The 144,179-nt window shown below is 45.3% G+C and overlaps 1 long non-coding RNA gene across 2 annotated transcripts; it reads left to right on the plus strand.

Annotated features, from left to right (window-relative positions):
* Positions 1–15,074: 15,074 nt before the first annotated feature.
* Positions 15,075–97,398, plus strand: LOC138493342 (uncharacterized). 2 transcript variants are annotated; one of them, XR_011276388.1, is made up of 3 exons: positions 15,075–15,320; positions 66,585–66,672; positions 96,829–97,398. It is a non-coding gene; the product is annotated as an uncharacterized lncRNA (long non-coding RNA). The 2 variants fall into 2 exon arrangements; XR_011276389.1 differs by lacking the exons at positions 15,075–15,320; positions 66,585–66,672 and adding exons at positions 67,235–67,335; positions 67,454–67,569.
* The last annotated feature ends 46,781 nt before the right edge of the window (positions 97,399–144,179 follow it).

Genomic DNA, 144,179 nt, shown 5'->3' on the forward strand with positions numbered 1-144,179 from the left:
TTCATACCAGGTTCGGGCAGGGCTGTCTCAGTCTTTGTGTCACATACCAGAAACCAGACACCCATAAAATGAAGTGCATATTGGTCACACACTCCATTCACCCGGGTCCCACCCCAAGGGTGTACCCACAACATACAGTCAGTGGGAAGGCTCCAGCCAGTCTGGCCTGGACTTCCCCACAATACCATATATGGAACTTCCACCCAACAGCCAGTTGGGGGAAAGGACAGAGTCAGGACTTCCCAGGACTTTTGGAAAACAAGGTAACAGGCAATAGAATGCAAGAGGCCAAAGGGGCCATCTTGTCTCCTATCAAGAATCAACTGATTCCAGTGGCAGGGCCTGGGTATCCCCAACATGGAGGATTCTCAGAGAACCTGTCAAATTCATCATGGAGCTGCCACCAGCCCATACCCTGCTCTGTGGGCCATACACAGGTGCCCAAAAACATACACTAAGGGCACAGGGTTGTACTCCCACCCATGGGTGCCATAAGGGTATCCCAAGGGTCTGTACATAAAACCAAAGAGAGGAAGAGCTGCACTGCCAGGAGTCCCACGTGAACTCCTGGGCAGAAAACAATACAGAACACTCATGAAAAAGGACTACATAACAAGGACAGAGAGGCCCTGTCCCTCCAATGCATTTCCCGCATCATAATGGTGGGCAGGGGGATGATTGTATTATTATTATTGGGGGTGACCTTAATTGTAGATGTGCTGAAGGGGAAGGGACCCAGGTAAAAGATTTCCTGTTGCACAGGAGCATAATGAGGCGGAATCCCTGCGATAACGAGGAGTTATGCTGGTTAAGGTTTTTCGATAGCTGCGAAATGGAAATACTGAATGGGCATTGTAAGGAACTCATGGTGGCAACAGTAAAGACAGGTGCAAGTGATCCCAGTTCAAGGGTGTTTATTGAACAATGAATGCAGGGTGGAAAGACACCTAATCTAAACCTAATTCTAATATGTTAGCAAGTGTCGACCATGAAATGAAAATAAGGCAGTCCTAATGGTGTTTGTTGTGTCAAATAAAAGGGCCTATGCTAAGAAAAACCTATTGCCAATCCTTACAACTAATACAAAAGGGTGTGGGATAGTTTTCAAGAAAAGAAAGAAGTGTTCTCAAATAATATGTCAGGATGCGGTAGCTTGGGTCTCCCTTCCCCACATTTTGAGCACGGGTTAAGGTAGGATCTTGGAGCACAGTACACTGTCGAGCTTCCCCAGCACGAGATGGCAGTTCCGCTTGCAGCTGTCAGGGTCGTCGATGGCCAAGTCTCATTTCTCTTGAAAGTCGCTTGCTGTCGAGGGCCTGACGTATTCAACTAACAAAACAAAAAGTTCCTTCAAGAAACACACAAAGTTCAATTTCCAATGTTCTCTTGGTGATGGGTTCACCCCTGGGTCCCCCTCTTCCAGGCGCTGACCATTCTTTACTTTCAGCCTCCCTCCTCTGGGTTCACTATGGTTTTTCATTTGTTCATAAATCTTATTGTCTTTTTAAACAGTTCCAGTGGACATCCATCGGCCGGGTTCACCCTGTCAACATACTGTTTCTTGGGACTTTAGACTTTGCCCCTTCTTTATTGGCATCCCTCTTCCGGGTTCACTCTTGGCAACTTCACATTCACTTTGCTTTCAATGATTGCGGGATTCACTTCCCTTACTTTCTCTACAGTTCTTTAGGTCAAAGTCTTTCGACAGTACAGGGATTTTGCTTGACCTCCTGTATGACCACTTTGACCGAACTTGATGGCTCTCCTACGGCCTTCTGGTATCTGCAGTTTCACTCACACGGGGATCGAACAGAGTCTTTCAGGTTAGCACCCACGTGGTGCTGTTCCTTCTGCAGCTGGTCTCCCCTTAACATTTTAACAGTTCTTTGAACTTGGTTCAACTTGCCTCTTTGCGACTTTGATTCACCACAGCCCGGCTCTTATCGGCTCTCCCCTCGACTCACTGGCTTTGATGAATGGCTTGGCTTTCCTCTTAACTGGAGTCAAGGCCGGTACCACGGTAGCAGGAGTTTCTCTCGCTCCCGCTTATCAGCGTCGACACGCTCTGTGTACCGTTGACATCTGTTGCAGCACACTTGGGCTATTGTCCTCGATCATACGATTCCCTCTGCGGAGGTTTCGCAAGTCTGCATCGAAAAAGGTATGGTTGTATCTCTCATTGTCAGATTCTCGATATTCGCTGCCTTTCTCTTCATCCTGAACTGCCAGGCCTGGATAGCTGTCTCATCGTGTGGTCTGCCTTGCTCGTACTGTGCTCTCTTGCTCCACCTTTTATCCCTGTGGAGAAGGGAAAGGGCCGTCAGGTGTGTGTGATTCTGATCAATTGCCTGACTTTGCCTGACTCTTGTAATGGGACATTTCAGGGAAACGGCTCTGGTGTTAGTCTGATCTCTTGCGTGTTGTGCGAAAGTGTTTGTGTGGAAAGGGGGGGGCAGTGTTTTTGAATGTCCTACGTGGTAGGGTGGGGAAGAGGTGTTGAAGAAAGGGGGATACCGCGTCTCACCCATCGATGTCCCACTCACACTCCCAGAGGACCCCCATCCAGGTAATCCTCCCTCGCTGGTCCACGCCCAGGAACTGGATCCAGTAGCGATGGCTGTGTCCCTGCCACCTGGATGACAGATCCTCGGGGACTAGCCAGGGAGACACCTTCAGGTTTCTCACAGCGTGAAAAGGGTGATATCCCGGGTGAATATACCTGGAAAGGTAGAAGTACAGGTGCAACCTTGGACTATCTATTTGTCAACTGGCTCTTAGGAGTATGGAGCTTCATGTTAGTCCCAATACCAGGAGCGATCATGAGGCCCTAATCCTCAGGCTGAGAGCCTCCACCGCACGGCCTATGGTACATGCCTTGGGGGATGTGATAACAAACCATCAATCTAGCCGCATCAAATGGTCCGAAAAAAACATCCTAAGAGCCAGGTATACTACCTCGCAATAACTCTCCCTGACCTCATGGTCTTCCATAGAATCTATTTGGAGGACATTGAGAGGTGGATCTCCTCATTTGCCGGCCCCCATGCGAACTCAAAAATGCCCCTGATAGTCAGGGAACATAAACCACACTTTGTTTATGCCAAAACCATAGGAGATATGAAATGCACATTTCGTGGGGATCTCCGTAGGGCTAAGATTACAGCTTGCTCCCTTGGGGCCTACCTCGAAGTGATTAAACATCTTAAGAACGCGCACCGTAATTGGTCGCGGGGCTGGCATCACTCTAACAGAGATGCCGATTGGCAAACCATGGTGGTGGTCCTTTGCAGTGGAGACTCTTGCAGGATCTGGACCCTTCTGGGGGAGGCTAAAGGGTGTAAGAAACTGAGAATGGTAACCCCAATCAATGAGCATACATGGGTGGCCTTCTTGAACAAACAAAACATCTCGGGCACTTCTCATGGCCACCCTCAGATTGCTACTAAACCCGTAGGTAGAGCCCTAGACATAGACGAAGAAGATATCCATCTAAAAAATCAAAGCTCTTAAATCTTCTCGGACTCCAGGACCAGATGGGTTGTCTAACGTAGTCATGAAGCACAATCCTACATTCTGGTCTTCACTGTTAAAGATCTTATTTGACAAGGTCCTAGAAGAAGGAACGATTCCTGCCTCCTGGCAAACTGCCATCCTTATTCCAGTGCTAAAGAAGGACTACCCTAATGACACAGGTAACTATCGCCTACTGTCAATGTTAGACTGTACAGGGAAACTATTTGTGTCTTTCCTTTTGAAAGAACTACAGAGGTGGGTAGAACACAAGGGCTTAGACAGATATCAGAGTGGTTTTTGGCCTGATTATTCCACCTCACGCAACCTGCAGATCGTCGACTTCTTGGTTGAGCAATCCCAGGGTAAAAATGCACCCCCTCTATACGCCCTTTTTATAGACTTCAAATTAGCCTTCGACACAGCCAACAGGACCCTATTGTGGCAAAACTTGAACACCTGAGTTGCCCGCCGGGCATTCTGTATTACCTTAAACTATTCCATAAGAACAATTCAGTTACCCTTAGACTTGACTCTGGGGGTTCCATGACAGCCCCGATAGCCCAGTACTATGGGGTTAAACAGGGTAGTGTCACGGCTCCCCTTCTATAAAATCTATATGTCTCAGACCTTCCACAGTTTCTGTCTCGTACCAGCGGCTGCTCCCCCAAAATCGACCAGACACACTGCACAGTCCTTGCAGATGATCTCGCCTTATTAGACCACACTTTCAGTGGCATGCAGTGCATAGCTAACTCACTTTGGGCATATGCAGATACAAATGGTCTAACGATCAATAAAGACAAAATGCAGATCATGGTGTTTACCGCTAAGCGTGTAGCCAGACCCAAACTTGTAGTCTCTAATACTTCAATTGATTATACCGACCTCTACAAATATCTGGGGGTGGAATTCGATGTCAGACCTGGCTACAAGACATGCATTGAGATGTTTACCTTGAAGGCAACTCAGTTAACATCGCTAATTGCGCACTTTAATAAAAGAAGGGGTGGCTACATGCTCGCAGGGGTAAAATGGCTATATCTGCAATGCCTGATCCCATCGTTTACCTATGGCCTTGAGAGTCTGGTCAACCTCGAGCTGAAATGGCTACAGCTGATCGAAGGCAGATTCTGGAGGAGGATACTGGGCCTGCCTAATTGTGTCCCCATGGGGATATTGCACCTAGAGCTTGGGCTTTTGTCTCACAAGGCTATGGTACTGAAAAAAAGAGCCACCATGTGCATTATAATGATGAGTGGGCCTTCTAATCCTCTGTTGCAGTTTAGGCAAAGCAGAATGTAGGTTGGAAGCTAAGTCTAGCTTAAATAGGAATATGAAATCTCTACTCAGCGACACAGGGTGGACTCCCAGTTGGGGGGATAACCGCCTCGACCAAAGGAATACATTTGAAAAACGCCTGGGGCTTTAGGACTGGAACATAAATCGCACCCACCATAGCACATTTAAAAGCTATTCTTTAATTGATTTCTGACGTTTCATACACATACTTGAAGGCCCAACCTTACTTAGACATATGCCCCTCCTCTGAACTGCAGAGATGTTCTACTTTTGCGCATAAACCGTCTGCCAGTCTTTAGTGTGCTAGGCCCCTCCCTCCCATTGAGTGAGGAGGATCGATTCTGTCACCTCTGTTGTAACACATCAATGAGGGAGATAGTCAAACATGTTATGACTGAATTCCCTATAATGGGGGCTGTACATATGAACCATTTGAGCAAATTTGTCCATCACCTCGAGACTATTCAAGACTCACTCTTCTGGAAATGTTGTATTAACTGCTATAACGGGAGGCTGCATATGGGCCTGTTCATAATCTGGAAGATAGTCGCTAGCTTATTAAATCTGGCCCAGAAAAAATAGGCATAAACAGTCAATAACGATTGACTGGTTGAGCCTCAACGATATCGACCCTCTGTCCTCAACCCTCAGTAGAAACCAACTACCAATTAAGTAGAACAAATCAATGGAATGAAATGCAAGGAATTAAGGTAATGTAATGAAATGTAAAATGTAAATGCAAAAATACTGCAAATGAAATGGAATGAATTTGAATTGATTGCCTCTAAACGGTTCTGTTTCTGTCCCAGTTTTTTTTCTTCTTCTTCCACTTCCTCTTCCCCTTTCTCTTCCTTTTTCTCCTTCTTCCTCAAACTGCCTACCGATTTGTTCGAGTCCTCTGACCAGCTTGATTGGCTGTACTCCGTGATTTATTTTATCTGTTTGTCTGTCTACTGTTGCCACCGATCACATTTGAAGTGTGTTAGTAATAACAATATTTATTTTCTTCGTATTTTATATGTGTAAAGTTTATGTTTAAACTATAACACATTAAATAAAATTAAAATGAAGTAAGAATGCTGTCAGTTTAACTTTGCTCTTTAATGGCTCAAACAAATGCTTTCTTTCACGTCAGCAATTGTCATGTGACTTTCTTTGGTTGTTTCTTCAATAGGGCTACTCAGTCTAGGCACAGTTGTTGGACCACACGGTTCACACATTACAGGTCATGCAACCGATAAGCCTTAGCACTTGGTGATGCTTTTGGTTTTCCTTGTTTTTTTCAGAAGGAGTCATTCGATCTAGGAGAAGTTGCCGAACTAGACCGTTCATCCACTAGAGGTCATGCAACTGATGACTCGTGATAGTTGACTGTCACCTTGTATATCTGGCAACTTGAATCAAATGTCAATATTCAATGCCGCTTTTCTTTACCAGCCTCCTGGGGATGCCACCAAGTGTTTGCTGTTTCTTCGATCTCTGTGTTAGCTTTTTGGTTTAGACTTGCCTTGTTACGATTCACATTCATTCATTCTCTCCGGCCTCTTGCCAAGACAGACTTCTTCTCTGAACCTGTGTGAGTAATTCACAATCATTGTAGCTTTCACAATGGCAGTTGCTTGGCTTTGCCACACTTGTATTTAAGTCACTCTGTCACTCTGTGGTGTAAATCGTTTTTACACTTGACTTTCTCAATCTCCATTCAAGTTCATCAACTTGTCTTTCACACTTGCTTTTCTGCTTAATTCAATAGTGCTTATCATGACCTTTCACTTTGTTCATTGAATGCTTCTGAACGGGTTTTCAATGTATTCACAACTGTACATCATTTGTTCTTCACGCATGTGGTATTTCACCTGATTTCCTTATTTTCACTTCCACTTGGTATCCAACAAATCTGTGTACATTTCAAAAAGTACTTTGCAGTTTCTTTGGTACTCAATACATCTTGTGGCATTTCAAAAACCACTTTGCAGTTTGCTTGGTAGTCAAATTCTTCGTTTAGTCTTCCTAACCCCACTTTTAAGAGTTTTAGCTGAATCGCTACTTGCAAATGTCCAGTTCCCGCCCCTGGAGTGCCCCGATATGAGTGTTCCCTCTCTCACACTCACCGGTACTTGGCTGCTCTTCCGGGGGTCTCAGCAGTCTTCTCAGACTTCCACTTTCCACCTGGTTAAGCGTCGGGAGCTCCAGTGAACAGTGCTTGCTACCGGGAAACCTTGCTGCAGCGGCCCGCAGCGGTCGGGAGTGTTCCCCTGCTCCAGCTGGTGAACACGCAGCTCAGGTAATTGCTGGGGCTCTGGCCCTCTCATGGCCTGCTCGGGTCACTATGCCCCTCTCACCCTCTGGCAACACACAGCGTTGTCTCCGTCGGCCCTGCTCCAGCCTGCTTCTTGCCTCGCAGCTCCCACCTTCTTACCAGGCAGGTTCCCCCTCCTCCTCTCTCGGTCTATCCTTTTATGCACCTCTGGCATTTCAATTGGTTGTAGGTGCAAGTCCTTTACCTGATTACAATCAATTATAGTAATTATAGTAATTAACGGGGCATGCCTGACCTTCCATAGTCCTCTTCCTCGTCTCAGTACCATAGTGGTCAAACTAACTAGAAGTGTGCATTACTCCTAGATGCCTCTTCCTCGTCCCTTTTCTATTGGACAAAAAGTCCTAGTTCTCCTCCCTTTTTCTGAACACAAAATGCTCTATAGATGGCACAGTCCCTACCATATAATAGAGCAGACAAGACCTTATGATTACAAAGTCTCCCAATATGATAGAAAAAACAAAACTCACATTTATTACATGAATTTTCTCAAGGAATGGAAAGAAAATCCCGTTGAAGACACTACTGTGGTCGTAATCAGCCTATTATCTGATGAAACCAGTCCGAATTATCTGATGAAACCAGCCCGAATACTCCCTCCGATATAGCTCAGAATCAAAAAGAAGATCTAATGGACCTATTAGAATAGTTCCCTGATGTGTTTAGAGAAGAACCTGGGAGAGTAAATTGGATATATCATATCCGTACCCCTCTGGGAACAGTGCTACATCTGAATCCATATCGGATATTTGAGATTAGGAAAAGTATTATTGAAGAGGAATTCAAAAATATGCTCAGAGCATATATTATTCAGCCCTCTCAAAGCCCATGGTACCCCCAATCATATTGGCTGCTAAGTCAGGTCAATCGTGGAGGTTCTGCATTGTGTTCAGAAAGGTGAACGCGGTCTCCCAATTTGATAGCTACCCCATCCCCAGAATTAATGACCTTATCTTATAGCTGGTCCAATAGCACAGCGAGTAGAGCACTCGCTTTGACATCCGTGCAGAGCCTCCTGATGCAGTTTCGAATCCAGGCAGGGCCAAACTCAGCCTTTCATCCTTCCGAGGTCGCTAAATGAGCACCACACACCGTGGGTAATAATAAGCAGTACTCAGATACCTAAGGGTTCTTAGCGCTATATAAATGCTAAATTATTATTAAATTATTATCATTGATCGATTAGGGTCTGCAGTTTACCACTCCACAATTCATCTGACTAAGGGGCACTGGCAAGTCCCTGTTAATGCAGCTGACAGACATAAAACTGCGTCTTCTATTGCAATTGGACCTTTCCAATTTAAAGTGTTGCCTTTTGGCTTACATGGGGCGACTAGCTACCTTTCAAAGGTTAATGGATCAAATTAGCTGCCACATTCCTCTTTCTGTGGAGCATACATTGATATCATCATCCACAGTAAGACTTGGAAGGAACATGTTCACCATCTGTATTTGGTTACTAGGGCACTACAAAAGCTGAACTTACAACAAACCCAAAAAACTGCCATCTAGCTAGATCAGCCGTGAAATATCTTGGGTTTTTCGTAGGGAACGGACTGGTTCAGCCCCAAATAGAAAAGGTCAAAACGGTAAAAGAAACCCCAAACCCCAAGACAAAGAAGGATCTACAAGCATTTCTAGGGTCAGTAGGATATTAGCAGCGTTTTATTCCTAACTTTTCATCTATAATATCTTGTCTTACTGATAAACTCAGAAATGCTGAGCCCCAGAAGATTAAATGGCGTAGCGAAGATCAATTATGCTTTGAAAAACTAAAATACATTTTGTGTAGGGAACCTGTGTTGAAGGTGGCAGATTTCAACCGCAAGTTCATCCTACAAACATACGCCTCTCATGTTTGTCTGGGCGCAGTTCTTTCACAAGACCATGATGGTATAGAGCATCCCATCCTCTATATAAGTAGGACATTATTTCCAAGAGAGAAAAACTATGCATCTCTGGAACTAGAAGCCTTAGCGATTAAATTGGCCATCACCAAGCTCAAATACTATCTGACAGGCAGAACATTCAGACTTGTTACAGACCATGCCCCACTAACATGGATGAGCCTCCACAAAGACACTAATGCCAAAGTAATATGATAGTTCTTGGATGTACAGCCCTATTCTTTTACTGTGGAGCACAGGAAAGGAACCGGATAATGTGGACTTCCTAAAAGGTTGGGCAGATTCTCCTACAAACCTTTGCTCACCTTCTATAAACAGAAAGTGGTCCCAACCTTGATGTATGGAGTAGAAGGGAAATTCATTTTGAGGAATGTGGACTGGAATAAATTGGAGGGTACATTTTGGAATACGGTTTTAGGCCATAAATCATGAGTTGGGGCTACTTTCCCTGTAAGTAATGCTAGCATAGAAGTACCTGACTCTTTTTAGGAGGACGATACTGGCACAAACAGACTCTATCTTGCCTCTGTTAATACCTTTAATAAAGATTCATCATGCTGGGTTGATGTCAGGGAGAAAGGCCACATGTCTCACCCGGTTAAATTCAGCATGCATATCACTGGAAACATTAATGTGGAGACCGGACAATGCAAAACTTAAACTTTGGAGGCTCGACTGGTGAACGACAAAGATTGTCGCAAATATAAGATCTTTCAGAATTATACTTAGGAAAGCAGAGCGCTGAACTCTTTACTGAATTATCTGAGCCGCTTCCCATGCCCAGGAATCAGAGAGTTTTCTTTAAAACTTCGTCTGAACCTTTGGTTAACAGAAGAGATAAGCGGGATGAGGGGAAAGCGAACAGTAGAAGTAAAGTTATGTCATTTTTGTGCATCAGGGATAGAGACATTAAGACATTTAATTACATCCTGCCTGGATTTTGCAGGCCCAAGGCCAGGGGCGTTGCTAGGGGGAGGCTAAGGGGGCTATAGCCCCTGATCTTTTGGTTGTAGCCCCGGATAGAATCTCAGGAGCTACAGCCAAAAGACTAGCTAGCCCCCAGTCCCAACAGTTCCGACATCAGCTTAGCCCCGGGTCTTTTCCAGACCTAGCAACTCCCCTGCCCAAGGCAATTACATTTGAAAAAACATCTTGTCAACTTTAAGTATGTAACTGAAGAAAAGGTCTGAGCGAGGATTTTTAGTGGTGAACAGGTCCCTCTGGTTATAGCAGCGATTACATTTTTGGAAGCGATAGACAAAGGAAATATTTAAAGATAAATTAAATTTTAGTAGGAATTCTTTATTAGCTTAATTCTTGAGTTGGGGTTCAGGAGTTCATTTTATATGAATTTTATCTATGTATTTATGCAATGTGTGTCAAATTGTATTTTTGTATTATTGTGTACATTAAATTGTTGAAAGGTTGATAATTCAGCCAAAACAATAATAAGAAATAGGTGCTGAGAGAACCAGCGACATTAGGAGAAAGGTATGTGATGAATCCAGAGACATCACGGATTCCCTGGCAGTGACCCTCTCCCATGTGGGCAGAGGATCGCAGCTGCTACCTGATCCTGACGCTGGGGCAATTATATGAGGGAGGAACACATGGGAGAGGACAACTACCGGGGAGACATTTCGACTACAGTGAAGAAGACAAAGTATTCCTCCCTTTCCCTTGAGGAAGAACCCCTAATACCTGAGTTTCTGATGGCCTGTTGCCATTCTGCTCAGGCTTCCACCTTTGACTCTAACACCTCAAGCACATACACAACACCTTTTTCTGATATGTCATTATATAAGAACCTGATGGAAAACCAGATAGGAATTGAGAATTCAATGTCATCCATGGACTCCAACTCCCATAATCACTCAGGAACACAGACGAGGAAGAGGAGTGAAGAGTTTGTGCAAAGTAACTGGAAATCAAAGTGCCATCTGCAGACCAGTTGTTTTTCTATGATGGCAGTGTGCAGGACATTTAAAGAAGGAAAGCACACTATGTAAGTGAGCAGTGCAGGAGAGGCCGGTGAAATCCAGACAGAGGTTCTCAAGTACGAGACACACACAGAAGGTTACCGGAACAGAAGGAAGGACGCCGCAGACGAGCATGAAAAGCTGTGGAGACTGAGGTGCTGTGCAGAAGCTCCTGTGTGTCAGGCTGCTTCTTGAAGCAGTGTTCGTCCATTGGAGAGAAAGAGAGAGAGAGGAAGCCAGTGTGAAACCGCAGAGCCACACCGAAAACTGGAGAAAACTTTGCTGGCTCCATGGTGGAAAGTGAATAAAGCAGGTGTTCAACAAAGGCGCTGGCAGAGGCGGGAAAGCAGGAAGAGACCGGTGAGCCTACCAAAAGCAGCTGGAGATCCCCAGGCGTTCCAACAAGCGTGCCAGCCGGTATTTGATAAATATGAAATTGTTAACAAAGGAAAAAGTATAAGAGGAATGTTTGAATGTAGTCAAGACACAGAATTATTTCAGCACCCAACAAGAAGAATGTTTGTATGCAGACAAGACACAGTACAAAGAAAAATCCCAAACCAATGCAGGTGCATGAGATGCCAGTGTGGGAGAGACGTTTGAACAAGTGTACCATAAGCCAATATACCAAGTACTTGACGGTATGGGCCAATTTTGAATAACCAAAGAACAGTGAATAAGTTAAGAGAAGTTCTGGCAGGCTAGTACACCAGGCAATTGAAGATAGGTAAAGATCCCTGGCAGGAGAATATACCAGGTGATCTGGAAGAAACTATAAAGGAAAGCTGGCAGGCGAGTATACCAGGTAATTGAGATTGAATGAACATTCTTAGCAGGGGATTACACCGGGCAATCTGCAAAGAAAAAGAAAGCCCTACAGAAAGACTATTGCCAAACTTGTGTTTCAACAATACCTTTGTACTAAGTAATAGAAATTGAAAGAAGATTCCTGGCAGGGGAGTAACCCAGGCAATCTACAAAGTAAAGGGAATCCTATAGAAAGACTGTTTCACCACTTGTGATTTCAACAAGAACTTTGTGAGCCCAAAGTAGGTACAAAAGGAACCGTTATATAAAGGACCATTTTTGCAATTGTGTTTGAAGAATCTAGGGGAAGGGAAACATTCCCTGGGTCCAAGGATCTTTTTCCTTGGAAAACATTTTCATTGGAGTTATTCTTGGTTTTTGAAAACTTTGGCAATCATCAAGTCGAAGACATGTCCTGGTACCTTTTGTTGTTTTGTTTGTAGTGTGAGCGCCAGAATAGGACTTTTTGGACACAAGGACGGATTATTATTTACAGACTTCCTGACACAGACAGAGCCTTCGTTTTGCTTTCCAGGTAGAGAAATTCCTCTTTAGAGTAGGGCAAGAAAGGCATTTACCCAACCTCTTTTCATTTAATAAATGTATTTGAAACATGAACCCCTTGTGTCCACCCCTCATTGCTGACCCCTCACATGCAATGTCAATCAGTGAAGAATGACAGAGAGTAGTAGGCTGTGATGTGCCGTGCTGGCTGTCGGCATGGGCGTTCCCCGCCAGCCTTACCTGGGTGCTGGAGACAGTATTGCTGGTGGCACTGGATGGGCTACAGTGTGCCAGGTGTTCAGCAGCCACCAGCATCCCTTGCACGCTTCCCCGGCAGTCTGCAGCAGAAACCCAGACAAGTTTGGGCACTGCCATTTTGTGTAGCGCAACCGTCCTCTCAAGGTGCATGCGCACTGCATGGCGTCCCATCATTGCCATAGCAACAAGGCACAGCCTTCCCCTACATCAGCAGTGGAGCACAGCGTGTCTCAGAGCTTGTTGTCTATGCTCCCAGGCTATTCTCTGTCTCCTGTTCTTGGAGCTCCCAACTGCCTGTAGTTTTCTTCTTCGCTACTGTCCGGCCCTCCTCTTTTCTTTTCCTCTTCTTGCCTTGCTCCCTATCTTATTCTTCCTTGTCTGGCTTTGCCTGCTACTGTTTACCCTTCCAGTGCGCTCCCCTTCCACGCCTAGTTGGTTGCTGTTTCCTGATTCCTCCACTGCCTTCTAGTTCCTTCTTGACACCTGTCCAGTGCTTGCACTGTTCCTACCCAAGTAAAACCATGGGGTGTTGTCTCGTGGTGCTGAGAAACGGTGTCAGAGCATCACCACATACTCACTCCTTTTGCCTCTGTGCCCAATTTCAGCCCCACTTGTCATCAGCACGGAAGACCCTACTGACAACACTGTTGCAATGCCCGTGGATATCACAGTTGCCACCTTCGCACGCTGCTGCGCTGTTGTATCTTTCAATTATTGTGTGTAACTAATTCCATACTAAGGCAATGGATTAAAGGAACATGGAGTCTGAGCTCTCATCTCACTCACCTAAAAAGGTCTGAGGTAATCAGTGGAAAGTGGGAAAGCGCTGTATGCTCACACTCCTGTAGAGGAACGCAGACTCCAGTAGTCTCAATTTGGTACCATTCACAGGCCCCAAATCTACTGTACTCTTTCATCAGCCCAATGGATGGGCTTTGCCTTTGCTCTACCATCCCATCAACTTTCCCTTAGACATCCATGGATCCTATGGCAAGAGGAACCCCCAGCCTTGTCCTAAGAAGGGTACACTCTGCACTCCACCAGCAGGGCACAGGTCGAGGGTACACTAGGGGGACGTAGTCCACCCACTTTATTCAGAGGGTGGACTCAGTTAAAATGAGAAACATTGAATGTCCTGTTTGAATTTATGAATTAAAGTCGACCGCAGGATCAAACTGCAGTCGGCAGATTTGTAATCGGGACACTTCACCACTGCACTATATATCCTGGTGAAAAATAACAAACAACTAAAGGTCAACTGTCACATTTCAGGACTGCAAGTTCCAGGGTAAACATTTTTATTTTTTCTTGGAGTTTAAAACATGCACACCTTTTAAGGTTTTCAAAAACACTATTAGAAGAAAATATCCTGTTTTGGTTTTGTGTGTGTGTTGATTTTATGAAAGGCAAATGCCATTCGTCCTGTGCAATTTGGGTGGTTATGCAAAGCCAATTTAATTAAATGTGCATAGTTCACCTTGATATGCTTATTTCTGGTGATGTCACATCCCATTGCGTTTTTTTGATGAGTCCCCCACTTACATGTTTAGGACTTGACCCCTGTCCACCAGACTAAGGCAATACTCTGGGGCTGTTAGACACCCACCATCAGTTTGTTGCTCCCAGAGTGGTGGGCTTGGATCCACCCTTATTTGAGAGTGCCCTACACCCTCCTAAGGTAAGGTACCTGCAGATCATGGGTGTGCAGTGGTGGCCAGTGGAGGATAGTATGGGTGAATACCACTTACTGCGTGTTGACACTCACCCAGAACATCACCTTAGCACCAACGTGCACAGGCTTGGTGCACGTAGACAAAAATCTAAGACCGCCCGTGCTGGCATAGAGGATTATAGCCCCTAGAAGTGTATCTGCTCAAAGTAGACTAAGTGTTTTTGTCATGCATTTAAAGCCCTTCGCGAAACTCCACCCCAGTGACAGCAGCTCCATCGTTAAGAGAAGCCACCGTGAATGACTGCAACAGGACGGAGCAGCCTTCCTCAGGAGCCCTTCACTGGAGGACGTCTCTGCCATTGATGGTCATCCATATACAATCCTAACTGTAAACAATGCCCGTCTCCTCGCTCCCGCCAATTAGTTCTCCCCAGTGTTAGCAATTGCAACGTGCCCTAATTAAGCTGCTGCACTCCCTCATATATCCTCAATTCTGAAACTGATTAACACGTCTAACTGTGAAAAGGCTTATTTGCTCGCTGTTAAAGACTATTTTGTGTTTGAGGAATCGGACTTGCATACTCTCGGGTGAAGTTCAAACTACATAAATCTCATCCGTTAACAGGGGCGTCTCGTCCATAATGAGCAACAGGGCACCCATTACAGATGAGCCAAATCCAGCCCAGTATAAAGTCTAAGAGCTCCCAAGCGCTCCTCGGCTGGCTTTAACTGTCAAAAGGAAATGTGGTTTACAGTTTAAGTTCCCCAGTACGCATGTTCAATGGGCCATGCAAGGCTGGAGCGATTTGCTTTCCTAGCCTTGCACAGCCCGTTCGGGATGCGGGCCGGGGAACCGCATGGCCAGATGTGCTTAGTGGGCACTCCAATGCCTCCCCACACACTTAGGGCTCCCTGGGCAACACCAAGGATGTGCTTTGACTCCCCTGCACATGCCCCTTCAGGAAAAAGGAATTTCTCCCGGGTTCCTGGTTCCAGATTGTTGCAGGATGTGCGGGAGGTGGAGACTATCGTGGCAGGTGGAGTGTTGATATTGGCTGTAGGTAAGAAAAATAAATGTATTTATGTACGTATGTTTGTATGTATGTATGCATTTATGTGTGTATGCGCACATGCAAATGTAAGTGTGCACAAGTGAATAAGAGAGTACTGTTATATGTGTGCCTGAGTGAATGAGAGAAATGAATGGATGTATGAATGACTTTGTGGATGAGAGAAATGAATGAAAATTGAAATGCATGTGTGCTAGGGAATGAGCCTCTGATTGTATGGCAGGGGTGCTGGGTAATTTGTGCTGTGGCAGCCAGGGTATGTTCCTCTAACTGGCATGGCATTCATTACATGGAATTAAAGGTAAAGTAAAGATGATACGTTTATTATTTGGCTAGACTGGCCTACATTGGTAGCGCTAGTCTGGTCATATTTTCGTATTGTTGTCTAGATAAGTGCGTTTTATGTGGCAAGACTGGACTACATTGGTGGAGTGTGACAAGACCAATAACTGGGTCTTGGAACTGTGAGCTTAGGGCCCTTTAGGAACTTGCATGCCAAAGATGGGATCACACAGAATACCTATGAGTCCAATTAACCGAACAAATTCAGGAAGATGGCAAAGTTCTGTTTTATTAACAATTATCTAAAACAGAGTGTTTACAACAAACATCAAAGGATGTACGATCAGGTTCTCTCAGTTATCTTTTCACAAAACATAGTTTGTTTATATATCAAAAATATATCAGAGGTGACAGCATACTATGTGGCAAATAATGAAAAACCTACTAAGGGTCGGGATTGGATTAAGGAGAACATCTGAGTATATTTTCTAGAGGAACTAGGATCGTGATTGGCTGCACACTGTCAGGTAGACAACATATGCCTACCTCTAAAACATGTCATCTTCAGAAACATTAGATACACGGTTTCTCATTGGTTTTCAAACTATAAGGTCCTTCGTTATATGAACCACTACAATTGGTTGGCACGCTTGTGCCATGTCTGGAACATTCAGTTCACTTAGCAGCATGTAAACCCAGACCCAGGTGCAAGAAGATGGGACATGACACTACCTCGCCACCTAATTAGCCCAGCATCTCTCATCACCCATGGCTTCTACCATGAAGAATGTCTTTGAACTTGGCCTTGCAAAAGTATCCTTGTCTTCAGAATACATGTGAGTGTGAGCACTCACTATCGTGTTCTGGGACTCCAAGTGCGAACTCTATTTTCATCCTTGGCTCACGTGACAGGAGACCACTATTTGGTCCATTTTGCAGGTTTTAAATGTCTTAGATGAATTAAACATGGCACTCTTGGTGTTCTTTCTTTGCACCTTAGCAAGGGATGATTCATCCTTCGCATGTTCGCTCCTTTCCAGAATAGATAGCTGACCATGGCTGCTTCAGTTTAAACTCCAGGCCAGACAACCTCGTCTTGCAACTCCACGATTCAGCTTATTCTTGCTGCAACACAGTTTTCCCTTTCCTCTTCATGAGTCCTGGCTTACTAAATTCATGATTCCGATGTCCAGCTTGTAGACAATGGCGGCTTTGCCTGCATTCTATTCACTGTGTATAGCCAGCTTCTAAGATGACTTAGTCTACTTGCGTTTCAGCGTCTGTACAAATATTGAACGGTTGGTTCTCTGCAGCACTTTGTGCACTTGTTATCTTCTTTTTCATATTTAAATGTTCACTTGATTCTTTACTTCATCATTAGTTTCTGTAGGATCCATACATCCACTTCAGCCAATATCTCGGGACGCCACCAGCTTCTTTCTTTGCTCTTTTTCATATTCCTTCAGGGAGTTCCTCCCTTAGGTTGTCATTGCTTCAGGGATACATTCGGTACGGTTGTTTCAATGGGTATCTTCTTTTGAACACACGCTGTGGTATTGGCACAACTACTGGTGTCAAACACGGCACGATCTCAGGTCTCCAACATATGGGAGTTAGGGGGGCAGGGTTTCCTACAGAGGCATACAGCTGCTCCTCTACAAAAGAGGGAAGGAACTCCTCTTAGCCGGGGGTGCGAGGCCTACCAGTGTTAATGTCGGAGCTAGACCTACCACTGACGTGCCCAGCGACACATGATAATTTGACTCTTAAAGTCCAATAGGTGTCAAATCACTAGAGAAAATAATTTGATTCTCTGTTTTGTGTTTATGTCTTCCCTACAGATAACTGCGTTCGCATATCATGTGACAGAGAAACTGACACTTTAAAGTAACCTTGAGAGGCTCCGTACACTGGGGGTCACTAGTCCTGAAGAAGGCATTGGAATGACCTAATACCGCCGAAACTGGTTGACTGCTGTGTAAGACTGGGTATAGAGCCGAATTACTCTCTACTCTGATTAATTAATAGCAGCTGCAAGAGACAGCCCTGTTTTTTTTTTATTTTGAGCAACCACCAAGTGTTCGATATGTCCCACTTATGCCTTAGGATCTTGGGGCAATATATATTTTTTTATCACAGGAGACAGAGGATTCAATAATAAAGGAATGGGAATTACCTCTGACACTGAACTTGGTAAACGGATGAGTGAGTTATCTAGAAGAGTCATGGCCGAACCATCAGGTACTGATGCAGTGTTGGAGTTGAAAAGAGTGCAGAGAGAGATGAATAAGTTAATGGATGAACGTATGGACAGGAAGAGCTTCTATCTAAAATGTGGTTACTTCGAGAAAGGGGAGAAGTGTGAGAGGTGGTTGGCTTAAAGACTATGGAAAAGGGAGGCTGAACGTTCCATCACATCGATTCGTGATAGGAATGATAGAATCACCTATGATCCTAAGGAGATAAACAAAGTTTTTCGGGACTTTTATGTGAATCTATACAAAAATGTGTTGGATGTGACAGGCAACAGGGATGGCTTCCTGGCAAAAGTGGATCTAACAAGGATTGCAGAGTGTGACTCGGAAGTATTAGAGGGAAGCATTACAGTGGACGAGATTAAGAGAGCAATTGGTAAACTGAATACTGGGAAAGCCCCTGGGCCTGACGGATTTCCGGTTGAATTCTATAAGGTTTTGCCGGATTCCTCATTGCGTCTATTGCAGGATGTGTTTACGGAATCATTGAGGAGTGGTCCACTACCTGAGTCTACTAGACATGCAATGATTTCTGTTTTTCTGAAAAAGGGGAAAGATTATACACTACCAATGAGTTATAAACCTATTAGCCTCATAAATACCGACAATAAAATTCTGGCTAAGATTTTGGCTTTGAGGTTGGAGAATGTGCTTCCAGGATTAATTCACAAGGACCAATCTGGATTTGTGAAGGGAAGGAAAACATCGAGTAATATCCAGAGACTGTTAAACATAATATCCAGAGCAAGAGATCAACCAGCAGAGAGTGCAGTCCTGTCGCCTGATGCAGAGAAAGCTTTCAACAGGGTCAACTGGAACTTCCTCTTCTCGGTGATGGTCAAAATGGGATTTAGAGAAAATTTTGTGTCATGGATAAGGTTACTCTATACCACTCCTACAGCTGAAGTCAACACTAATGGTATAAGATCTGAGAAATTCAATTTAGAAAGAGGAACTAGACAGGGATGTCCACTGTCGCCACTCCTTTTTGTGATAACTTTGGAACCGCTTGCTGCTTTAATCAGAATTAAGGATAAAATGAAGGGATTGACATGCTGGGGGTTGCAGCAAAAAATGTGGTTGTTTGCTGATGATATGCTCCTTGTACTTAGAGACCTGATGCGATCTATACCGGTCCTCATGGAGATAATGATGGAATTTCGGTTGTGTTCAGGATATAAGATCAATTGGACAAAATCGGAGGTTATGCCCTTAACGCACATTAGTAAGAGGAAGTTCATTACTGATTTGGGATTTAGGTGGTGTCAAGACAAAATCCTCTATTTGGCAATCTGGCTGATGCCGGAGATTAAAGACATGGTTTCGGAGAACATGAAAACTGTAAGTGGTACGATGAGAGATGATTTGGAGAGATGGAGTTTATTGAATCTGTCACTTTGGGGCAAGGTGAATGCCTTGAAGATGGTGGCGGCCCCGACGATTAACTATGTTCTTAGTATGCTTCCTCTGACGGTGCCATCATCGGTGTGGAAGGCCTTGGACAAACTTCTTCAGGAGTTTTTGTGGGACAAAAAACCGCCTAGGTTGAAGCTGTGGAAATTGCAGTTGCCGTTAATGAAAGGCGGTTTAGGGGATCCTAATTTCAAAGCCTATTATCTGGCCTATTTATCTAATTTCTGGTTCCCTTCATGGAAGAAGCACATGATGAATGGGTAGTAGCTGAGACTAGCTTCAATGGACCGTTGACGCCAAGGGCCATGCTGACCTCTACTTCGAAACGTTCCTGTGGAAATGATCTTTTGATTGAATGCTTGAGGAACTCGTGGAGGGATTTGTGTGGTCTTTTGGGGGTTAACATTCTGAAGGATCCTGGAGCCTCGATTTGGATGAACCCTTCAGTTAAGATAAATGGTAGTGTTGTGTTCTGGGCGGATTGGTTTTTGTGAGGTGTACACTTTATCTCTGATATGTTTAAGGATGATAACTGGATGACAGCAAGTGAGTTGCAACATCGATTTAAAATAGAGAACTTCAGGATTTCAGATTACATAAAGCTTAAAAAAGCAATTGGGCAAGTCAACTTTTTGAAGAGGATCAATTTGCATCTGTTTACTAGGAAAGCGATGGGAGGGGAAGGGGGATTGGCCAGCAGAGTTTACATGGCGATTGTGCCAAATTACAGAGGTAATGATTTACTTTGAGGGAAGTGGAGTAGGAGGATAGGTTTGGATATCTCTGAGGACCTGTGGCAATGAATGTGTATGAATGTTAGACTATGCTCTTTGGGTCTCACAGAGTGGTCAAGGCAGATTAAGATTCTTAATCGGATTTATTGGTCACCGGAAAAAATGTGGAGAAGGTGGATGTTGTGAAGTTCGGAATGTTGGAGGTGTGTACATGAACCCGGTACATTGGCGCACATGCTGTGGGATTGTAGGTTGGTAGGTTGTTTTGGAGTGATGGAGTGATTGAGGGCTTGCCTGCCTTGGATTTCAATATGGTGATTTTGGGAAGTGATGAATTATTGGACAACCTTATACAATGTCAGAAGAAATGGTTGTTCAGGGGGACCATGATGGGCAAGAAGATAATTTTGCGCAACTGGAAAACCACTTTGACTTTGGACATTGGATCATGGATGAATGAAATGCACAATTTGGCAGACATGGAAAGGGTGTTGTACAGGAGGGAAGGGAAGATTGGTTTGTTTGATAAAATCTGGGGAAAGTTTCGCTGTACTAATTTGATGAAGTTTTTGGGGCCGGTGGGGGTTGAGGGGGTTGTACATAGTTGGGTTATTGATTGTATTTGTCCTGTGCACTTTCATAAGCTGGGAAAGACATCCTGGAGTGAAATATGTACATTTCTTTTAATGTACGTTCACTTCCTGTGATGTCACTTCCCAGTGCATGAGTCCCCCACTTGTGTTTAGGTCTGGAGTCCTGGATATACCATTCTGGTCCCATACGAGGAGAGGAAATCTAAAGGAAGCATTCCAAGTGAAGATGGGCCCTTGTAGGGCGGTTGCATGGAACTTTCCCCATGTACCTGGGCGGAGTGAAGGGGAACTTTGATGTCAGGATGCGCGGATGCATATCTAAGTGTTAAGCGTGTGCATGACACGAAGATCTGGCGGTGCAGCATTGCGCATGCGGCATGTCCCCCCTGCAACACACAGATAGTATTTCTGGGACAGGGGCCCTGTGCTTTCTTCCACATGGTTGCACTTATCGTGCTCTGCGTCGCGCTTGCGCGCTGCGCAATGATTGCACTGTATCATGCCGCCAGGCTAATTTCTTTACTATGCCTGAGGTTCTTTAAGGAATATCTGTAAATGACACCTAACCTAATTGTTAAAAATACAGAACAACCAATTTTACAGCGGTATCCACTTTAAAAATGGTTCCACAATTATTCTAGTCAAGAATTAATCCAAAATATTTTACAAAGAGTGGTCCTTTGCCTTCCCTTAACCTTAACAATAGAACAAAGTACAAAAGAAAATACCACAACCATTAATAGGAAAATTTCACTTTTAAACGTTTAAATAAATAGCAAAGGACAAAATTAATGTATACAATAATCCATTTACAAATAAGCTTTTGCAAAAAAAAAAGTTGTAAACAAATAACCAAAGATTGGGTTTAAATTTCCTGCCAATGAAACCATCAAAAACTAAACACAGACATTTTGGATGATAACTTTCCCAACTGGTTTCGACATAGCACCAATTCATAACAGCCTCGTCTTCATCAGGGTGTATAGTTACCTAACGCAAAAGTAAACAATATGTCATTTTTTCCCCTTCTCCCATGGGTCATGTGACCCCATTTATTCTTTGTCAAGTATTTAAAACCCTTATGTTTAATAATTGATTGCCAAGAACACGGGCTGATTGCTATTTCGTAATATTCCCCAGTGTCTGTATGCCTTTGTTCGTTTTGTCTAGCGCTACCATGCCCACGGGCTCCTCTTATGAGCTATATAAATATAAGTAAATACATTAATATTTGTTTCCAGACCTAATTGCACCACATTTCTATGAATAAGTCACTTTAAATTTATTGTGTTTTTCTATTGTGATGTATAGCTATGTGCTTGGAAAAATAATAGGTTACTTTGAAGTCGGGTATTCACGCAGGCTAAACACAGCGCAATTAATAAATGGACCCGGAACAGACACAACACAGTTACTCAGAACTGCATTCATCCGAGAAACTACACAGACAAAAGGGCTCGAGACAAGGTAGCAGGCCGTGCTGAGAAGAATGGGAGACATGTTTGCCAATGGCCGGGGCCTGGAGAGAATGTACACTATGCTAGAACAGGGGGTTCCGTTACCCGTGCCCGGGGCTACGTGAATGCCAACACCGTGCAACTACATGGCACCACCTGTCCTGGAAACACAATGCTGGGCCACAAAGGATCCCTCCTGCTCTAAGTGCTGGGGGGGGCGGGACTGTAGTCTGGGAGGTATGTACACGCTCTCTGTATGGCCCGACAGATGTCACGAATAGCATCCCACCAAAAAAACAGCCGTGTTTGGGGGGCAGCTTCAGGGGGCCTTGAGATCCACAGAAAACGAGGGCGATAAAGTCCATGGGGCGTGTAAAAGCTTGAGGGTCGTGGACACACACGCAATTCACTAAAATCGCTGGATTAACATCCTATAAAACATAAAACTCACCCCCAACCTGATGTCTTTCAAAGGAAAACTCAAGATCCGCCTGTTCTAACGAGACACTGGGCCTCATTCCAACCCTGCCGGTATCCCGGTGGTAGAGCTGCCAGGATACCGGCAAATGTGGATACCGTTTCCGGCACCCCGATTGGCGGCATTGCTGCCGGATTACATGGGCTGGCGGAGCGGTGTTAATCCCATCCATGAGAGGATTTTCCATCATTAAAAGGGTTTTTTTGGCCGGTAGGGCCCTTGGCTTACCTCCAGGGTACCCCACCGGCACTCCCATATACTCCTCGGATACCAACACTTTATTACCGGACCGCCCGACTCGGAATGAGCTCCCCTGCCTGGGAACCATAGCTGGAACCTGCCAAAGTGTCAAGAACAATGAATGTGTGCAGTGAGCGCTCTACAAATAAATACACAAACATACATTTGAGCGCTAGATGGTGCATGATTGCAGATACAGAAGGACTGAGTTCCAACCATGGCAGTCATTCCTTGACCACAGGGTGTAAACAGTTACATGTGATTTTACCGACCACAATTGCAGAGTGGTACATTTCAAAACAGGAAAAAACAACCAAAAACACTGTTTTCTTTTTAATTTGGGGGAGTAGCCCTCAATCCCCCTGATTTTCCACCCTTCTAACGCCACCCCATCCCGATCCATTTGAACCCCACTTCCCTTTATATATTTATTTAATCTTTTCGGTGCTATTGTCCGCTCTGTTAAGTAGCACTCTCTAAGGTTTGCGCTAGAATGACTGGATACCGGTGTAAACCTGAGCCTCACACTCTGCCAACAGTTCGTTGTGCTTGGAATCAGGTTAACCTCTAGTTAAGGGCCCGCCTACATAACTGCACACGTATGTATAGATTATAGCTAAACAAACCATAAACATTAATGTTACATAACACATGCTACATAACACTAAACATTGTTTTCAGCTACTGGAATTCTGGCAGTCACTCTGCTCATTGTCCCCCTACACACCCGCCTCTACCCCAACACCCCAATATTAAGAGGTCTTCTGAAGGAGGGAGTCCATCCAATATTTAAATAAGAAGAACAAATGAAGTGTTTCACGGCCACAGGCTTTAGCCTATAGTGGTTGCGGACAGCAGTGCGCTGGCCTGTGTGAATATTGCAGGTACTACTAGACAGGCGACTGCGTCATTTGTGACTAACTCTGCTCCGGCCCCTCACATCTTAGGGAGGCATCAATGAGCCCTCCCACCCCAGTCTGAAATGCCACCGCCTCTGCCTTTAAGGACCTGCCATCCAGTGATCTTCCTCACGCCCCGGGCCATTCGGGAGATGCTCCTCCAGTCCCTGATGTATAATGGGGGTGGGGGGTGAAACCACAAGTCCCAGAATGCATATTAAACAAGCATTGGCAATGCCAACAGTTTGGGCTTTCGTGTCGGCACAGGAAAGGCACTTGGCAGCCACTCCTTTAGTGGTATTAACAGGCTATTGGTGGTAGCCGGTGCAAAATGGTACAGATACCCGGGCATCTAATAGCAGTGCCTGGCAAATGCCTAATACTTGCACACAAGCCAAAACTGCTGGCCTTGCAAATGCTTATTTTTAACAGGTCTTCAGTGAAGGACTAATAAATTGAGCGGCTGAATGCAGACAGCGTTAAGACATTTTTATTACACAAGTAGCACATTTACAACTCCAATCAAGTCATTAACTCTCAAAAGCCTGCTTTGAGAAAACACTGGCAGGCACTTTAGTGCAAAGTGTGATGGCAAGGCTTGATAAAGCTAGCTCAAAGAGATCTCTTGAAGATATGTTATGGGCGGGGCAGGAACTGAGTGGGAATGTCCATAGGGATTAGCATGGCCATGGGCAGTCAATGGTTGGGCAAATAACCAAACAACACCTAGAAGCTTTGTTCCCCACCTCATACGGCATTTAGTCTCACATGGATAGCTCAGGGGCAATGTTCTTGCCTTGGAAGCAAGATAACCTGGAGCACCACAGGTTCGATTCCGGGTCTGCGTCTAGAAACCTCTGGGTATTAAGTGCGTTATAAATAACCTATCATATTATGTCTCCCTCCCCGTAGTCTCATGCAATAGTTTTACACGCATATAAGCCAAAACTAAAAACGGGAACGATGACTGGCGAGGCATCCTAATGACCTGGTGCGTGCGTGCTAGCACGTGCACGACCCCCTAGTCACACGTGCACATGACTCTCTCTGACGCAGCCCCTGGCCTTGCCTGTCCAATCCCCTGACATGTGACTGACTGGCCCGACCTCCAGTCCAGGGAGCAGGGGCTCGTTCTCCCGCAGGCCAGTCCGCCCCTGGAAGGGACACAGCGCTCTATAAATCTGTCACCTCGTGCTGCCGGCGCGGCTGCTCATTCTTTCCGCGCAGATGGCCTTTCAATACTTGGAAAGGCATTCAGGCGGGAATGGCCAGTGTCAGGTTGCAGAATAGCAGAAAGACCTGCCCTTTATTTATTTAAAATACTGAACAGCTTGTCTGCGTCAGGACTCGCACGAGCGCTGCGGCTAGGTCATTCGAGTGGCGGGGCTGGGGCCGGCCAGGGCTGTGGGTCCGTCTTTCTCATAAGTATTGTGGGTTCAGCAGCCCTTGCTGCTGTTACTTTCCCAGTGAGGGGGAGGGTGTGTGGCCACAGGCAGCCGCTTCACACCGTCTTTCGGCCTCTAATGTGTTTCCAAATCAGAGACTCAGATCTGAGCTCGTGATAAAAGTATTGAAGACAGCCGACATTCTCCCCTCCAGTTCCCCTCAGCGCCATTGTGAGGTGGGTGGGAGAATTGGAGAGATGTCATGCTTTCCAGAAGCAAAAGGTGTACAAATATATGCCTTTTGAGCATTTTGTTAAGACTAGCACTTTCCTTATTTAAGAAGGTTTTCTTAAGCTTTCAGTAAACTAGAAAAGTGGTGATGTAGTCGAAGAAATGTTATTTATACAAACGGTATTGTCAGTAGAGTTTACCCTCGCAGTGCCTGCCCTGCATTCCTGATGGTTTCTAGGGCTGTTCTCAAGCCGTAAATCAGGCACGTGCCAAACTCGTGGTTCTGATGCTAGGCCACCACATTTTCACTTTAACAGAATATGGTGTTTTTAAGGAAAGTGTTCATCATTCATGGAAGAACACTTTTGTATTTTTGCAAGCACCTCAGAATCGAGCACTTGGTGTATGTTGGGCACATCAGGAATACTGAATGCGATAAACAGCAGGCTCAGACTGGCCTGTGGGCACTAGGGCACTGCCCCGAAAAGCAGGCCCCCCATGCTAGGTTGGGCCTGTTTTTTTATCGAAGTGTGCTAATTGTTTGGGCCAATGTGGCCAATGTGGACTAGCTTTATGAGTTACTTCACTGTGCAGCTAGTACCATTGACTAGTGTTAATCATAATTATTATAATTGGTTATTTATAACACGCTTAATACCCAGAGGTTTCTAAGCACGGACCCGGGGATCAAACCTGTGTTGCTCCGCGTCGAAGCATGTTGCCCCTAAGTTATCCTCCCGAAAGTGATGAACAAGTATTCTTTAAAATGCACAATTTGCAACAGAGTTTACCAGAAAACATCCATTTGGATAATACTCAAACAGTCTGCCACTGAAATTATATTTGTGACTGTGGGCCACTAGTGCCCGAGACAGTCCAACCCCCGTAAACAGCATTAAAGCATCTAGCATCCTGAGGACTGCGGGGTGCATTTAAAGGCCCCAAACAGAATACCCTTTCACATGAATAGCACGACTTTAAACACTAAAACAAAAATGGCCTGGCATTTGTTTTTGTTTTGCAAGTAAAGTTAAAGAGCCACGTGGAAAGGGACCTACTTGTCATTACCAATGGACAAGCAGCATTTTAATTTACAGAAGAAGGAGGAATCAAAGATCCCGGTCACATGGAAAACAGGATTTTTAAACATTGAAAACAAAAACGGCCTGCACACATGTGTGCAAATAAAAATGGCTTCAAAAAGCAAAAGTGAAAAAAATATCACTGCTCACAGAAAAATGTCAGGAAAACAAAACATAATGTGTGGGTTGACAAAAGCAATGCATATAATGTTTCACCTACAAAACTCAAGTGACATTTGAGGAGCTACTTTGTCTTCATGGAAAATGTCAACCCAAGGCAGACCCTGTTTCTGGCTGTGTGCAAAACTTCACAAAGGAAAACTCCCACTTCCAACCGGGATGTCACATCTATCATCTAATGACCACACGCAATAAAAAATGTCCTGCTAAAGGCTTTGAAATTCAGTGTTCTCCAGACCTGCTGGCTCTGAAAGCAGGGATTTCAAGAAAAGTCACCTTTGGCTGGAGCATGACTAATATGTGTGAAAATGTGGGCACCCACTTTAAAGAGCATGCTTCCAACACAAAGGAGACTGATGTAGGTAAAGTCTGACCCAGTGAAAACAAATGGCCGGAAGCAGGAATTGCCATTTGTCCCACAGGAAGATTCACAATTAAGTTAAAAACACTATTATGATTTAGGCCTTTTTCTCAGCAACCAAAATATGGATTGATTTCATTTTTGTACCATTTTTATATAATGTCCAGGCAATTTGGGGTATATGAAATGCATGTACCTACAACTCTGGGAACTGTAATGGCCAGTTAAACTAGGTTTCCGGCTGATCTAAACATGTTCCAAATGTAAGAGTTGGTGAGCGGGTGGAAAATGAAATTAGGGATATGCTTAATAACTTACATATTCATAACTGTTGTGATTATTATGGAAATGGCAGAAAGGTGCCACATGGCTATGCTACATCGTACGGATTTGGTGGTCATCTTATCTAATTCTCCATGATTTGCTAAATCAAAAAGTATGTTTAGTATGGCAGTTGCTAGTAGAATTATGAAGTTGTGATACATAACTAGTTTTTTCCAAAAAGTTAATGGAGAACAAAGGATGGTGGCAAATGGGAATATACATATGTTGCTCCAGACCCCTAAACCAATCCTGACTGGAGGCTGGGTTTGGGTGGAGAGAGAAGAGTAACTGTCCAATCTCAGTGGCAGGGATTATTGCAGGTTACTCCCTCAAGATTGTAAAATTGGTAGTGTCATCACTGCTATATAAGGGGGGGCTGCACTAGGACCAGGACAAAGAAAAAGGAGAAAGACAGGAACAGACAGACAAGAGACAGACTATCAGGAAGGCTGCTGAAACCATCTCATAGCTGTAAGGAGATACCAGAGGAGTTGCTGGGAGTGCATCTGGGTGGCGCTGTCTATTTCTAGGAAGGCCTCAAAGCTGACTGGGTCCTATGGTGGAGAGCAGGAGGCAATCTTTGAGAGTGGAGTGACCAGACCCCTGCCCTATCTTTCCAGAGTGTCCTGAGATGCAACTGGTTTTCCTGAACCTTAAACAGAGGCTTGCTACATAAGTAGACCTAAGCCCTGGAAAACCAAAAGGTGGTGGGAGTCTGCTTTCCTTGAATCCTTTCCCTTTATAGGGCAGGGGGGGACTGTGTAGATACTTAGCCTATTTAACCAATAAATATTAATTTAATGAATTCCCCATTTGGCAGAACACTACAGCGTGAATTTTGTTTAAATTTGAAATTAACAAAGCTCCCTTCCCAGTGTGTGCTGAAAACTATAGCCCATAAATTAATTGGGTAATCCTTGTTGTCCAGCGGACCCCGACTTCTTAAGGAAGAGGGGTGTCTAATCAGTCCAACCTTTTAATCCAGCTTCCTAAACACAGGCCTTTCAGCAAGGGGGTTCTGAAATCCCAAATTCCCCAAAGCATTTAAAATGTCTGACTTCCCAACAATGCAAGAGGAGGTCTGAAAAACAAACCAATAAATCACCCTGTGTTTATTTTAAACCAAAAGTGTGGGTGAAATCATAATTGCCATATCTATTTGTTACAAATCTTGAAATCCTACTGCTAGCCTTTTAAGCCTGCAGAAAAATCAAAATCGCACAACAGTACATAAGAGCCTTTGTCATTGATCGGTGTAATCATTTCGTGAAGTGTAATTTGCAGAAAGTAAGAGTTTTGTTTGTGTTCTTTTTAACTCACTTTTGTGATTTTATTTATGCTGAGAGAAGGTGATTGTGTTGTGCCACGGATAAAGTGTTTTTTTTAAATGTTCCTGCTAATTTCTATTACTTTTAATTTAATTAAATACCAATATATTTCATGTACGCCTGATTCTTGGCTCATTTTTAGCTCAGGGGAGAGGGATGCAAAGGGCATGCTATGTGTCTGAGATAGGGCTAAAAAAAGAAACTGTTAAACAGTTTGTTGCATAAACACATGGTTGGGGAGGGAAGCAACTCCCTGTGTTGAGGGTGGCTTCTCAATAAACTGTTACAGGTCTCTGCACTCATTTCCAGCTAAAATGTTATGTTGGACATGCAGTATTTCTGGAGTATTTCACGCAGTATTTCAGAAATCCCCCGTTTCTGAAGTTCTTAAAAAGTAAAAAAAATAATTTCCAAACCTGGTGGAGGTGTGGAAATGCACATGGGACAGAAAGGCCTTACATCACTGCTGTCGTAACTAGAAAATATGTCCCCAAGGCTCTTTAAGGGCCCTTCTATGCATTATACATAAAGGGGTGAGGGATGCATGCACAGATATGCTCGCTTTCTGACTACCCCAACCGCTTTGTGCATTCCTTTGTGGTCAAAAAGTGAATAGGATGCTCCACACTAGTGCATCCCACAACCCAAAACATGTTTTTAGCTTGCCCTATTTGATGGTGGTAAAATTATGATTTTCTGGCGGTATTTCAAATCATAATTATGAGCTGTGTATCAAATGTGATTTCTGCTAAATACCCCCACAGGCGTAAATACCACGCTAGTCAGAATAAGTATAGTCAGTAAGAGTAGTCAATATTCCAATTACCACCTGTTTTTACCATTACTGCCATAACGCAAAAAGTCTGCAGATAACCTTCTCGAAGAGTTCTCTCGTACTGGAAAAGAAGCTCAGATCATTGGTATCAGGACCACTTGACCACATGTTTTACTGAATAATCATTGCTTGGACATAGGTGTAATTTAGGGGTAACTGTGGGTAGCAAGCAATACCACATGCCACGGCTTGCAACCCCTGTGGACTGCTTTGCTATCCCTGTGAATAAAGGTTCCAATGCAGGTTGTTGAAATAAAACCGAGAATGGTCGACCATCAGAGTCAAAGGTGATGTGCTGTCACAGCCTGTGATGTCCTTGAGATGTCAATGGTTGTAGGGTGTCACTATCGCTGCCAATGGCGTGGCAAAATAATGACACTGCAGCAATATAAAAGTCCATAATCTGCGTGCCAAATAACCCAGCTGTGGTCCTTTATGCAAGAGATTTCGGTATACAGTGTTTTGCCCGTGCCCGATTAATTGCAGACCATTGGCCACATTCTTCCGTGCTGCACAGAAGCCATGCTCCGCCCCCCAATGCTGTGCACAAGTACACACAGCGGCTTATAGGCCCTGAAGAAGGAATGCGCAGAGAGCAGGTGAGAGAGAGAGCTAGAGAGCAAGAGAGAGAGAGAGAGAGAGAGAGAGAGAGAGAGAAAGAGGGAGAGAGAGAGAGAGAGAGTGTGTGTATATATATTTTCAATGAAAAAACATTTTTAAAGGGACTTTATGGTTCAGTTTCACTAATAAAACCTATGAAATTCAATGAAAAAACATTGTTAAAGGGACGTTATGGTTCCAAGTAAAACCGGAAAACCCCTGAAATTCACCAGTTGTGGTAAGCAAAGCAACCATAACTCGCGCCACCACCGTGCACTGCTAAGCCTAACACCCAGGACATCAAAGATGACATCACAAATGTCATTGATGACATCACTGATGACATCACATGTGAAATACATTTTGATGAAAAGTCCCTACAAAGAGTTGTGTTTATATTGTTGGTAACAATATGTGAGGGGTGATCGGGAGACCTATTGTGAAGTACTTAATCTATTAAAGAATGCACTCATCTAAAATCATTGTATTGGTGTGTTGTTGTTAATACAGAAACCTAGTCATGTATAAACATAGGCAATGACTGCAGCATGCACCATAGAAGTACACTATTTATAATCTTGTAATTTTGGATAGTACAATAATAAATGCTACCTTATCAGAATGTTGAGTAATGTTAAAAATGTAATAATTAGCTAACAATTCAAGACTTACAACCCTTGTGCTGGTACAAACAATACATATGAATAACCACAATGCATACAAATCAGAAGCACATACAGGGAAACTAAAGTAGGGAAGAAAGAAACCGCATCATTTGAAAATGTTAATGACATTAAAGTTTACCTTCATGTATACAAATGAATTGTGTGTTTGAGACATGCTCATTTCGACATGTATGCAGCAGGGTGCGTCCATCTTGTGCTATTCTCATCCATTGCTGCATTTGCCTAAGGTAAACTGCTGTGACGTTACTAAATCAAATGCTCCGCCCCTGACCCTCACATAACCAACCCTTGTGATATTCAACACCTTTCTCGGTGACATTCCTCTTCAGTGTAGGCAAATGCGCCCATAATCACCTAAGTGACGTGACGCAGAACTCGAAAAGCAACACACATCGACTAACAACATACCTTGTCAGAATTCGAATGATTAAACCGGTCTTTAAAAGAAATCAATAACACTGTACAATTTGTAAATTACTTTTATTTCACAATGAAATCTCCGAGAACATCCGACTATTCCCATATTCAATCAAATTGCAAAATTGTTTCTTTGCTCGTGGTCAAAAATGTTAATCGTGATGCACACGTTGTTCGTTTTACATATACACAGTGTTTGTTTTCAATAAAGCAACCGCTTGGGTCGCACAGTGAATTCCAGGTCGTCTGCATCAATTTGGGCCTAGAGTACCATAAAAGATGTTATGTTACTCCTAATCTCTAGAGCAGCGTACGGGCACATGAGTCCTGCAGGATCGTCCCACAAAACAGACACAGTGAGCCAGCCATTGATGACGAGGTGCACCTGGCGAATAAAAAAATCCATCAGTTGGCATCTGGAATCCATGGCAATCGCAGTAAGGCATGATGTAGCTATTTTGAAAACATAACAGAAAATAAGTATCAATACCTGACCTTCATCACAATATATCTATTGATTTCTTAATTCGGCATATAGTTTAAACTAACGATTAGCATACACATTAAACAATCTCAAAAAAGACAAAAAGAACGTGGAAAATGATACACAAATAGATATGGTCATACATGACATTTTAAATATATATTACCGGTCGAACTGGGGGAATCTAGTGATAGTCTACATACACCTACATCTGCACTCCCCATAACTACATAAAAAAGACAATCACACAGAAAGATAGTACGTGAGTTACATTGCCAAAATAAATGTTCAGCTAATAATAAGTTAATGCTCGTTCCGGTGTACAGTCGTCAAAAGGAATCTTACATGATATTTACCGTCTCCATTCTTTTCGCGTAACTCAGACCATGATGTTCAATGTTCTCGGACCAAAGATTCTTTCTGAACTCATTTTACATGTTCCTTACACACTTTTGGAATGCATAACCTTATCAAATGTTCATTAGTACAAACCTCCTATCACTGCATTTCTCACAAAATATTCCCTTTCTCTCAAGGTCAAAAAACAATTGACCCTTATAGTTTCTGGCCCATGCGTGGGCTTCCTTAGCTCGCAACCAAAAAATCAAAGCTGGTGACCTTCACTCGGAATCTAAATACATTCTCACTTTGCAACAACATGGCTCAACGCATTCATGAGAACTTGTAGTCGCATACACGTGCAGTGCTGCTGTTTCCATCAAACACTGCAGGTGGCTGCCTCAGATGCCAGACTCTAGGGGGCGCCAGTCTGACTTGAATATTATTTTAAATACAATGTAAAACAGCCACATTAGTCCTTCGCCTGTACTTTACGCACATTATAATAAGGAACACCTCCAAATGTACCGTATGACTTTCGTGACAAAAAAGACATTTGTTTTGCTTGTTGCTGCCACATTCCAAAACATCCTCATCAACCCTCACCTTTCGAAACAGTATTTGATAAGGTTAAGAAGTGCAATGTGGTGTGTTGTATGTTTTTTCGAAACAGTATTTGATAAGGTTAACAAGTGCAATGTGATGTTTAGTTTAGTTTAGTTTTTTATTTGATAATGCGCTCCAAACCCAGGGGTAGCCGGGTGCAGCAGTCACAAGAAAACTTAAGCTTAGGTTACATACAGAGGATACATACAGAAGATACTTTACATGTGTTATTAACATATTTACAATACATATATACAAGAGGTACAAGATGTGGGTACCTCACATCACAAGGGGCAATGAGAAAGTCTATAGTCTGGTTTCAGAAGTATCAAGGTAATTATATGCAATGATCCAGGCCTAGAGCAGGGGACCAGTTTGCTGGTCGTCATTGGTCCAGAGCCAACCCTTCACATTACATCTAAATCTAGAGTATGGTAGATTAGCTCTAAATGCAGTAGGGAGTGCATTCCAGGCATGGGCAGCTCGAACAGGGAAGCTTGCTCCACCCGCTTTTTTTAGTCTGAATCTGGGAATTTCAAGTAGGAAGTGGTTAGAGGCTCTAGTGTGGTGACTAGAGGATTTTCTGGTCAGTCTAGCCGAGATGTATAGGGGCGCAGTATTGTTCAGTCCTTTATGGGTGAGAGATAGCGTCTTGAGGAGGGCTCTGTCACTAATTTTTAACCAATGATGGGTTTTCCTGATGTTGGATATGTGCGCTCTGCGGGGTATGTCCAAGGCTGCTCTAAGAGCATTATTCTGCAGTATTTGCATTTTGTTTATGACTGTTTTACTGGCACCCGCATATAGGGCGTGGCAGTAGTCCAATTTAGACATTACTAGGGTGTTGGCTAGTGTGATACAAATGGTTTTGGAGAGGTAGGGTCTGCAGGCCCGGATTAATTTGCAGGTGTAAGCTGTGGAGGAAGCCAAGGAGTTGACTTGTTTTTTAAGAGATAATGTAGAATCAAGGTAGAAACCTAGTGTTTTTACCTCAGTTGCCACTTTAATTATATTGCCATCTACGTTGAAGGCGAGATAATTAGGGCTACGTTTTTTGAGGTTAGAGTTGGAACCCAGGATCAGAATCTCTGTTTTGTCGTCATTCAGGCATAGGCCGTGGGAGGCCATCCATGCCTGAATGAGGAGGTAAATCTTGTTTACTAGAGCTGTGTCTTCGACAAAATTGCCAGATAGTGGTATGAGGATCTGCGTATCGTCTAGGGGGGAGAACACTCTCATCGTACGTTTGGCTAGGAAGGATTGTACCCAGGCTATAGCTTCGCTTGAGAAATAGGCGGCAGACGCTAAGTGGTTGCATAACACTGCGTGGTCCACCAGGTCAAAGGCCGCCGATAAATCAAGGAGGAGGAGCATAGCTCTTTTACCTTTATCCTTCAACTCGTTGATTTGTGTCTTAAGGTCTATTAAGGCCGTTTCAGTACCATGTAATGGTCTGAATCCAGATTGGCGTGATCCTAATAGTTGGTTCATCTCCAGATAGTTTTGGATCTGGAGGTATGCTACTCTGTCAATGATTTTAAGGAGAAATGGGACCGTGGTAATGGGCCTACAATTGGTAGGGATAGCTGGGTCGAGGGTCTGTTTTTTAGGGAGAGGCAGTACCCAGGATTCTTTGAGGTTTGTGGGTACAGTACTGGATCTAAAGGAGGCATTGATTAATTCAGAGATGAAGAGTGCTAAGTCTCTGGCTGTGTCCTTAATAACTTGTGCTGGACAACTGTCGCCTTGGCAGTTAGATGGTTTCAAGGATGATATCACCTTTTCAGTTTCCAAAATGGATATGTTGGTAAATCTGAATGGTTTGCAGTTGCTCTGTGTAACTGTTGTAGGTGTATCTGTCAAATGGGTAGTATGTGTTCCAGTGGAACTCAAGGATGCTTTCTTCTTTGCAATTTTGGATTGTAAGGTTGTGATTTTGTTAGGTAAGGCATTTTGGATACAGGTACACGATTGTTTGTCCTTGGGGACATTGTCTGTGGGAGCAATCGGGTTTTCCATTTCCCGGAGGATGGAAAAGAGTTCTTTGGAGTTAGAGTTAGCTTTACTAATTCTCTCATTTAATGTGTCTTTTTTGGTTTGGATTATTTCCTTCTTATATATTTTAGCAAGGTTGTCAAGTAGAGTTTTATTCTCATCTGAAGGTGTATGCCTCCAGATAGCTTGGAGATTAGGTTTTTGGATTCGCAGTTCTTTGAGGTGAGGGGTGAACCATGAGTTGAGATGAGATTCTCGTTTACTTTTACGTAATTTGATAGGGGCAATTATGTCCAAGGCTTTGGACATAGTGTTGTTGAATGTCTCAACTAGCGTATTACGGTCAGAGTTAATATCCGTGGCAGTGAGAGCTGGTAGGAGTGGAAGAAGTTTTTCAGCCATCATTTCTTTTTTACTTCTAGTTGGCATAGGTGGTACTGTTTGCGGGTTATCTAATTTAGGAGGATCTATAGTGGATGAAAAGCAGATGAGGTGGTGGTCGGTCCAGGTTTTTGGTAAAATATTTGAGGTGGTAGTAGCACAGTTTCGGATGGCTATACAATCTAATGTGCATCCATTTATATGTGTTGGGGCTAAAACATTTTGGGTAAGGCCATGATCGACTAAGATTGATTGGATGGAGTGGGCCTGTTTGTCCTCATTATCATTGACTCCCAAGTTAAAGTCACCTAGTAATAGGAGCTGTGTGGAATCTTTCATGTTATTAGTGAGGAGGCTGGATAAGTCATCCTCAAAGTTGCCTAGTGGGCCTGGTGGTCTGTACACCAGAAGGACAGTTAGTGTACTGTTATTAGAGATAGGTATTTTAGCAGAAAGAAGTTTGCCAGATGTAATTGCTGGGTGTGGGGTAAGTCTTACAGCTAACTTAGTTTTGGCAATGATGGCCAAGCCACCTCCCGTAGAGTTGGGCCGATCGACTCTTAGTATGTTGTAGTTGTCTGGTATGGCAATCATGAGTGCGGGACCTGCGGCATCGTGGAGCCAGGTCTCAGTGATAGCGAGAAGATCTAGATTGTCCATGGCAAGTATATCGGCAATTTCCGTATTGTGTGCTATGAGGGACCTCACATTGATAAGGGCTGGCTCCTGATAAGGTAGGAGTTGTGATTTTATCTTGGATGAGTCTAGGTTTGGGAAGGTTGGGTCTCTTCAGATTATGGAGAAAGTCAGTTTGTATTTTAGGGCGCCTTTCTGCAGCTAGGGCAAAAGGGTTAGGGTGGGAAGCAGTTAGGGTTGATATAGAACCTGATGGTCTAGTTCTTTTGTTTTTGAGGTCATAAAGACAAGGCAGCCTCGCTCTAAGTCGCCTGTTTCTCTCTTGCAGGTTGCAAGGTGTGGATTCAGTGTGGGCCATTGTTGTCTTGATAGTTAGAATAGTCCAGATTAGGGAACAGAATGTGTATATAAGGCAAGTCTTAGTGGTGCACATGTTGGGAAGCAGATAGCAAGGGGCATCTAAATTTGACAATCCCAGCAGCGACTAAAATGCATACAGCAGAGTGCATTACCATCAGCGACTAAAATGCATACAGCAGAGTGCACCTAAATTTGACAATCCCAGCAGCGGCTAAAATGCATACAGCAGAGTGCACCTAAATTTGACAATCCCAGCAGTGACTAAAATGCATACAGCAGAGTGCACCTAAATTTGACAATCCCAGCAGCGACTAAAATGCATACAGCAGAGTGCATTACCATCAGCGACTAAAATGCATACAGCAGAGTGCACCTAAATTTGACCATCCCAGCAGCGACTAAAATGCATACAGCAGAGTGCACCTAAATTTGACAATCCCAGCAGCGACTAAAATGCATACAGCAGAGTGCACCTAAATTTGACAATCCCGGCAGCGACTAAAATGCATACAGCAGAGTGCATTACCATCAGCGACTAAAATGCATACAGCAGAGTGCACCTAAATTTGACAATCCCAGCAGCGACTAAAATGCATACAGCAGAGTGCATTACCATCAGCGACTAAAATGCATACAGCAGAGTGCACCTAAATTTGACCATCCCAGCAGCGACTAAAATGCATACAGCAGAGTGCACCTAAATTTGACAAGCAGATTCTTGGATATGCTGAGTGCAAATTGCTATTGTAGTTGCAAGTGTGGCCAAGAAGTCAAACAGGTGATAGCAATCTGAATGCAGTTACTAGAAAGGCACTCTGAGTGCAGTAGTAAAAGCAGACGAGCAAAATCAAGGATACTTTGAATGCAAAACACTCATGTGACCATTAATCAGGACAGTTTCAAACATACTAGATGCAGTTTGCTAGGCAGGCAATCAATGGGCAATTTTAAAACAGTCCAGTAATGAGCAAAGTTTATGCAGAGTTTATTTCGCTCTGTATGCTGTTTTCTGGTGTACCGCAGGCAAGCATCGTAGTAGAAGGCAGTAAGGACATGTAACTAGGCGTTACACCGCAATGTTAGTGTAGTGAGAGTTCAAAAGTTACCTGGTGTGTGACAGACAGGGGAGATGGCAGACGGCAGACACAGGCAGGTGCTGGCCTTGTTACTGTGTGCCTTGAGAAGTGTGGGCCGGCTTCGCCTGCCGGCGGCCAATGGTGGATCAGGTAGGCACGGCAGCCTATCGGTGGTGAGTGCCGGAGCTTCAGCAGGCTCTGTAGTAGGCAGCAAGGAAGCGGTCGGCCATTTTGGAACTGCAAGTACCTCGTGTACTTGAATGGAGATTCCGGTGCAGCAGCTATATTTCAAGTTCGTTTTGGATGAAGTAGGCTGTGTAGTTGCCTTGCCTTCGTTTAAGAATGGTGTGGATCAACTTGGAGGAATAAGTAGCAGTGAGGGCGCGGTACTGAGTAGGTTTGACAAAGCGGTAGACTCTGAATGTGATAGATAGATCGATCGTATGTTCTTGTGTGTAACTGCAAGCAGGCGAATCTATTAAGAAAGGATGCAGTGCAGATGTTGACGTGCATAGGTCGGAAGTGCTTGCGTGTGCAGGCTTTATAAATAGTTTGGTTAGTCTATGAGGGCGTGGAAGTTGAGGGACATGGGTGGCGTATGCACTCTGCGTCGTGGATCGTTTCAATCGCTGGATAGACAGGTGATTGGGGTCAGACAGTGATAATCGTTCGGCATGAAAGGAGTGGTTGTCGATCCGTTAGTGCCTGTCACATTTTGTGAGTAGACACGACTTTCCCGTTGCAGTGGTGCGCGCAATGGAGGTTTTTTAAGATAGAGAGCATGGGGTGCAAATGGTAGCGCAGTGTGGGTATTTACTTAGGCATCGATGAATATAGGAGCAGGACATGTCATTCGGTATTTCCTCTTACCGATAGCGTGGCTGGTCCTCAGCAAGTCAGTGGCTCAGGCAGCGACAGGCTTGGACAGGCAGGTAGCCTTTGTAGACGGCCTTCGTAGTGAGGCCGGCGGGCGCCATCCGGTGTTGTGGCTGCCGTAAATCTCCACGGCAGCCCCCTCGGAGCGCAGCCCTTGTTGCTAGGCAACGGTCATCAACAAATGGTGGCGGCCATTTTGGAAGGACTCCTCGTGGCAAAAGACGTACACATGAGTGAATATTACCATCTGATTACAGCTGATGGGGTCGCTGGATGGGGTATTAAGACGGCGATGCTGATCTTGGCTGTGAGGCAGCACAGTACAGTTTGCTGCACCGGATGCAGTGGAAGACGCTGATCCGCCTGGATCAGAGGGGGCAGACTCAACGGATGGTAACTGCTTTGCTCTTGTTGGGTGGGCTCCAGCCCTCCCAACGTCGGGGCTCAGGTGGGTGCAATGGGTGTCTTGTTGTATGTGTTTTCGGCGATGTCCGCGGACACCAAAACATGGTAGAAAGATGGTGGGCGCTTCGGAAACAATCTGACGCACTTCACGCTCTTCACCATCCAATGAAGGAACGCGTCACATGTCCGCGGACTTGACGCAAGCCAATTACCCAATCGATGTCCTGTCCGCAGAGCGAACAGGGAAGTGTGTCTGCGCAGCGGACATAGATATCACACATTTTTTTAGACCTACTTTTTGGTCGCTTTAAAGAAAACTACTGGATGGATTTTCATCAAATTTACAAAAACACGCTTTCGGGACCAAGCCGCTGCTCCTGCCGCAAATGTGGTGAAAATCCATTCAACGGTTTGGGCTGTAGGCGTGCGCAAAGTTTTTCCCCCATTCAGTCTATGGGAAAAAAGACGTTTTGGGACCTCCCTATAACTTTCCCCCCCGGACCAAACCTCACCAAACTTTGCAAAGAAATTCAGAGTGGGCCATACAAATTTTTTGCAAAGTTTGCTGAGGATTTGTCCAGGGGGAGCGGAGTTCTAAGCCGCCCAAAAAGTGCTCTTCCTATGGAAACAGCAACTTAATCATAACTACACAGCCACTACCGTGGTTGTGTAATATATATATATATATTCTCACAAAGCGTGAGAAAAGGGGGGGTGGGGCAGGGGGCAGAGGGCAGAGGGCCGGTGGGGGAGTGGTTCCCAGGTAGACTTTGAGTGGGTAAAACCACCTAAATTTGTCTTTTCTGCTCGTTGAAGACCGCTTCCAAATTGGCCTAAAAATGCAGTCTTTTTGACATAGACCCGATATTTCCCCACAGCTTTGGGTATGCAGCTTTATACTGAGGCACACACAGGGCAATCTTTAGGAATTTTTGGGCCAGGGCACAGTCACATCTCCCAAACCAAAGAAAAGAATCCATGAATTTCAGATTGGTCCTGCTCCCCCTTAGTCCCAGTCGCAAACCCCGAGTTGATCGACATAAGCATGGACGGATGCTCCCTTGAAGTCCTCAAACCCCCTTCAGATTCAGAGCAATAAACAAGTGCCATTTCAAAGGCACCCTTAGCAGTCCCTGATGAGGGACTTTGTGTTCTAGCATAGCCTGCATGGGTGCAAGGCACCTATTAAAGAAGCTACATGTGCTATGTTATATATTCAGGTCACAGAGCAGCATGAAAAAAGTATGCATGCCCCATCACAGAGTCAGAACTCGCATTAGCAGCCTCTAGACTGCACCAAGGCTCCAGCATGGACATAGGAGACAGACTGGAAGCAACACAACGTTACAAATACAATAGCATATATACACGATACCGATTAGAATTTTCATTTGTATTTTATTGGAGGAATCTGATTTCTTTTAATTTTGATTAAAAACACTTCATAAATGGCACAGCACTGGCGGAATAATGGGGACGCAGGGGAACAGAAACCACTGTGAAGTTGTTGTAGATATTGTCGCAGGTGGCTTAACGAAAACTCCAACTGCCAGAGAGAGTTCAAGGGTTTTTACTGAGTTCTTCAGTAGCACGCTAGGGCCATGCCTCACTCTCTCTTCTAGATAAAGCTTTTCCCATCCATCCCTAGACCACGGGTTAGTATATTGAGATTATTGACCCATACAATCTACTTCTAGATGGTAGTCAATGAAGACCTGAAAGTGAATCCCTTTTCTGTCTGTACTCCCTTTGGGACTTTCGAGGCTGGTTCTACACTAGCGTACTTGTTTGTACCTACAGAGATTACAGGGTTGTGCCTTACAGACAATCTGCCCAACATGCTCTCCTTCCTCTCATGCCCTAATCTTCCTCTCCCTTTCTTTGACTGCTATTCTCCTCTCACTATGCACTGCGTCCCACTTCACCCGCCTTCTCTGCCCCTACGATGTCTCTCGTACTCCTTTCTACTACCCTCAACAACCCTTTGATGTTCCAACTCTCTCCTCCACACTATTACTCTCTCCTCCACACTACTACTGCCCCCTCTATGCTACTACTACCACTCCATCCCACCTTCTACTCAGGCTCCCTCCTTTCAATCTGACACTCAGTTACCACTAACTCCTGACACTCTCTCTAACACTCTCTCTCTTACCTGCCTTGCACACTCACTCACCTCCTAGTACCACTTCCTCTGATCAAACAATACCTCAACTTTTCTTCAATTAGTCTCCACACTCCAATCCACAGCCCTTCCTCCTGCTAGTCTCTTGGTCTGCCACCCCCCCCCCCCCTGACCTCACCCGAACAACCCACACCTTCTGTTTCCTATTGCCCTTTTTATCTCCCCGCTCCTTCTTCCATTGGGTTAATGGTCATGACCAATGTGGCCCTGTCTTCTTTGCCTGGAAGGTGTCAAAATCATTATTGTTTTCAAATAGCAGTTTAAGCCCTGCCCCTTTTTCTTGCCCAGGCCCACCCTGCAACAAGGTCGCGTTGCAGAGTGTCGCAGTTCATGCTAGGGTACTGCAGTGAGGTAATCCCCAAGGTAGCTGGAAGTAAGTTATGTGAACGCTTCATTTGTAAGTCCCTGGTGCAATAGGTGTGGCGCAGTGGCTCAGGCTCCAATTGCGCCCGTCCTGGGGAGGGGTGTGTGGTGGATCCTGTGAACGCTTAAGCTCTCTGTTTCTCCATTCACTGGCCCTATCCCTCCCTGTGTTTCTGGGGCTCAGATTACTGTTGGCAGTTAGTGTGGGGTGCTGGTGGCTTGTAGCCCTGTGGATGGTCTCTGCTTATGGCTGTCATCTCCCTTCAGGTTCTAAAAGAGAAAGAGAAAGGCCAGCATTTTCTTCAAGAAGTATTGGATGATGCAAGTTAGTACTGTAGATATATCAACAGGCACTTGGGGAGGGGACAGAAATCGGGGCCCTGTTAACTGCCACCGCCCACCACTATGGTAGGGCTGGCTCCGGCTTCCACCCTGGTAGGCCTCCCATCCTGGGTCGAGAGGGATTCCTATCGCCACGTGACAAGGTCAGATGGCTGACCTTGTCAGAATGGGTAAAAGCAGACAGCTTGAAACATAGAAAGAGATTAAATGAGGGCCATTGTTATTTTCTAGTGACATTGCCATAAGTGAGCCAAGAACCAAATGGCTCTGTGAAGCACACCATATATATGATCACTATTATTACATAAGAAGCAACCCTGTAGCCATGAAAACAATGAGTGAGGCTTTTTTGAAGATTGAACCCCTATGGAGTAGACCATTCCTAGGGACTGACAATTTTGGAAGATTTAGGAATAAGCCATTTTGACAGATTAGAGACTTTGAGATTAAAGGAGTTGCTCAGATCTCACATTTTTGGTTAAATGGGGAATCTGGAATTTGAGCCCAGCCTGCCATTTTGGCACTTGGCCACACTACTTCCCAGTTCTTGTCATACAGCAAAATGCAATTATTTGTGAATATTAGACTTTCAAAACCTAAAATAATGCTCTGTTTTCTAGACCTATATGGAAAGTACACAAATCCCATGATGTACCGACATAACAAAATTACAAAATCATTACATAAGCATGTTATGCAAAAATAACATGTTTGTAGTTTTATTTCCTCCATCATGAATGGAAATCCACAAGTACTACAGTCTTGATTAATGTGAACCTAAAAATATCATGTAGGTTGTACAGAAGGTAGATCCCACCCCCCTCAAACTGAACGTATAGGAGGTAGACCCCACCCCTCTCAAACTGAATACAGATAACTTGTCGGGTTGATCAATAACTCCAGTATTGCAAAAATCAGAATTATAGTGCTTAAATGGTCAGATAAGCACATTGTAGGGTGATATACATTTTTAGGGTCAGAATGCCTTGTGCAGAGAAGGGCGTGTATGATAGCATGCATTTGTCATAATTACCAAAATTCGAGGTTTAAAACTCAACAGGAACTAAGTTATAAGTAAAAATAGAAAGCCAGTCATTTTATAATTTGGTCGGCCATTTTGGTTGGGACGAGATCAGGCAAACTCTAAGATGGATACTGAAAACACAAAATGGTGGAATTCTGAAAAGTCATACTGAAATAATGAAATCATTCTGTCATAAACAGTTCATTGAAAGTTCAGTAGACGAGAACATACTATCTGGACTTCTTTGCAGTAATTTTGACATTGATGAGATGGGGGCAGCCATGTAGTGATTCAAGGAAAGGTAGCAATTAGTACAGACAACTGGTCAGCTAGCAACAGTTGTTGGGTTCACAGGCAGTGTACACAGCTGATGCCCATACTTGGACTCCTGTGACAGGGGGACACAGAGCTGCCTGCCAAAATTAATTTGAGGATGATGTCAGAAATGCTCTTTTTTGACACCTCAAAGGATTCATTTTGAAGGTCAAGAATATCTCACACAAATTTAATTAGTTGCATGCCTAGTTATGACATAGGGACCTGGTGAGTGACAGTTCAGTCAACCAACCCTGGAAGGGGAAAGGGATTGTCTTTGATTGTCTAACCCAATGAGAGTGAACTGCATCATGAAATAGAAAACTGTGGCAAGTGCAAAATGTACAAAAGAGGTTGGTGTGAAGAGCACAGTGCTGTTATTTTCTGATGCTTGAATAAAGCGGATGTCTTGAAAACCAGTCCAGGTTCCTGTCTCTGCCTCTTTGCCTCCTGTCTTCAGTCTCTGCATGCCTGATCCACAGCTGCCACCAGAGTGTGTTGTGCCCTTGTCTTGAGGGTTTTTCTACTGTATTTTAAACATTTGAACACTCCTATAAGTACACCTAACAAAAGAAAATGTGTGATACGGGCATCTACTGAAAGCCAATGCTTGATATAGACTTGCAGATTGTTATTCATGTTCAGAAGAAGGCCATTTAAAAAAATAAGAACAAAGCAAATCTTTTTGTATCAAACAAGCAGATCTGAAGATAGGCTTGGAATATGGGCATGTGGCATTCAATCTGTTCTCGCCTGACTAGGGCTCCTTCCACTTCCACATGAACTGTTAATCTTTTGGTGCCTTGTTGGTTTGCCACCCTTTTTTGCCTATTTAAGAAGCCTCTTTTCTTTTGCAGATGGTGAGCTGGTGCAAGTGGTTTTAGGTCATGTGACCTAAATCCCACCTTAGGTCTGCCCTTATTTTCCCTTCTTAGCTGTTTGGTCACAGGGTGTCTCTCCCACGGGCATCTGAAGTGAAGGGCAGTCGTAGAAAAGCACCTGTTAGGTCTTGTTAGGGACCAGAAAGGGCCAAGGACCAGTCCCTCTGCCCATGCTACACCAGGCAAACATCACCATGTGTCCCCACTCACCACACCCAGTTTCCAGACTCTCCAGGGATCACACAGCCAAAAGCCCAAAGTAGCCCCAGTCAGCTAACCTGGCAAACCTCCTCAGTATCCCCCATAGACCCCTACAACATGCACCTTCTATTCACGTCTTCCCGGTTATGATGGCTAGTGCCCATTCAGCGGGCGCACACGCTTCCGATATTGCCAACTTCATAACCAACAATGATCTCAATCCCCTTTTCATTACTGAAACATGGTTTGCTCCCTACTCCCCTACATCTTTGATGTCCTCCTACCCTATGGCTATAGTATCCAATATACTGACCGCACAGGGAACACTGGGTTTGACTGGCCGTGCATGGTAATTTAAACCCCAACACACAGCTCCTTCAAATCCCTTGCATACCGGTTCTCCATCTCATGCAACAACTCAATTACATAGCTCCTTATTCGCAGGCCACCACAAGGGGATGGTCACTTCATCAATGACCTTTCTAAATTTCTATCCCTTGCAACAGTTTCATACTTTAATATCCTCCACAGAGATTTCAGCATCCCTGAGTCTCAACCAGCAAAACACATGTGTGACTCTCTATTCTCTCTGACCGACTCTCTGAACTTTAAACAGGGCAGTCTCTCCCACGCATGTCACCGGTCACACACTCAACCTAGTTTTTACCTCCTGCCTGATCTTCCAATGCTCAAACACACCCACAAGGCTGCCCCACAAAGGTCAGGCCAAACACCCAGTTATTGAGCGCCAATCCTTCAATTATTTCCCACTAGACATACTAAAGGCAATGTTCACAACGTTCTCTACCAATGAAAATACCTCAGCCCTTCTGGATACATCTAGCCACCTTGCCAAAAAACTAGTGGATGCCCACGCGCCTCTAAAATCTAGTCACATCAAAGTCAAAGCGTCAGCACCCTGGTACACACGCAGGCTCTCCGAAAACAAGCACACTATTAGATCCCTTGAAACTTGGTGTCACAAGGACTGCAACCAAGAGGATTTATCATCTCTCAAATACCTGCATACCCAACAAGACTCATGATCTCCGATGCTAAGTTGTCTTACTACACCTCCACAATTGAGGCAACCTCTAACAGGAGCAAAGCCTTATTCAAAGTAGTCAAGCACTGCTCCAAGCCCACACCTTTCCCGGAGGTGCCAGCTTCACAAGAGATATCCAACAGAATAAACAACTCTATTACCAAAATTGATAACATCAGATGTCAGATTGATGCATCAAAACCAGGCAGAGCCCAGATACCCTCCTCTGATCCCCCAACGGGCACTGCCCTCCTGATCTGACTTCACCCTCCTCTCTCCTAAGGATCTCTCAGACACATTGCTTCACTCAAACCCACTACTTACACAGGAAACTTCCTGACAGCTTCCCTCATTAAACAATTCATTGGTCCAGCATTGTCGGTATTGTGAACGCCTCTCTCAGTGTAGGTGCATTCCCAGACATGTTGAAGGCAGGTCTCACCACCCGTTTTCAAATAACCCTTGCTTTAGGACTTGCCAAAGGACTTAGCCAACTACAGACCCACCACAAGCCTCCCATTCATCGGGAGTCTTATAGAGAAAGTAGTTGCGATCCAACTACTTGCCGAAATTGACCAGCTTGACCTCCTCCGTGATTACCAGTCTGGCTTCTGCCCCAAATGTAGCACTGAGATTGCAACCATTCAAGTGGTGGACGATGCCATCAGAATCACTGACACTGGGGACTTGTGTCCCCTAGATCGCGTAGACCCCTCAGCTGCCTTCAACACAGTTGATCACTAAATACTTCTCTCCCTCCTCTACGACAGGATGGGCTTCTCTGGAACCCTTCTAAACCGGTTTGCATCCTACTAATCCGGTAGGCACCAGGTCGTACAGTTGGGCTCATTCAGATGCAACTGACTCCCAGTCGCGTGTGGGGGCTCCTAAGGTTCCATTCTCTCCCCAATCATCTTCAATCTATACATGGAGCTCTTGGGAACTCTCCTAAATGACTTGAATATAGACATTCATCAGTATGCTGATGATAATTAAGGACATTGCTTGCCTTCCCGAATACGTGGCTACTATCCAAACATGGATGTCAAATATTTACCTTAAACTGAACCTGACCAAGACCGAAATTGTCCTCATTGGTCCCCCCATGAAACAACAACTTGTGGATGACATGTGCCTGGAAGGATTCACCCCTAAGCTATCAAACTAGCCAAATCCCTGGGCTTCATTCTTGAGAGTAGCCTTTCCTTCTAAAAGCACATAGCCTAATAGAAGGCACAGACCGCACGTCTACAGATCAACACAATCTGCAAAATCAAACCCTTAATTCCCATAAACGAATTCCGTACAGTGGTCCAAGCCCTCATTATCTCGCACATCGATGAGGGAAATGCCCTGCTTGCTAGGTTTCCAGCCGCGCACCTGGCCTACCTCAAAGCAGCTTTCCACGCTGCAGTTCGCCTCATTACAGGTGCCCGCTAATCTGACCGTATCTCTCCAACACTGCGCACACTTCAATGGTTTCCCCTCCCCACCAGCGTCATACTCAAAACTGCATGGATCGCCTACAAAGCAGCCACAAACGGAACACCTCTGGAAGCTCTAGCACCTCACGTAGCAAAACCATCAAAAGGTTGGAGTCAAAACTATCCGTAAAGAGAAGACTCGCAAACAGTCCTTCTCCTGCCACGCCCCGAGCATCTGCAACTCAAACCCGGGAGAGGCTCGAAATGCTCCCACCACCCTCCAGTTCTGCAAAACACTGGAAACCTGGCCTATTTCAGCAATACCCACCAGACTAATACACATCCCTCTCTCCCTGCGTTACTGTATACAATGCCACGCCCAGTTCTGGTACCCTCCTGTTGTAAAGTGATCTGCTGCTCCTGAGCTAGGTTCGCGTTACAAGAAACAGACAGAATAGGCAGTGGGACGAAGAACGCCACCAGAATGTGGGAAGGTAAAACATTCCACTGGAGAAAGGCAGCACAGTGCTGTACTGCAGAGTGATATAAAATGGTCTGTCCAATTTCACTGTAGAAGCGTCACATTCTGATGCAAATATGCTGTGGTGCGACACCATAGCGGTTACTATCACACAAGTTTAAATGCTCAAGTGTATCACCCTTAGGGGGCAGGAAGGCGTAGTCGGCTTGCTGGATTAGGTAACGTGATGGCATGTGAACACAAATGTCTCGAACAAGTGCTTAACACACTGAGCTATCTTCTTAACCATTACGACTCTCAAATGTAGCAATATGCAGGTCAACTTTGGTTATTGAGCATGATCAATATTGTCCCGGGAGGATAGCTCAGCGGCAACGTGTTCGCGTGTTCACCTTGGAACCAAGAAGACACAAAGCAACACCGGTTCGATCCCCGGCTCCACGCTTAAAAACCTCTGGGTATTAAGCGCATTATAAATACGCAACTAAGAGACATATTCCTGTAGCAGCGCCTCGATGCCCATGGGCTGTGTGAGCACTTTAAAAATGCAAATAAATAAATATATTCCCCAAAGAAAGATGAAAAAGCTATTGCGTGGGAGATCCACCCTTTCCCTCTTTGAGTCAATTCTCACGGCCCCTCTTTATCTCGCGCTTAGTTTATTTATAGCGGCGACCGTCTTCGCCTGCGGGGTGCTACGAAGCCCACTGATGTGGCACGAGCATGAAACACACACACAAGCAATGCATTTGGCAGGTCGTGGGTGATAATGTGATGCCTTTCTTTGAGATTGCCGGGGTAGCAAATATCAGTTGATATGTAGCGGTTGGAGGGGGCGTGGGCGCTACCGGCCAGAGGTATTTCATCGCTCGACTTTAAAGATCAGGGAAGACTGAGGGTGCAGGCAGTTAGAATGGGAATGTTTTCTCTTTCCTTCTGAAGGCATGTCGCTCCTTGCTGGAAGAAACAGATTCAGGACCAGGAAGGGAATGCCAGAGCTGAGCAGAGAGGACTGTGCAAGATGTCTCCAAAGCGCTTGATCTTTTAAAACGGCTTAACGTAGATAGTGCATCTAGTGGCCAAGCTTTGTGGACGACTGGATGTGAGAAGCTTGAATCTCTGTTTAAAATAATCCTGCGCCATCGCATATATGGCTCGGTGAGCAATAATCAGGCACCATCCCATACATGGCTCGGTAAGCAATAATCAGGCACCATACCATACATGGCTCGGTGAGCAATAATCAGGCACCCTACCATTTATGGCTCAGTGTGCAAAAATCCAGCACCATACCATATATAGCTCGGTGAGCAATAATCAGGCAGCATCCCATACATGGCTCAGTAAGCAATAATCAGGCACCATACCATATATGGCTCGGTAAGCAATAATCAGGCACCAAACCATACATGGCTCGGTGAGCAATAATCAGGCACCCTACCATTTATGGCTCAGTGTGCAAAAATCCAGCGCCATACCATATATGGCTCGGTGTGAAAAAATCAGGCACCATACCATATATGGCATGGTGTGCAAAAATCCAGGGCCATACCATATATGGCTCGATAAGCAATAATCAGGCACCCTACCATATATGGATCGGTGTGCAAAAATCCAGCACCATACCATATATGGCTCGGTGTGCAAAAATCAGGCACCATAACATTTATGGCTCAGTGTGCAAAAATCCAGTGCCATACCATATATGGCTCGGTGTGCAATAATCAGGCACCATACCATATATGGCTTGGTGTGCAAAAATCCAGCGCCATACCATACATTGCTTGGTGTGCAATAATCAGGCACCATACCAAATATGGCTCGGTGTGCAAAAATCCAGCACCATACCATATATGGCTCGGTAAGCAATAATCAGGCATCAAACCATATGTGGCTTGGTGTGCAAAAATCCAGCACCATACCATATATGGCTCGGTGTGCAAAAATCCAGCACCATACCATACATGGATCAGTGTGGAATAATCAGGCACTTTACCATATATGGCTCGGTAAGCAATAATCAGGCACCAAACCATACATGGCTCGGTGTGCAAAAATCCAGCACCATACCATTTATGGCTCGGAGTGCAAAAATCCAGCACCATACCACATATGGCTCGATAAGCAATAATCACACACCATACCATACATGGATCGGTAAGCAATAATCAGGCACCATACCATATATGGCTCGGTGTGCAAAAATCCAGTGCCATACCATATATGGCTCGGTGTGCAATAATCAGGCACCATACCATATATGGCTTGGTGTGCAAAAATCCAGCAGCATACCATACATGGCTTGGTGTGCAATAATCAGGCAACATACCAAATATGGCTCGGTGTGCAAAAATCCAGCACCATACCCTATATGGCTCGGTAAGCAATAATCAGGCACGAAACCATATATGGCTCGGTGTGCAAAAATCCAGCACCATACCATATATGGCTTGGAGTGCAAAAATCAGGCACTCTACCATATATGGCTCGGTTAGCAATAATCAAGCACCAAACCATATATGGCTCGGTGTGCAAAAATCCAGCACCATACCATATATGGATCGGTGTGCAATAATCAGGCACTCTACCATATATGGCTCGGTAAGCAATAATCAAGCACCAAACCATATATGGCTCGGTGTGCAAAAATCCAGCACCATACCATATATGGCTCGGTGTGCAAAAATCCAGCACCATACTATACATGGCTCGGTGTGCAAAAATCCAGCACCATACCATACATGGCTCGGTGTGCAAAAATCCAGCACTATACCATTTATGGCTCAGAGTGCAAAAATCCAGCACCATACCATACATGGCTCGGTGTGCAAAAATCCAGCACTATACCATTTATTGCTCGGAGTGCAAAAATCCAGCACCATACCATATATGTCTCGGTGTGCAAAAATCCAGCACCATACCATATATGGCTCAGTGTGCAAAAATCCAGCACCATACCATATATGGCTCGGTGTGCAAAAATCCAGCACCATACCATTTATGGCTCGGAGTGCAAAAATCCAGCACCATACCATACATGGCTCAGTGTGCAAAAATCCAGCACCATACCACATATGGCCCGGTGTGCAACAATCAGGCACCATACCAAATATGGCTCGATAAGCAATAATCAGGCACCATACCATATATGGCTCGGTGAGCAATAATCTGGTGCCATGCCATATATGACTCGGTAAGCAATAATCAGGCACCATACCATATATGGCTCTGTAAGCAATAATCAGGCACCATCCCATACATGGCTCGGTAAGCAATAATCAGGCACCATACCATATATGTGTCCAGTTCCGAGTCCACCTCCCCTTTCTCCTCACCTGACTCCTCCGATGTACGTACACAAGGATCGGTTTCGAACTTGCCTGGCTTCTCCTTAGTCCTTGGAACCCTGCTTTTCTGTGTTCTGACCTTCTTTTCGTGAAGATAAGGACTGGCCCCTCCGGAGGCCACCATGACAGAAGAGTGGACCTATCACCGGGGAACCCCAGGGGGCCAGCCTCAGTTCTAGGGAAAAAGCCCAAAGGCGGAAAAAACCCTAGTCCATAGATGGGTTCGGAAGGTAGGTCCTTTAGATGGTTCAGAACTATAATTTGCAGTTCCAAAATGTCAGGGGTGATGACGTAGAGAGTGAGTTTGAAGGCAGGAATCAAAGATGCAAAAAGCAAGGTACAGAGTAAAGGGGTAGCTGACCCTGAGATAAGGGTATACAGGGAAAGTACAGAAAAGGGAAAAGGGAAACAGTAATTAGAAAGGGTTACTGTACCAAAGTCTCAAGTAGTCTGAAGCAGCGCTAACCCCCAGCGGCGAAGCGGAAAGGAACAACTCGCCAGAGGGTATTACGCCGAGAAGGTAGACAAAGGTAGACAAAGGTAGAAAAGTAACAAAGGCTTGAGAAACGCCGCAGAGACCAACACAGCGCTTCCGTGTTTGTAAAAGAAAGAAGTACCAGTCAGAAGGGTTGAAGGAACAGCCGATAGCAAGTCCAGTAAGAAAGCTCCTGTTTCTGGACGCAGAAACACAGTGCGAGAAGCACCCTCGCGGCCGGAGTCCCAGGTTGAAGTAAGGTAAGTGGAAGTTTAGAGCAAAGAAAGAAATAGCGAAGCGGAAGGGTACCGCAACAGATGTAACGGCTGTACTCTGTAGCGAATACGGAGATAATAGAAAGGTAAGGAATAGGGATAAAGGGAAGGAACCATGGGAAATGAGGACTAGGAGGAATACCCAGGAAGGCGATAATCCAAAGTCAGAGCGTTGAGAGAGAGTGAATAACAGATACAACGCGCCGAAAAGTGGGCGGAGCCGGATTATATACGCTCAGCGTATTGATGGGCGCCATGTTGGGTGAGGACTAGACCGATCACCGGTGGAACCGCCAGCGATACCAATGTTTCCAATCTTGGGTCCTGACAGTATACCCCTTTCCTCTCGGGGTACCCCCCGGCTTGCCCGGGTGAAGGCGATGAAACTTTCTCAAGAGCCTAGGGGCATGAACATGGCTTACTGGTTCCCAAGACCTCTCTTCCAGAGGATAGCCTTTCCAGTGAACCAGGTATTGGAGCCGACCTCTGTGGTATCTGGAGTCCACTAGGTATGCCACTTCGTATTCTTCTGGAATGGAACGTACTTGGGCTCGACTCCTGCGGATGGGTCTAAGGAACGGGTCTACCTTGTACTCCTTGAGCAAAGAGACGTGAAACACCGGGTGAACCCTTTTGAGATAGTCAGGAAGTTTGAGTCGGAAGGCAACCGGGTTGACCTGTTGGAGAATGGAAAATGGACCAAGATAACGGGGAGAGAATTTTCCGGAATGAACCCATCTAGGAAGAAATCTAGTAGATAACCAGACTAGTTGTCCTGGTCCCCATGTAGGATTGGAAGCTCTGCTCCTATCTGCCCATCTCTTCTGTGATTGTTGACTGAGTTGGTGTGCTTTCTTGGCGAGACTATGAACTTCCTGAAGTTCCTGTATCACGCCGTCCAGAGATGGGATCTTAGTGGCTAGAGAGCCAAACCCTGGTAGATGTTTGGGATGGAATCCATAAGTGCACAAAAAAGGACTCATTTGGATAGTGGTATGCAGGGTATTATTATAGGCGAACTCAGCTTGGGAAAGGGAACGATGCCATCTCTCTTGTTGTGTGCTGCAGAAACACCTTAAGTACTGTTCCAGGTTTGCGTTTAACCTTTCGGTCTGTCTGTTACTCTGGGGGTGGTATCCCGAAGAAAAAGCTCTGTTGATGCCCAGGGCCTGACAAAGCGAAGCCCAGAATTTGGACGTAAACTGAGGTCCCCGGTCAGATACAATGGTCTGTGGTAAACCGTGTAGACGGACTATATCTCGAAGGAAGGTATCAGCTGTCTCTGAAGCAGAAGGGATTTGTTTAAAAGCTGAAAAATGGGCCAGTTTGCTGAATGAATCTATTGTGACCATAATCACCGTCATACCCTCAGAAGGGGGAAGATCGACGATGAAATCTGTGGAGATATGTTCCCAGGGTCGTGACGGTAAGGTATGTTGTTGTAGGAGTCCGAGCGGTTTACCGGTTCGGTATTTGTTAGAGGCACAGATTGAGCAGGAGGTAACATACTGATATACATCAGTCTTTAATTTTGGCCACCAAAAGCCTCTTTGCAAGAGTTCATAGGTCTTTCTGATGCCCGGGTGACCCGACAAGGGGGTATCATGGCACCATGAAAGGACGACCTTCTGGAGATCCTTGGTGGGAAGGAAAAGGGCGTGATCATGATAGTACAGTCCATCCTTGCCTTGAATGACTGTGGCGGGTAAACTTGCACCGGACTGATAATGAGGTATCAGATCTCGGAAAAAAGAAACTGTGGAAGCTAGGACCTTGAGATTTGGGAAAATGTGGTCATGTTCACTGTAAGTTCCTGAACTGTCCCCGATACTTCTTGATAAGGCATCTGCCTTCTTGTTTTCTGTGCCGGGAATATAGGTTATTATGAAGTCGAACTGTAGGAAGAAATATGCCCACCGGGCATGTCGGGCATTGGTGCACTCCATTTGTTGTAGAACTCGGAGATTGCTATGGTCAGTTCTGATTACGAAGGGATGGGTTGCGCCTTGTAAGAGATGTCGCCATTCTTGGCAGGCTAACTTGATGGCTAAGAGTTCTCTCTCTAAGACGGAGTAGTTCCGTTCACTACTGCTGAGGGTCTTCGAGAAATACGCCACTGGGTGTTCATAGTCATCAGCTGCCTTCTGTAATAGGATGGCACCTACTGCTCCTATCGAAGCATCCGTCTCCAGGATGTATGGTATGGTCTGATCTGGCTGTATCAAAATGGGAGCGGAGGAGAAACGTTCCTTCAGAGTCTGAATAGCTCTTCTTTGTTCATCTCCCAAAGCAAACTTGACTCCTTTCTTGAGCAGGGATGTGAGAGGAAGCACTAGGTTGGAGAAGGTTGGTATAAATCTTCTATAAAAGTTGGCTAACCCTAAGAAGCTTTGTAGCTGTTTGATAGTGCTGGGTTCTCTCCACTCCATGATAGCCTTAACCTTTGCTGGGTCCATCTCTATGCCTTCACCTGACAAAACGAATCCTAGGTAGGATACGGAAGTGGTCTCGAATTTGCATTTTTCCGGTTTAACCAAAAGCTGATGTTCAAGAAGACGTTGGAGTACCTTTCTCACCAGTGACCTGTGTTCGTTTAGCGACCGAGAGTATACCAGGATATCGTCCAGATACACCACCACCGAGACAAACAACATGTCTGCGAACACCTTATCCATATACCTCTGAAAGACAGCGGGGGCGTTGACCAGGCCGAATGGCATCACCCGGTATTCGAATAATCCGAAAGGAGTGCGAAACGCGGTCTTCCACTCGTCGCCTCTCCTTATCCTTAGGAGATGGTAGGCGCCTCTTAGATCCAGTTTGGTAAAATATACGGCTCCTTGCACCGCCTCCAAGATGTCTCGGATTAATGGCATAGGATACCGGTCTCTGATCGTCACCTTGTTAAGCCCTCTATAGTCAATACATGGACGTAGTTCGGAACTGTCCTTCTTTGGTATAAAGAATAAGGAGGCTCCACAGGCTGATCTCGACTCTTGAATGAGTCCATTCTGGAGATTAGAGTCCAGATATTCTCGTAGGATCTTCCTTTCTGGGAGTGAGAAAGAGTACATCCGCCCGAAAGGAATCACTACTTCAGGTACTAGGTCAATGCCACAATCTTCTGGTCTGTGAGGGGGAAGATCACGAGGTTGGATGTCTATGAATACCTCAGAGAATTCGTGATATCGAGTTGGAACTGAGGCGATGATTGTCGAACTCTGTGTAGGAAGTGGTTCCGTTTCAGGATGAGTGGAGGAAACCATGTTGCCCATACAATTTGATTTACAAAAGAGTGAGTCGAAGCTCACCTTATTAGCCTTCCAGTCAATGTGGGGATTGTGTTTCCTTAGCCATGGAATACCGATGACCAGAGGGAAATGGGCTGCTCTGATCTGATCAAAGACCAGATATTCCGAGTGATGGCTCATCTCCATTCTCAGTGGTATTGTTTCTGTGGTGATAGGACCGGATGACAGGGGTCGACCGTCTACACCCTCTACCGGAATGGGAGTTATCTTACGTTTGGTAGCTATGTGATGTTCTATAGCCCAGTTAGCATCCATGAAGTTACCTGCAGCTCCACAGTCCAGCATAGCAAGTACCTCAATGGAACTCGAAAGAGATAACCATAACGTGACTTGGAAAACCATCAGGCTGTTTTCCTCAGGGTTATTCATAGTTCTTGAGTGATTGCAAGGGTACTTGGCACTTCCCCCGAGACTTCCCTTGCTGTAGATCGGGGGTTGAAGTTTTCCTTCTTCCGGGGTGGCACTTCAGGACAGTTTCTCAATAAGTGTTTGGCGGAACCACAATACATACATAACCCGGTCTCTCTTCTTCGTTTACGCTCTCCCGGTGTAAGGGGTCCCCTGGTAGTTCCGACTTGCATGGGTTCTTCAGAAGGGGCGTTGGTCCGGGTTGCTGGAGAAGGGTTCGGTAGACTGAGAGACTGAGGATTGTTCCTGAATCGTCTTCTTTCTTGTCGTCTTTCTGTTAATCGGAACTCAATCTGTAATGCTAAGGTCATCAGTTCCTGACAAGATATTGGTCGGGCTACACGAGCTAACTCGTCCTTGAGCTCGTCATGGAGTCCTCTCCGAAATATAGTTTGTTGAGCTGAATCGGGCCAGTCTGCCTTAGCTGCTAGTCTCTGAAAACGGGCGATGTAAGTCTGGACGTCTGTGTTCCCTTGTTCGACATCCAGGATAGCTTCTAAGGAGGAGTATAATACCTCTGGTCTGTCGAATCGTTCCTTGAAGCCCTCTATAAAACGATCATAATCAATCAAAGAAGGGTCGTTTCTGGCAACAAGAGGAGTGGCCCAAGCCAGAGCATTTCCTGTGAGGTTGGCAATGATGAATCCAACCCTAGATCTTGCCGATTCATAGGCATGGGTCCGGAAGGCAAAATACACACCACAGGCATCAAGGAATTCCTTCATTCCTCCCGGGTAACCGTTGTACTTGCCAAAGGAAAGGGGCATCGCAGGTAGATCTCCACGGTCGTCTCTATGTAGGACTACCTGCTGTCGGAGTGCTACGTTTTCTGTCCTCAAAGCTTGGACTTCAACTGTGAGGTTCTGCATTGCCGCCACCAGCTCTTGATATTGTTCCAAGGAAGCCATGTTAGGGTTCGGGCATTGTATTCTGTCCAGTTCCGAGTCCACCTCCCCTTTCTCCTCACCTGACTCCTCCGATGTACGTACACAAGGATCGGTTTCGAACTTGCCTGGCTTCTCCTTAGTCCTTGGAACCCTGCTTTTCTGTGTTCTGACCTTCTTTTCGTGAAGATAAGGTCTGGCCCCTCCGGAGGCCACCGTGACAGAAGAGTGGACCTATCACCGGGGAACCCCAGGGGGCCAGCCTCAGTTCTAGGGAAAAAGCCCGAAGGCGGAAAAAACCCTAGTCCATAGATGGGTTCGGAAGGTAGGTCCTTTAGATGGTTCAGAACTATAATTTGCAGTTCCAAAATGTCAGGGGTGATGACGTAGAGAGTGAGTTTGAAGGCAGGAATCAAAGATGCAAAAAGCAAGGAACGGAGTAAAGGGGTAGCTGACCCTGAGATAAGGGTATACAGGGAAAGTACAGAAAAGGGAAAAGGGAAACAGTAATTAGAAAGGGTTACTGTACCAAAGTCTCAAGTAGTCTGAAGCAGCGCTAACCCCCAGCGGCGAAGCGGAAAGGAACAACTCGCCAGAGGGTATTACGCCGAGAAGGTAGACAAAGGTAGACAAAGGTAGAAAAGTAACAAAGGCTTGAGAAACGCCGCGGAGACCAACACAGCGCTTCCGTGTTTGTAAAAGAAAGAAGTACCAGTCAGAAGGGTTGAAGGAACAGCCGATAGCAAGTCCAGTAAGAAAGCTCCTGTTTCTGGACGCGGAAACACAGTGCGAGAAGCACCCTCGCGGCCGGAGTCCCAGGTTGAAGTAAGGTAAGTGGAAGTTTAGAGCAAAGAAAGAAATAGCGAAGCGGAAGGGTACCGCAACAGATGTAACGGCTGTACTCTGTAGCGAATACGAGATAATAGAAAGGTAAGGAATAGGGATAAAGGGAAGGAACCATGGGAAATGAGGACTAGGAGGAATACCCAGGAAGGCGATAATCCAAAGTCGGAGCGTTGAGAGAGAGTGAATAACAGATACAACGCGCCGAAAAGTGGGCGGAGCCGGATTATATACGCTCAGCGTATTGATGGGCGCCATGTTGGGTGAGGACTAGACCGATCACCGGTGGAACCGCCAGCGATACCAATGTTTCCAATCTTGGGTCCTGACAATATGGCTCGGTAAGCAATAATCAGGCACCATACCATATATGGCTCGGTGAGCAATAATCTGATGCCACGCCATATATGACTCGATAAGCAATAATCAGGCACCAAGCCATACATGGCTCGGTGAGCAATAATCAGGCACCACACCATTTATGGCTCAGTGTGCAAAAATCCAGCACCATACCATATATGGCTCGGTAAGCAATAATCAGGCACCATACCATATATGGCTCGGTAAGCAATAGTCAGGCACCATACCATATATGGCTCGGTAAGCAATAGTCAGGCACCATACGATATGGCTCGGTGAGCAATAATCTAATGCCATGCCATATATGACTCGGTGAGCAATAATCAGGCACCAAACCATACATGGCTCGGTAAGCAATAATCAGACACCATACCATATATGGCTCGGTAAGCAATAATCAGGCACCATACCATATATGGCTCAGTGAGCAATAATCTGGTGCCATGCCATATATGGCTCGGTAAGCAATAATCAGGCACCAAACCATACATGGCTCGGTGAGCAATAATCAGGCACCATACCATTTATGGCTCAGTGTGAAAAAATCAGGCACCATACCATATATGGCTTGGTGTGCAAAAATCCAGTGCCATAACATATATGGCTCGGTGTGAAAAAATCAGGCACCATACCATATATGGATCGGTGTGCAAAAATCCAGCACCATACCATACATGGCTCAGTGTGCAAAAATCAGGCACCATAAAATTTATGGCTCAGTGTGCAAAAATCCAGCGCCATACCATATATGGCTCGGTGTGCAATAATCAGTCACTCTACCATATATGGCTCGGTAAGCAATAATCAGACACCAAACCATACATGGCTCGGTGAGCAATAATCAGGCACCATACCATTTATGGCTCAGTGTGAAAAAATCAGGCACCATACCATATATGGCTTGGTGTGCAAAAATCCAGCACCATAACATATATGGCTCGGTGTGAAAAAATCAGGCACCATACCATATATGGCTTGGTGTGCAAAAATCCAGTGCCATAACATATATGGCTCGATAAGCAATAATCAGGCACCATACCATTTATGGCTCAGTGTGCAAAAATCCAGCGCCATACCATATATGGCTCGGTGTGCAATAATCATGCACTCTACCATATATGGCTCGGTAAGCAATAATCAGGCACCAAACCATATATGGCTCGGTGTGCAAAAATCCAGCACCATACCATATATGGCTTGGTGTGCAATAATCAGGCACCATACAAAATATGGATTGGTGTGCAAAAATCCAGCACCATACCATATATGGCTCGGTAAGCAATAATCAGGCACCATACCATATATGGCTTGGTGTGCAAAAATCCAGCGCCATACCATATATGGCTCGGTAAGCAATAATCAGGCATCAGACCATATATGGCTTGGTGTGAAAAAATCCAGCACCATACCATATATGGCTCGGAGTGCAAAAATCCAGCACCATACCACATATGACTCTGTGTGCAAAAATCCAGAACCATACCATACATGGCTCGGTATGCAAAAATCCAGCACCATACCATGTATGGATCGGTGTGCAATAATCAGGCACTCTACCATATATGGCTCGGTAAGCAATAATCAGGCACCAAACCATATATGGCTCGGTGTGCAAAAATCCAGCACCATACCATGTATGGCTCTGTATGCAAAAATCCAGCACCATACCATACATGGCTCGGTGTTCAAAAATCCAGCACCATACCATATTTTGCTCGGTGTGCAAAAATCTAGCACCATACCAATTATGGCTCGGAGTGCAAAAATCCAGCACCATACCACATATGGCTCGATAATCAATAATCACACACCATACCATATATGGATCGGTAAGCAATAATCAGGCACCATACCATATATGGCTCGGTGTGCAAAAATCCAGCACCATACCATTTTTGGCTCAGTGTGCAAAAATCCAGCACCATACCATATATGGCTCGGTGTGCAATAATCAGGTACCATACCATTTATGGCTCAGTGTGCAAAAATCCAGCGCCATACCATATATGGCTCGGTGTGCAATAATCATGCACTCTACCATATATGGCTCGGTAAGCAATAATCAGGCACCAAACCATATATGGCTCGGTGTGCAAAAATCCAGCACCATACCATATATGGCTCGGTAAGCAATAATCAGGCACCAAACCATATATGGCTCGGTGTGCAAAAATCCAGCGCCATAGCAGATATGGCTTGGTGTGCAATAATCAGGCACCATACAAACTATGGATTGGTGTGCAAAAATCCAGCACCATACCATATATGGCTCGGTAAGCAATAATCAGGCACCATACCATATATGGCTCGGTGTGCAAAAATCCAGCACCATACCATTTTTGGCTCAGTGTGCAAAAATCCAGCACCATACCATATATGGCTCGGTGTGCAATAATCAGGTACCATACCATATATGGCTTGGTGTGCAAAAATCCAACGCCATACCATATATGTCACGGAGTTCCCCCCTTCTCACCTGAGACCGATCCTTGCTGGACTCCGTGGGCGGTGTCTTCTTGCGGACAGACCTGGACTTAAAATAGGCTGAGTGAGTCTCTTCCGACTCCAGCGTGCATTTAAGATTCCGGGATGCAGCAATCCGGGGATCCGGGAAACGAAGAAGATGTGGTAAAGGCGCACGAGTCCAGGAAGCAAGAGGAAAAGGGAAAGGGGCAAGGAATGGAAGTAGAAAAGCTAGGAACCAGGAAAGCAATACTGCGAACTAAGGAGCACACGTCTGATCGCTACTTGGTAATAGCATTGAAACGCGCAGAGCCGCGGGGATGCGGTCTATTAGTAGAATACGTTACGTCCAACGTATAGACCGCGGAAGGCGTGTCACGCTGGACGGCCATGTTGGGAGTGTCAGGGAATGCAAGACCCGTTGTGATAAGGACCAGGAAGACCAAAAGTGGCACGTCCTGTGGGTCATGACAGCATGCCTCCTCCAAAAATCTGTTCCTCCAGGTTTGCCTGGGTGTATGAGGTGGTATCTTCTGAGCAGTCGAGGGATATTCAGATTAGAAAGTGGTTCCCAAGTTCTTTCACTGGGGGGATATCCTTTCCATTCAACCAGATATTGAAGCTGACCCCGTTTATACCTGGAGTCGCATATCCGGGACACTTCATATTCCAGTTGATTGTCCACCACCACAGGAGTGGGTCTGCAGGATTTCCGGGAGGATTGAATGTAAGGTTTTAATAAGGAGGTGTGAAAAACTGGGTGAATCTTTTTCCAGGATTCTGGTAACTTGAGCCGGTATGAGACTGGGTTTATAATTTCCTTGATGGAAAACGGACCATAATACCAGGGGGCCAATTTGTTTGGCCGTAGATGTCGGGGTAGTAATTTCGAGGACAACCAGACTTGATCTCCAACTGAATAAGAAGGCCCGGGTCTTCTTTTGGAATCCGCATATCTCTTGGTCTGTGTTCTGGCCCTCTCTAAATGCTCTTTGGTCTCCTTATGTCTGTTGATGAGTGTTTCAATCCAGGAGTCGACAGTAGGTACCGGTGTGGGTTGTGGAAGAACAGAGGGCAGAACTGATGGATGGAATCCTTGGCTGCAATAAAAGGGACTGGTTTTAACTACTGAATGATCAGAATTGTTGTAGGTGAATTCAGCCACGGGTATCAGGAGCGACCAGTCATCCTGAACCTTAGTAGCAAAACATCGAAGATATTGTTCCAGAGTCTGATTAGCACGTTCTGTAGCCCCGTTGGTTTGAGGGTGATAACCTGATGAAAGAGCACGTTGGATTCCTAATATTTGACAGAGGTGTTTCCAGAATTGTGAGACGTATTGAGGTCCTTGATCGGAAATTATCTTGGAAGGAAGTCCATGAAGGCGGAATATGTACTCCAGGAAGGTTCCAGCCAGTTCAGATGAGGATGGTAGCTTATTGAGGGGTGTGAAATGAGCCATATGAGTGAACAAGTCAATGGTGACCATGATGCTGGTATACCCTCTGGAAGGCGGTAATTCCACAACGAAATCTGTAGCTATAAATTCCCATAGCCTTGTTGGCAGGGCGGGTTGTAGCAGAAGACCCGCCGGCCTCTTGTTGTCATGTTTATTCTGACTACAGATTGCACAGGCTCGGACGTATAGTTGTACGTCAGTCTTCATTTTAGGCCACCAAAATTGTCTTTGTATGAGGTGGAGGGTATGGTGATGCCACGATGTCCGGAGTGAAGGGTATCATGACAGAGGTTTATTATTCTTTGTTGTAATTTTTGTGTAGGAATGAGCAGAGCGTTGTCCTTGAACAAATATCCTTCCTTGACTCTCAGGTTCCATTGATTCTTTCTTGAAATATTCTTCCAGAGTTCAGAGGATTGGGTTTGTACTCGGATTTCTTCCAGGAGGTAGCTGCTTGGGCTACAAAAATCGTGTGGGGAAACATCTTAGGATAGGCCTTATCTTTGGTAGTTTCGTAGTCAGGCCGTCGAGATAAGGCGTAAGCATATCAAGTTTTGTGATCCAGGAACATGAGTGATGTGGAACTGGTACTGGGCAAAGAAGAAGGCCCAACGAGCCTGACGACTGTTCCGACACTCTAATGACTGTAGAATTTGAAGATTTCGGTGGTCCGTGCGGATATCTTGCTCCCAGGAGTAGATGTCGCCACTCAGTGAAGGCTTGGCGGATAGCTAAAAGTTATTTTTCCAGGACGGAGTAGTGTGTCTCACTGGGAGTCAGGGTTTGTGAAAGGTAAGCAATGGGGTGTTCTAGTTTATCCTCAAATTCTTGCTTCAACACCGCTCCAATGGCGTAGTTAGAGGCATCCGTTTCCACAAGGAATGGTCGATCAATGTCGGGTTGGGCCAGAATGAGAGCTAGAGTAAATTTTGTCTTCAAGAGTTGGAATGCCTTATCTTGCGGAATAGACCAGACAAAAGGAGTGTCTTTCTTCAGGAGAGCAACAATCTGTTGAACAATCTCAGAGAAGGTGGGTATAAACATCCGGTAGAAATTGGCAAGCCCCAGGAAGGACTGAATTTGTTTCACAGACGTGTGAGCAGGCCAACCAGGATAATATAGCCTTTACCTTTGAAGGGTCCATGCCAATTCCCTCTGGAGTAAGGATAAATCGTAGGTAATGAACAGAAGCAACGTGAAACAGACATTTCTCGGGTTTGGCCAAGAGTTTATATTCACGGAGTCGTTGTAGTACTGCCTTTACGTGCTCTTCATGCTTTAGAAGGTCCTTGGAGTAGATCAAAATGTCATCCAAGTAGACGATGACGAAGAGTAATAACATGTCTGAGAACACCCTGTCCATAAAACGTTGAAAGACTGCTGGGGCATTAGCTAATCCAAAGGGCATGACCAGATATTCGAAGTGACCAAAGGGTATTCTGAATGCTGTTTTCCATTCGTCTCCTTCCCGGATACGAATCAAATGATAGGCACCAGGGAGGTCCAGTTTCGTGAAAATCACAGCGCCTCTGACCGCTTCCAGGATATCCGAGATTAAGGGTAAAGGTTACTGGTCCTTGAGGGTGCATTGATTTAATCCATGATAATCGAGGCAGGGTCTGAGTTCCTTAGTGTCCTTCTTAGGAACAAAGAACAATGAAGCTCTGGCTGGAGATTTTGAAGGTTTTATGGTGCCATTCTCAAGGTTGGTATCCAAGTATTCTCGGAGGGCCTTTTTCTCAGGTTCGGAAAGGACGAACATCCTGCCAAAAGGAATCACTGTTGAGGGATCCGTGTCTATGGCTCAGTCTTCAGGCCTATGAGGGGGTAAGGCCTGGACTATGGCAGTTGAGAACACATCAACAAATCCGTGATAGGCCTTAGGAACCTGCACGATATTGGAAACCATGAGAGGTGCTTGATGGTCTATTGGTGGTTCTTTGGAGGGGGTCAAGGAGGGATCCAGGATTAGACAGTGAGACATACAAAACTCTGAGCAGAGGAATAGTGATCCTGCTGTCCAATTGATATACAGATTGTGTTTCTGTAACCAGGGCATGCCCAGTACCATGGGGTAATGAGCTGACTTAATAATGTCAAATCGAATCCGCTCTTGGTGGTGGTTAATTGAAAGCTGGATCTCTTTGGTCTGCAGGCTTATGGGCCTCGAAGTGAGGGGTCTTCCATTGATCGCTTCTATCGGCTGCATGATGCTTCGTGTTTCGTATGGGATGTGGTGACTAAAAACCCAATCTTGATCAATGAATATTCCCATAGCCCCGCAGTCCACCAAGGCCAAAACAGGATAGGTCTTATTCCCGGAGGTTGATAGGAAGGCCTGTAGTATCACTAAATTTTTTGTCCAGGAGAGTTCAAGGATGGAATTGATGTAGAGCAAACATCTCTCTCCCGAAGCCCTGCTCCATCTAGGATCGGGAGTTGGTGTTTCCCGAACGCCGAGGAGGGGCCAGAGGGCATTCTCTAACCAAGTGTTTGTCTGAGGCACAATACATGCACAACCCCGTATTAATCCTTCTCATCCTTTCTTGCAGGGATATGGGTCCACGGAAGGCTCCTATCTGCATGGGTTCCGGTTCGGTGACTGATCCAGGGTTTGTGTCAGATTTGGAGGTACTCTCAAAGGACACCTTCGAAGGGTTTCCCCTAGATTTTTTCTTCTCTCCCTTCCTTTCCTGGATGCGAAAGTCTATTTGCATGGCAAGGTCCATAAGAGCCTGGAATGAGTTCAGTCGGGCCACTCTGGCTAACTCATCTTTAATCTCCTCATTTAGTCCTCTCCTGAAAAGGGTAAAACTTGCCTCCAGAGACCAATCAGCTTCCTTGACCAATTGCTTGAAGCGGGTTACATACGTGAGCACATCCTGGGATCCCTGCTGAAAGTCTAAGAGGCGTTCCTGGGCACTAAAGACCTGCTCAGGGCGATCAAGCATGGTCTTTAGGGCCCGTATGAAACCATCGTAGTCATCTAGGAGAGCGTCGCCGGAGTTAACTAGGGGTGTAGCCCAGGTTAAAGCATTTCCGGAAAGGTGAGAGATTATGAACCCCACCTTAGCCCTGGGAGTGGAAAAGTAATGGGGCTTAAATGTAAAGTGAACCAAACATGAGTCCAGGAATCCACGAAGGGTTTTTGCCGACACATCGTATTTGTCAACAATGCCGCCCAGTAACACACTTTCTTTTGCGGCCGAATCACGGGATAGAACTAATTGCTTGAGAGCAGCGTTTTCCGCCTTTAAATTCTGCAACTCGGTGGTTAATTCTTGCATACCTCGCATCAGATCCTGGACGGCCGCTTCCATGTCGACTTCGAGTGCGGTCGGTAGGTGTCTCAAACTGTCACGGAGTTCCCCCCTTCTCACCTGAGACCGATCCTTGCTGGACTCCGTGGGCGGTGTCTTCTTGTGGACAGACCTGTACTTGAAATAGGCTGAGTGAGTCTCTTCCGACTCCAGCGTGCGTTTAAGATTCCGGGATGCAGCAATCCGGGGATCCGGGAAACAAAGAAGATGTGCTAATGGCGCACAAGTCCAGGAAGCAAGAGGAAAAGGGAAAGGGGCAAGGAATGGAAGTAGAAAAGCTAGGAACCAGGAAAGCAATACTGCGAACTACGGAGCACACGTCTGATCGCTACTTGGCATTAGCATTGAGACGCGCGTAATCGCGGGGGTGCGGTCTATTAGTAGAATACGTTACGTCCAAGGTATAGACCGCGGAAGGCGTGTCACACTGGACGGCCATGTTGGGAGTGTCAGGGAATGCAAGGCCTGTTGCGATAAGGACCAGGAAGACCAAAAGGGGCGAGTCCTGTGGGTCATGACAATATATGGCTTGGTGTGCAATAATCAGGCAACATACCAAATATGGCTCGGTGTGCAAAAATCTAGCACCATACCATATATGGCTTGGTAAGCAATAATCAGGCACCAAACCATATATGGCTTGGTGTGCAAAAATCCAGCACCATACCATATATGGCTTGGAGTGCAAAAATCCAGCACCATACCATACATGGCTCAGTGTGCAAAAATCCAGCACCGTACCATATATGGCTCGGTGTGCAAAATTACAGCACCATACCATATATAGATCGGTGTGCAATAATCAGGCACTCTACCATATATGGCTCGGTAAGCAATAATCAGGCACCAAACCATATATGGCTCGGTGTGCAAAAATCCAGCACCATACCATACATGGCTCGGTGTGCAAAAATCCAGCACCATACCATATTTTGCTCGGTGTGCAAAAATCCAGCACCATACCATACATGGCTCGGTGTGCAAAAATCCAGCACTATACCATTTATGGCTCGGAGTGCAAAAATCCAGCACCATACCATATATGACACGGTGTGCAAAAATCCAGCACCATACCATATATGGCTCGGTGTGCAAAAATCCAGCACCATACCATATATGGCTCGCTGTGCAAAAATCCAGCACCATACCATACATGGCTCAGTGTGCAAAAATCCAGCACCATACCATATATGACTCGGTGTGCAACAATCAGGCACCATACCAAATATGGATTGGTGAGCAAAAATACAGCATCATACCATATATGGCTGGGTATACAATAATCAGGCACCATACCATATATGGCTCAGTGTGCAACAATCAGGCACCATACCAAATATGGCTCGGTCTGCAAAAATCCAGCACCATACCATATATGGCTCAGTGTGCAAAAATCCAGCGCTATACCATATATGGCTCGGTGTGAAATAATCAGGCACCATACCAAATATGGATCGGTGAGCAAAAATCCAGCACCATACCAGACATGGCTCTGTGTGTAATAATCCAGCATCATACCATATCTGGATCGGTGATCAATAATCCAGGGCCATACCATATCTGAATCGATTTGCAATAATCTGGTGTGCAATAATCCACTGCCATACCATATCTGGATCGGTGAGCAATAATCCAGCGTCATACCATATATGGCTCGGTGTGCAATAATCCAGCGCCATACCATATATGTCTCTGTGTGTAATAATCCGGCGCCATACCTTATCTGGATCAGTGTGCAATAATACGTTTAAAAGCCATTTAAGATCTGATGAAATGGGAAAGGAAGGCATACAGGAGGTTTAAAAAGTGAGTTACTTCATTGGTTGTAGCCAAGATAATGTCGGTCAGAAATGGCAGAGCAGACTTCCTGGGAAAAGGGCGCTCATGTGACTGAGCACTTACCCAGGACTGTACATGTATTTATCTTTTTGGATGTTTTATACACTGAGTTATTGGGCATTTGAGGCTGAACTTGGCATATTACGGCAGGACCTGTACTAGCGGGGTCACACCTTTGGGTATTGTGTCTATGCCAGCCATAGTTTCTAACACAACATTTTGGGGCTGTACTTCACACATGAAAGGTACAGATTTGGTTATCTATATACCAGATCGGCCTTAGTCAAAAGACTGTAAGGCTAAGTCTCTCTACTTTCTGTGGTAACTCAAACTTATAGTAAAAAAGAGCAAAATCAAAACAAAATGTCACAGTATAAGGTCACTGACCCAATTCTCCACATTATTACAGTTCCCAATGTGTTAACAAAAAATACAAAACTTTAATAATATTAAAAACTTGAAAAGTAAAAAATGGGTACGTTACACCACATATAACATACCCAAAAGCATCCACAATGTAAAATACATATTTACATAAACAACATCAATACACAATTCTCATAGAACTACCAACACGTAGGCCTAAAACTGAATCAATAATTGACCCCCTTGTGTTGTACATTTAAATGCTCGACATGTTTCAGTCCCACAAATCAATAGATGGGTATTGAAATCAAAAGAACTCCTTTCTATCTTCTTGATCACATCTTTCGTATCTCTCAGATAACTTCTCATTGCCACAACCAAAGTCCTAAGTTAGAGGTCAGCATATTTAGACAAAGGTTCCAAAATCGAATTTACCCCGATACAATGGGATGGCCGGGGGGATTCTGAAGGTTCTTGTGTATCTTGTGTAAGATATAGAAAACACGGGACCTACCCTTGCTTCTCATCAGGAAATCTGCCTCCTGTTTACCAATGTTCCCCCTTATAAGCATCCCAATTCATAACGACAATGCCCCCCCTTGTCTGCTTGACAGGTAATTATCTGCTGATTTTGAAATAGTTTGGTCATCAACTCCTTTTGGTTTTTACTGAAGTTGGAATTAATGTGCCTATCTTTCTCTTCCAGAATCTTGATTTCTTCTAGAACCTTCCTTTCAAAAACGAGCTAGCTGTGTGCGAGATACGAAAGGAGAAAACCGTGCAAGAGACTAACGGTGAGTTTCTTTCCCCCGAAACGATTGACTGCATAAATATGGTTGGTCACACTATCAGAGGTATTTTGTGATGAAGAAGGTTTTGGTGCCTTCGACCGCGTGCATATAGCAATATGCATAATGGTATCCGTGGTGCTTATAGGCTTAGAGTGTGGTGCCTCAGACCACATGTGTATAGCAATATACGTAATGGTGTCCGCTGTATTCATAGGCGGTTGTGTGTTAATTTGTTTTCAAATACAGTCTGCCGGCCAGCTGCTTAAGTTGCAGATTTGTTTTACTGTTTCCCTGCAGGCTCTGGAGTAACTCAGATAGTTTTTGCCCAATAGGGTTTTCTTGGGACACAACCGTTCGGGAACCAATCAGGTGGACTTAATATGATGGGGAGTCCATACAGGCTTGGTGCAGGAAGTGACAGACTATAGGTGGGGGCCGTGTAAGGGACAGCACCATGGTGAGACGTTAGGGATATAGCTACCCTTGCAAGTGAGTTTTGGAGCGGATGTGCGAACTAGATCCGGGACTGGGACATCAACCTGGGTTGTTTTCTTTGTGTGTTTCAGGGTACATGTGGAAATAAAGATCCAAAGCCTCTCGGTGGGACACTACTAGATGATTCTTTTTGGTGGGAGCCAGATTTGTGTGAACTGTCCTTTAAAGCAGGTGGGTGTTTTGGAGTAGTGGGTTTCTGTGAAGTAGTGGATGGGATGGGAGTGGATACATGAGTTGAAATGCACCTGATGGAAGTGTAACTCACCGGACTCTTTTACTCACTTTGTAGTGTACAGGTGGAGGTCATCTTATCAGAACATTGTTGTGAATATTTTCCTGCCCTACTTTGAAGAGCAAGAATGAACCGTGGCATGGATATAAGATAATACCCTGCATTTTCAGCAGGTATTAAAGTCAAACATTGTGTGTTTTTTGATGCATTAATTGGCACCTTGTAGATTGCTTTCCGAGTCAGATGAAATCTGTTAATTGGGCTGGTTGTGGGGGTGTTCCACAAACTGGGTTTGGTGATCAGGTGTTTCCTTTTTCTCCTTTTTAGTATTTTGGGGTGTTTGCTAAGCTGTGGAGACCAGGGTGCGCATACGACAATCAAAATAGGATTTGTGGGTTTTCTAGCCCCTGAAGGAGGTCATTTCAATGAATTACAGGGACTGAAACATGTTGAGCATTTAAAAGTACAACACAACGGGGCCAATTATTGATTCAGTCTTAGGCCTACGTTTTATGAGAATTGTGTATTGATGTTGTTTATGTAAATATATGTATTCTACATTGTGGATGCTTTTGGGTATGTTATGTGTGGTGTCATTTTACCCATTTTTACTTTTGAAGTTTTAAATATTATTAAAGTTTTATATTTTTGTTAACACCTAGTGAACAGTATTAATGTGGAGAATTGTCTCGGTGATCACCTACACCTTACACTGTGAAGTTTTGTTTTGATTGTACTTCACACATGACAGTGAAAACCTACTGGTCTTGCCAATGTGCTTAATAGTACTTTTCCGTTAAACAATAGTGTTTTTCCCACATCCCCAAAAATCAACAAAGCCTGTCTCTTTTCTCAGTGGTGTGTCCAGGGGGTGGATTGGGGTGGCATGTGCTACTCCTGGAATCTGAATGGCCTCCCAAGGTGCCCCTCCCCCCATCATCCTAAACTATGATCATTATATGTGCCACACCTGCATATGTCAGTGCCCCATTTGGGCCACTCCTGTCAAAACGGCCTGGACACGCCACTGTCCTTTCTATGTACATCATTGACGTCATTAGCCAACCCCAACTCTCCCACTTCAACCCCAGTAAACTAAAATCACTTAGCATGTAGTGTGTCCTTCAAAACCTACACAGGAGCGGGAAGGGGTAGTGGCTGCCCTGTTACCCATCAGCCAATCGGGCGCCCCACACTAATCCCTTGCAATGAAAGCAAGAAACCGGTGCAATACCCCCAAACCAATTTCAAAGACCCCAAACTGTAAACTAGAATTTTTCCACTGACATGTTTTTGTCTGTGAGTATTAGTACCCCCCCCTTAGTCTTTATTTCTGAGCTCAGTCGTTTTACTGTGTAGGAAGTCGCGAGTTGGTGAAAGCGGCAAGTACGCCTTGGCAACGTCCACCTTGTTTTTCTGTCAGGCCTGTGCGACACATGCAGTGAAATGCATCCCCGAGAACCACGCAGAGCGCGCGTGAGTGGGGATTAGAGTGAGGGGTGGCCATCGTGATGGGCGGCCGGGGGCTCGGCTGCTAAGCTGCTACACTCGCTCCAAAAAAGAGGGGCTTTCACAAGATGACACAATTATTTGGGTGGCGGGGGGTCTCAGACACAAAAAAGCCCTCAAACAGAAAAGTAGGCTTGGGGACCTTTACTTGTTTGCGATGTGTTTCATTTAGGGGCAAACCATTGTACTCTGTTAGATCAGTATTAATTAATGGGGCATTTAAAAGGCATAGTAATGCATAAGAGCTCCGGATCTATAGTGCCAGCTGCCGGAGTGTAGGGGTTACAGGAGTGGCGGCATTAGAGCCCTTGGTAAGGTGACCAGATTTAAAAAGTAAAAAACTGGGACAGGGCAACTAACATAAAAGCAGGACTAACTCTTGAAAGTGGCTGTCAAGGCGCTACACCTCAGTAGCGTTTGGAGGAGAAGGGGGTTTAAGTGTTACTGTTCAAAGAAACTCATAGTATAATTAATATATCACAAACTAACACTATCAATTTCTTCTGTGCGAGATTGTGAATTCCTGCCTGTCAGCTATGAAGACCTACTACCAAAAACCGGGAGCACTGCAGTTTCCAATGGAAACATAATCTTGAGAAAGGGGGACAGAGCAGCAAAAACCGGGACTGTCCAGGCAAAACCGGGACGTCTGGTCACTCTAGGCCTTGGGTGTGGGGTCCAAACAGTATCCCCCATAGGCGTATAGCACTTTGTAATATCTCTGATAGCACACATCTCAATTCCTTCTGACTCCAGCCCTTCAGAGAACATGTATACCAGGAACATATCTAGACTAGAAGGTGGTTCTTATTCTGTTTTATGTGTTCCTCAGGGAAACTCGGATCATTTCCATGTATCCCGTGGTTCCTTCCCTAGTTCTTTAATCTTCGAGAGACACCATTTGTGTGTGTAAACCGTCATTACCTCCATGTCCACTCTTCCTCGTCCCAGTACTTACCTCATGAGGCCCCTGCCTCCGACACAGGGCCTTCTTCTATTTCTTTAAATCCCTATAACTCCTCCCCAACATCCACGTCACTCAGTTAAATTTTTCCTGCCTCTGGCAGGTCTTTTTCTTCCCGGTGCGGGGCACTGGGGAGCACCGATTGCTGGCCCCCTGGGAGGGGAGGGGGTTGTGTAGTGGGGCCCTTGGCTCCCTCGGGTGCGGCACTGCTCCTGGGTCCCCTGTTGGGCTTGGAGTCCCAGATGAGCAGGATTGCCTCGCTCGGTTCTTTGCTGGGCTCCAGACCGCAGCGTGGGCATTGTGTCACGGGTCCTGCACGGCCCGGGGGAAGGTAAGGAGAGGGGAGGGGGCTCTGTGCTTGCTGTTTTTCCCCTCTCTTGCTGGTATGGCCATCTTGGCGTCCCATTCATGCCGGCTCCTTCGACAGGCCATTTCCTCGTGCTGTGTGTACACATCTTTATTGGAAATGATGGCAAGCACTTGGCAGAATGGGCTAGCCTTCCCTTTGTTGTGAGGCCTCTCTGCTTCTTGTCGTGGGGTGACAGTGGCAGAAAGTCTTTGAAAATGCAGGGGCTCTGTTCTGTCGCAGGCATGTCACATACCACCCGCTCCTCAGACACACACAGCCCAGGATGCACCAGATGTTAGCTGCATTCTCTGCGTGCAGCCTGTGAAAACGGCGCAGATTTGGACACGTCTGCAAGCGGCCGGAAGGTTAGCACACTGGCATAGTCTACACTTCGGGTTCGTGTCTCAGTGGGGCTGACTCTGCCCTTCATCCTTCCAAGGCTGACGTATTGGAACCATTTAGACCATGGGGCTACCAGCTACTTGATACAGAGCTCAAGCCACCTCTCAGTCATGTGGCGAGTTTGGGTCTGTGCTAGTCATGGGCGCAGGCTCCTTGTCCTGTCCTCTTCCTCTGATCTGCACGGGAGACGGACGAAGGAGATGAATTTCTTTTCCATTGTCCGGCATGGAATTGAAAATGCATCATGGAAGTAACGGCCATGCAGGGGGTTCCCAGTGTCTCTTCTTTTAGAGCCTAGATCCTCCGGTGCCGACATGTTGCTTTCACGCCTCCTCTCAGACGCGGGGAAGTAATATGGCAGATGGTGGCACATGTCTGTGCTTAAAGGGGTTCTCAGAGCCCCTGGTGCTGGTGGAGGGGGCTGTCCCTTCAGTGAGATTTCCAGTATAGGCATACCCGAGGTATGGGGTTGCCTTTGGTGTCTGCTATCCGGGATGGTTTGAATTTCCCGCTTTGTGACAGTACTCTGCCCATTGACGCCAGCCTGGTGACTCCTCTGTCGGCTGAGGGGGCCATGGTCTGCTGGACATCTGGGCTGTCCTGTATCTTCCTTTTGATAGGTCGGATCTTTTTGTGGGCTGACAAGCATGCTGTTATATTGCGGCGCAGGCCTGCTTCAACGTCCTGTGATTTTCCTCTGGTACAAGTGCAGTGACTGGCGGTTTTCCCTGGCTCCTCGTCTCTATCTTCTCAGAGGTGTATGGGACCGGTGGGGTTCAGCTTCCTGGGTAATGGGCTCCTTCTGGAGGGGGGTATCAGTTACCGTTCCTGTCTCCTCCTGTCCAGGTTTGCATGGTTAGGACTTTGGTACCCAGCTCACGGACCAAGTAGTTTGGCATGGGATCCGTTCTCTCCGAATAGTTGTTGTGGGTTACCGTCTTGCCCGTTCCTCTCCCTGTTCAGGGTCAAGTTTTCTACTCACGGGTGTTCCTGGTCCCTATGCCTTCTAGGATGTGTCACCTGCTTATGGCTCTTGAAGGCCCTTCACTCCTTGTCCGGACGGAACCCTTCAACATGGAGGCTTTGCGGAACGCACTCTGGATGTTGTGCAGGGGGGATTGGATGAGATCTCAGCATTTTTGGTTCAGTGTGCTCCCGTCCAGGGTACGATCGGCTCCCAGAGGGTTCTCCATGCTGCTGACTCCCCTAGTGATGCATTTGCATCTACAGGGAGTGCAGATTTCTTTTCCCTACCTGGACGATTGGTTGGTCGAGGAGCCCTGTCCGCAGGCTATCCTGCCTCGTCTCCCTTTAGTCTGCCAGGCATTGCGGGACTGGGGTTTGCTAGTGAACTGTCTGTCGCTTGCTGGCTGTTCTGGGCTGGGTTCTCAGAAGGCAGTATGTCTCGGCTCACCTGCTGCTGAAGTTACGGGGCACGTGGCATCTTTCGTGTTTTCTAGTTCCTTGAGCCCGTCTTCAGTTACGTCCCCTGGTGTCTTATACTCTCTCCCACTGGCTCCCGACGTCTCGGCTTTCGAAGCTTTCATTTCAGTGTCCCCTGCGCTTCCAGTCTCCCTGCTGTGGTGGTGGGGGGTGTGCCGAATCTATAGGCTGAGGTGTCCATGGTCCTTCCTCCTGTGGCCTCTCTTACTACTGACGCCAGCAGAATGGGTTGGGGGTCTACATTGGAGGTCCTCTCAGCTCAAGGGTTGTGAGATCTGGGGAGAGCCGTTGATTATCCAATTAGCGAGAGTTGTGCCATTCTCCGAGCTATGGTGTACTTCGAGGAGTTGCTGGACGGCCGGGGCGATTTTGGTCCAAACGGACAATACAATGGCATTGGCATATGTCAACCGCACAAGGGGTTCCGGCCGCTCCTTGAATGCTCTGGCAGCGCTGATAGGCACCTGGGGGGAATTGCATCTGGTGTCTCTGGTGGCCTCACGTATCAGGGGGGTGGACAATGTTCAAGCAGATCTTCACAGATGCCGGTTTCACTCCTCTGCAGAAATAGTCCTATCGGCCCAGGTCTTTGCGGTGGCCTTTATCAGATTAGGGTCCCTGTTCTAGACCTGTTCGCATCCCCGGCCTCAGCAGAAGTTCCCCTCTTCTGCTCTCGGTTTTCAGGCTGAGGGGATTGGGGGGTGGACACCCTCTCTGTACAGTGGCCTTGGGGTTTTCCTTTATGCCTTTCTGACTATTCCCCTTCTGCCCCGGGTGGTTCGGCGCATCAGTGTGTACAGGGTGACTGTGTTGTTGTTAGCTCCGTTCTGGTCCCGCCTGAGTTGGTTCCCCTTTCTATTGGAGCTTCTGTCCTAGGAACCTTGGCTGGTTCCGAGGTGGCTGTGTCCCCTTCAAGGGGATCTGCGGTTGGAAGTCTGCCGGATGCAATGGGCAGTGTGGCTATTGCTCAGTCTAGGCTGATATCTCAGGGGTTCTGAGGTCCTGTAGTTGAGTCCATAATGGATGCTCTTAGACCCTCCACTCTGAAGGTGTTGGGCAGGCATTGGGGCCATTTCCGAGACTGGTATGGGCGGTCTGGGATCCCTCCCCTGCGTTCTGGCCTCTCCGCTATCCTTCAATTCCTCCAGGAGGGGTTTTGACATGGGCCTGGTGGTTTTTCCAGGCTTCGCTCTCAGTGGGCCTCCATTAAATTCCTTTTGGGGGACTCTGATGGTCACTTGGATGGGGAGGTGTTGGTGGGGAAGTTGCTCGGGGGATTTACTTCTTCCCGTCATTGTGCTGATAAAGGGCTTCCCCCTTGGGATCTCCCTCTTTTATTACGGTTCCTTCAAGGGCCTCCTTTTGAGCCCATTTCCGAGATTGATATCAAACATCTTGCACTGAAATCTGCTTTTCTTATTGCCATCACTTCTGCCTGTAGGCTTGGGGAGATTGGGGCTCTCCTATGTCACCCTCCTTTCCTGAGGGTGCTGTCGGACTCAGTGGTGCTGAGGTGTGGTGCGAAGTTTCTCCCTAAAGTTGTCTCTCAGTTTTCACACTTCTCAGGATCTGGTTCTCCCTGACTTCTTTCATGATCCGAAAACGCCTGAGGAGGTGGCTTGGCATAACATTGATGTCTGTTGGGCCGTGTATTTGGCTAGGTTTGCTCTTTTCCGCCAATCTGATAGTCTTCTGATTGCTTGTGCTGCGGCTGGGGCTGGGCGTAAGGCATCTGTGGTTTCCATTTTCCGTGGTTCTGTGCTGTGATCTCCATGGCCTATGTGGCTTCTGGCCTGCCTGTGCCTGCGCACGATCAGGGGCGGCCCACCAGGGGTTTGGCGGCTTCCTGGGCCAATGCAGAGAGAGTTTCTCTGCAAGAGATTTGTATGGCTACTGCCTGGGCTGGTCTAAGCACTTTCATCAACCGCTATGGATTGAGTTTCTCCCACTCGGGGGTTGGTTCCTTCGGGGTTCAGAGTTTTGTCTGTGCGGATGTGAATTAAGAGTTATTGTGGGTGTGTGTTTTGCTGCACTGTTTTTGGCTCTGTGTCTCATTGGGACCTTTTCCCCGTTGCTGCTTTGGTATACCTCATGAGGTAAGTACTGGGACGAGGAAAAGTGGACGTGGAGGTAATGCTCTGATTACTTACTGGTAATCTTCATTACTCATAGTCCTACTCTTCCTCGTCACAGTACTGGCGACCCTCCTCACCCTCCCTGTGGGGAAGGTTCCATGCTTCGGCATGGTAATATGAAACTGAGTGACGTGGATGTGGGGGAGGAGTTATAGGGATTCAAAGAAATAGAAGAAGGTCCTGTGTCGGAAGCTGGGGCCTCATGAGGTAAGTACTGTGGCAAGGAAGTGTGGGACTAGGAGTAATGAAGATTACTGGTAAGTAATCAGAGCATTACCTACATGTCCTGTCTTCCTCCACCTAGTCATGAACGCATTGGGCAACTGGGATGACTAAAATCTGAACTTGGAGAAATGAAGATTACCGGTAAGTAATCAAAGCATTACCTCTCGTCCTGTCTTCCTCGTCCAAGTCTCCTCCCTCATGGGTTAATGACTGGAACGAGGAAGACCTGGACTTGGAGTAATGAAGATTACCGGTAAGTAATCGGGGCATTTGTACTGTTCCGCCTACCGTCGTACCACTTCTCCCGCCTCGAAGACTTGGCCATAGTTCATTTTAGGACTGCAGAGTAGGGCAAGCATGCCTGGGTCTGTGGGGTGGGCAGAAGGGGTGTTAGGTCTGTGGGAGAGTATTTAGGAAGTTCAGGAAGATGGGGTACCTTGTTTGTTTTTGCGCCCGATCGTGTGGACTATAACAGTACTGATAAAACAGAGAGATCGACACTAAAGTCAGACTTTGAAGGTGAGGTGCAAAAATGAAGACCATACCCATGAATGCACCGAACCAGGGCTGGTCATTGGGCCGGATTTTTCCAGATCCAGGAAACAGTGTCTCCCCAGATCTTGAAAATCTATTTGCTCCCTTTCATGAATAGGATCTGCTTTTGTTGCCTCGAGCTCAGGTCGTCAGGACCAAAACCAGGAGCCTCTAGACCACTGCACTGTCTGATGGGAGCCCTTATGAATATACATTTCAAGATTGTACTCTGCAGAAGATAGTGAGGGCCAGCTTTGTATTTTTAAAAGATACGCACCTTTTATAATTCGCAACCTTATAGGAAATCCGCTCCTTTCTTGGGTTCGTTTCCAGTTGTTAATAATTGAATTAATCAATGTCCGGAAATGTTTATTTGGAAGGTGGGAGGTGAAGGGCTGAGACGAATCTGCTGGGTCCCCACGCTTCACTGCCCCCTCACCACCCCCATCGCAGCTGGGACCCCACAGTTAATAATTTCCATTTCCGGTACTGCACGGAACTGCCCAAGCCATTCACGTTTTCAAGATGCCCTTGAGAAAAAGCACACGACTCATGAATTGCAGAGGTGATTATTCGCATGTTTCTTTGGTCATTCTGAAAACCCGACTGCAATGTGTCATGAAGTTGGCCGAAGAGACAATGCCTGCAAAGGGCACAAGGACAGACAGAAAGAACAGAAACCCCGGTCGGGGCAGACGGTCTGGGGGCGTAGAGAGGCCCCTGGCTGGGTCGGCTGTCAGCGGAGCTTGACAGGCAGTGGGTCAGGAGAGAGGACAGGTGGCGGCCGGTCCGTGTCCCAGAGACTCTGCACGCATTACCGCTGTCCTCATTTAGACCTGACATCAAGGCCAAGTGAGTCCTGGCTCCCACTCAAGCTTCTGATGTCGGGAACAAAAGGCTCACTCTTAGTCGTGGCCTTTAACGTTCACTTACACTCAGATGGCAAATCAAGGCGCGGAAACAAGTGCCAGCGGCGAAAATAAAGTACATTGTGTTAGTAGGGTAATGGCGTTTCAGCAAATCACTCGCCAAACGCTACTTATGGTTTCTTTTACAGCGAATTATATATATATATATATATAAAAAACGTTGAGTCACAAATACTGTTAACCACCCAAAACACAGCAAACACAGAGATGCTGTAACTATGACAACATTCCCACAGCATTACAAGAGTCTGTTCCTGGCTACCTGTTCACAAATGCCCGAAGGTGAGATCTGTTCACTGCACCCAGCGAACTCCTAAATTGGAAAAAGCCAGCCAGTCCCAGGTTGCGCCTGCTGTTTCCAAAAATATCGCCAAACGCACGCATGCGGATGTCGCCAGGAGACACGCAGACATGGCCGCCGCGCTGGGTGTCTCGCGGCAATGTCTGCGGAAACCTGTGTTACGGGTAACTTGATTTGGCTGCCAGCTTCCAAGGCCAGAGGGTGTCTTCCTAAAGCCGTTACGGAGAAGGCACCACTATGTGGTCTTGAAAGATAGAAATTAAAATGGTCTTTGCCCAATGAAGGTATCCTTTCTATAAGTGTGTTTTTTTTTTTAAACCATAAAGTGTACGTTTCGTTTGGCCAACAGGATCGACCTCGTGCAGCATATTTTTCATTTTGGTTGCTTTTTCGGGGTACTGTAAATAGAGACACTTTTTGGCTCGCTAAACCCAAGCACGTAGTCAATGCTCTGAATATATGCTCTGGCGTTTATGAAGCGCAAACATGTTATGGGGTCTTGTACCGCGCACTTTTGCCACTTGCGTGGTCTCTTGGCGCTCTGGCGGGTCTGCAATGGAAAGAGGGTTGGGGTTTGTTACTGGGATGCAACGGGGACACACCTAGGGGTTACAAGTAGGGCACAGGGATACCAGAGGAGCTGGGAAGGGTATGAGGAGCGGCGGTGGACTGGCCCACAGGGAACTCAGGTAATTTCCTGGTGGGCCTCTACGCCTCTTTTGTGTGGATGCCCTGGATTTCTGTTTCGCTTACTCTGCCTCCCATGCACACTGCCCTCTTCGTTCAGTCTCTCTCTGCCACATCCCATTTGAACTGTTCTTGTGGGAGAAACCCAAGCCAACATTTCCAGGGCTGCTTTTGATTCCCAGTCCACCTCTGATGAGGAGGAGGGGAGGTTGGGAGCTCCAGAGGTAGAGGAATAAGGCATTGATCATTCTTTACCTACTGTTAGCTGATAGCTGACATTAAGAAAAGAAATGACAAACGTAGGTGTACATATAAGACAAGAATAGTAACTTTTTTTCTACCTCAGTCATTGCAACTTCATTAAGCTGTAAGCAACACGTACTGGACACTGAACCGGTCACCTGTGGTGTTAACACGCATCTCAGCATCCACATTTTGACATACCTGCCTATCGGACCGGAGGGAAGTGAGGTGGCAGTAGTAGTAAGACTAGTCATTTATACAGCGCCTTTTCCCATTTGTATGGCTTCAACATGCTTGTGGTGGGAACGCCCTCGGGGACCGAAGTCCAGGTATGGCAACATTCCCCGAAAGACTTGGAATGTGTGTGTGCATTTGGCCAAGATTAGGATTTAGGTGGGCTGGTTAGGCTACAGTAAGCAACCCAAGAGATAAGGCACAGGTGCTAAGGGAGGTCACGAGAGCCCGCTAGTGCAAGAGACTTACTATGTGTCCATCTAGACCGAATTTGTCATAGGTTGACGCTGTATTCTAATGGCAGAGGTGTTGAGCCAAGTCAGGTGTAAGGAGGCAAAGACATAAGTGTCCAGGTAGACCAAATGTGTCATAGTCGTAGCTGCATTCTAATACGTGTGATTGGAGAGCCCTGCCTGCGACAGATGTCTACCAAACTGGCACGTTATACGTACCTTAAGCTCCAATTGAGCTTATCTTTGATCTCACTGTGTGATCAGATCATCTGTGCAAAAAGACAAGGAACCCTCCTAGGCTCTTCTAGGTACTATGGACAGGGTACCCTCAAAGTATTTTCTAAGTGCACTAGACAGGCTAATTTAGTACATCTTCTAAGCGTGACAGACTATCATAAGATCTTGGGATCATAGGATTCTCTAAACGCAATAGACAGGCTACCCTTATAGTGTTACTATATATCTTCTAAATTCTATAATGGGCTACCTTCAGGCATCTTCTAAGTGCAATATCAAGGAAACTTGCACATATCCTTATGTGCTATAATGGCTAACTTATAGATCTTCTATGTGAAATGGATAGGTTGTCGTCATATATCTTTGAGCGCAATGGACAAGCTAACATTATAAAGTGCAACACAAGTGCTTACTCCCAAGTCCATCTAAGTACAGCCCACTACCCATGTTCGAATCAGTCTAACCTTCACAGTTCTTCTGAGTGCAATACATGTGCCACCCGTCACAGTTTCTTCTAAGCTAACCTACCCAAGTCCATTCTACAAGCAATACATATGCTAGCCTTCACAGTTCTTCATATGCAATACATCTGCTAATCTTCACAATTTCTTCTAAGTGCAACCCATGTGTTAACCTACCCAATGTCTTCTACCCCCAAATCCATCTAAGTACGACACATTTCCTGCCCCCAGACTAAATCAAAGTGCGACAACTTTCCTGCCCCGAAATACCTCCTCAAAGTGTGACACATTTCCTGCCCCCGCATTACAGCTAGGTGTAATACATGTCCTACTCCCAATATCTATCTAAGTGCAAAGCCTTTTCTACTCCTCAAAATCCATCTGAGATCGACACATTTCCTACCCCCAAAATACAGCTAAGTTTAACACATTTTTACCCTCAGGATTCATTTAAGTGCAATACATTTCCTACTCCCAAAATCCATCTCAGTGCAACGTCTTGCCCATTCCCCAAAAACCACCTGAGCGCGGCTAATCTCCTACCCCCAAAATACAGCTAACTGCGACACCTTTCCTACCCCCAAAAATCCATTTAAGTGCCACACCTTTCCTACTCCCAAAATCTATCTAAGTGCAATACACAGAAAACTCCCAATACATCTAGCAAACTATCTAGAGGGTTCAGCAGGTAATCTACACAGTGTTTAATATTGATGGTACTGATGTAGGAAGGAGTGGCAGGATTTTAATTGAGCACAGTAATGGCTGTGCTCACCGCCCATACCGACCTTATCATAGTTGTTGCTGCAGGATGCTCTGTCTGGCATCCATGGGCGAATAGGGACAAACAGGGATTGGAGCTGCCTAGAGCGGAGCTGCCCTTTGCCATGGCCCTTTGCCAGCATCCCTGGGCAAGGCTGCGCTAGAGGTGTAGGGAAATAGGCGGTGTTACGAGTCACGTGGGCTACAATGACCCAATCAGTTGTCTGGAGGGCATGTGGAGGGTGAGGGGAGGGTTGGGAAAGGGGAGGCAAGGTGGATGGGGAAGAAAGGCAAAACAAAGGGCAGGGAGAGCAGGCTGGCCCCAAATTAGCAAAAAGGAAATAGAGAAATATAATATAAGTATGGTGGGAAGGCAAGTACGATATGAGTATATACCCACACTGAAAAAAAGAGTGACAACAAACACACACACAAAAACCCACACACAATCCTGCACCCTCTTCCAAATCCATATACCAATTTTCTGAGGATTGGCACATCTCAGGGATTTAACACTAGTTCTGTTGTTGGGGAGCACCGTCAGTCATCAGGGCAAATGTTGCTTTAGCACAGTGCGTATGTTGGGGAGCAGGGAGAATGCAATCAGTCTCACAGTTCATGAGTGGATCAGAGGCGTGGAGGGAATGGGTGTTAACTAATATTATGTCCATGTAGGTGCCGGTTTCAACTACACACCCTATCTCTGGAACAAGATAACAATGCAGATAAGACTGGCCCGTCCATCTTACACTTCAGGAAGGACCCGAAAACCCTACTCTTTAAAAAACAACTCACAAAACGCTGATTGCTCCATGCAACCCGACTTTTCCCAATCCAAAGTAACCCTCTTCCTCTGGTCCCACTAGCCATTCCGGCTACATCTAATAACCCTGCATCCTACCTCTAACCTCATGGGAGCCTCCCCTAGGTACAGTACTCTGTTGCTTTCCCATCTAGGTTCATCCTTTATAAACCAATAGGATGCACATCCTATACACACAATGATGAAGCCATCTGTTTCTGTTCTGGTTTTATGATTTTGGACAGCGACCACCTGGTGTGAATTTGAAGAATTTCACGTTTGTGTAAAGGATCACAGTGGACGCACTCGATTTAAGAACTGCTTAGCTACACCAGTGGACCTGTTTTGATGGTTGATAAATGCGCCAATTTGGGCCTCGTCCTACATGGCTTTCGACTGATTGCTTTTCTACAGTTGCTTTCTCACGCTGGTGCACTACACATAAAGGACTGCACGTTTGTTTTTATTGACACCTTTTTGTTGTACCAGCACACATCTGTGTTTGGTGTTACAGCCTGCTGAGAACAAATATGGGGACTGCTTAGTCTTTCGTAAGATTATTGATTCAGAATCCTTCAATGATGGTGTTCATTGGACTGGTGTCATGACCACTAACAGAATGCCAAGCTTTCATTCATATTCTCACCAGAAACGCGTGTGCAACACTGGCCAGCAATGGACAAAGAGGGTGACTGGTTGGCGTAAACATCTATTCATACACATTGAGCGCCCCTGCCAAAATGGCCGCCAAGTAAGGACTCTGCTTCTAAACCAAGATGGCCCCCAAGCAGCCCATACAACTTGTATCCGTGGTGGTCTAGTGGCCAAGTGCAGCCCAGGGCTATACAAACCCCAACCTGGGCGACACCCAGTGCTTAGCCTTCCCTCCAGCAAGATTGCAAGTGGTGTAGTGCTTGCCGTTCTTCTGTCTACACGTGCCGGAGGATTTAGTTTGCAGTTCCATTCATCTTACCCGATTCAGTGTAGCAGCGGTCCGCTTGTTCTCTGGAACACCAGCTGGCCTCAATCACTTCCCCGGCACGAGTGATCATCAGTCGTAACACCAGCGCTCACATGTACACGCGTCGGAGTCCATTGCAGCATTCTGCACCTGCAAAGAGAAGACACAAACAGTAAGTCCTGAGGCTGCCGCATCCACACTCCCGGATCCCCGACAAACCCGGCTTACCTGGAATCCGCATCTGCACAATTGACAGCTGCTGTATTCCTTGTGGCTGCTGCAAGAGAAGACCATCAAGAGGGATCAGCTTATTACAAACTTAACGGGTGCATACTTTCTAAAGACATTGAGGACATGCAAAGAGACATTGAGGACATTTAAAGACATTAAGGAACTCTGCCTTTTTGCTGAGTATTACAGTAAAAGCCTTCAGTTGGAACTTACAGGAAGCATCTTGTGCGCCGCAGCAGGACTGGGCCATATCTATTCAGTGAAGCAACTGGATCAGATGTTATCCTGATTGGTGCAAGTTCGTCTGCAAAACACTGAAGATGAGCTTGGGTTCTCTACTAATACTCAACCCAGAAGGTAGTGGAAGGGAAGCAGAAGGGTGAAAGGTATAAACAGCAGACAATAACGCACTTCACGTGTTTACACTTAGGCTCCGCCAGAAGTCTCATCCTTCTTCCTCACACCATTGAGACGGTTCCATGTGTTAAAATCGTGGCAAAAATGTCTGTGGACACAAAATATCACGGCAAAAAGGCTGTGGTTTTGCCGCCGCAATCCATGTAAAGGATGCGGGGGACACCCCCACAACCCCTTGTACCCATTTAAGAGGGGCGGGGGACACAACCCCCGCTCCCCTTAAATGGTGTAATGGGGTACACCTTTAACTGGTCAAACCACAGCCAATTCCGTGATTTTTTTTACAGGTGACATTTTTGCTGCAATTTTATCACTGCATACCATTGAGACATCTCACCAAACCACTTCCAACTCACTGCACGCTGGGCAGTAGCCTGTCAGCGAAACAGTGGGGAGGGAGTGGCTTGGGCCAGCATTATGTTTCAGGAACCACGCCACCATATCCAGAGTAACACGCCTGTCGATCCGGACTAGGCACTCCTGCAGGTCCCCAGGGGTAAGTGTTACAATTGGTAGGTCCGCGCTTAGAAACCTCTGGTTATTAAGCACGTTATAAATAACATATATCATATCATAGGCAGTAGTGCCCTGTATTGGACCAAAGAAAGAAGTACAAGTGCAAAAGATGATTTCTGTAGTACATGATTTTTGAAGAACCAACGCATCCCTTCTTTGGATGTGAACATTTGGGGATGGTGAGGGATGCTAAAATACGGTATGTCATGTGGCCAGATGGTGCTTTTCACTTTCTAAAACTACTGCAGTCTTGCCATTGAAACCAAGGGGCTTTGTGTGCAAGTAAAGTTATGTCAAATACAGCTTGTAAAAGTCTCTATCATACAGAACAGTTAACTGGATAAATTAAAGAGGGTATACATACCTGTTCTACAAGGCTACCCATAGTGCAAATATTTCAGCGCTGAGGCAATCCAAATCCTCCATTAGGAACTATAAATCTTATGTCATTATTACTCCTCTTGTATTTAAGAAAGTAGTAACGTTAAATATTCCAGTCTCCCATGTCTTCTAGTAAAGTGTAATTGTACTGCTATTTACCTACCACCACCTACAGGGCTGGTATCCGGGACAATCCTACTGCTGTTTACCTAGTACCACCCCAAGGGCCGGCATCAGGGACAGTCCAAGTGCATTACCTAGCACTGCCTCGGCTACTATCAGGGACATTCCAAGTGTTGCTTACCTATATATGGCACAGTCCAAATGCTGTTTCCCTAGCACCACCACAGGCCTGATACCTGGGACAGTGTGAGTGCTGTTTACCTAGGACCCCCATGGCTGGGCTCCCTGTCCGCCCTGCTTTCTCTACCACCGCTCCCTCTTTCTCCACCACCCCTCCCTCTTTCTCCCCTCTTCTTCACTCACGCACACTCTCCTCTTTGCCCCACATCTCCCCCACCTCTCCAGTGAACATCTACCCATCCTTTGGTCTGCCAACTCATTCTCTACCCCAGTGGATCGCTTTTCACCACAAGCTATTAAGGAATTTACACCTTTCACGTCTTCTCATCTCTCCAGCCTTTTCAACCTAGGCTTCTCAAATAGTCCCTTCTCTGTCTGCTACAAATCAGCCACAGTCTTTCCTCTTTTAAAGAAACCAATTACTGATCCCAACAGCCCTTGATTTTACAGACCCGTATCTCTCCTTCCCCATCAATCCAAAATCCTTGAGAGGGCTGTCTTCAATCAAATATACCACTATCTCGAAGTACACTCAATTGCCAGCTCCCGCACCTTCTCCCCTACACCTCATCATGGGGGCATTCTTCAAGGTCAGTCCTAGGCCCACTCCTCTTCGCTCTATACACTTACGCGGCAAACCCATCTCCTCCTTCGGCTTTAACTATCACCTCTTTCCTGTCTAGGCGTTAGAGCCGGACATGCTTAATGTTTGCAATTGAAAATGTCAGCCGAAAGATATCTGGCCGCCTTTCAAGTACTATCTAAGTGCATCAGGCAGAGATGACGATACAGAAGATGATATTCTGATAACAACAGCTGTAACGAACTGAAGGGTTGGGAAGGATGACATCAAGCAGGGACGGAAACACCGAAGGCTTGTTTTGCCCATGCAGTACCGAATTGAACTACAGAGAAGAACACAGCGCAGAGTATAAGACGTTCAGTGAGAGCTGTTAGGACTGGGGGAGTTATGCAGTTAACGTCGATTGCTAATTATCAGGATATCGATGATTACTATATTATGAAATGCTCTTGCATATACCTGTATACACATGTGCATGATTGAAAAAAAGCTTAATAACACCAGCTATGAAAAAATGATGAACTCTTTCCCGTCAATACTTTGTTCTTCTTCTCCTCCCCCTCCCCCTGTAGACTCAGAGCGTTTAATCAACTTACGTGACATCAGCCGCTGAATGGAATCATGTGGCGTCATGCTCAACTCTTCAAAGACAGAAGTCATTTTTCTCCCGGCCTCCAATGCCAATCCCCCCCTTTCTTCATCTCTTTCTCCCTGAGCTCTTCACCTTCTTATCCATGGCTCGCAACCTTGGTGTTATCTTTGACAGACTTGGAACTCTTCCAGACCAGCTGCTGCCACTGTAGCCATGCCTAACCTCCTTAACAGTAGAAAAACCCTCCCACATCACACTGACCAGTCCACTAAAACCAGTATCTCTACTTTTGCGCTCAGCAAACCGGACTACTGCGCAAGTCTACTTCTTGGTCTACTCATTTTCTCTCTTCAACAAAGTTCTTAACTTTGCCCTATTCACCCTTTGCAACCTACCCACATCATCCACATCCCTACCCAACGTCACTGTGCTTATTGGCTGTCTGTGCAAAATTGCTCTCTCCTTAAATTCCTGCAACTCGTCTATAAACCCATCCGGGCTCTTGACCCTCCTCCCACCACCCAGTACCTCAATTACTTCATCTCACTGCACTCCCTTTTGATCTCTCTGCTCCTCATTTCCGTACAACCTATCGGTCCCTTACTCTTCCTGCTCCCCCTCTCGCTCCTTTTCCCTACTTACCCCATTCCACTGGAATTCTCTCTCGACTGGTCATCAAAATAATCACGTGGGTGGAACTCTTCACAACAGGGATCAAACATGGTCTGCTAGCTATGAAAGCAACTCCTCCTACCCAACTGCCCCATCTTCCTCTCCTAATCACACAAAACCACCTCTCTTGCACTCGACCATCATGGCTACTCTATGGAAATTGCAAAAGATGTGTATATATATTGGCCTAAGGCCTTTCACCTCAAAAGTATTGTTGGTTTGTCCTTCTGTCCCTGGTATATGTTCCCACTCGTACCCCTTCATCACACAGATTACCTTGTTCTATCCAGCAAAGATGCTTTGTAAAGGCCAAGAGAAGAATTGTTGCTGGTAGTCCATCAGTGCAGAGATCTGTAATCTGATGAAAATACCTTATCGGTACTGTTGGAGTTATAGATCAAACAGGCTATTTTCCTTACAGTTTATTAGACAATCAATATTCTAGTTTGGTGCTTTTTGGTACCATTGTCTGCGCTTATTACCTATATTATATTTGGTATCTGTTTATCACTTTGTGTTTGAGAAATTATCCCATAAAAATAAAGGCATCAGGTGGATCGAAGGCAAAAAAGACTGAATACCAAAGGCCGCTGAGCCCCACACCGCACGCGAGTGTTCACGCAAGGGCTGACAGGTGCAGTCCAGAGAGAGAAGTCACAGGCTTAGGGTGCAGTTAAGTGTGTTTAGGGGGCGGGGAGTCAAAGAGGGGCTCAGGGATGAAACCCCTGATGGAAAGGAAATCCTGCCAATGTGTGAGACGGTGAAAGCAAGGGGCGGAAGTACTAACTGGGGAATTCAGGTTGTGAATCCCGACAAAATCATCATAATTCATTCTTTACTAAATTGACTACTTTCAAATTTATGTTCAGACAACAAACAACAGTGTTTTGGTTGGCTGCTTGTCTAGTACGGCTGTGTCTATGATTCCCAATGCCTAGGTTCGAGTCCTTGAAGTGGATGCTGAAAAAGGAATAATCCATGGCAAAGAGGCTGTGGGCAATACACCCTGCACAACAGGAACGAGTTGGGCATTTACCAGGCCATAGACAAAAGGTAGATTCTAGAGGAAAACAATACCGACAAAATTTAGGGATGCTTCGGGCGTGTTAGGTGCCCCATCATTTATTTATTTTATTTATTTTTATTTTTTACATTTATATAGCGCACAAGCAGCCCAGGGGCATCTTGGCTGTAAGTGAGTTCAATCCAGCAATCCAACTAAGTCAATGCTTAGGATGGGATGCCCAATGGAAGCCCTTATTTATATATGTTTATGTCAAAATTTCTTAAATCTGGATGATGAACCCTTATATAACGCCCCTCTCTTTGAATCCCCCTGACCTCACTGAGCCAAGAAGTAGGTTTGTTTTGCAAATTAAAAAGGTTTATTTGAAGAATTAAACAAAATATATATATATATCACACTTTTATGAATAAAATAATATTTGAATAGCACACTTATGAATATGGACGGTAATCAACAATGGGTAATATTACAATAGCACAATCTCTTAATCTGAAAGGAGTCGAAAGAGGAAGGATAAGGTAGCAGAGAATACTTTTATGGTTCAAGGAAGTGCAAGATAGAAAAGAATGCAGCACAGAAATAAACTTGATATGAATTCAATCAGAAGATAATATAATCACTTTTTCCCCTTTGACCACTCACTCCCCCCACTATGCAGTATGAAGAGATGGGAAGGAGGTTACACAGGTTTCAAGAATACAATCAAGAATGCAGTTCAATTCCAGTTCCCCCCAGCAAGCTTAGAGAGACACAGGAATGATTTTAAAACATAGGTCAAAACGCTTTGGAATGTGATTGCAATGGATGGAAAAATATACTAAAATGATTTCAATTCACTAAGGGATAGTCAGAATAAGTGATAGTTACTTCGGATTAGTTCAGGTCAACACTAGCAATGATTCATGAGTGATTACCAGGTTGAAAACGAAATTCAGCAATTGAGAACAAAGAGCAGCTATTTTGACAGAAAAGGAAATTGAGCTAAATTGCAATTCGCTGCACTTTTTCCACATGCATAAATCGCGATTACGGAAAAACTATAAGGAATTGGAATGTCATTTTAGGTTTGAGGATCTTAGCTTTAAGATGACAGTTAAGATGACATTTCGCTTTTAGGACATACGGTTCAAAAGATACAAACGTTTTTGTGGAGGTAGATTTACAGAAATAAAGTCAAGATTTCAGAATTGACAAATGGCACTTTACAGATTTGAAATCAACAGGATGGACACAAGATTTCTATAATGCAGTTCTAAAAGATTAAAATGGATGGAGGAGGATTATTTTAAACTAAGAGATTGGTTCTGTACAGTTCTAGACTAGATACTCACTCCTAGTTTTGGAATGGAATGGAAATGGGCCTCGTCACCGATCTGGTCAGGTTTGGACTTCACTCGCCACCGGACGGTCTCAGGCACTGGTTCTGCTCACAGCACAGCCTCTGGTCTGGGTCTGACGGGTCTGGATACAGCACTGCTCTCTCTGGGTCTGGAACTGGGTTCTAGCATAGGGTTCTTAGCTAGTACAACAAACCAGCTCAGGCCGGCTGTTGAATGTGTGAATCAGGTTGCTAAAGTTCTGAAGCCTGCTGAGAAGGATTCAGCTTGTGAATTAGGCCTCTCTTTCAGGTTCTAGAGCTTGGTTCTAGAGTCTGGTCTCTGGATCTATCTTGAGTCTGGAGTCTGGATATTGGGCCTCATCACGAGTTGGGCTGTAGCCCTTAAATGCGGTGGTAATGGTATTACCGCTGCATTTAAGGGCTGGCCCTATCACGAGTTGGGCGTTAAATCGGCTGTTTTACCTCCAGCTTTTTTCTGGAGGTGAAAATCCCTGTTTTCGGCTGTATTACAGCCGGCTGTATTAGCCTGCAGTATTAGCACCAAAAAATCCCCATTGGATCCAATGGACCCATTCAGGAATGGGGATTTACCGTTAAGGCCCAACCCGTGATCCGGTGGTAATACCACCGGACTGGTCGGCGCTAGGGCTATTACAGTCGGCGGTATTGCAGCCAGGAATACAGCCCAACTCATGATGAGGCCCATTGTATGGATCTGGTCCGGCAGAGTGCTTCGCAGGAATCAGTTGAAGTGGAAAAGTGAGTGTGTCCCATCTGTCCTGAGCAGTCTCTTTTTATGTGTTTTCAAAGTGGGTGTGGAGGCTGATTCTACATGCCCAACCCCCTAAGGATTTGATAGGTTAGAGGACTTGCTGTCCCCTGACTGGAGAACGGGTTAGCATGTCAGAATGAGTCAGAGTGATGCTGTGTTTATGGCTTGGCTGTAATCCCTCCCCTCTGCTTTCTCATAGAAAATCAAGGTTTCCCAAAACACATATTTCCCAGATACACAAGTTGTTCATAGTACATGTACACCTAACAGATTAATTAAGGCTGGTCTTTGTTCAAATCCCTTGTTCCTACGAGCTTGGGTTCAGAAATGACAACTTATTCGCGCATTTGGTGGGTTTGCCAAGATTGGTTCCGCACCAAATTTTACACAGACATACACACCCTCTCTAAGCATATTACTGTAAGTTCATATGTTCCTAGCAACAACACTGCAGCTACAATATTAATAATTACGGGGTTTGGTCTCAGAACATCACACAGCGCCCAGCTTAGTCTTAAATTGTGGGTGAATATTTAATTTTAAGAATCCCAAAGTTTGACATTTCTGTCAGCTTGGTAAATTTTGTAAATTGCAATTTTATAAACATATATTTGCTCTCAATTGAATTCACATCTCAGTCTGGTCCGCCCCTAGAAGCTTGGTGAGTCAGATGGTCACATGGCCTGTTTCTCCCAGAACAGTTGTTGTGGACAGTTACACCCAAATCAGCATATTCTATTCAGCTGAAAGAATCCATTGTCTCTTTTTCCTGCCAGCAGGGGAAATCTCCTCCTGTCACAACAGTTCTAATTAACATGTCCATGTTGCTGAGAAGGCCCAGGTGTGAAGGGCTGTCATGGAAGCAAGCCTTTTTTGGGGGTTTTAATTAAATCAGATTGCCTTCTAGTCAATTTCAACAGTTCCTATATATAACATTTATAACTTAAGGTAAGCAACATAGCTTTAAATCAAGTCTTCTGTTTCAGAATATAGCTTTAAATTGTATCCACCTCTTAGCAAGTCTTTCTTTGGCATAGTTTGAGTTCAATTGTTCACTTACAAAAGTGTTTTAAAATGCCGGCTTCTGGTAGTGGTAAGCAACGGTATTGCACCCATTTTTGACAGCTGTCTATCTTTTAAAAAGGGATTTAGCTTGATAGCATATGATTCTTGCTGATACGGTATTTGTGTGAATTCTTGCAGTAAATGATGTGGAACACCCAAGAAAGAGGTTGGATCTTTTGGTGGTATTGTGAGCCATGATTTTAGCAATTTTGAACAATCAAGAAAATGAATTTTTGAACAGCTCTGTATTCCTTTGCACTGATTTTGCTCTGTGTGCAGCCAAAGGATGGGATCTGGCAATGGTCTCCTGTATTAACACTGACAGAGGCCAAAGCGAGCAGCATGCTTTCCGGCGGCCATTATGATGTTTCTGCTGCCAGCAATGCCTGGTGATGTTGCAGGGCTTGGATGAGTGGGTTAAAACATCCCACATGGCACTGTTAAATTCATCAGCGTCTGCTCACGGCTCTGTGCTCTGATCCTGTTTCCAGTGGTCTAAGTGAGTGGGAATGGTTGGGAGCGGTGCTCCTCTACTTTTTAAAATTAAGTTTTACTGCTCCTGTATTTTTATTTTAAAAAGAAACCATTTCAGAACGGTTTTGTTTTAAAATAACTGATGTAGGAAGAAGTTAAAACCTGCACTTTCAGTGCACTACACTGAACGTTCCTTTAAACAGTAGGTGCATGTGTTTGGGGGTTTGTATTGTGTGTGGGAGGCGGTGTGTGATGGGTTTTGTGGGGAGTGGGTGCAGGCTAGCAGGGAACATAGTTACTTCTTTTCATACATTTCGACCACTGCCTGTTTCACATAGATATGTCCATTGCACCTACATCCAGCTGCATGGCGCATGGCCCTCACAACAGCCAATCCTCTTTACTTTGGGACTACCAGGCCCCGAGGACTGTACTTTATGAATGTTTTGCTTGTGCTGGGCACATTCCGATGCTACAGGTAGGTTCTCAATCGCTGTGATTGTGCCCTGATTCTGTCAATTTTCCATATCCCAGAAAGGTATCCATGATCTTCAAGGATTTTTTATGTAAAATGTGCTTTTCATAATCGAATTTGCACGGCCATTAACATCAGTTTGTGGGTAAAATCAAGCGGCTGGTGTTTGTCCGCCGCAAGAACCTGAGCTCTTAGTTGCAATTGCTTCATCAAGATTGGAAAGTAAGAACTTAACGACTTAGTGGAAAGCAGGCTTCGTCGATTAATGGAATCATACGCGAGATAAAATGGCCGTCGTTTGCTACTCCCTCTGCTCTATACAGCCGGCAAGACTCTTCGCTTCCATTACAAGAAGCAAGGACACATGCCCCGCCCACTACTCCAGCACCCAGCAGCCAACGGGGACGCGCTCTTCTCTCAGCCGTATAAGTGTGCTCGACGGCCCTTCTTGGCAATCACCCTCCTGCTGAAAGGAGGAGAAATGTCAGATCTGCTTGGAGTAGGTTCGCATTTTTTTGGATCCATGTCATTTCGTTTCACGTCAGCTCACTAAAATGCAACTCCGTGCATTTATTTGAAAATGTCCTCTTTAAAATAACGTGGTTTTAAGCATACTGCAACCTAGCTCTTCTCATAGTTTTTTTTAAAGTGCAATCCTTTTTTAGCGTAATATTTCTCCATTAATGATTTAGGACGGGGACCACCCTCCCAATATCTCTTCCCCCACTAACCCACCCCATCAGCTTTTCCCATTTTCTTATTTGTTAAAGCAGTTATTGAAATTCCTGTTATTCCTTTTATTCCGTTCCCCCTTAAACATACCTTTCTCCTTTGCTAAATTTATGAAATGTATGATGTTGTTATGTTTGTTAAAGTTTTTTAAGAACTGAAAACCAATATTGATAAATAAAAATAAATAAAAAGGTAATATGATAATCAACATGTACTAATTATAACAAAATTGTCGAGTTGTGTAGGAAGTTACACAATACAAATAATACGCAGACGCGGAGTTTCTCTTAACACGTCTTTATTCATTCACACGATCTTCCGAAGTGCCTTACTTCGTCATATCCCGTCCCTCCCCTTCCTGTTGCCTCGTGTTCCCTCACACGTGACAGGGGAGGAATGTGACGACATCACACCCCCCCGATACTAAACATTAAGTTCACTATCAGGGCATCTCCTCAATGAGGCGCGGTGGTCGACGTCGGGATCTCTGGGGTCTCCAGTTATTTCTCTCACGCGACTCCAGAGGTGTCCAGCGGAGCTCATCAGCGTCGGAGTCATCTTGGTCTCCTTCATAGGGTGCATCTCGCATCTGAGTGTCCATTGGTACGCATGGTTCGACTAGTGGTATGATTCCAAGCATCTTCTTGAAATGAGAGCTGTTTCTTGTTATTGTGTGGGCTGCTCCTTCAGCTGTGATGAGAGAGCCTTTCCTCTGTGTGATGGTGAGGGGCTCTGCATTGAACGACGCCATGTTTTTGCGGTGTTGTGGCTGTCGCACTACGACGATGTCCCCTGGCTCTAGATTATTCTCCTCGGCTCTCCTTCTCCGGTCTGCCATGGTTTTCATATTCATTTTCTGGGCCGCATCATGCAGTCTCATTTCAGTGTCTCCTTTGTACCGTTCTTCCTCGAGTTCTATGTGTGGTAGCCTAGTTCGCACATTCCTGCCAAACATGACTTCTGATGGTGACTTGCCAGTGGTACTGTGTGGGGTATTTCGATAGTCTCTCATTAATTTGCATAATAATTTTTCCAGTGGCTCTCCTGTCAAGCGAGCTAGTTGTGTGGTTCGTTTGATGCTTCCCATGAACCGTTCAACTGTGCCGTTCGCTTGAGGCCACAACGGTGTTACTTTCCTGTGGTGGAAACCCATGTACTCGGCAAAGGTTTTGAAGTCTTGGCCTGTGAATGGTGGTCCATTGTCCGATTTTACTACCCTTGGGATCCCGTATGTGGCAAACATCCTGTCCAATGCGGGGATGGTGTGATGTGCTGCTGTTGATGACACAACTTGCGCATCAGGGAATCTCGAGTACTCATCGATGACTACTAAGACATATTCACCCCCTTCCAGAGGACCAAAATGATCTACAGCAATTTCTTCCCAAGTTCCGTTGGGTAAGTCAGTCATTTTGAGGGGTTCTGGTCTGGTTTGAGGGTTAAGAACTACGCACGTGGGACATGTTTTCAGTAGTTCTTCCACTTGAGTATCTAGCTGAGGAAACCATACCCTTTGTCTTAACATCCTTTTTGTGGACATTATTCCCCGGTGTCCTTCATGTGCAAGATCAAGGACTCTTTTCCTTAATGAGCGAGGAATAACTAGTTTTGTCCCTTTCAGTAGGAGTCCCTCTGTTTCTGCAAGTTCTTCCTTCACCGTAAGCAGACAGGTGATGTCTTGTTTGGTTACTTCTTCCGCACTTTCCTTGAGTTGTTTTGCTTGTTTCCAATGTCCTGTTTCAAGACATCTCAAAATGACCTGTATTGCTGGGTCCAGGTTGGTTTCTCTGGCTATGTGTTCCATGTCCAGTCCTTGTGGTGTGCATTCTTGGACCACATACCTAATGTATTGGTCTGCAATGGATGGATCGGAGTGGCAGTCTTGAATGGGATGACGTGAAAGAAAATCTGCAGGATTCTGTTCCTTTCCGGGTCGATGAATAATGTTGAATTGATAGTCCTGTAGCCTTAAGGCCCATCGAGCTATTCTGGGAGGCATCTTGGCTTGAGCATTTCCATAGATGAATAGTAGTGCCTGGTGGTCAGTGACTATGGTGAAAGGTTTTCCATATAGGAACAGATGAAAATGTACGCAGGCCCACACAACCGCCAAGCCTTCTTTCTCCGCTTGTGAATATGCTTGTTCAGTTTTTGAGAGGCTGCGACTGGCGTATGACACTATGTGTATGGCCTGGTTATCATTGTGATCTAGTTGAGTTAAAATGGCTCCTAGGCCGACTGGACTGGCATCCACTATCAGCTCTGTGTGTTTCTGTGGGTCAAAATATGCCATGTTTTTGGCATCAGCGATGCGATCCTTGATGCTTTGGAACGCTTGTTGGCATTCGTCCGTCCATCGGAAGTCAACGTTCAGTTTAGTGAGGGCTCTCAAAGGTGCACTGACAGATGCAAAATCCTTAATGTACCTCGTGCAATAGCTTGCTAGACCCAGAAATGATCGCAAGTCGGTGACAGAGGTTGGTGGTGTTGTGTTTGTGAGTGCGTTGACTTTTTCGGGATCTGGAGTCATTCCATTTTTGGAGAAGATGTGGCCGAAAAACCGCAGGGTTGGTTTTCTAAATTCACATTTGTCCTTATTCAGGGTGAGGTGTGCTTCTTCCAGTGCCATGCATACGCGCATGAGGGTGTCGTCGTGCTGTTCTTGGGTTTGTCCAAACACAAGGATGTCATCACTGTAATTCAGACAATTCGGTACGTGCTTTATTACATTATGAATTTCTGACTGAAATATCTCGGCTGCTGAAGAAACTCCAAAACTGAGCCGCTTGTATCTGTAGAGGCCCAGGTGAGTAGCAAAAGTGGTAATGTACCGGGATCTTTTGTGGAGTTCCAACTGATGGTACCCTTTATTGAGGTCCAACTTCGAAAATATGGTGGCTCCGTTAAGCAAATGCACCATGTCTGTTATTCTGGGAGATTGATGACGTTCTCTCAGGATTGCTTCATTTGGTCTTCTCATGTCCACGCAAATACGAATGTCAGCAGAGTCTTTCTTTGGGACTGGTACAATGGGGGATACCCAAGGAGTGGGGCCTTCAGCAGGTTCGATTATGTCTGCTTCCAAAAGTTTCACTAATTCGTTTTCTACTTGCTTCTGTATATTGATGGGAATACCACGGTAGTGTTGTGCCACCGGAGGGATATTGTTGTCTATGTGCAATTCAATTTGTCGGTCCTTCAATTTTCCCAGTCCTCTGAATAATGCAGGGAAAATCTTGTCAATGTTGGCAGTGGGATCTAGGTGCTTGTGCATCATGAGTCTGTATAAGACATGAATTAGACCCATGTCGACTGCGGACTTGTAGCTTAGAATGCATCCACTATCCGTGGCTGCTTCGAGAACATGCATGGGTATTTCTTTTACGTGATCTTTGTATCGACATGATGCCGTGAAGAAGCCTTTACAAGGTAGTGGCGTCTTGGAACCATATGGGAAGATGAGTGCTCTCGCTGGTTGTAGTCGTGGCGCATTTGGCATGTTGTTGTACACTTCCTCACTCACTACATTCACAGTGGCTCCTGTGTCGACTAGGAACTCAGCCGCCACTTGGTTGACATTGATGATGAGAGTGGGGCTATTCTCTTTTGCTGTAGGGTTTCCCAGTGCATATAGGTAGCCTTTTATTCTTGGTTCTCCTTTACGTAGATTTGATTCCTTCTTGGGTTTGTCCTCTGAGGAGGTACTGGAGATGCTGTCAGAATGTGATTGTTCCACCAGACACCTGACGTATCGTCGGGGGCGTCTTCTCCGCCCGGAAGATGAAGGTTTGTTGTCGCGCCACTCATGTGTGTGTTTTGATTGTCTTCTCTCTGACAGTTCTTCTCGTTGTCGGCGGCGTGATGTGTCATTCTGGTAGTGTGACTCACGATTGGGACTCATACGCCTAAATTCTTTCTCTGGTGAGGGGCGTCTGTTCCTTCCACTCCCTCTGGTTTTGCTGCGATAAATGAAACATACAGCTTTGTAATGATTTTCTCCTCCACAGGCAGAACAGATTTGACCCATGGCAGGGCAGATGCCTTCATGAGGATATTCATGTCCACACCGATAACAGAATGGGTCTGTGTGTCCTTTAGTGTTACTCTCAAGTTTGTGTAAATTTTCATGCTTCCCGTGGATGATGGTGATGTCATCAAGACCTTCTACCTGTGCTGTTAGTGCCGCCTCGGAACGAGCTAGGCGTAGAATCTCTTCCAGATTTCGAGCCTTTTGTAGAAGCCTTTTTCTGAACTCACTGCTTTCACATCCTACAATAATCTGTGAGCGAAGGGCTTCTTCATTCGAGTAGTTGTTAAAATCGCAATGTTTCATCTTTATTCTTAGCCTCATTACAAATGCATCCATTGTTTCACCTTTTAGCTGTTTAGTGGTGTGGAAGATGTGACGCTCGTAGTCCACATTTGTGTGCGGCGTGAAGTAGTTGGTTAGGGTTGTTTTCAATTTGGTGTAGGTATCTATGTCATCTTCAGGAATTTCATCCAAAATATCTCTCACATTTGATCCTATAGCATGGGTGAGCAAGCTGTGTTTCCTTTCATCCTCCAAAGGTCCTACCGCTTTGATACAGACTTCAAAGTCCCTCACCCACTTTTTCCACCTTGGTCCCAGTGTGCTGGAGTCGCTCAGGTCAAAATTGGGGGGTAGCTGAGATATTAGGCCGTCCGTCATGCTTGTGCGAGTTGATCTGACAGGGGTTATTTGTACTGTTAGTGATTCCTCAGAAGAATCATCAAGCATGACAGGTGATGTATAACTGTGCACTGATTTGGAGTGGAAGCTTGGATGACACTAGACACGTGTCTTGTCTTGGTGGCGATGGGAAGTCTCTTTGTTATGTGAAGAGATATGAAATCAATGTACCTTCTGTGTCGCGGGAAGCCGACGCGCTTCACCCGCTGATGTTGCCGCCTTCCTTTTTGGCGCGAAAATGCTGTGAGGAGCCGACGCGCTCCACTCACACACTTCACCCTTGCGATCGCGCGGAGCCGACACTCTCCACCCACTGAGTGATGTCGCCTTCCCTTTCGGCGGGAAGCGCTGTGAGGAGCCGACGCTCTCCACTCACACGCTTCACTGCGAGGAGCCCAGCTGCGCTCTACTCGCAGAACTAAATCCCTCGCCTGAGGGCCGTCGCGGGAAGCCGACGCGCTTCACCCGCTGATGTTGCCGCCTTCCCTTTCGGCGGGAAGCGCTGTGAGGAGCCGACGCTCTCCACTCACACGCTTTCGTGCGAGGAGCCGAACTACGCTCCACTCGCACGTTAAATCCTTTTCTTTTGAAAAAAAAGGGTCAACGCGAGGAGCCGACGTGCTCTACTCGCGCACTGCGTGCGACAATCGCGGGGAGCCGACCCGCTCCACCCGCTGACCAACTGTCGTCTATTGCAGGTGCGTACGAGACCTCGCTCGGACTTCCAGGAAGTTTTAGCTGGCGGGGAGCGTATCTACTCACACCCGCCGTATGCTCTCGTGTGATGTGCTGCTTGGGTTCCCTCGTCGCCAGTGTCGAGTTGTGTAGGAAGTTACACAATACAAATAATACGCAGACGCGGAGTTTCTCTTAACACGTCTTTATTCATTCACACGATCTTCCGAAGTGCCTTACTTCGTCATATCCCGTCCCTCCCCTTCCTGTTGCCTCGTGTTCCCTCACACGTGACAGGGGAGGAATGTGACGACATCACAAAAATGTTATTTGTGTAATTAGTTTAGCTTGTTCCTCAATGAGACAATGTTGTGGACGATATACTTTGAGTTTGCTCTTCACTGGCTTTATTTAATTGAAACGTATTTCAACTAAATAAATGTGCTGAGACGGTCGGAGGCCATTTTTTCCCCTCATGTTTAAAGTATGCCTTTAAGACATAGAGGTCCTGATTTACAAAAGCCTTTTCCAATGAGAAACTCCAATTGAAAACGCTTTGCAAATCAGGGCAAGGATTTGCATTCTCTCTCCTTATAGTCTCTGCTGGGTGAACATTGCCCTCAGTAGTAGCTGTAAACACCGGCTGGCAATGATCGCCCACAGCAGCCGGCGAGACGGTGCGGCCAACGTTATTTTCAAGCAATGCCCCTAACGTCCTAATACTGGCTGCACACCACTGGCCCATGTACATCAGAAGACCACAAAGGGGTGTAGCTAGATGCATAAGTCACATTGTATTAGTAGTGCGGCTGTACTTTGAGTTTGGAGTATTGCCAATACAGAGGGAACTTTCTTAAGGTGCGTTTGTGAGTTAGAGACATTTCACAGATTTTTATTGACGAGTGGCTGATGGTTAAATTAAATACCAAACTGTCATGGGAAATATACACCCTTTGGAAGGCAGACAGATGTTTTACTTTGGAGATCGTTTACAGATGTGGGCATGATAGTTGCTTAGGAGATTTCTGTAATTAATAATCTTTGTATGTCTTTCAGGGCAAGGCGCTCTGGAGGTTCCATCACCCACACCCTCTCGGCCAGTATATGTACTCCTAGCCAGAGTTCTTCAACCTTTGGCCCTCCAGATGTTTTGAACTACAACTCGGATCAGCCGTAGCCCGTGGTGAAGGATCATGGAAGTCGTATTCCAAACGATCAGGAGAGACAGAAGTTGCAGACCTGTCGCAGAAAGTCTCTGCTTGGATTGCTGGATGACTAGTTTGGGATCCACAGGTACAGCCGACCACACCAAGACAAGACTCAAGGGCCAGAACATACCACAGAGGCATTGGCAAAACCTTTCATTGTCTGAGACCTGCTTCAGTAAAACTGAGCGAGCCTGTGTACAAAGCACCCCCTTGTTTGAGCTCTTTGTTGTATTGGGAGCTGCTGGCACATGAAATTTCAAAACACACACACAAAACAAAAGTAGCTTCTAACAAAAAACTGCAACTCCCATTCAAAGTTATTTCAGGGCCCAGCGAAATGGACTTTTATAAAAATAACCAACCTCCTAGAAGTCGGTTTGTGATTAAAATGACAGGTAAAGCAAACGTTGACGTTGGTCTGTTTGATGGGTGACAGTTATGATTCTTTCTGTGAGGAAGGGGAGGATATATTTTAAGAGAAAAATAAAAAGGTCAGGTGTTTGTGGGAGATGCTGAAAAAGAACCTTTTATTATACAGGTTATGCTTCACTAGCGGACTTCTTTCTGGTGCTGTGGAGATTGTTTTGGTCTAATTTGGACCTGTGACCGGACCACAAACTCTGTTGACGGAAGCATAGTTTTTGCAAGCATTAAAAAGCGGAGATTGGCAGCTTCGTCATTGTTGGCCCAAGGCAGCGGACCTACGAAAGCTTGAAGCAGACTATAGAAGATGCAAGAGCTCGCTAACATCCGCATTTGTACCTCGACGATGATTAGAATCTCTGGGGACATGTTTCTCTGAAACTCATCGAGGGGAGTATCCCAGCACATCCAGGTATGACTCTTCTTTCTGTAACATAAAGGAAATGCCGAAGAGATGCGTCCCTCAGGATGAAGCTAAAATAGAACGAAGGACTTTTAATTCCAAGAGCCCTAGAGCTCGATCCCAGGGAACATAAACGAAAAGTGTCTGGAAGATTTGGTAGTAACGAGCGGTTCTGGCCATTTGCCCCCTCCATGGGTTTTTCATTCATGGGAGGAAAGCCACTCTGCACCACAGTGCGGCCATGCCCTTCTGCTGCCCCTGGGAGGCGGGGAGCTTTAGGAAGAGCGAATTACAGCATTTGGAGGAAGATCCTTGCCAATGTTGATGGCAAATATTCCCTTTGTGGCAGAAGATGTTGTTGCAGGAAGGACCTGGGGCCGTTCCATGCTGATGGGCGGACGGATTGGGCTGGTGGCTTATGAGGGCAAGAACGCATCTTCCAGAGCCGTACTACCCATCCAAAGTTCCCCATCTAGCTGACATAAATGATCTACTGATAAATCTGGGCGCCATTAGTACATGATGGGCGATCAGGTCCGGTCAAATGATAAATAACCAATTATTATAAATAACCAATCATGTCAATCATGTCATGTCATGTCAGAGACACAGTGGGTTTAGAATCTGGGACTGTGGGGCGCTAAAGGGGTCCTGCCAGTTCATCTTTATTGGGAAAGTTGTAAAATATAATCCAAAGTCTTGTAGTCCTTTTCAGGGGAGTAGTAGAACAAGTGTGTATGTCCCTGTAGCAGGGAGCGCCAAACACAGAGGCGTTGCTGAGGGGGGAGTTTGAGGGGGATATAACCCCGGGTCCTTTGGTTGTAGCCCCAGGTAGAAGCTCAGGGGCTACAACCAAAAATGCTGGCTACCCCCGAGTGCCAACAGTCCTGATATTAGCTTAGCTCTGGATCTTTTCTAGACCTAGAAACAGCCCTGCACCAGGGTACTATCAAAATCAGGAATGACGGTCAAACACATTATTCCAGTATTCCTACTGCTATTTTCCACCACTTGTGAATGCTTGCAGCCACCGTCAGCCTGAACATTACCTGTGCGCAGGTTTGTCTTTACTCCGAGCCGATCCCTTCTACCTCAAACAGGTTGCTTCTCTTGAAGCAAGCTAGGAGTCGTGAAGATGAGAGACCACAACAGTTTGCACCAGAATCACTGCAACAGTACATTTTCCTTCCACATTCATCCTGCTAGCCCTGCTTATTTTGCTTTGAACAGAGTACACAGGCGCAAACCATGATGCAGTATGACCACTTCTGCCAACCAGACTCCAACCCAAGACAGAAGACCGTCTTGGCAGAAAGTGGTGCCCTTTCTGGAAGATGCACCTAAAAGTAATCATTACAAAAAGCACGAGTGGTGGTCTTTTTGGCTGCCCTGCATGTCTCTAAGGTGGACACGTGACTTTGGAAAGCTAGTCATATTACCGTTTCACTTGTCCACGAGCAACTGACATGACAATCGTTGCCATGTCTGCCATTTTATTAGCGGTGAAGTACACAATAGTTAATAAAGATATGGTCTAAGAATGTGAAGGCCTGTCGTCTTAGTTCACATATCCTGAGTGGCTTGGACAGAGTTATGTTGTGCTAGGCTTCTTTCATCTAAGATGCATAGTGCGTAGCCTAATCAACAGGCAGAACAAACACCTGGCTAATAAGAAAAACAGATAATACTGTATAGATGAAAGAAGGGATCTGTGAAGAACCACACCATCCCCATGAGAAAATATTTTCGATGCATTGGAAGGTACGGCTTTGAACCCAGGGTTTCCTGTGAGTTCGACCCACTAAGAAGGTGCAACCCACAGGAAACCAAGGGCTCAAAAGGCTTGTGCCTGTTTTATTTATTTATTTATGTGTTTGTAAGGTGCCGAAAGCCCACAAGCATCGGGGCGCCACTTAAAGACAATAACAAACATATAATAGGCTGACTTGGACAGAACAGAGCACGAGACGCTTGACATGTCAAGAACAAGAAGAAGCTGGCACTACTCGTGATTTTTTTAGTTCATTTAAATAAAAAGGTTTTCAATTGCTTTCGGAATCTGAGGCGGTTGGGTTCAACTCTCAGGATCGACGGCAATTTGTTCCAGTGGAGAGCAGCCCAGTTTGGAAAGGCTCTGCCCAAACCGTTTGCTTTCCTGTGGAGGTTGGTTGTAATGAGCCCTTGGGCCTCAGATCTAAGGGATCGAGTTGGGATGTAGCCCGCAATCTTAGCCTTAAGGAAATCCGGTGCTTTACCATATAGGCACTTGTGCGCAAGTGTCATTGATTTGAACATTACGCGATCTTCAACCTTTACCCAGTGCAGTTCCTTCCTTGCCTCATTGATATGATCAGAATTTTTTTGTTGCTTGATTATACGCACAGCATGATTCTGAATGTGCTGGTATTTAGTTAGACATTGTTTACTTGCACCCAATAGTAGGGCGTTGCCATAGTCCAATCTGGAGAGTATGGTCACTCTGTCTATGGTAGCGCAGTTAGATTCATTTAGTACAGGTTTAATGGCTTTTAGTAGTCTCAAGTAGTAAGCACAGTTTTTGCTCACATAGGAGGCTTGAGCATCTGAGCTCAGGGAGGCCTCCAGTGTCATGCCCAGGGTTTTGACACTAGTCACTACTTGGATGTGGGACTCTTTTATTGTGAAAGATTCATAGCTGGAAGGTAGTTTGGCCCTGGCTTGAATGGACCCAAAAACCATCAGCTCCATTTTTTTCCCATTCAAGCACATCCAGTTGTGATCCATCCATTGTTCGATGGTATTGTAAAGTTAGTTCAACATTTTATTGTCTTTCGTGTGGTCTCCACTCAGTTCTACTACCAGCTGCGTGTCATCAGCATAGTTAGTAAAAAATGCATTTATTTTGTCTAAGGCTTCACACAGGAGGCGTAGGTATAAGTTGAAAAGTAGTGGGGGAAGACTAGCTCCATGGGGAACACCACAGAAAATGTTGGACTCCCTAGAGAATTTATCGTCCCAGTGTACTCTAGAGATTCGATCTGCTAAAAATGACGATAGCCATCCTATGGCTTCTCTAGAACAGTTGGTGATTTTCTCTAGTGCTTCTTATAGAAGTTGATGGTCTAGTAAATCAAAAGTGGCGCTAAGTTCTAGGAGGATAAGCAGACCGGTATTGCCCCTTTCGATGATACTCAGCATTTTGGTCTGCAAATCCAGCATTGCCGTTTCGATGCTGTGGGCAGCACAGAAGCCTGATTGCTGGTGATGTAATATACCGTTGGTCTCAACATATCCTTGTAATTGTGCAGTAGCAATTTTGTACATTATTTTTAAGATGATGTTGTAATTAGTTATGGGTCTTAGGGTCCCTGGCTCCCGTTGGTCTAGATAAGGCTTTTTGACCAGTGGGGTGATTGTCACCTTTTTTATATTCTTGGGTACAACTTGATCTCTGAAGGAGGCATTAACCATTTTCGTAAGCAATGGTGCAAAAATATCCTTATTGTCCAGTATGATTTTGGGAGGGAGAATATTCTCTGCGCATGATGATGGTTTCATTGATGCCAGAGTGTTAAGCATATCAGCGATCATGATCTCTTGAAATCGGAATTTACCAAGATGGTCTAATGACTTGCTCATGTGAGGTTGTTGGTATTTGATTTTATTAAGTTGGGCGTTGGCTATGACTTCTCTGGCTTTAGTGATCTTCTTGCTGAATGCAGCCTGGGTGTTCTCACATTCTGTTTGGGAAGGATAAAAGGCCCGGAGTCCGCGAGTCAGGCTTATCAAAAGCTTTGAGTATCTTAAACAGTTTAGCTGAGCCATTGTCAGCTTTCTGGATTTGCGTGTTAAAGAAGTTCTTTTTTGCTTCCACAAGGTTCCTTTTGTAGGACCTCTCAGTTTCCTTCCAGCTGTTCTTATTGCTAGTGTTAGGATTCTTCAGCCATCTAGTTTCAAACTGTCTTTTGTTCTTTTTTTGGGCTGCTAGGTCCGGAGTGTACCATTGCTGGTGATTGGTATTTGTTGGATGCATAACTAAGCCAAGATCCGAGCAGGGTTAGGAGAAAAGATACAGTTGACTCGAATGCAAAGGTAGTAGATGTTTAAAATGCAGTTTAATAGCTTAAAATTCTAAATAAGAGGTATTGTTCGGACAACCGCAAATGGGCGGCAAAGGCTGAGAGATGGGGTGTTAACAGCAAACTTGCTGCAGCGCTCCTACATGCCAAAAAAAATGTGGGGGATACAGTACCTGCTACCATATGGTTGAAGGATATGTCAAGTCTCCAAAGAGTTCTGTGATCAAATCGAGGATCACGTCCGAAGGCTAAGTTCCTTTAAAAGGTCGAGGAACTCTGGGGTGACATGCAATATCCATTTTACATATGGTAGGGGCATTCTATTACCCATAAGAACTTACCTGGTTTGGTACAGATTTTGATACAAGATATTTTGCATTTTCATATGTAGACTTAATATAGAATATGTTAAAGTTGGCAAAAAGAAGACTGACACGCAGACTGTGATGTGTTTCAAATGAAAATTGTAAACAGATTGAATAAAATGCATTCAAAAGTTTTTTTTAGTTTTTTGAAATAAGTGATAACACGCAGACCATTGAACATTAGTACCCGGCGGCGAAAATCTACGGGATACACTTAACGTGGATTGGCTCATTTCTGAGCCATACCACAGTGTAATCCTGTGGACACACTTGCGTGCATCGCGTGACGGGTACACTCTCTCTCTCTTTTCTTTTTTCAGGCGACCATGGAAAGTGCGAAGGGACCACATGTAGTCCCTTTTCCCTTTTCCAAGGTGGCCATTTTTAATGTTTATTTTCCTCCCATTCATTAGTACTGAGCAAGTTGGCCCAAAATGGCGCCCTGTTCAGGGACGTCATTTCACCAAAATGCCAGGGGTAGCGGAAGTGACATCACACAACCTTTGACCTCTGATGACATCACGGGAAGTGATGTCATTTGACCAAAAGCTGAAGGCACATCAAGGAAGTGAAGGAACATGGCCTTTCACACCAATACAAAACAGGAAGTAGCATCGCATAGCATTGTTCTTAGGTACACTATGAAAAATATGGTTATGATATCACTATAATGTGATAAACATTTCATACAATTACTTTGAATGCAAGCAGACTTCCAAGGCCAAATGATAATGATCTATTATTATAAAGCACTTACGCATAAGCGCTTTATATAGAACAAATATCCATACAATATTACCCAACCTGTGTTGGTACTCGTTTATCAACCTCAGATGTATGAAAGGCTGAGTTGAGGTGTTTAAGAACAGACTAAATCAGTGACTCACCCCCCTGTAGTGGGCCTGAAATAAACCTTTAATGAGTCAAAAGACAAATTATTTGCTATTGCTTCTCTTTCTTATTTAGGATCGCTGTTCAAAGTGTTACACCTGTGGAACCCCCTGTTTTGTTTTTTAGAGGGCTGAACAAGGAAGCTAGCCACTCCAAAAATAAAGAGTGACACAGTGCTGGCCACAGTCCAGAAGCTTACATTAATTTTTTTTAAAACATTTAAAAAAGTTTTTATTTTTAGGGGTAGCAAGGCAGACCTCAGGGGTTGCAAGGGAGATGTCAGGGGTCACAACTGCGACCCCTGGTGACCCCCAAATGACGTCCCTGGCCCAGTTGTTCCATACTAATGAAGCAGTACACACGTTCTAGTGTTCCTAAAACTAACGCGTACTGCTACGACACCTTTTCAAATGGCAAAAGAAATGCTGCTTGAAAAGGTTTGATCAGCACATTAGTATTCCCGGGGCTGCAAACTCCGGAAGAACTAGCATCCCGAGACTGCAAACCCCGGATTACTAATGGCAATAACCGCCTCACCGGTGGGCCATTACCGCCTTAAGGTAATGCCCCCGGGCCACCGTTAAGGCCCTCGCTATGCCCAGGCCTGTAACTTCAAGCCCCGGAAGCTTTACGTCAGGCGGTAATGGCCCACCGGCTCAGCGGTTATTGCCATAATCTTGACCTGTGCTAACCTCAAGAAGTGCACTTAGTAAACCTACCACCATAAGTGTCTCTTAATCAATTAACAGTTGTATTGTCACAAAGAGTTCAGAAGAAAAGAATCAAAAAGGAGGCTCGTGCATTTATTTCAGTGCTCTTGTGGCTGCTGGAATTCTATTCGGTGCTGGCATAGGCTGCAGCATTGTGACATCATGTGAACTGTAACAAGCTATTACAGTTGCATTGTTCTCATTTTCTTATTACTGATGAGCAGCGATATCACAACTAGTCTGTAATGAGACAATTACTTACACGTTTTAAGGCAGATTTTGCAAGCACCCCTTAACTATAAAGTCGAAAACCTCATTAATTGATGTCAGTTGATAATAAAATACCAACCATTCACTCTAATAATTATTTTCTGCCCTCCCTTGCCAGTCTGCACATACAATGACTACATTTATGCCTGAACTATTCTGATCTGAATATGCTACCTCCTCAGGAGCCTGGCACTCTACTACAGCAATACCAGGATAGGATGAACAGTCTTCCCAGTCTTTTGAATGCCCACCCCTGAAATAGCAATTTCTCTCGATGTCATTCTGTCTTTCAAGAACGAAAGCTGGCAAGACCGAATCGGATATGTGAAAGTTAGTCTGAGCTTCAAGCTCAATGCAGGGCTACATGCTATTGCAAGATCCTAATTTTCAGACTGCCCTCAGCACCACGAGGCCCACGACTCTTCGAAAACTCTCTGGTGCTGATCTGGTGTGAGCTTAGACATGAAGGATCAACCCTCATTCAACTAAACCCTTCCTGGAGGAGCATCTACTTGGTTTAGGACGCATGCAGCTCTGAGAAGGAACCATTTTGTGTTCAGACTGATTGACACGATCTGCTTTGCCAAAAAAGGATGGAGGACTAGTTTAAGGCCTTGCGGTAGAGGGAGCTGAATGACAAAATCCTTAAGGCAAGAGAAAAGACAAACTCCTTAAAGGCAAAGATGAGTTGCAACAATGAAGAGGCCTTCCACCAGTGCCCTTGGAGATGGGTTTGGACCAGATGACAGTCTCTTTGTGAGGTATGCATCCCGCAGGTCTTGTGAGCACATTCAATCACCACCATAGACTGCCCCAAAAATCTATGCCAGTATTACCATACTAAAGGATTGTACAACTAGATACTGGGTCAGAGTGTAAAGACCTAGAACTGGTCCGAAAGTGATTGCATTTCTGGAAACAATGCAGTAGTGGTAGTGACTCCTCTAGTGATCTGGAACCTGTAGAACAAGTTTCTCTGTCCTTTATAGCAAATCCTGGTATGATTTCTTGAATTGGGATGGGTGTGAAGGAATTATTGAAGCCTGGATGCTCCTTTTTAATAATGATGCTAAGAAACCAAAGATCTTAGGTAAATCCAAAGGATCCTAGTTGATTTGTTCCTGGTAGAAAATTGGGCACTTTATATCAAACTGATGTGTATTCCTTGATGATAGTTAAAAAAAAATAAGAGAGGACACCCGATATGCATGGGGGCGAACCACGCCAAGTGACATAGGATATCTTTTTGGGATCCTTAAATGTCCAAGATAAACTGAATTGCAGCAACCCAACATAGTGGATATGTATGCATTCATTAGCAATACGTAGTGATTGAAAACATTGCTTTAAAATTCTATGTAATATTCCGAGTTGTGTGATATATGCCGTGGGATTTGTTTGATCTGTAAAGACAATATAAGTTGGTTGTAATATTGAATTTCGAGATTTTGAACAGATAAGACTGTGACAAGAGGAGGGCAAAGAGCTTGAGGCTAGATTGCATTATTCCATAAAGATTTATGATTGCTGCATATCATTATTTCAGTCTTTGAAGCACTGAATTTCAGCTGGTTTCTGTTTATCCATGTATTTACTGCTGGCATGCTGGCCAAGACTGTGTCTCGTCTTGATGCAATCCACATTTTAACACAGAGGCGTTATATACTCCCTTGATCATTTCGAAACCTAATCTGACCAACATGTTTCAGTCCTAACAGTCTCACACAAACTTTCCTCAAGGGCAACAAAATGACTCTACAGAAAGTCTTTAATCATTTGTGAAGGACGCTGGATGAAAATGAAGATGTGACAACATCTGCTTTGTTGCCACTAATTTCTAATTCGCTGTGCACCCCTCGAAAAGAGGCAGAAAGTAGAGTGAGGGATGAGTGTTGTGTTTGACATTTAAGGACTTTGAAATGAAAAATTCAGCATGAGATCTGGTATGCGGGGAAAGGGACTGCTCAATTATTATATTTTCACTGTGAGAAACCGGAGGGTGTTCTTACTCCTAAACCCCTTGGATTCTCAACGCAGGTGGCCAGGGAAAGGCCATCGCTTTTGTATCCTGACCCTGGGGGCGGAGAAGCGAGGGAAGATCACCTGGGTGGAGGGTCCTTGAGGATTGGGAGTGGGATTACCTGAGGTGAGACATAGTATCCCCCTTTTCCTCGTGATGAACAACCTAACCCTCCCCCGACTTTTATGAGTTATTTTAAGTCCGCTCCCCTCAATTCATTATGTGGGACACTTGACAGTACTGAGACGAGGAAGAGGCAACTCAGAGTAATGAACACTACACACTTTCGATATGATACAAATTAGCTTTATTCCAGTGTAGAACCATAAAAGCATACAACAACAACAACATTTAATCAATATTAAAAAAAAGCAAGACACATTTTTCTTAATAACATAAAATAAATATTCTCCGACCATTAAAAGTATATAGCAGCATAATTCCCCTGATGGGGTTACAAATTAATTCTGGAGGCATTATCTTAAAATGCTTCATATTTCAAATAATGCTTGGTGTTGATGCTTTGTTAAAAAAAGAAAAATCGAGTCCTTTCAATCTATTCTACAGTAATAACCTCTTCCCAGTTTGGACACATACAAATTGTTCCAGCTGAGCTTAATGCTTAGACGGGTTCAATTTTGAGAAACTCATTAGTGGGAGGGAAAAATACCTTGCAGCCCATTCCAGCAGTAATATCCTAAAAGTTAATAAAATCACTAGCACTATTGGGGGAGGAGACTTGCAACCGATCTTTATAAGTCATGTTCTTTCAGCTGATAAAGGTGATGACAGTGGTGAATCAGCGTTACCATTTGAGGGGCGCTGCCTAAGCAGCCATGACCGATGGATAACTACAACTTTCGTTGACTCTGGTAATGGGACGAAGAAGATTCCTGCAAGGTTGTGTGAAGGTCAGGCATGTCCTCCTAATTATGGTCAGGCAAGGCTGATTGACAGAGCACACCTGCAACCTGTTAGAGAGTAGCAGGTGTATAAAAGGAGGAGGAAAAAGGCAACCCAATGAGCAGCAGCAGGGAGGCCTGGCTAATCAGCAGGGAACCTTGTGTGAGGAGAGGTGAGCCACTAGGGGGAACTGCCATGGGAAGGTCCAAGGTGCATAGCACACCGAGACGCTAAGGATTGCCAGGAGAAATGACCTGGGACAGTCTGGCATTGGAGCAATAGCTCAGTGGAGTGGACTGGCAACTGATAAGGGAGCCGGGTGGAAAGGTTGTCTCTTTCCCTTTCAAGTGAAGTGCCTGTTCCCCATTGCGGAGAAGCCGGCCACGTTGTGTCTGAGGGGCAGAGATTGGACCCCAAGCAGCCGAAGCTGCAGATTGTGTACTGCGCACCGCGAGGACAACTACTGAAGAGACTTGTGAGTTTCGGTTAAACATGAAAGACTGAACATTTTCATTGTGCCGAGATACGTTGTAGCTAGTAGCGGAGTGGTCGCGTGCATTTGAAAAGCACGTTTCGAAGGTCTCCTAGGCTTTCTCCAGTATTTAACTTTAAATTGCCAGAAGTACTTTGTATCAGAGTGGTCACGTCTCTTAAAGCAGAACGCTTTTGAAAGTCTCAGAGTGTTGGGAAGTTCTTTAAAGTAGAAGGCACAAATATTCCAAAACGGGCCGAGAACGCCAAACTGAATATAAAGGTTATACTTTAAACAGAGAGCACTGCACACTGAATTTAGCAGTGAATTTAACTGTATGCTGCATTTATGAAACCAATTAACTTTCAAGGTTATTTAAACCACTGAAGTTACATTTATAATATGAAGAAGTGAAGGGAATCTGCCTCGGCCAAAAAGGGGATAAAGAAAACATTCAAGGTCATTTCCTTTTGTGCTTTTTGAATTGTGATGGAATACAAGTCTTGGGGAAGAGAACCCTGAGACTTAAGTAACTTTTCTTTTGTGTTATTAACTATGATGAAGTACAAGTCTTGGAGAAGGGAATCCTGAAACTTTATGACTCATTCTTTTGTGCTTTGAACTGTGATGCTTGGAGCTTGGGGAAGGGAACTCCAAGAATTGTTTCAAACAAATTGTTTAATACTTGTGGAAGAGAGCTGAGAGAAAGCTGCAAGCTGGAAGAAGCTCAAAACTCTTTGTTGAACACTGTTTCTTTTGACGTTTTACATCCTTACATATTGGTCTATTGTAATTGAGAGGGCAAGGATAGGTTTTGGACACAGAAAGATTTTAAGTTGAACTCTTTGACTCAGACTTTCCTTAGCTTTATTTCATGTAAGGAAATTCCACCTTAGCATAGGGCAAGTTAGGCCTTCATCCATCCTGGCATTTGAGTTAATAACTATTCTTTTGTTCAACTTGATATCTCTTGTCTGTGTCGTACTTCATGATGCCTTCACCATACACCTAGAAGGGTCTTAGAAGTCTGAGAAGAACTGAACTTGAGAATATTTCCAACAAAACTTGTTCATCAGGCAGCAACAAATCCAGAACCTTTATGGATGAGGTAAGCCAATCAATGGATGTATATTAATAACGTGGCAGAAACGGAATGTGCAGTCCGATTTTGATAAATACTAAAAATGACAAGCCTTGGAACCGAAATCATTTTGTGTTTAATTCTTTTTTTTAATAATTTGGTTTTTGCATTTTCACATGAACATTAATATTAAAAACATTGCAAAAGATTGTATCCAACCAGATATGTGAATACATGCAGTTAATTCAGGTTCTAAAATGCACTGCCATAAAGTATACTTTTTGTATAATTGGCCATTCACTCTGTAGGCCCAATGTGTGGCAGATATGCCATCTACAAAGTTTATGTAGGTGGTCGCAGCACAACAGACCTGGTGCAAGACCTTAAACTGTATAAGTCAGTATCAGGCCCTAATGACCACTTCTCAGGTTTCCAGCAGGGTCTCAGCCCAATTGTCTCCTTACCTTCCTTTCAGCTTATCCAGGGGTCGGCAGACTATGACAACATAGATCCGCGTGGAGTGGATATAGGTTTTCTGGCTCAGCTAGCCCACCTAGGTGCCTCTGGTAAGCCATAATTCACATTGTACTGATGCTATGTGTTGGAGAGACCTGCACGTAAACTTGCCATATTACTTGTATATACTGTTGCATGACTGGAAAGGATTTAAATCCCTATTCCTTGATCATAGCTCTGAGGCGAGTCACACCATTGCTTACCCAATTGCTTACCCTCACGAGGCTCCATGCACAGTGAATCTAGTGTTTTCACACACTTAGTGAAATTCATTTAGTGCTAGTAGGATACCCAATAGTGCACCCAGACTTCAGATAATACAAACCCCCATACCTAAACTCAGGGGAGTTGCTAGGTCTGGAAAAGACCCGGGGCTACGCTAATGTCGGGACTGTTGGGACTCGGGGCTAGCTCGCCTTTTGTTTGGTCTCTACGCCAGGGAGACCATTTTGGATCTTGAGATCTGCATTCCCAGATATTTGAAAATGTCCTGTTGAATCTGGAGGTGCCAGTCCCGCAGGATGGTGTCATCCCCAGCCTGAATCAGGAACATTATGGGCTTCTCCCGGTCGTTCTTTAAGCCACTCATATTCTTGTATGATGGCCATCAAACATGATTTACAGGAATGTGGGTCACCTAAAGAGTTTGACCATGTACAGCAAAATCTTGTCCTCTGTCTCTTTTGGGCAGCAGAAGCCAGTAACTCTTTATTTATTTGTCTTTTTATAATGCGCCGGAGCCCGCAGGCATCAGGGCACAACAAGATTTGAAAAGGAACATTTATTTATTTAAACAGAATCGTCTCCAGGCGCTTCCAGAAGATATGCAGGTCTGGAATCATTCTCAGTTTCAGAGGCAATTTATTGCATATAGCCGCAGATAGTGCTGGAAAGGAGCGACCGTTAACCCTAGCACTTTTAATACGGGGACAACGAAGGAGCATCGTGTCACTTGACCTAGTAGTCCTCGTGGACTGCTTCAATTGAATGATATCCCGGAGATAGATCGGGGCTAGGCCATTTGTGGGTGATGGTACTTATCTTAAAAGTAATCCTCTCATCAATGGCTGACCAATGCAGATCTCTTCTGTGTTCATTGACAGAAGCGCCTCTTGGAATATTTTTAACAATACGGAGTGCATCCTTTTGCAGGACTATGGCTTCCCTCATAGCCATTCCTACATAGGCCCCATCACTAAGGGCAACAGCAACATGGGCAGCGGATTATCCGTCTAATGCTCCTGCTCAGGCGGAAGGCATGTGCTTCATTCACCCCTGAAGTACATTTTGTCTGATTTTGCAAATCTAAAGCTCCATTTGAGGGAGCCCAACGCTTTCTGCAAGAGGAAGGCGATGATTGTGAGCGGTCTTTCAATATCATCCGCCCCAGCATGAGCGGTATGATGCCGCTGCAGGCTGAGCCTGGCTGACCTTCTCGCCCTGAAGCCACACTGGTCTGAATAGACCAGAATGTGCACACCTCTCACAAGCCTGTTGACCAGGACTGTTCTCAATAACGTGAACCTCTTTGTGTAATGAGGAGACGTGGTCGCATGAGGCTCACTCACTTACAGCTTCTTTCTTCTTCTAAATCAAAGCTATCATGGCTAGGCCGAGTCCTTATTGTGTTGCATTTATTGAACCAGAACAGGGTGTCATTTACAACACAAATGTCTTAAAATGTAGGCAGTAAGAGAGAGCGCAGGCTGTCCTAGGGTAAGGTGCCTTTACATAAGAGCATTGTTTGAATAACGTATACCGGATAGTGACTGGGGTCACAGTGGGAACATGTACAAGGGACAGGGATTAGAGGACCTAACAATATTTACAACATTTCCAGCTTGAGGTCATTGAGACTGGAAAAAGAAAAGCTGCCTTGAACATGTGCAACAAAAATGTGCCTACATTTTCCCCTACCGTTTCCAAAATTCTATTAGCAACACACAAAGGCCCGGTGCCTTCACGGTTTGCAAGTGATCGATAGCTGCTTCCACCTCCATTACCTAAATATTTATATGAGAAACAGCAGGTAGGAGACCTGTTGGAAAGACCTAGGACTTGATGAAGGTGGCAAACCTAGATCATAAAGGGGGAATTGTGGGGCCTTCCTCAAGGAATTATGCACAGCTCTTCTGGATGATTCTTAATGTAAGAATCAAGTTCAAAATATTGTCATTCCCCGAATATGTAACGAAAGTCTAAGACCCATCCCTTGGTAGTAAAAAGAGATACAGAAAGAAAGAGACTGAAAGAAAAAGAAAGAGAAAGACAGGGAGGGAGGCATATAGGGAGGGGACGAGAGAGAAATAGAAAGCGAAAGAGAGAGAGATGTCCCCTTTACCAATCCCTTCCTTTGATAGGTTTTGTATTTTGCCACATAGAGTGATGTCATAGAGGAGAGAGAGAGGCAGAGCGAGAGAGGCAGAGAGAGACAGAGCAGTGCTACAGAAATGCTTATAACTGCAGCAGTTTTCCTGAGTTTTTCAGTAATGGTTACATAGCCCTTCTCTGTGTGGCTCTTTCCCTTTCCATTCCTCCCTCATATGCTTCTTGGCGGCTGGTTATGCCGAATATGGGGAAATCAGAGGCCTGGGAAGGCTGTGGCACACATTTTGGGACAAATAAATGCAAGAACGTTTTAGCAGTTCTCCTTTCAACACCCTTTTGGGTGGTCCAGGGAAGGATTTAATCGTTTTGAGGTGATTAGTCCGAGAAATACAGATATCAGGTTTTACGGGTACTACTTGTGTGCCGCAGGGGCCGTGGAGGAAGGCATCTTGCGCAACCAGCGGTGTAGAGTTGGCAGGAGCCTGAGCAACCTTCTCTGGGTATCTGGCTATATCCTGACCCACTACCATATACTATGACCTTCTACATCGCTCCACCGTATTGTAATGATCTTCTCAGGAATAAAAAGAAAATATTAACCGGAGTACTGATCTTTCACTGAGGCGCTTTTCCTTGATGAGGTACTGACAAGTGTGTGCACCAGAGGAAGTGTCTCTTACACGAGGTGGGTAAGAGTCCAGAAAGGGTGGCCGTGACGTAGTGGTGTATCCCAGCAGGCGTCGCCGATTGGTATGCCATCCTCAGTACTTTATCCCCATAACATTGGTAGCCACAGGATACATTGGATACATGCACTGGCCACGATTCCTGAGGGAGTATATTCAGAAGTGAATTGAGGCAAGCTGTTAAGAGCTACTCTCAGGGATCTCGGTTCAGTGCCGACTTTGGAAGAGACCATTCTGTGGATGTGCAGAGGCAGTCCGTGAGCGGGCCGGCTGCATTGAACTGTCCGCCCCAACCAATGCAATTCTTTGACCCTGGTGGTGCACGGCAGAGTTCAGCAACAATTGTATTTTTGCAGGTAACCAGAACAATGAATTGAATGCCCCTAAAAATGTCAAAAGGGGTAGCTTTTGACAAGCACAAAATCTTCCGCCACACTAGTCCCTCAAGCCTATTGGCCCCGTCATCACAATATACGTTTCTACGGCATACGTGATACCAGCTACTAATATGTGCATATAGATCCTAATCAATCTATTGAGGCTCTACCCTGGCGTATTTTGAGCAAACATTTTAATGGCAAAAATAATCGCAACTTCTTTTACCCTTCTCTTATGCAACAAATCCACCTCTCCCATCTTATGCCCACTCGTGAACCCAAGATAACAATAATTATCAACTTTATCCATGACGCCAGCTAACGTATGAATACATTTCCTGTTCCTGACACCTTTAACCTTCCCAAAACTCAGAAATTTAGACTTTGTCATGTTAAGAGTTAGGCCGTTAATTTTCACGTAATCCAGAAGAGCTTGGGCACTTCTAGAAATGCCCACATTGGTATTATCAAAAATAATTAGGTCATCCGCGTAGGCAAGCCACGCAACTTTCCACTGACCTGACTTTTGTGGGAAATGATTCCGATAAATATATGACATAAACAAATTCAATAGAAGGGGGGCCAACACAGAACCTTGTTTAACCCCCCTCCCAATTGGTATAGGTGCCACACCATTTAATCTTACTCTACCTACATTATCCTGGTGTAAGAGCGGGCAGGCTCGCAATAAATCCTTAGATATTCCTAGAGACGACAATTTATCCCATAGTTTGGCTCTGTCTATTGTATCAAATGCAGCTGCAACATCGACACATAGTACGTAAATGGGGGAGCCCACATAGTGTTTGCCTGATGTATCAAGGAATTCACAATGAACGTATCATAAATTGTAGACAAACCTTTCCGAAAACTCGTTTGGAAACAGCTTAAAACTTGACCACTTTCGGTCCACCTAGTCAACTCCCGCATGATACATGCTGAAAAGATTTTACTGGCTCCGTCCAATAAAGATAGCAGTCTGTAATTCTCTGCATCCTCTCCATTTCCTTTTTTTAAATAATGGGATAAGGCGGGCTACTCTCCATGAACGAGGTATAAAACCCAATTTTACAACCTTTTCAAACAGGAATAACAATATATCAACCCAAATTGATGGATTGGCTCTCATAACAGCATTAGAGTCTCTGTCTGGGTCCGCAGCACGAGACGGCTTGAGTCTCTGAATTATTGTAAGTAATCCCTCTCAAAGGTAATAGATAGGGGGCCACTCGAGATAGTGATCGGCGTCTCAACTTTAAATGTATTTTTTAGAAATGTACACCAGACTTAGCGTACACAACAAGGCTTTATCTACTTCCTTATTTCTACTATTAAAAGTAGCCCATCATTTCTAGGAGTCTCCCGCCCTAATGGTAGCATACACATCTTGCCATACCTTATTCTAAGCAGGGGTGTTATAACACTTTAACCAATTTCTAGATCTATTTTTCACTCTCTCGCACTCCTTCCATGTATCCAATACATCCAACATATCATTAGTATTGATGCACCTCAGTACTTGTCTCAATTGCTTTTTTTTCATGTCTTATAACTTTATCATTGGGTCGATTATATACCCTGTCCTGTTTTATAGATTTACAGTTTTCCAGAAGTAAAAATCTAGAAGTAATCGATGTAATCCACCTTAAAATCATCTCTGGAGGAGACAGAGATTTTTTTTCGCCATTCACTGTGTTCATTTATCTAGAGACAGCGTTCAAATTACGAGCAGACCAGCCAATCCATTCTGGTGTACGAAGTTCATTAATTGCTGAAAAACGTTGCCTGAAAAATCTCATTGAAACATTTGGGGAGCATATAAGGGGTAGGGTGGGGTGTGGAAAAGGGAATAAATAATTTGGGAGTGGGTTTGGAGGGGGCAAAAAAATTAGATTAGTTTTTTTTCTCGGGCAAACATGTTCAGTAAAAAATGCAGTGGAAACAAAACTGGGGATGAATGAACATAGAACCGTATTCTGGCCACTATTAATTTGTACTACACCAATCCTATCCATAAACTTCAATTGTTCTAACCCAACTTTCAAACCCAAGGTAAGACAGCAAGATCTCTGCTTTGTAAAACACAACTTCATTTTTGCCAATACCCAATGTATTTCAGCACCACCATAAAGATAGTTAATGGTAGACGACTTAGTTCCAATTCTCCAGGTTTTCGCCACCGGCATATCCCCCCCTTAATGAACCATTCATCGTTTATAATTCCAAATCCTTACAAAATTCTACCCAGCACGGGTGGATTTCACGGACTTCTCTCCGGCTCGCTCCATATTGGAGACAGGTCCCCCCCCCCTCTTGATGACTTCATAATTGATACATCAGGCATTTAAATCACCACCTAATATGATCCCACTCAATTCTTACCAACATAAACAAGGTTAATAAGTCATATATTTACATCTGGAAGCTTTCCGTGCACTCCCCATTAGGGGGTTCGTAAACATTTCTGACCAGAATACTTGTGTCCTCAATCATTTGAATTTCTAATCCTAACACGTTAGGATTATCTCTCTATCCCAAAATGTCACACATTTTGATATGGACAGCACACAAAACTATTAGTTCACCATACGGGGGACCCGCAAATCCCTTCCTCCATGTTTGCAATAACATGTAAAACCGTCAAACATTGCACCCCCACCAACCAAGTCTCTTGAAGCATAGTCACTTAGTAGGCACCTCGGCTAAAAATCTAAACAGGCTTCAAATAGTCCAAAATAACGCGCCTAGAGCAGCTCTCAATATCCCCAAAAGAGACCATATCACAAAGGCTAGACGAGCTGCCCACTGGCTCCCGATGAAGGAAAGAATGGCCTTTAAGACCATCACATTAACGCACAAATGCTTAAGCTTCTCTGCCCCACCCTACCTATCAGGGACCATAGCTAGGGACACTTCTTCACGTCCCAAAAAGACATGTTACGCCAACCAACTGCGCATCCCTCCCATCAAAAGGGCTAAAGGGGGGGGTCGGCTTCCCCCATTTAGCACCCAAACTTTGGAACGCCTTACCCAACGCACTCAGCGCTGAAACCTCACTCGCGGCATTCCGCAAAGGGATAAAAACTACTCTCTTCAACTAACTCAGTCATCTCCCACATTCCTCCCCTGCCCCCTCCATCTGCACGCTTCTTGCAACCTTGTATGTATTTTATACTGTCATGTAACTAGTATGTTTTATCCAACCAACAAAGATTCTCTGTACTGTCATGTAACGAAGTAGTTCTTTTGCAACCAATAACGATTGTCTGTAACAGCGCCACGATGCCTACGGGATGCTGAGCGCTTTATAAATGTTAATGAATAAATAAATAAATAAATACATCTGCAAAAACGAGCAGATGAAGTGAGGCATTTTTTAGAAACAGGTGAGAGTGCCCACGCATGTTCCAAGTTTTCATGATGAGAGAATATCAGGATTTATTTGTCATTGGCGGAAGGAAAGAAAGGAGCCATTCGCAATGCGCGTTGCAAGTCGATTCACTCATGGGGTGTTTCGGCTTGTTAGCCAAGTGGGCTCTCTCTTGCACTCCAACCTTCCTCGATTCTCCCTCTAGCAGGGGATCTTTACTCCGCGGGGCCTTTTCCTTCGGGTTAGCTTTAACAGGTTGATCAACCTCATAACCCCATTTTAACAACGAGGTAGCATTAGCACCAACTAGGGAGACTACTTCTGATGTGCAGCAATGGACATTGGTCAATGCAGGTTTATAGCCCTCTAATTGCTCCACATATTCAAAATCTGAGCTCTTCAAGACTGGTAGATGGCTAAACAGTTCCAGCAAACCACCCTGATTCACTAGTACTTTGTCCGAATGAGAAATCCTCCTAATGGTGAATGCTGTAGAGAGGTAGCAGGTCTGAGGTTGGTGTAGGCACTACTTTTCCTGGAACTGTGTTTCCTGTCTCAGGTGGCCCCAAATTATCTTGGGCTTGATAAAAAATGGACTCCGACTCTACAGTGCAGTCGCATACTTCTGCTAGCACGGAGTGCTGGTCGCCCTGCCTCAGCTGGACCTGCTTTAATCACCCGCTGCCTCTATGTTTTTTTCTTCTCCTCTTCACCAATACGCCAGTGTGTCAGATTTTCAGTTTTATTTTTGATATGATATGATAGGTAATTTATAAAGCGCTTAATACCCAGAGGTGTCTAAGCGGGGACCCGGCGATCGAACCTGTGTGGCTCCATGTCGTGTTGCTTCCAAGGCGAGCACGTTGCCGCTGAGCTATCCTCCCGAGACAATCGACTAGGCCATTTACAGGCTTTTTTGTTTTTTACTGAGGTTATTTGGTGGTATTCTTGACTAGCATCGACCACAATAACAGACAGTGGCTGCAGGACTATCCTGCTCCCTACCTTTTTGCTTACCAGCTTTTTTCAATGTATGCCACTCTTTCCTAGTCATTACAGAGCCATATGCCAGTTCTTGCTGTTCCCTACTTTCCACCTGTTCCATTAGCTCCTCCAATTTGGTTGATTGCAGTATTTCTGCACTTGTTACTGCCAACTCATTCAATACATCGACATCAACTTCATCTACAACGGCCCAAGACTTAGGGTACTCATTAATACCATGGCCCCTTTTTCTGTGAATACCTCCAATTTCCATGCCCAGAACTTCCAATAGGTTAGCATGTTTCTACATCTCAATCTAAATATGGCTACACAATTTCAGGAGTATCTTTAATGCACAGTGTGTAGCCTCAATATGCATTAGGCTTTCTCCAGTATCAGCAGCAGGGCTGTTTTCACCTGAATTCAGGCATTGATGATGCCGGATAGCTGCGGTATGAACAGGGCAGCTGTGTTCTAGCGGCGACCCTTCTGGAACCAAGCCTGTCAATCTAGAAGATCTTGGCAGCCTCATCGAGGGTGAGGGAAGTCTTAATTTCCCTGCACAGCTTGTTCCTGCAGAGTTACAAGGATCACATTACTGTCGGCTCATCCGCTGGCCAATTGTTTGGCTTCAGCTTGAAGTGAATAACAACGATTCAACAATGAGTTGTTTTCAGTCTCCGCTGATACACCAGCCTGTCCCATTATTGCTCTCTGAATTATTCAAATCACCCTGCACGCCAAATGTACCTTTTGGAGGCCCTTTAAACTCATTTGTAATTTTCCCCTTTACAGGATGACTTTCAGGAGCCTCCAGTCTCGGCTCCACAACTAGTACTGCTGGCGCTTTCGAGGTCACACTCCCTCCTGATTTACACACACCAAATTCTGGAGACTCTTTAGGAGCATCTAACTTCTACTTCTTGTTACCCCCATATTAAAACAGTTATAAACAATGTATTCACGTCTCGACAAGTACGAACAATTCCATGTGCAAAATGTAACCCACTTGAACTCCATTCCTGGCTTTCTGCCAAACTGCCGAACTGTGTTGCACTTAAAAAAACGCTTGGAAAAAAACATGTGCGCAAAAATGCCTGCCACACTCGGTATAAGTGCACTTCCACAGGTGTGGGTGGTGTCCGGAGTCCTCTCCAATAGGATTTCGGCAGAATTATCTAATGCAAATGGGTCAAGGCAGCCTGCCGAACCGTGTTGCACTTACAAAAGCACTTGAAAAAGTGTGTGCGCAATAGTGCACCGCACACTGCATAAGTGCACTTCCACAGGTGTGGCCGTTGTCCAAAGTCATCTCCAATAGGATTTTGGTAGAATAATCAAATGCAGGTGGGTCAAGGCAGCCTGCCGAACTGTGTTGCACGTACCAAAGCACATACGATCAGAGTCCTTCCAGACCACGTGGGCTCCAGCTCCCCAGAGGAGCACACAGCATGTGGAAGGATAGCACTCATGGCATGAGTGATTACTTTAAATACAGCACATATGAGCACTAAAGTTGTTTTACTTCCTATGGGGTCGCTCTGGAGGTGGTGGAAGACAGCACACGGATTACTATCTCCTCATGGTAGAGGAGATGGTACATTTTCAGGTTATTATTATCATAATGTGTATATTATATCATTGGGTTTTTTATACTGCGCCAGTTCACCACCATAGTGGTCTCAAAGTGAGTAAACCTTGTCCAAGTTTAGGAGCATTCAGTCCTTCTCAGGTAACCTAGGCCCCTATTCTGCAGGCAGGCATTGGCCGGCAAAATAGTGTGATATAAGATATAATAGTATTTTATGGCTGAGATGGTGGACATAAACATCACTGTGTTGAATGCACACCAGTAATAGTGTGCATTCATAACAGTGAAAAGGCGTGTGTATGTCCATCAGTAATAGTATGCTGTGGCTGGAATGGTGTGCATTCAAAACAGTGAAAAGGCGTGTGTATGTCCATCAGTAATAGTATGCTGTGGCTTGAAAGGTGTGCATTCAAAACAGTGATGTGTATGTCCATCAGTAATAGTATGCAGTGGCTGGGATGGTGTGCATTCATAACAGTGAAAAGGCGTGTGTATGTCCATCAGTGACAGTATGCTGTGGCTGGAATGGTGTGCATTCAAAACAGTGATGTGTATGTCCATCAGTGACAGTGTGCTGTGGCTGGGAAGGTGTGCATTCATAACAGTGAAAAGGCGTGTGTATGTCCATCAGTGACAGTATGCTGTGGCTGGAATGGTGTGCATTCAAAACAGTGATGTGTATGTCCATCAGTAATAGTATGCGGTGGCTGGGATGGTGTGCATGCATAACAGTGAAAAGGCGTGTGTATGTCCATCAGTAATAGTGTGCGGTGGCTGGGATGGTGTGCATTCATAACAGTGAAAAGGCGTGTGTATGTCCATCAGTAATAGTGTGCTGTGGCTGGGAAGGTGTGCATTCATAACAGTGAAAAGGCGTGTGTATGTCCATCAGTAATAGTATGCTGTGGCTGGAATGGTGTGCATTCATAACAGTGAAAAGGCGTGTGTAAGTCCATCAGTAATAGTATGCTGTGGCTGGGATGGTGTGCATTCATAACAGTGAAAAGGCGTGTGTATGTCCATCAGTAATAGTATGCTGTGGCTGGAATGGTGTGCATTCAAAACAGTGAAAAGGCGTGTGTATGTCCATCAGTAATAGGATGCTGTGGCTTGAAAGGTGTGCATTCAAAACAGTGATGTGTATGTCCATCAGTAATAGTATGCGGTGGCTGGGATGGTGTGCATGCATAACAGTGAAAAGGCGTGTGTATGTCCATCAGTAATAGTGTGCGGTGGCTGGGATGGTGTGCATTCATAACAGTGAAAAGGCGTGTGTATGTCCATCAGTAATAGTGTGCTGTGGCTGGGAAGGTGTGCATTCATAACAGTGAAAAGGCATGTGTATGTCCATCAGTAATAGTATGCTGTGGCTGGAATGGTGTGCATTCATAACAGTGAAAAGGCGTGTGTATGTCCATCAGTAATAGTATGCTGTGGCTCGGATGGTGTGCATTCAAAACAGTGAAAAGGCGTGTGTATGTCCATCAGTAATAGTATGCTGTGGCTTGAAAGGTGTGCATTCAAAACAGTGATGTGTGTGTCCATCAGTAATAGTATGCAGTGGCTGGGATGGTGTACATTCAAAACAGTGAAAAGGCGTGTGTATGTCCATCAGTGACAGTATGCTGTGGCTGGAATGGTGTGCATTCAAAACAGTGAAAAGGCGTGTCTATGTCCATCAGTAATAGTATGCTGTGGCTTGAAAGGTGTGCATTCAAAACAGTGATGTGTATGTCCATCAGTAATAGTATGCAGTGGCTGGGATGGTGTGCATTCAAAACAGTGAAAAGGCGTGTGTATGTCCATCAGTGACAGTATGCTGTGGCTGGAATGGTGTGCATTCAAAACAGTGAAAAGGCGTGTGTATGTCCATCAGTAATAGTATGCTGTGGCTGGGAAGGTGTGCATTCAAAACAGTGAAAAGGCGTGTGTATGTCCATCAGTAATAGTATGCTGTGGCTGGAATGGTGTGCATTCAAAACAGTGAAAAGGCGTGTGTATGTCCATCAGTAATAGTATGCTGTGGCTGGAAAAGTGTGCATTCAAAACAGTGATGTGTATGTCCATCAGTAATAGTATGCGGTGGCTGGGATGGTGTGCATTCAAAACAGTGAAAAGGCGTGTGTATGTCCATCAGTAATAGTGTGCTGTGGCTGGAATGGTGTGCATTCAAAACAGTGAAAAGGCGTGTGTATGTCCATCAGTAACAGTATGCTGTGGCTTGAAAGGTGTGCATTCAAAACAGTGATGTGTATGTCCATCAGTAATAGTATGCGGTGGCTGGGATGGTGTGCATTCAAAACAGTGAAAAGACGTGTGTATGTCCATCAGTGACAGTATGCTGTGGCTGGAATGGTGTGCATTCAAAACAGTGAAAAGGCGTGTGTATGTCCATCAGTAATAGTATGCAGTGGCTGGGATGGTGTGCATTCAAAACAGTGAAAAGGCGTGTGTATGTCCATCAGTGACAGTATGCTGTGGCTGGAATGGTGTGCATTCAAAACAGTGAAAAGGCGTGTGTATGTCCATCAGTAATAGTATGCTGTGGCTGGGAAGGTGTGCATTCAAAACAGTGAAAAGGCGTGTGTATGTCCATCAGTAATAGTATGCTGTGGCTGGAATGGTGTGCATTCAAAACAGTGAAAAGGCGTGTGTATGTCCATCAGTAATAGTATGCTGTGGCTGGAAAAGTGTGCATTCAAAACAGTGATGTGTATGTCCATCAGTAATAGTATGCGGTGGCTGGGATGGTGTGCATTCAAAACAGTGACAAGGCGTGTGTATGTCCATCAGTAATAGTGTGCTGTGGCTGAGATGGTGTGCATACAAAACAATGAAAAGGTGTGTGTATGTCCATCAGATATAAACACAAATGGTGTGTACAGATACGTCTTTGTGGAAGGGCAAAAGGGGCACTTGCCCAGGGCCCCACCTTGGCGGGGGCACCACAAGGCTGCCTGATCTGAAGAAGTAAGATTCCATTATTCACCATTCTTAAATAGCACCTGTCAGGATATTTTATGGGGTGCTGCTGAGGCTCTCAACCCATTGCCTTTCTGTTTTGACAGGTACATTCTGCCTTGATCAAGTCATCATGTATTGCTTTCTGTGTTCACTGTGGTATGCATAATTTGTGTGTTCTTTATGGCACAACTCTGTAGCATTCTTTCCTTCCTGTGGGAATTATGTTTATCATGTGCAATAGTGAAATGCATATTGATGCATATTGAGTGCCACAACGGTATATAAGTTAGCTCAGTGTGTGAAGCACCCATTGCAGAAATATGTGTTCATATGCACAATTAGAATGTCACATTCCAGCAAGGCTGGCTGAGCCTTTCCTATGTCGAAGTTGATAAAACGGCCTGCATATGTACTTGGTTTTGCAGAACAAAATGTGCTATTATCAACAAAGTACCTGCACCAGGTAGGGGTTGCTATAAAAACTAACATATCATCCGTATGGTGAAGGTCTAGAAATTGGTTTGTTCAGATGGGGTGTTGTAAAACCTAGGCAATCACCTCCACCGATGACATAAACTGTTAGTCCAAGAGGTGAATAAGTATCCAAATTCAAGTCTATGGAACAAAAGCGTTCATGCTTATATCCTGGATTTGCCAGCAGACGATACAGTGATCCTGGTCAAATCAACTAATATATCTTACATTACTGTGCTTGTATTCTGTGAGATTTGCCTTCTTGCATGCTGCTGGTATCGTTTAGCACATTACTTGATCTTTCTTCTTGTGTAGGCCATTTGGTCGGAAGGGTTGGTAGACAGAAGAGAGCGGACCAGATGTTGCAGGCCTCTGGCAAGCATATTTTAAAGTCCACTTGTTTGACACAAAAAAACAGTTTGCTTTTTGGCAAAAATGAAAGGTTTTTATGCACGTTTATAAATTAGAATGTCACAAGCCGTTGTTTTGGAAGTATTTAAAGCTTTAAAATACAAAAGACAAACCCAGATAAAATCTGTTAAATCACATCGATTGGTATGCTGGTAATTATATACTTCCCTTGATGATGGAGAGAATGAAGATAGAACCATTCCCATTTTGCATAACACCCTTCTATAATATTTTGGTTAAAAATGGTCATGTTTGGTAATGTGATTTGTGTACTTTCCAAGTCCTTTTCACACAATGAGACTGTTTTAGGTCATGGTAAGAACTGCAAAAGAAAGTGTTTAAATGCAGAAATTGCAAAGTTGGCACAAATCCCAGCTTCACCCCTTCACCCATGTGTGATCCTGGGCATCTCGTTTAATCTTGCATTGCCTAACCTCTCAATATTGCCAGTCCCTAAACCTTTCAAAATTGTCAGCCCTTCAGAGTGATTTCCTTCTCATGGTATGATCTTCATAAAAGCCTTATTCATCAATCCACTGGCTATAGGGTTGCTTCCACTTTAATAGCGAGCAGGGGTGTTGCTAGGTCTGGAAAAGACCCGGGGCTACGGTCATGTCAGAACTGTCAGGACTGGGGGCTAGCTAGCCTTTTGGTTGTAGCTCCTGAGATTCTATCAGGGGCTACAACCAAAAGACCAGGGGCTATAGCCCCCTTAGCCGCCCCCTAGCAACGCCTCTGATAGCGAGCATAGTTATATTGCACACCACAGGCATTTGTTTCTTTGATATCTAATGGCAACACTATTTGAAAACCATGTCCCACTTCTAATCTCAATCTGTCTGGATAAAGACACCTTCCTGGTAGCTCCTACTCTCCATCCACTATCCATGCTACGGTATGTGTGGCTTTCTCCTTCCTTCCAATTGGTGGTCTCTATCCATGCATGAGCACGTTTGCATACTGTGAGGCAGCTAATGTGAGTTCTCTGTCTAATATGGGTTACCTTTTACATATGGTCCTGCATTATTACTACAGGCTGCATACCTTCCTGGATGTTATTGATAAAAAAGTATCCTGTATGTACTAGAACAGTAACCTCTTCGTAGACTGCTAATGTTGGACTTCAAATACTACTTGATTATCATTCTGATTAAAGCAAGAACGAAGAGGGCAACGGGACTTAAATGGAGTAAATGTGCTTATTATGCTGCAAGACAGGATATCAACCTATAGGTCGTGAGCGTGACGGGTGGCGGGCATGACCAGTTTTCTTGATGCCTTCATTCCTTTGGTTTGGTGGAGGGGGGCCCCAAAGATGTCCGTGCCAGGGACCCCAAAGGTGCTTAAGTTGGCCCTGGGCGTGTACGTTTAAGTAATGGGCGTGCTGTCCTGGAGAAATGCAGAGGAACTTGGCCAACAGCAACTGACAAGCTAATGGCGAGCTTAAGAGGCAGCCGTTTAATGCGCCACGTGCTGCATAAGAAAAGCGTCATGAAATCCTTCTATATTTTACTCAGATATCTACCTGCCAGCCACAGTCCATCTCAATGTTCTTGGTACACAACTCAGACATATTAAACAACAATGGCAAGGTTATGATGACCTACCCATGCGCGCATTGTTTACTTGTCTGACCTCAAAGGGACAAGCAGGGCACCAGTGGGCACTGATGTCACGACAAAGAAAGAAGGTTTGATATATAATCTGAGGTGTAGAGAAGCATTTATTTCACAAAAGCAAACTAAGGGGGCAATGACGTCCCAAGAGACAAGCAGGATCAAAGCTTGCATCAGGTACCATTGTCAGAAGTGACAATCAGGAGCAAAGCTTGCATCAGGTTCCATTGTCAGAAGTGACAAGCACGAGCAAAGCTTGCATCGGGTACCATTGTCAGAAGTGACAAGCAGGAGCAAAGCTTGCATCAGGTACCATTGTCAGAAGTGACAAGCAGGATCAAAGATCAAAGCTTGCATCAGGTACCATTGTCAGAATTGACAAGCAGGAGCAAAGCTTGCATCAGGTACCATTGTCAGAAGTGACAAGCAGGAGCAAAGCTTGCATCAGGTTCCATTGTCAGAAGTTACGAGCACGAGCAAAGCTTCCATCAGGTACCATTGTCAGAAGTGACAAGCAGGAGCAAAGATCAAAGCTTGCATCAGGTACCATTGTCAGAAGTGACAAGCAGGAGCAAAGCTTGCATCAGGTACCATTGTCAGAAGTGACAAGCAGGATCAAAGATCAAAGCTTGCATCAGGTACCATTGTCAGAAGTTACGAGCACGAGCAAAGCTTCCATCAGGTACCATTGTCAGCAAGCAGGAGGGGTGGACTAGCCTACAGACACCCTGGACATTTCTCAGTGGGTCTCTGCACCAAGGGCCTCTTTTGTGCTGGCGCACTGGTTTTCTACTCGAACCCCTTCCTCGCATCTCCACACCCCCTTACCCACTTGAAGCAAAGAATGTATGATAAAGCTTCCAGTCAGTTATTCCATCCCCTCTCGGAACAAATGGTTTGTGTCCGTTTTTTCTTAAGCTGAAATACTTTTTAATGCCTAAATAAGGACAAATGTGCTTTAAAATTCGGCATCTTAACCTATTCTTTCACATTTTCGGGGGTGGAGCACGGCCCAAACTCCACTTCGATGGTTCAGCTTGCTAACTACATGTACTTGCACTGTGTAACCTGGGGCCAGTTTGGAGAACATTTCCAGGGTCGCTTTTGGTTCCAGTCCACTCCTGGTCAGCAGGGAGTTGACACTCATGTTCCAAGGGGCAAATGGGGTTTGGGCAGCAACGCTACAAAGCTGAATAGCCGGGACCTTGCTGAGTTTAGGAATGCAAAAAGAGTGTACAAACCCGCAAAAAAGAAAAACGTCCTCTGTAGAAAGACCTAGAGCAGATGTACAAAGGTAATACAAGTTGACAAACATACCTAGAGAAGATGTACAAAGGACATACAAGTATAAACCCATAGCATAAACACCTAGAGCAGATGTGCAAAGGCAATACAAGTATAAACCCATAGCATAAAGACCTAGAGCAGATGTACAAAGGTAATACAAGTATAAACCCATAGCATAAAGACCTAGAGCAGATGTACAAAGGTAATACAAGTATAAACACATAGCATAAAGACCTAGAGCAGATGTGCAAAGGTAATACAAGTATAAACACATAGCATAAAGACCTAGAGCAGATGTGCAAAGGTAATACAAGTATAAACCCATAGCATAAAGACCTAGAGCAGATGTACAAAGGTAATACAAGTATAAACCCATAGCATAAAGACCTAGAGCAGATGTGCAAAGGCAATACAAGTATAAACACATAGCATAAAGACCTAGAGCAGATGTACAAAGGTAATACAAGTAGTATGAAAACATAGTATAAAGATATAGAGCAGATGTGCAAAGGCAATACAAGTATAAACACATAGCATAAAGACCTAGAGCAGATGTACAAAGGTAATACAAGTAGTATGAAAACATAGTATAAAGATATAGAGCAGATGTGCAAAGGCAATACAAGTATAAACACATAGCATAAAGACCTAGAGCAGATGTACAAAGGTAATACAAGTATGAAAACATAGTATAAAGATATAGAGCAGATGTACAAAGGTATTACACGAATAGAATCAATCTAAAAGAACAGTAACCTAAAAGGAGACTGAAGCAATAGAAGGAAAGGAAAAAAAGAGGAAAAAGACATCACTGGAATAATGTAGCAGTAGAAAAATAAATAAACAAGGGTAAAACATGTGGTCAGGGGGAAAACTATGGATTGAAGCAAGCAAAAAAGAGCAGTAACAGTGAACCTTGAGATGGGCTGATGTGAGGATGAGAGAAAATGGATTTAAAGGAACACATTGCAATGACTCCCCAGAAAGGAAGAGGATCGGGAATCGGCTGAATGGAATTCCACAGTCTGGGAGAAGCAGCTGAAAATGCCTGGCTGGAAACTTCTTGGAGACTTACAAATATGCATATTATTATACAAACGTCTGTTTATTGCAATATTTTAATTTCTTGAAAAACAGAGCTGTTTTCTTGAGCATGTTGGGACGGATGACAGAACGTTATTTGTATTGCCATGACTTGGAGACCCCATCACGAGTTTGGCCTCAGCCCTTAAATGCAGCGGTATGGTAATGGCTATTACCACTGCATTTCAGGGCTGGCCAAATCCTGAGTTCGGCGGGAAATTTGGAATTTTACCTCTAGCCTTTGTCTGCAGGTAAAATACTCCACTTTCCTCAATTATTTCTAATAGCGCCTCCAACCCCATTGAGTACAATGCCCTGGCACGTTTTTAAGGAATAGGTAATGGAAAAATGCTCCACTTTTACCACACAGCCAAATGACAAGTAACAAAATTGGAGGTAATTCCTCTGGTGCAAATTTCGTCAGAGGAATTAGCACTGAAGGAATTGCTGCTGAAAGACGGTGGTAATTCCTAAAGTGGTAATTCCTCCAGAGCAATTAGCGCCAAAAAACCATACTTCCACAGTATTGCATGGTAAAATACTGCCGAAGTACAGCCAAAAACCGGCAGTAATTCCTCCAAAAAATTAGAGTAGTAACCTCCACCTCCGAGGCAGAGGTCGCATCCAGGTGACTAAAATGAAGCCTCAGGTGTATCCAATACCTTCCCTAAACCCACTTACAAGAAAAACGCAACCCCCAGCGGATGACCTGTCCACAATTGCAACTGTTGTATCTCGGGGATTGGGCCCCTTAATTGTTCTCTTTACCGAACACGGGTATATCATTGCAATTGTGAATTATCCAGGTCTGCTCCCCTTTTGAAGGGCTATGATTGTGCTCAACTACTGCTTGATTTACTGGGAACAGGCGTAATTCCACCACAGGTCTCAGAATCATCTTTTCAATCTACAATTCTTCATTTCCTGGATTTTGCAAGATTACTAGTAATAAGATTTCACTATCGAAGAACAAGTTTCTTCTAACAAAAATCTTCACTTTTGAACCAAGAGGTAGGCCTCGAAAACAACCAGTGTGTCGAAACACGTGTTGGCTGTTCACGATTTGGAATAAACCATACAATCTTTTTAATTTATGTGTTTGGGCAACATCGTACCTCTTTACCTAATTTAACTTGATTGCGACACTCATTTTCCAACCCTGGTGGATGAGTTGGAGGGAAAAGAGTGATCGCTGCCAGCACACTTTTATACAGTTCTCATTATTCATTTTTATAGTGGTCACGAGTCACAGTTTCAACGTCTCGAATCCACCAACTGCAACATTTCTTCAAACTAGTAATAAGGCCCATGGTTTGTTGATAGAGCCAGCACTTCATTTAAGCCCTTTTTGATGTTTTTAAAGCTGTGAAACTTCCAAATACAGAAGCCAGGGAGTCTATGGGCCTCATTACAAGTGTTCCGGTCTGGTAACACCGGTGTCGGTAAGCCTACCAGCACCGTTGTCACCGGACCTGGCCACTGTGAGTCTGCATACCAGAGTTTCTGTGCCCGGCAGGTCTGACCCTGCCAGACACAGCGGTCATGGTAGGCAGACTTACACAGAAGCACGGGCACCGTTATTGAGGGTGGCGCTGCTTCCGTGTTCCCCATGGCAAATTCTATTTTTCCAGCGCCTGACTTTTCAGACCGGCGGGGTTAGAATCCCCCGCTGTTACCGGCAAGCCAGGCGCCGGAAAAATGTGCAAGTCTGGCAGCAACCTGTTGGTTTTACCAGCACGGTTACCGCCGGGCTTGTAATGAGGCCATATGGCCTAATTGCGAAGTTACCAGTAAAGGAGAAGCCAGGAAATACCTTTACCCCATGTTGCAAAAGTGGAAAGTAAGGTATTACTGCCAGCCTTGCCACAGCAGTACTTACGAGATGCAGTATATGCCTTGCACCGCCTCGAATAATACCAGAAGTGTGTCACTATGTCTGGTAATCATGTTATCGAATCTGGAAATGCAACAGAAAACACAAGGTGGCAGAGAGAGCATGGTCACTATCCACCCCGAATCAGAGCCATCATCACCCATTCACCTACAGCGAGCAGCCATCAAGAGGGCAGTGGCACTGGTGTGGGAAAAAGAGGTGACAGGCGACTATGCAAGCAGGAACTCACAGCGCTCGCCAATGGGGTGGCAAAGGAGGCACCAAGGCAGGTGGCCCACCTAATGGCAAAAACGCATACACGCAATTCTTCCTGTAGCTGCAGATACAGACTCAACCACACCAGAGCAGAGTCCAGACTGCAGGTGCAGGAAGTGGCAGTGATGGTGGAAACAGTGGTCCCCTGTCCCAACATTGCAGTCGGACGCTGTTAAGATGGATTTCTACAACCTGGAATGGTGGGCAGATCTAAGGAGGCCTCTCTAGATATAGTGAACAGGGGAACTGTGAGAGCTTAGCCAAACCCAATCAAGGTAAGCATGGAGAGTGGTCAAGGCTAAGTCTCAGGAGATGTGAGTGGGGTCAGGGGTCCACAATGAGTCCACACAGTGAAATACACAATGATTCTACTTAGACAGGTAAGTACAAAAATACTATATTTATTATGCACCCAAAGACACAGTATAAACGTGAATCAGGCAGGTAATATTATCACACAACACTCTAAATATAAAGCATATATGCAGTCACCTTTGGCTATAGAAATGCGCACAATTCACCTAAACAACTGAAAGGAAGGTAAGTAGTTATGCAATTGGAAAACCAGTCAACAAGAATAGAAGCCCTGACTTTATAAGTTCAGTCCCTAAGTTGAATGGTCCCTTGTGCGCGAAAGTGACAAAGTTCCATTAGAAGAGGGGACATTATAAGTTCTTGTGGTGGTGAGAAGTGTTCCAAAAGACTTCAAGGATTTTACTGGTATGTAAGATACTTTTTTTATCACTTAAAGCAGCTTTTTAAGAAAACCTTTCAAACGCAAAAGAATGGAATAAATCAAAGTTCATCACAAAAGTTTACAATGGTGGAGATAGGGGCATCTGTAAGTATTGCGATTACTCACCGCCCTTAATCTGATTTTCCCAAGTGACTTGGCAGGTTGGATGGGAGTTGCTGGAGGTAGGTTTTCCCGCCGTTGGATCCAGTAGCAGATGCCCAGGAGCTGCGAGCGCAAGGAAAATTCGGTCGGGTCCAGGAGCTGAGTGCAACCCTTTCCGAAGAAGAAATGCAGCAAGCACCAGTGCAGGACTCTTCAGGACACTCTACCAGACGGGGATTTCTAGTCCCAACTACAGAAACTGCACATGGGACTACAGCAAGCATCTCTCCAGTTGCAAACAAAGAACGACTTCCAGGATAGGATCCCTGAATGCTGGGAAGCTTAAACTTGACTGGAAGGCAACTTGTAGGACGTTCTGGCAACCACCAAGTTCCAGTCAAAAATGTGGAACAGTGATGCTTCTGGCATGGTAGCCCAATTCAGAGCTGCTTGTTCCACTGGGTCATCCACGGAAGATTCCAAAGGTTCTAGCAGGATCGTGAGAAGGCGTTGAGACAGGTTGGTCCCACCAGTCCAAAGGGTTGAAGCACTGACGAGGGACTTCTGAGATCAGGTAGTCCAGCAGGGCTTCACCGGGACAGTTGCAGGAAAGGTTGCCAGGCCTCTTCAGACGATGTCCTCGGATCTTTAGTCGGCTGCACAGTAACACAGGATTCTTGGCTCTGTTCCTGATCTTCTGGAATCGCTGCAGAACTCCTCTTCTTATCCTATATTCAGATGAGCGATCAAACTTAGCCCTCCAATAGCAGGGATCTGCACCACTCACTCAGCCAGCATTGGTGCAATCAGGGGCCACTCTGGGTTTCTTTTGTGCATGCACACCAGATTCAGTGGCACCAGTTTGTGGTTTGGGACCAGCCAGTACCAACTCACTTCCTGGTCCACACACAAATTGCATGCGCTAGCCCACGAAAGCAGCATCTTTCCTGGGCAAATGCATGACCATATGAGAGATTTCCTGACGTGAGAAGGCCAAAGAACAAAATGGCCAAATTACAAGCGAAAAATCTCATGGCTCGGCGATCTTTGGACACTAGCCAGTGTTAGTAGCCCAGCACGGTAAACACGAATGTACATACTAAAGATATAGCAAAAAAGGTAAAAATGTATCTGCTGCCACCAGCTTGTCTTTAGGCACATTAAAAAGTAACCAAAAATCCCTTTGTTAAAAGTCTAGGGTGATACAAAAGTATCCCTACTGCAATGCACTAAAAGATGCTGTGTGCAATATGAAAAAGTTACCCAAACATTTAACAAGTAAAAGACTAAAGTGAAACATAGTTTCCCAGTAGTGACAGTCAGAAGGACAAGTCAGTTACCCCATGAAAAATGAGCAAAAAGATCAGGCAAGTAACGCTGAAGGTTTCACTTCACTGTAAAAAAGTCAGGACAGGTCAAACACAAACAGCAAAACGTTGGGGGTCCATAGACTATGGAGAGAAAGTTGCTTAAAAAAGAAAACCTTCCTAACAGATACCCTACACCTGGTCGCAGCCAGGCATGCAGTGCCACATGACCAATCTGCCTGTTGGTCACTGCAGGTCCAACATTAGGCTTAACATCAGGCAGACCTGATCCAATCATGGAGGCTCAATACCAGGTCCTGCACCTCCGTGAGATGTAGTTGAGACTCCAGCGGCAGGAAGACCGGTCCACAGAGCATCAGGCAGTGTTCAGGGAGATCCATAGTGCAATAGCAGCACATGCCCAAAAAACGTATCAGCATCTTGCATATTTGGCATGTCGGGTAGGGAGTTTTGTGGAGGCCATCACCATGTTATGCTTGAACTAAAATGGCTCTGGTGCGCAGTGCATTCTGGGAGTGCTCGGAGCCATGATGGATATTTACTTCATGCCGCAGTGAAAAGCTGCACACATTTTGCTGAGTGTTAGATTCACGGTGCTGAGGAAAACATGCTTTCCAAACCTGGTATGCGGTCAAGGACATTTCTGCTGGGAAAGCTAACTTTGTTATGGTTTGTTGCTGTTCTCCGTGGAGCGTGTATTTAGAGGAGGGAGGCACTCTGCTCCTTGAGGGTGGCTGTCGATTGACCCATCTGGCAACCAACGGCTGCTCATCAATGCGCAAGTGCCATTTCCAGAAGGTTCGAGAACTGCCACCCCTTTTCGGAGTGTGTATATATGCAGAAACCCGGAGGTGGTCAGGTGAGACTTCAGCCGGGGGAGGACGCTTACGTCCGGCATTCCTGTGAGCTGTAGTGCTCTCAGCCTGGCTGTTCCCAGGGTCTTCCAGCCGCTTCTGGGCGAGATGAGGAATCCAGTTACACTCACGGTGATGTATTTCCTTTTGAATTCTTTGCTTCTTCTGTGATTTATGTCTATATTATTTCTGTGAGTTATTTCTATGTTATTACTGGTTGCTTCTAAACTTTGAATAAATAGCTGTATAAGTGCTGATTATCTTCTAAGAGTGTGTGGTTGCGAGTTATTGCGTCTTTCTGCGTTCAAAGTATTGGCTCTATAATTGCATTGGTGATTTATGAGTTTCCGTGCACTTTGGGGAGAGTAATACACATCATTAAAGTCAAATAATGTGAGAGAGCACCAAGGGATCCACACAGGGATTCCTCTCTTCTGTCTGAAATCCTGGATAGGATGGAGAGGACCATGTTGGAGACATTAACCCCTGACCATCAGACTCTACCTACCGCCATTGCAACAATGGATGAGTCCACCACAACATTCACATAGACTGTCCCAGCCTCCACCAACCAACTCACCAGACAATGGAAAGAGACCCAGGCATTAATGTGACACTGCCATGTTGCATGAATACCGTTGGGTTGGCTGGGAGTTGGGGGAGAAGCAAGGGGTGGTGTTGGGGGCTGGGGGGAGTTTGTTGGGGAATAAAGAGGCAATGTTGTTCAGGTGGAAAGATGGGGTTCCTGGGGGGGAAGGAAGTCATGGGTGATATTATCTGATGAATAAAGACTTGAAATGTCAACATGTATGGCTTCATTCCACTCCAAGGCTTGTGAATCTAGTTACTATTGTGGTCCACTACCCTGCATCATTTCCCGCAGGGATAGCGCCTTAGGCCTGTATTTTCTAAGCTAGCTGTATTTTGAATCTAGCTACTGTTTTGTGCCACTACCCCGCATCCTTTCCCACAATAATACTGCCATAGGCATGTATTTTGCATCTAGCTACTTTTTGGTACCACTACACTGCATATTACCTACAATCAAAGTGCCGTAGGCCTGTATTTTACATCTATCTACATTTTGATTCTAGCCACTGTTTTGTGCCACCACCTTGCATCTTTTCCCACAGGGATAGTGCCGTAGACCTGTATTTTCAAAGCTAGCTGTATTTTGATTCTAGCTACGGTTTTGTATCACTACCCTGCACCTTTTCCCAGAGGGATAGTGATGTAGGATTGCATTTTACAACTGGCTGTATTTTGAATCTAGCAGTTTTTTGAGCCCCTCTGCATCTTGCATCTTTAACCAGAGGGACAGTGCTGCTGGCTCGCTTTTACTTCTGCAGGAGTTAGGAGCGGTATCGCTCACCTCACTTCGCTGCCTCTCTTCTACCTCCATGCGCCCACCTACACACTGCTCCATATAAGAAATCTGTCTATACTCTCACCTAGCCATCGCAGACTTCATACTCAGGGGCGACAGCTCCTGGCTCGCTTGCCACTCTCATACACTGCCCTCCCTTAAGGCAGAGGATGCAGGTCCTCCGGCATGCCGAGCACCTCCAAAGTTAGAGAGGCACTCTGGCACTCAAGAAACCCCCCCAAACCCCCCACCAGACACCACGCCTACTTACCATCTCTCCCTCCGCAACCTGGCCCCCCTCAGGGGTCTTGCCCCTCCCGCCCATCTCAAACAATTCCACCCGCACCATCTACCCAGACCTCCCAGCAGACTCTCCCAGTCCTCCTGATTTTCACCCTGCACCCATCCAGACCCCTCGTCCTCCAGACCTCCCATTCCCCTACCCCCAAACCTCTCTTCTCAGCACCCTCGTCACCTCCAGGGAACCCCCACCTTCAGTAGTTATCAGTCCCAGGCTTCCCCTACCCACTCGCCCACACTGCCTTTACACACGGCCCCTAGAAGCTGAGACTCCTCCCACCCCTGAGTGCCTGCCTCAAATGTACCAGACCAGCAGGGCTGCTGGAATTGCTATCCTTTACAAATCCTGCATCGCCATTTCACACTCTGAGGAACAAGCAGCTAACTCAGACTGCGAATCCCTCCTAGTGAAATTTCTCATCACCCTTACACATACTCACAGCTTCTTACTCATATACAGAGCTACAACAGAAATGTTGCTGATAACATTAGAGACTCACTAGCTGCCATGCTGCTTTCAAACCCCTCCCCCCATCATGCTAGGAGACTTCAATATATGGCTCGATGTCCCTCATAACCCCATAACATAACTCTTCCTGGATAACCTGGAATCCCTTCAACTGACACAACTAGTATCTGGCCCCACACACTCGGCAGCCACACCCTTGACACTATCTTCACCTCCTCCGAACTTATCTCCAACTCACCTTCTGCTCTGAAAGGACCATGCAGCCATCTTCTTCACCCTCTCGACTGCAGATGACCCATCTGCCTGACTAGCCCAGGACCCTCCTCCTGCTTCACTCTATGGAACAAGGTGAAAGTAATCCCAAACTTGGGCAATTCCCTGCTTGCTTCACTACTCTCCCTTCCACTCCAGTTGGGTCAGCACGCCATCAGCCAATTTGACAAGTGGCTCTCCGAAGCCCTTTGCCATCTCACCCATATCAGACCTTTCTCCAACTGACAAGGTCCCTCTCCCAGATGGTTCATCCCAAGCCTCAAGTCTCCCAAAACCAAAAAGCACATCCTTCAATGCAGATGGCAGGTGGACCCCTCACCACAAAACATCTAACGGCCAGTAGATCAAAGCCTACAGGGTCGGAATTCACAAGGCCAAAAAATCCTTCTCCTGGAACAGAATCGCCAAGGCCCCTAACACCCATAGGGAACTCCACAAGATCATCTCAGAATTCACAGCCCCTCTTTGCACCTCCTCTCCCCAACCCACACACAAGCTCTGTCTGTTTTTCTCTGACCACTTCCACAACATAGCCCTGGAAAGAAACCTCAACATTGGCACTAAAATAGCCTTGCTCACGCCCCAATCATGTGCATCCACATCTGCAGTCCTCAAACCCGCCAGTCGCCCGCCCACTCTTTTCTGCCTTCTCTCTTATCTCCCACCCTGAATTTCTATTGATATTAGCCCACAGCCGCCCTCAGGAAAACCTGGAGAGCCCTGTCCTTCTCTTCTAAAAGAGATCCTCTCCTCAATCTGTTCCGGCAGAGTTGCAGGATCGATCATTAATACATCTTTCCCCTCAGGCACTTCGACCAGCTGATTTCAATACATCCCACATCAAACCCCTGCTCAGAAAACCCACTGTTGACACCCTTCCACTGGCCAACTACAGACCTATCTCAAACAACCGTGTCATAGCCAAACTAATTGACCGAACAGCCCACTCCTAGCTATCCCTGTTCAAAGAAACTAACCTCCTCCTCGAGCCAGCCCAATCCAGCTTCAGACCCCTCAGAAGAACTGGAGCGTGCCTAGTCTCCATCTGGGATGATCTCAAAAGAACCTCAGATTCAGAAGGTTGTGCCACACTCATCCTTCTCGACCTCCCAGTCACTACCCAATAGTCCTCTGTTAGGAGGAGCTAGGTGTCTCACATAGAACATAGTCATTTATACAGTGTTGTTCTTTATCATGCACTCCCTGTGCATCATGTAACATAGCTACTGTAGAACCTGCCTGCTATCTTTGTAATAGCTGCAGGTTCTAGAGTGTGGGAGTTGGAGCAGGCTGAGAGAGGAGGACAGCTGTGGGTCCCTGGCTGGGGGCCGTTCTTCCTGGATAACGAATCAACTACCTTTGATGAAATAAATAGAGTTGCCTGCTACAACGTTGTCTGAGGTGTATTTGTACATCATAACATTTGGCGACGAGGACTGGTCCAGGGTGACACGGCCTCCGGCGAACCAGAAGTGGAGAGACAGTCTGTCTACATTTTTGTTGGAAGCTCGACATTGCCGCTTCCAATTGGAGCTCAGAGGCTACTGATCCTGAGGACCCCAAGACCCCCACTGCCAGACGGTGGAGAGCCTGCAGTGCGTGCATCCAGCAGGAGGCCAAAAACAACTAAATTGCTCAAGGATCGCTGAATCCACGTCCCTCATTGACCCTGGTGAGAGTCACGTTATCAGTGCATGTTTGCTGTGGGTTCAGGTGTACCTGATATTGGCCATTGACTCCGTGTCGGTTTGAGGAGTGTGGGTGCACGGCACGCTTCGTTGTTTGTGTTTGAGCCTGGGGAGAATTCCGGAGGATGAACTCCATATGCAACGCTTTGAGCCCAGCACGTCCTGTTGCTTATGTTTGAGCTTGGAAGAGAAGGAAGCTCACACGCGATGACCTGGCCGTCCTTTGTCAAGTCGGACCGCAACACGTCACTACGCTTTGGAGGAAAGGACCCAGAGACGTAGAGGCCATCTTGGTTTTTCTTTTTGATGTTGTATTACTTTCACACGGCGAAATGTCATTGCGTCCCTAGAGGAAGGGACCCTGCAACAAGGCGGCCATTTTGGACACGCTCCGCAGTACGGTCTCCCGTTAGCCTGGGCCGCAGCAAATCAATAGTGTAAAGCTGGTGGGACACAGCCTGTTTCAGTCAGATGTAGCGGATGAGATTTTGCACAGTTCGGGAGATGACGCATGACAGTCTCCCTTTGATAAGGTGAACACTACTGGTGAGTGGAATTTTGCGAATATGGGAAGCTCTTATTTGCATATGTGATTTTGGTAAGCTATGTCCTGGATTGCTTACAATGCTGAGTGGATGTGTTTCTGGGTATAACGGATTCTCTTACCAGCTAAAGTGATTTTGACCCGGGTGAAGCATGGTCAATGTACGTACCCCATTTTCTTCCTACCTGCACCGGGTGAGCCTGGGGTGCGGTGGTCAAACTGGAAGGAAGGTTTTCACTTACGGTGTTCGGTGCTAACTTTTCGAATGAGCGTAAAGAAGCGTTACTATTTCATCGTTTGGGGACTTCAGGGCAGGAGGTTTTAAAAAAAACTACCAGAACCCCCGGATATACCCGATGGAGGCCCCTATGAAAGAACATTGGCTAAACTAGATAAACATTAATGTATTGAGGAGAACATAATACTGGAACGGTACAAGTTTGCGACAAGAAGCCCAAAGTGTGGAGAGAGTATCGAGGATTTTGTGACAGCTTTAAGGGGTTTAGCAGTTAAGTGTAAATTTGATCATTGTCAGGACGAGCACTTAAGGGATCAGTTAATGATCAAATGTTCCAATGACAACATCAGGAAGGAATTGTGGAAGGAAAGAAATCCTTCTTTGGACAGGGCAATAGAGATCGCAAAGACTGTAGAGCATACAGATAAGTGCATAAAACAACTTCAAGCTGACAATCCGTCTGTTGAGAAATCCAAGTCAGAAGACAGTGAAGGAACAATCAAGAAAGTGTCCAATGTTTTACAGAGACATACTACAGGACCCACTAAGCGCTCTGCTCAAATGGGCAGGAGATTTGAAAGTCGTCAATGGCCAGCTAGTAGAGTTATGGGCCAGCAGTGGTCATCAGTGAGGGAAGCCAAAGGGTTGTCTAAGGAAACTAATGCCTTTAGGAATGTTAGGGATTCTGGATACTCTAAGGGTCCCACAGGGAGAGGTGTTTCAGATGTGGGAGCCTATCGCATTTAGCATCAGATAAAGAATGCTTTGCGATACATATTATATGTAATGATTGTGGCATGAGAGGACACACTGCCAGATGATGTAGGAATTATAATGCAAACACAGGTCAAGTACATGAAGTCAGTGTGGAGTACGAGGAAGACTCTTACGATGGTAGAGAGGTAGTATTCTCTGTGAATGCCATTGATGGTAAGATAAAGAAGAAGAAACCTTACGCCACAGTGATGATAGGGGGAGTACCAGTTTTGATGCTCATGGATAGTGGAGCAGATTACACTTTGATAAGTGTACAAGTGTGGAAAGAAAAGTTTGAATGCTGCACGCTATGGGAGAATACTGTCAGGGCGAATGCTTATGGAGATGTCCCCATAGAGATCATAGGGTATTTTGAGGCTGAACTGCAGTTTAAAGACAGGAAATCCACAGGTACTGTGTATGTTGCCAATAGAGGTGGAGAACTTCTTTCTTGGAGTGATCAAGCAGAACTAAGAATAAGGCTTGAAGCAAGCCGTCCTAAACAGGTGTTGGTTGTGAAGAGTGAGGGTGCCACTCCTAACACCATTGTGAGTGCTGCTGGGGTGCAGACCAATCTCACTTCTGATAAGTTGGGATGCTTGAAGGGGTTTGTGCATAAAATTTGTTTAAAAAGGGATGCTACTCCAAAAATTGCTAAACTGCGTACTATTCCTCTGGCTCTTAGGGAAGGAGTAGAGATGGAATTGAAAAGAATGGAAAGTGAAGGGGTGTTTGAGAAGATTGACACTTCAGAGTGGGTTAGCCCCATAGTGGTAGTTAAGAAAACCAATGGGTCTTTGAGATTATGCATCAATCTCAGACACTTGAATAGTATGGTGGTGTCTGATAGATTTCCTTTACCCAGGATAGATGACCTGTTGGTGGATGTATCTGGTGCCAAGGTGTTCTCCATTCTTGACCTAAAATCTGCCTACCATCAGATACAGCTGCATCCTGACTGGAGGGACCTTACAGCATTCATTACTCCGTGTGGGCTATTCAGATGTGTATGTATGCCATTCGGGTTAGTTTCCACAGCGAGTGTCTTTCAAAGTATAATGTACAGGTTGCTTGGAAGTGAGAGAGGCGTGATGTGTTACCAAGACAATATGCTTGTGTGTGGGAGTGATGAAATAGAACATGACAAGCGGTTAGAGAGAGTCTTAAAAGTATTGAAAGAAGCGGGTCTCACAGTAGCTTTGGAGAAGTGTATATTCAGGGCCGACAAGGTGGTGTATCTGGGCCATGAAATCACGGGGGAGGGTGTCAAACCCAAAGAGGAAGCCATAGAGGCCATAAGTAGAATGGAGGCACCAAAGTCAAAGGCAGATGTTTTGTCTTTCTTTGGACTAGTGGAATTTTATGGCAAATTTATCAAGGGTCTGTCAGATGTGTGAAGAAACATGAGAATACTTACTCACAAGGGAGTTACCTTCAGGTGGAATGATTCATGTAGGGAAGAATTTGAGAAAATTAAAGAATCCATTGTTAATGCCCCCATTTTGAAGACTTTTGACGAAGGGAAAAGTACTTTGTTATTTGTGGATCCCAGTGACTATGGCGATGGTGCTGGCCTGATTCAGGAGGATCAATTTGGATTACACACAGTTGCATTGCATCTAGGTCCCTCAAGGGACCTGAAAATAGATATTCAGTGGTTGTTACGCTCACCTGGCTCCCACAGGGGCGTCGGTCGGACCCAGACGGCTGCGGTCTCCACCAATGTGATGCATAGTGCAGACATAACTGACTGGACTGGCCCTCCGAATCTTGTCTGCTTGACCCGTAGAAGTATTCTCCTGCAAGTGGAGGGATGGATTTAGCCACCCGTGGATTCAAGTGATGGCACTCCCCACTTATCACTCCGAAGTGCCCTTTCAGCAATCTCACCTTATACTCTTGAAAGATGAGCTCTCCATCCTGCATGGATTGCAGGGGCACGTTGATACCAGTTACTTCACTGGTTTGAAGGCGTGGGAGAGTTCCGGAGAGTATTGACTCTGAGGTTCCTGGCTAGGACCAGTAAGTATCAAGTTCATAGAGTTAAATATGTCCGATGTTCACTCTTGTTCCCCCCTTCCTTCCTTGTCTTGCAGCTGAGTTCGTGAGAAGATGCTCTAATGGTAGCTGGTGGCGCTCAGGTAAGAGTCTGTATTACCCGACGCTGTCCGGTAAATGTTGCACGTGTTTAACGTGTTGTTTTCTCTCTCTTTGCAGGTGCGGCACATGAAGATGTGGAGAGTTATAGAATAAGGCCTCCGGTGGTAAATCAGGTAAGTCTGTGGTGATAAGAGTTATATTTGTTGGTTTTCTCGGCTCACCTTGTTGTTTTCTTTTGTCCCCCAGGTGCTGGAGATCGGCGAAGAAATGATGAAGGCAGCGCCAAATCGGAAGATGCTGCGAGGACTGGTCAGTATGGCGCGGCGCTGCAGCTGGAGATGCGAAGCGTACTGCAATGATGTTCTATCCAGGTCCGGAGGCGAGATGGATCCGGAATCAGGTGAGGAATTCGAAAATAGTTTATTTTCTAATCTTGTCATTTTCCTTCCGCTTGTTTTCAGGAGCTCCAGATTCGAGGCGGGCCTGGCAGAAGACTGGATGCTTGCTGCAGGCACGGTGAGCATTACGCTGCTGGATGCAGAAAAACGCGAAGCGTCTGCTGCTGTTCGGGCGTGATTTAAATAGCCTCCAAAGTAGTTCCAGGTAAGAAGTTCCCCAGAACCACGCCCAAGTAAAAAAATAGTCCCTGTAATAAAATAGTCCCATCCAGGCCTCACGTTGGCTTGGACTCACTTGCAGCATTGTCTGCATCAGGTAAGTAAAGTCTATGAGCCTGGCGCCTAAGGCGCCAGGACTGAACCCAAACAGCCCCCAGCCAGGGCTGTTGGTGTTTTAATAAGTGTCTGGATGCCTGCTCCCGGAGCTGATGGGCTTGGTCCTGATGCCCGGGGGTAGGCATCATGACAGCACTCCCCCCCAAGGCCCCTCCTAAAGTTGCTTTTCCCCTTGACCCTGGTTTGTCTGGGAAGTCCCGATGGAATCTCTTCACCAACCGAGGTGCATGAACGTGGTCACTAGGCTCCCATGACCTTTCTTGTGGTCCGTAGCCCTTCCAATCGATTAAATAAAAAAGGTTTGATTTAACCATATTGGAGTCCAGGATATTTTTTACCTCAAATTCAGGTTCTCCGTCTATCAAGATGGGGTCGGGTGGTTTGGTTAATCTTGTTCCTGGTTGAACTGGTTTTAAAAGTGAAACATGAAAGACAGGATGAATTTGCACATTAGAGGGTAATTCCAATTTGACGGACACCGGTTTGATAATGGCCTTAATGGTGTAAGGTCCCAAATATCTAGGGTTAAAAGTCCGAGTTCCCTTCAGAGGTATGTGTTTTGTAGCCAGCCAAACTTGATCCCTAATCTGGTATTGTGGAGTTTCACTTCTATGTTGATCAGCATTTTTCTTATATTTCTCTTTTGCTTGTTTCAAATGTTCTGTTGCCTCCTTAAAGGCTTGTGTAATAGTAGAGTGCAAATGACTAACTGCAGGAATTTCTAAGTGCTGAGGAGAATCTAGTTCTGAGGTTCGGGGGTGATGTCCATACATGGTATAAAAGGGGCTTTGTCCGGATCCTGAATGTACTGAGTTATTGTATGGATACTCTGAAATCCATAAAATATCTTTCCAATTACTTTCGGTCTGGTGTAGCATGCAATGTCGGTACTGTTCAAGGGTCTGGTTGGTCCTCTCTGTCTGACCATCGGTCTGGGGATGGTGACTGGTTGATAGCCTCACGTCAATTTGCGCCAATTGACAACATTTCTTCCAAAATTGTGAAATGAATTGACTACCTCGGTCAGAGACCAATACGGAAGGAAATCTGTGTATTCGAACAATGTTCTCGAGGAACTCCTTGGCCAGAATTGAAGCAGAAGGTAATCCCTTTAAAGGGAAAAAGTGGGCCATCTTGGAAAAAAGATCCACAATAACTAGAATGGTGTTAAATCCATTACATGGAGGTAGATCTGTAATAAAGTCTAAAGATAAAGTGTGCCATGGTGTAGGTGGAACATCCAAAGGTTGTAAAAAGCCAGCTGTTTTTTTCTTTCGACTTTTGTTTTGGGTGCAAATGCCACAAGACATCACAAATGACTTTACGTCTTTTCGCCAGGTGGGCCACCAGAATTGTCTCTTAATTTTAGCTTCAGTTTCTGCGATACCTGGGTGCCCTTCCATCAAGGTGTCATGATAATTGGAGAGGACTAGTTCTTGTAGTTCCTTGTGTGGTAGAAATAGTCGCCCTTGATAATAAGGTAGGTCATTGATGACTGAGTAGTCTGGGCCTTTCTTTACCCAGTCCTGCAGGGCTGTTGGATCGAAGAGTTGTTGGACTTTTACATGAATATCCTCTAGTGTCTGTAGAGTAGTTACGCCAAGAATTATTTGTTCTGAAATTATAGGCACCGGTTCTGGGTTCGCATATGCTTCTCCCATTCCTATTCGGGATAAGACATCTGCCTTGCCGTTTTTACAGCCTGGTCGATAAGTGATCACGAAATCGAACTCGGTAAAGAACAATGCCCATCGAAGTTGGCGCGATGATTGGGCTTTGGCTGTTTTTAAATACTGTAAATTCCGGTGATTACAGTGATGGTATGCCTGGCACCGAGAAGATAATGCTGCCAAGCCTTGAAGGTGGATTTGATGGCTAATAACTCTTTATCGGTAACCGCATAGTTTAACTCGGGTTCCAAGAACTTTCTGGACCAAAATGCTACTGGGTGAAGTTGACCGGTTTCGGGATCCTTCTGGGACAGGACAGCTCCCATGGCTAAACTGGATGCATCAGTTTCAACTATGTATGGAAGTTCAGGGCGGGGATGCTTTAAGACAGGTGCAGACGTGAATTTTGCTTTCAGCTCTTGAAAGGCCTTTTCAGCCTCTATTCGGTCCACAAGAAGCGTTTGTTTTTTCGCAAAAGTGCTCTGATGGGGTGTACAACATGTGATAAATCCGGAATGAATCTGCGGTAGAAATTAGCAAATCCGAGCATGCTTTGTACCCCTTTAACTGAACTCAGTGATGGCCACTTGAGAATTGCGTCCACCTTTCGAAAGTCCATTCGGACTCCTTTTGGGGTCAGGATAAATCCAAGGAATTCAACTTCCGTAGTATGAAAAACACATGTTTCCAATTTTGCATATAACTTGTGTTGGCGTAGTTTCTCAAGGACTGCACGCACATGCGTAACATGGTCTGATTCTGAGGAGGAGTACACTAGAATATCGTCTATGTATACGACAACACAGACATCAATGAGTTCACGAAGGACATCGTTCATAAAATACTAGAAGGCTGCTGGTGCATTGCACAACCCGAAGGGCATCACCTGATATTCGAATAATCCGTACTTGGTGCGAATGGCAGTCTTCCATTCGTCGCCTTTCTTTACACGTACCAGATGATATGTCCCTCGGAGATCCAATTTAGTGTAGATGCAAGCATCCTTTACTTGGTCTAGTAATTCGGGGATCAGAAGCAATGGGTATTGGTTCTTCACCGTAATCTGATTTAATGCGCGGTAGTCTATGCATGTTCTGAGGTCACCTTCCTTTTTAGGCACGAAGAACAAAGCTGAGGATGCAGGGGACTTGGATGGACGAATAAAGCCATTAGCAAGGTATTGGTCCAAGTATTGTCGTAGGTGAAGGTTTTCGGGTTCCGTAAGGGCATAGATCCTACTGCATGGGGGTTGTGCACCGGGTATGAGGTCGATTTGACAATCGTATGATCTGTGAGGTGGTAAGGTGTTTGCCTGTTCTTTTTGAAAAACATCTTGGAATTCTTGATATTCCTGAGGTAACTGCGCGACTGGGTTAGCAACTGTGGCCAGGCCTTTGTTCAAGGTTTTTTCCAGGTAGCAGGTCTGTGGACAATCCCGGAAGGTTATTCTCTTCTCTCGCCAATCAATACTAGGATTATGTGTTTCCAACCAAGGTATCCCCAGTATTATTTGGAACGGCAGGGCTGTGATTAAATCAAACACAATAGTCTCTTGATGCCCATCTTGGCCCAACAGTGTCATCTCTGTGGTGGAATGAATTACAGGCCCAGAGGCGATTTCCGTTCCATCAACTGTGGTGATGACATCCGAAGAGGTTTTTTTGCAGAAAGGTAGATTCATCCTAGAAGCCAATTTGTGGTCCATATAGTTCCCTACCGTCCCGCTGTCAATGTATGCCCTTACTGCGTGCATACGTGATGGCTGCCTTGGATCAATAAGGACCATTGGTATGATTAGGTGCGAGGTCTGAGTGTCCTTCTTCAAGCTCGGCAAGCGGACCTCTACGCTTGTCGGGCGTGGTCGTTTCCCGAATCAGGGTCTGTTTGATTTCTATCAGCGACTCCAACTATTTTCTTGGATGGCTTTATAGGGCAATCCCGTAGAAAATGTCCTGAGGCCCCACAGTATAGACACAATTACATCTGCCGTCTCCTTTCTCTTTTCTTTTGAGTTAAGGGTCCCTTAACCCCCCCGATCTGCATAGGTTCTGCTGCATCTGTTCCTTTGGGGGTGACATTGGGTTTAACCAATACCCGATTCTCGAACTTAGCTCGAGCAGCCTTTCTATTCTGAAGCCGATGGTCTAACTGGACCACTTACTCTATATATTCTGCGCAATCCTGAGGTGGGTTCACAACTTGGGCCAAAACATCTTTAAGCTCTCCCCGAAGTCCACAATGAAATAATGTAATTCGTTTTACCTCTGGCCATCCGGTTTCTACCACCAGCCTATTAAAGGTTGCGATATAGGTTAACAGATCCTGGTTACCTTGTCGTAGGGATAAAAGTTTGTTATCCATGGCGTGTCCCAGGGAATGTCTAGCGAATAGTCTTTCCATGCTCATTTGAAAACCCTGAAAGTCGCGAAGAAGAGGGTCATTCTGATTGACTAATGGAATTGACCAATCAGCTGCACTGCCACACAAGTATGATAATACAAAAGCTACTTTGGCCTGGTCATTCAGAAAAGCTCCAGGTCTGCATAGAAAGTGCAAGCGACATTGGTTCATAAACACGGCAAACCTTTTTGGGTTCCCAGCAAAGCGTT

The sequence above is a fragment of the Ambystoma mexicanum genome, chromosome 10 (assembly GCF_040938575.1).
Source record: "Ambystoma mexicanum isolate Mex_15411 chromosome 10, UKY_AmexF1_1, whole genome shotgun sequence".
In the NCBI taxonomy this organism is placed as follows: Eukaryota; Metazoa; Chordata; class Amphibia; order Caudata; family Ambystomatidae; genus Ambystoma; species Ambystoma mexicanum.